The following is a 121,896-nucleotide window of genomic DNA, read 5'->3' as shown; positions in this document are numbered from 1 at the left end:
GGGCAGGAGGGGCTGTGGTGGGCGGGGTCTGGGGACAAGAGGGAGCCCTCCCCCTCCCCCCCGCCCCGCTCGGCAGCATCAGCATCTCGCCCCTCCCTCCTGTTTTGCTCCTTCATTCTCTCGCATCCGCGGAGGCAGCAGCTGCTTCTGCTGAGCTGCAATGAATGAGGCTCCCGCCCGGGGAGCCCGGAGCCTTGCCCGGCCGCCACGCCGCCTGGAACCGCCGGTGGGTCACCTCGGGAGGAGGCGCGGGCACTAGGCGGGCAGCCAGGCAGCCAGCTTGCCCGAGCGAAGGTAGGAGGCGAGGCCAGCCAGCCAGCCAGCCAGCCCCGCGCTCCAAAACAAGAGGGGAGGGCTGAAGATCTCCCCCCCCCCAGCCCAGCCCAGCCTTGCCCAGCGGCGGGATGCGCCAGGATGGGTGGCCCAGGGCGCTCCAGGGCTGCGGCGGGATGCCCGGAGCGGGTCACGCCTAGCCGCATCCATTGTGCCCAGCGAGGGGACCGCTAGCCGCCACCGCCGCAGCAGCCTCCTGTCAGCAGCGGTGCCAGTGTCGCAGCAGCAGCAGCAGCCCCAGGGAGGAGAAGCCCCCATGCCCAGCCCGCCCCCCTGACAGCCACAGGTCGAGGGGGAGCCCGCCAGGGGCAAGGGAGGCGCCATGGCCACCCGGCCGCCCAAGAGCAGCGAGGCCCTGAAGGTGGTGGTGCGCTGCCGGCCGATGCACCGGAAGGAGGAGGCGGCAGGCTACGAACGGATCCTGGACCTGGACGTCAAGCTGGGGCAGGTGACCATCCGGAACCCCAAGGCCTCCCCGGGGGAGCTGGCCAAGACCTTCACCTTCGACGCAGTCTACGACGCCAGCTCCAAGCAGGCCGACCTGTACGATGAGACCGTGCGCCCGCTGATCGACTCAGTGCTGCAGGGCTTCAACGGGACCATCTTCGCCTACGGGCAGACGGGCACGGGCAAGACCTACACCATGCAAGGCGCCTGGGCCGACCCGGAGAAGAGGGGCGTCATCCCAATCTCCTTTGAGCACATCTTCACCCACATCTCCCGCTCACAGAACCAGCAGTACCTGGTGAGGGCCTCCTACCTGGAGATCTACCAGGAGGAGATCCGGGATCTGCTGGCCAAGGACCAGAGCAAGAAGATGGAGCTGAAGGAGAACCCGGAGACTGGCGTCTACATCAAGGACCTTTCCTCCTTTGTGACCAAGAACGTCAAGGAGATTGAGCACGTCATGAACCTGGGCAACCAGGCACGCTCGGTCGGCAGCACCAACATGAACGAGTACAGCTCCCGCTCGCACGCCATCTTCGTCATCACGGTGGAGTGCAGCGAGGAGGGGCCCGACGGAGAGGACCACATCCGCGTGGGGAAGCTGAACCTGGTGGATCTGGCCGGGAGCGAGCGCCAGAGCAAGATGGGCACCCAGGGGGAGCGCCCCAAGGAGGCCTCCAAGATCAACCTGTCTCTCTCCGCCCTGGGCAACGTCATCTCGGCCCTGGTGGACGGCAAGAGCACCCACATCCCCTACCGGGACTCCAAGCTCACCCGCCTGCTGCAGGACTCCCTGGGCGGGAACGCCAAGACCATCATGGTGGCCACGCTGGGCCCGGCCTCGCACAGCTACGACGAGAGCCTCTCCACGCTGCGCTTCGCCAACAGGGCCAAGAACATCAAGAACAAGCCGCGGGTCAATGAGGACCCCAAGGACACACTCCTGCGGGAGTTCCAGGAGGAGATCACCCGACTGAAGGCCCAGCTGGAGAAGAGAGGGATGCTCAGCAAGAAGAGGAGGAGGAACAGCCGGAGGAAGAAGTCGGCCGGAGGGGAAGGGACCCCCGAGGCGGAGGATGGAGAGGAGGACGGGGGTCTGGAGAAGGACATGAAGAACTACCTGAAGGAGCAGGAGGAGAGGCTGGAGGAGGAGAAGGCAGCCATCCAGGACGACCACAGCCTGGTGAGCGAGGAGAAGCAGAAGCTGCTGCAGGAGAAGGAGAAGATGATCGAGGAGCTGCGGAAGGAGCAGGAGGCCACGCAACTCCTGGCCACAAAGTACAAGGTAAGGCTCGGCTGTTTCTAGGTGGCGCTTTGCACATGCATGCAGCGACTGCGCAGCCCCCACACCAGCCCTGCAAGGCTGGGCCTTGTGTGCATGGAATTGTAGAATGGTAGAGTTTGAAGGGACCCTACGAACCTCCTGCAATGCAGGGATCATAGCTGACAGACCCCTGCCCAGCCTCTGTTTAAGGCCACCTTTTGAGGGAGACCGTTCCACTGCTGAACATCTCTTGTTGTCAGAAGGTTCTTCCTCATGTTGAACCTACTCCATTGTCATTTTAACCCATTTGTTGGGGTCCTTCCTTCCAGAACAGGAGTAAACAAGCTTGCACTGTCTTCCATATCTGAAGATGGCTCTCATTTCATCTTTCAGTCTCCTCTTTTCCAGGCTAAACATACCCAGCTCCCTCAAGTGTATCCAGGCCCATTACTCAGATGAGCGAGCAGGGGGGTGGGACAAAGACTCTGCAAAGGACATCCAGGCTGTCTTCAAGGCCACATGCACGATGGTTGAAGGAAGGCAGCCCTTTGGCAGCCTTGCCCACTTCCCCTCCCAACGCTCTCCCTTCCATCGGAGGTGAAGCCGTGTTCTGGTTCCCAGTGCTGACTGTCCGTGGTCCTGGGGATGTTAACTATCTGAGGAATGGTGGGATCCTGCACCCGGCAGCTCCGGGGACCCGCGGCTCACGTTCCGCCTGCTGGGCCCTGCACCTGGGTGTCCGGCTTGCGCTGGCCGCAGTGGCGGCTGGGCCTGCTGCCTCGGTTTCTGCGCTGTCACGTCTGAGATTCCTTTGCAGGGGCTGTCAGAGGCTCCTCCATCTGGCCTCCTCGCAGTGGGAGTGGCTGAGCCGAGGGGGCAACAAAGCCCAGGAGGGGGTCCGGGGCTAATCAGCTCCCGCCACACAACAAAAGCAGCCGCGCAGAAACCGCCACATCCCTCCCCGTGTGGAGGTGACCTCCTGCGCACGCATTGGCCAGCCCGAGGCAGGAAGGGAGCCGGCTAAGAGGACCCCCCTGCCCGTCCAAGGGGGTCTCCTTTTGTCTCTCCAAGTGGCTGTTGACAGAAGCCACCGCCGCTGCCTCCCTGCCTGTGGCATCTTCTTTTCCCGCAGCCCCTCAATTTTGGCACCTAAACCCCCCCCTCCCAGATGGATACCCTGTGCAAATAAATGGGTCTGGGGTGCAGCTAGGGGCTCCTCTCCCCTGGACCTGCCTTTGGCTGTGGACATGCACAGTGTGACACCCTGAGTCAGCCACCCCCCCGCCCCCAGGGGTGGGTGGCAGGGAGGAGCCCCTCGTGGATGAGGGTGTGTCTCTGGCTTCCCAGCACTGTCCCCCCCAGCCCAAGACTTGGCCTCCAGCCCGCTCTGGTGACAGAGACCTGCCATGGGGCGCCGGCCACCGTGAGACAGGCTCTGTGCTGTCCTCTCTGGGGTGGCGCTGGAGGGCACAAGCCCAAGTTTACAGGGAGGTCCAGGAGAGAAGGCCGGGGTCTCAGCGGTCGGACTCCACTCCCGGAGAGCCCTGCTCTGACCCACTGAAGTGCCCCCCCTCTCCCAGAGAATACAAGGATCCAGTTCTGCAGAAACCCCACACAATTTCTTTCTTTTTAAATCATTTTTATTGATTTCCCAATAAAAAACATCCAATTAAATATCCAATCATAATACTTCAATGAAAATAAAAAAACTTAAATCAAAAAGATCAAATTATGGTCCTAATTATGTCTGTTAATTTCTCGGAGCGCCCCACAGTCTCTGAAGCGTATCTCCACATCTTAGTCCTGCTTCTCCTGAAACCCAGCACAATTTCGTGCTGATAGCAGCAGAGTCTGGGTCCCAGGCTGGCCTGCTCCCCCGCCCAAAACAAACGCAGCATTTTAAAAGTTGCTAGATCAGGGAGAGCCAGGCGGAGACACTTACCCTCAAGGAAGCTCACTGCGTGACCTTGCGCCGCTTGCTCTCGCCCAGGCTGGCCTACCTCAGGAGGCCGTTGTGAGGATAAAAGGTGTGGGTTTGTGTGAGACCCTTCCGCCTTCCCCATGCCTCCTTGGAGGGAGAGCAGCAATAATTAAAAGATGAATGTAGATCACATTCTCCTCCGAGAAATCCTATTCCACACCCCCGCTCTACCTCTTGTCTTCGGACGCGTGTGTAGGCCATGGCTTAATTTGATCATGTGAGCAGTCTTTAGCATATGCACCGCCGGGGTGCAAAGATCCACCCAGCACCCCAAATTTAGTTAATTTCGTGTGTGCGGCGCCTTTGGGAATGACAAGTGCCGTCGTTGAGTCTGAGAAGCGCTGCTGTTGTGAATGACAAGCGCTGGTGCATCGCGTCTTTGGTAAATAAGCGCACAAAGTCAAAAGTCCTTAAGTGAAACAGTAGGTATACATTTTGGTAATACCTAGGTATATATGTATTTTGTTTTTTTAAGCTTGATTATTTCATAACAGGAAGATAGTTAAGGGGACGCGGGTGGCACTGTGGGTTAAACCACAGAGCCTAGGGCTTGCCGATCAGAAGGTTGGCGGTTTGAATCCCTGTGACGGGGTGAGCGCCCGTTGCTCGGTCCCTGCTCCTGCCAACCTAGCAGTTCAAAAGCATGTCAAAGTGCAAGTAGATAAATAGGTACCGCTCCAGCGGGAAGGTAAACGGCGTTTCCGTGCGCTGCTCTGGTTCGCCAGAAGCAGCTTAGTCCTGCTGGCCACATGACCCGGAAGCTGTACGCTGGCTCCCTCGGCCAGTAAAGCGAGATGAGCGCCACAAGCCCAGAGTCGTCAGCGACTGGACCTAACGGCCAGGGGTCCCTTTACATTTGCCTTTTAGATAGTTAAGAGCTTAGGCGGCTTCAGCAACGAGTTACTGGAGCTCCCCAGAATTTGGCGCCCAGGTGCCCCACACCCCTTGCACCCTCAAGTAAAGACGGACCTGGATGTGACAGCCTCATAACAAAGAGGGTGTCTCCGAGCATGGGCAGAGTGTTTCCCCCTGGGCCCCCTTTGTGGACCGTCCACATGAGCTCTGCCTCGTTGGGACCCTGCCAGGTCTGTCCTCCCCTGTCTCCCCACAACTCCCAGGGGCTTGCCTGGGGGGCTCAGCCTGAACCAGAACAGAGCAGGAGCTCAGCCACACAACCTGCACCCAGGACTCAAAGCCTGTTCTCAGTCCTGGGGCCTAGGAGGCGGAATCATGCCTCTGAGCATGCGCAAACCACTGGCCCATCTTGGCCAAGTAACCACTGCAACGGACCTAGGACCTAGGCACACTTAATCGCGGCTTCTCTCTTCACACTCCCAGAAGCCCTACAGGATGAGGGTGAATTTAAGCGCGCACTGACTCCCTTGACAACCTCCACCCATTCCCTTAAGCAGGGAGAGTCACGATCCTGCTTCTCCAATCTCCTCTTTGCAAAAGGGTCTGTTGCATGACAGAAAAAAATCCCCTTGAATGCGACGTTTTTGAGGGCTGGAGAAACTTCCCTGAATCTTCGCTGGAGAGGGATTCCATTTGGCTCTGCTCACTGGTGTGGGGACAGTCCTCTCTGCACATGCCCAGAGGCACTCTCTTCTAGGTTCTTCTTGGGAGTCATCTTGGCACTGAAAGCTGAGCCCCTCTGTGGATTTGCGAGGGGAGAAGGCAGGGTGGGAGACAGGGTGGCACGCCTACTGAGGTAGAGCTCAGAGCACGTGCAGAGTGCAAAAACTGGCCCTCGATTAGGTCTGCCCTTGGGACCTTGGAGAGGGGCTAATGAGCCACAGCAAATCTTGGGGAAGCGAGTTCTGTGGCCAGTGGTCTTCCTTGCCAAAGCATTTCTCAGGTAGGAGGGTGGAAGTTTCCACTGGGACTGCGGCAGGGCAAAGGATTAGGCCTCACCCACTGTCAACACATCCGCATATTTCCAATATGAGTGCAAAGAGTGATATTTAGCCTGGAGAAGAGGAGGCTGAGAGGGGACAAGAGAGCCATCTTCACCTGTCTGAAGAGCTGCCCCATGGAAGAGGGAACAGGCTTGCTTTCTCCTGCTCCGGAGGGCAGGACTCGAACTCACAGCTCACAAGAAAGGAGATTCTGGTTGAACATCAGGGAGACCTTATTGGGGGCAAGAGCTGTCCGACAGTGGAACGGTGATGACCTCTCCTTCCTTGGAGGTCTTCAAGCAGAGGTTGGGTGGCTGCCTGTCAGGGATTGTTTTGGTGGGGTACAGAGTGGGGCCTTCCTTGCCACCAACATTTCACCTTGCGACATTCCCAGATCTCCTGCTATCCTGGAACCCATCTCTGGATCCTGGCAGCGGTTGCTCAGTGGTGAGAGACGCACCCTTTGCACATGCCCAGGGGCACTCTCTTGCTTGTAGTTTCTGGGCTCGGCCAGGCTCATCCTTGCTTCAGCTTCCAGAGGGAGCCTGCTGCATCCGGCTGACCCCTTGCAGCTGCACAGGAAGGGGGGCAGAGCCTGCATGAATGGCCCCCTCTGTCCGGCACTGTCGCTCCCCCCCCCCCCAGTGAACAAGGACAATGCCATTAGCGAGGGGCAGGCGTGGGTTGAGCCTTGGGAATCAAGGGCCCCCTTGTCTTTGGATGGCGATGGAGGCGGCTTTTCGAAGAGAAGGTTGGGAAGGGGGTCATGCAGGGAAACCAGTGGGGCTCCAACAGCCCTCCAGCTTCCCAGACCCCTATCTGGGCTGGTTGGGTGTGTCATCTTCACACACACCCCGCCATGGGAGCTGCCCTGTCTCAGCCCCCACGGTGTGGGGAGAAGCAGAGTAAGTGTGTTCAGAGTGTCGGACATGAGGGACCCGGGTTCGAATCACTGCTCAGCCATGGAGCTTACCTTGGGCTAGTCCCATACTTTTGGCCCTGCCCACCTCACAGGGTGGTTGTGGGCATTCAGTGAGGAAGGGGAGGACCAGGGGCTTCTGGGAGGCAAACGTGAGAGAGAAACACGGTGAATGAATGAATATTATGGGCTTCTCCTGGCAGGGGGAGATGGGGAGGGCTCATCTGCCCCCGCCCCCTGGACAGGAGGGTGAAGAGGCTGCCAGGAGCCCCAAGTGACCAGCTCCAAATATAGTTTAATGCCTCACAGAATTGTAGTCAGAGGGGACCCATAGGGCCATCTAGTCCAACCCCCTGCAGTGCATGTTTAGGAAGTCAATGATGCAGTGTCAAGCCAATGCCCCAAGGATTTCCATGTCAGGTGTGTCCCCCCCCCCCGGAAACATGTGTTTCCTCCTCCAACTATAATAATAATAATTTTATTTATACCCCGCCCTCCTCGGCCAGAGCCAGGCTCAGGGCGGCTAACACCAGTAAAATTACAGGAAAAACAAAACAGGAAAAAAAAATTAAAATACAGGTTAAAATGCAATTTAAAATGCAGCCTCGTTTAAAAAGTCAAAACCGTAAGGGGAGGGAAGCATAAGGGTCAGACCGAGTCCAGACCAAAGGCCAGGTGGAACAGCTCTGTCTTGCAGGCCCTGCGGAAAGATGTCACGTCCCGCAGGGCCCTGGTCTCTTGGGACAGAGCGTTCCACCAAGTCGGGGCCAGTGCTGAAAAGGCCCTGGCCCTAGTTGAGACCAATCTAACCTCCCTGTGGCCCAGGACCTTCAGGATGTTTTTATTTGAAGACCGTAAGGTCCTCTGTGGGGCATACCAGGAGAGGTGGTCCCGTAGGTACGAGGGTCCTAGGCCACATAGGGCTTTAAAGGTCAAAACCAGCACCTTAAACCTGACCCTGTACTCCACCAGGAGCCAGTGCAGCTGGTAAAGCACTGGATGAATGCAATCCCATGGCAGGGACCCCGTGAGGAGCCTCGCCAAGGCATTCTGCACCTGCTGGAGTTTCTGGGTCAGCTTCAAGGGCAGCCCTGCTTAATTAATTGCCCACCCTTCACCCTAAGGTCCTAGGAGAAGCCCCCGGGCCCAGTCCTTGAGACAGCCAATCCAGAGGCTCATTGGGGAGAAGGGGGGGGAATATAGATTTCACAAAGAAAACAAAGGTAACGGATCCAGGCCTTGCAGAGGATGGAACACTGAGTGCCTGACTCAGAGTAGGGCCACTTCTCTGGAGCTGCTGCCAACCTGGGCTGGGGAGGGAGGGAGGACAGGAGGCTTCTTCACGGGGAAGTGTGAAGGGGTTCCCTGGCTGGAGGAACGTGAATCCCCTGCTGCTCCCCTGGGGATGCTTGCTGCTCGCCGTAGGTGAGCTGATGAGAAGCCAGCTGTAAGCCTCTGTGGTGGGCAAAGCGGCCTCCGCAAAAGGCTGCCTTTCACAGGGGGAATGTTCAGGGGCAAAACAAAACAAGCGCAATGCGTTCCGCCGGCCTCCACAGTGCCGAGGACTCTGAAGGGCCAAGCGGTCGGGTGCCTGGAGCGACGAAGGTCCTTGCAAGCCAAAAATCCCCTTAACCTGGGACTGTGTTTTGCCACTGGCAGCTGCGCTCCAGGGTTATAGGCCAGTGGCTAAGTAGGGCGGAGCATGCAGGGGATGAACCCGGGTCCTTCGAATCATAGCGTTGGAATAGACCCCCAAGGGTCATCCAGTCCAACCCCGTCCAATGCTAGAGTCTCAGCTAGAGCATCCATGACAGACAGCCATCCAGCCTCTGCTTAAAAACCTCCCCTCCACACAGAGCAGGTTCTCTACTTGGAATAACAAGAGCTTGTCAGCAAAGAGTTTGAAAAATCAACAAATACTTTCTCTTTTCCCATAGCCTCTTTTCCCCCCATCTGTGGCTCAGGTGTTAAGATGTGTTTGTTTTCCATTTGCAGGATTTGTGGCACTGATGACAATGGTGTGCTTTTTATTTTGCAAAAAAGTGTGTGTGTGTGTGTGTGTGTGTGTGTGTGTGTGTATTCTTACTACCATGTTACGGAGAAATCATTTCTGAGCAGGGATCTTGAGAAACACCATTGTGAGAGGCGCCTGACCTAATTTTGACAGCGAATGGGGCGAGAGTCGTACTGGTAGGCTTCCTCCGGGAACGACTCTGTGAGGCTTGGGAGATGTGATTCTTCCTGGCAGAACAGTCTGGTGGAGGAGGCAGTGGTAGCATCCTGATAATGGCAGCGGGAAGGGGGAGAGGATGGGGGGGGGGGACAGTGCTGGGCAACAAAGCCCATCTCCTCCTCCCCCCCTCCATCTCGCTGACATTCAAACGGAAGGCTGTTGTTGTTGGACAGCTTTCGGCTCTGCTCATATTTTGCTCCCTCCTTCCTGCAAGGAAGCGTGCGCGGAGCGTTGCGGTTGTGGAGGAGCAGAGCGGAAGCGCAGGATGCTGTGGAGGGCATCATCCCAGCCAGGCCTCTTGAGAAGGTCAGCTTCTCTTTGGTGGGAAAGTGGGGCTTGAGAACCGAGAGCTGGTGTCAAGAAGAAGAAGAGTTTGGAGTTGATATCCCGCTTTATCACTACCCAAAGGAGTCTCAAAGCCGCTGACATTCCCCTTTCCCTTCCTCCCAGAGGAGGCAGGGCTGAGCCGGGTTCTCAGGTGGCCGAGGGCGTTTCCTGCCATCAGCAATGCTGGGAAGGAATAAGAACTGCAGAACAAATGGTGCAAGGGATGGCTCAGGTTGCAGAATTCACATTTCCCTTGCTCTGTTTTGTTTTGTGTACATGCAAGAGGTACATGCAGCCCCATGGAAGGAGCAACCTGAGAGCCCCATCGGTCAGGCCCACTGAGCCAAGATGCCTGGCCTGGCTAGCTGCTTCACAGAACCATAGAATTGGAAGATACCCCTAAGGGTCATCTAGTCCAACCCCGGCAATGCAGGAACCCCTGGCAGATGGTCCTCCAACCTCCTCTCTCTCTACTGTACCTTCCTCTCTGGCCCCCAGCGGCTGCTCTTAACGCACACTGATGGTGTGCAGTGTGGGTACATGATTGGCGGGGGGGGGGCAGGAGGATCTGTGGCCCTGCCTTGCAGTTCGTCCAGGCTGTCGGTACCATGCAAGTCCAGAGACCACAACATCAACACAGGGAGATCTTGGGGGCTGGAGAGTAGGAAGAAGCATTTGTCAACACGAGAGATCTTTGAGCAGAGCATCTCCGGAGGGAAAAGGTGGGAGGAGAACCTGTTGCCCGGCAACCGACTCCGCTGAGCATCATTGCAGGGAATTCTCTTCTCCAGAGCAAAGATCTGCAAGGCACCTCCTTTGGTGGCATTTAGGCAGGATCCGTTACCATAGCTCCCCATGTTCATCTTCGCCCCACAAAAGGGAGCTGTGGTGGTTGCTCTCTTGGCTTAGAATTCCCAAATCACAAGTTGGCAGTCATCTGCACCCCGACACACACACACACACACACCCCAGAGCCAGCTTCCTCCCTTCATGCCCAGAGTGGGCAGGAGACCAGGAGGTCTTCTTTTGTGATGCCACCCTCCATGCAGGACAACCTTGCTCCGCTGGCCGGTGGCCCATGGAAAGTTGATGTCCTGGACTGGCTGGATGCTGAGGAGTGGTGGGAGGGCACCAGTTGGGGAACCCCCAATAAAACCCCCAAAGGAAGAAGGCTCAGAGCCAGGGGGTTGGTGGTGGGGTGATATTGCCTGGTCAGAGGGAGCAGACTGGGAGGAGAAGGTGCCGGAAGCAGAAGAGGCAACAGGATTCAGTGAGCAGGAAGAGTCTGTAGCAGAGAGCAGTGCAGATTCAGAGGCAGCAGTTAAAGCAGGAGGCCAAGAGGCAGAAATCAGTCAGGCTGGTGAAGAAGCCAGGGGGTCTTCCCCTCCTGCTGCAACAAGCTCTCCTCCCAACTGGTCTCCCAAGACCAGGAGAGATATGAAGCAGGGGGAGCAAAGACAGAGACACGGGCATAGTCTCAGATTCCTTGGGAAGGGCCTGCGGTGGGGGAGGAGAGTGAGGCAGCTGAGGGAAGGCAGGGAACCTCAGTCCCCACTACTGCCCCATACGGGCAAGATCTCCTGGGATGAGCTGCTGTGCTCTAGGCCTGGCCTCCTGAGTAGACCTTGTTTCCATTAATAAAGAGTTGGCTCCACTTATGCCATGTGATTATTGCTGACCTGCTCCTGAAGGAGCATCTCCACCCCCATCATTCTGCCCAGACACTGGGATCCAGTGCCGAGGGCCTTCTGGTGGTTCCCTCACTGCAAGAAACAAAGCTACAGGGAACCAGGCAGAGGGCCTTCTCAGTGGTGGCACCCGCCCTGTGGAACTCCCTCCCACCAGATGTCAAAGAGATAAACAACTACTTGACATTAAAAAGACATCTGAAGGCAGTCCTGTTTAGGGAAGCTTTTAATGTGTGACATTTTAATGTATTTTTAATCTTTGTTGGAAGCCGCCCAGAGTGGCTGGGGATACCCAGTCAGATGGGTGGGGTACAAATAATAGATGATGATGATGGTAGAGTGGCCGGCCGGACTGATAGCTGCTTGCCTGCAGAGGGTCCTGGGCTCAGCCCCCACGGCGTCTCTGGGTTAAGGCTGGCCACCACCCCCTGCCCTGTCCGAAACCCTTGAGAGCTTCTGCTGACCAGTGTCCTAAGCGCTGCTGAGCTGGGTAGGCCCAGAACGGTCTGACCTGGCCTAAGGCCACTCCCTGCGTGGCAGTGCCGGTCGCCTCCCCTGCCTGGGTCTGGGGAGGTGGTGTCAATCAAAGGAGCTCTTTGGGCAGCCTCAGCTGCAAGGAAATGTCGGCAGCGCTTGCTTGCCTTGCCAGAGTATCCGAGCTGATGATGAGCTCAGACCCGGGGTCATTTCTGCCTGAAAGCAGGGAGTGCCCTTTGAAAGGCTGGAAGTAATTTTCCACAATGTTATCAGCATGATATGAAGAGGAGCTGGCGTAATAGGCGGAGAGCGACCCAAGGGCCTGTAATATCTGGGAAATTAATTCCACGCCGTCTCAGTTACGGCCGCGTCCTTTCGAGGGTGGCTGCTTTGTGAGCATGCAGCCCCTCTCCCATTTTTGCACACGGGCAACAGCGCAACGAGGTCACTCGTGTCGTAAGTTGCCCAAGGGTGCTGCGAAATCTCAAGGCAGGGCTGGCTGGCTGGCAGGGGAGTCTGCTGGCGCTGCTTGGAGCTCTCCACCATCCTACCTAATGATCCTAGTTTGCTTCAGGGAAGAGAAGTGTTCCCAAACTGCTTTAGATCCCTTCCTTGGTTCCATCAACTCATCCCCAGTCCCTGCGCCAGGGAAAGCATCATTCAGAATAGCATCATGCACCAAGGCAGATGGCAACACCCTGAAATTCAGAACGATGAATTCCACATGGATTCAAAATCCCGTTAAAACTATTTAGCTTAGTTAATTCAACAAAAGTGATGAACTTGATCCCGTGAAACCAGCTTTCCAAAGTCATTTCCCCCGTTTCCTCCTAGCACACCCCCAAGGTAATTCCATATAACACGCAGCCCTAGATATCAGGGAGAACTCTCTGATGGCAAGAGCTGCTTGGTCTATCAGGACAATAAAGCTTGTATAGCGTTGCTCCACTCTGAAGGATGCAAACAGAGAACAAAATATCTACAGATTAAGCTTCACTGAGCTAGATAATGCATCCAGAAAGGAATTGTGAAAGTGTCCTATATGCCAGGGAAAGAAAGACCTGCCAATGCAGTAACCAAAGTTGTTAACAGGGAGCAACTCATTGTGTGGTTGTTGTCCAGTTGTTTAGTTGCATCCGCCTCTTCGTGCCCCCTGGACCAGAGCACACCAGGCCCTCCTGTCTTCCACTGCCTCCCGCAGTTTGGTCAAACTCATGCTGGTAGCTTCGAGAACACACTCCCACCATCTCGTCCTCTGTCGTCCCCTTCTCCTTGTGCCCTCCATCTTTCCCAACATCAGGGTCTTTTCCAGGGAGTCTTCTCTTCTCCTGAGGTGGCCAAAGTCTTGGCGCCTCAGCTTCAGGATCTGTCCTTCCAGTGAGCACTCAGGGCTGATTTCCTTAAGAATGGAGAGGTTTGATCTTCTTGCAGTCTATGGGACTCTCAAGAGTCTCCTCCAGCACCATAATTCAAAAGCATCAATTCTCCGCGATCAGCCTTATTTATGGTCCAGCTCTCACTTCCATACATCACTACTGGGAAAACCAGAGCTTTAATTCGCTGTATATGTACATAAATTGCAAATGTGTTCTGCAATTGTTGGTATGGAAAGGGGGAGATGTTTGATATTTTCACCCCTCCCATTGCCAGAATCTCCTGATATGATGTTTTGAGAAAGGAGGGGGCAGAAACTGCTCTTGACTGATTGCCTGACTCTGTGTGTGGAGAGAGTCTTATCTATGTAGTGACTAGATGGCTGAGTGGGAGCTGTAACACTCATGCAAGCCAGTAGTTCGTTAGTTTGTAGTAGCTATTAGAAATAAAAGGAGTTATGCTTCACAGCTAGCTTCCGCGTTATTTATACTCCGCTGGGTCTGATGCTCACAATGCACAGTTGTGGGTCCAGTGCACTGGGACCTGTTTTCCAGGACTGAAAGGTCTCTGAAAGTGCTCCAGTCGCCTAGCCCAGTTGAGCCACGTCTCTGACATTGGTTGAAAGGAGTACTGACATGAACCTTGGTTCCATAAACTCACCCCCAGCGCCTGACCCACGGAAAGCATCATTCAGAATAGCATCATGCACCAAGGCAGATGGCAAAACCACAAAATTCAGAACGATGAATTCCACATGGATTCAAAATCCCGTTAAAACTATTTAGCTTAGTTAATTCAACAAAACTGATGAACTTGATCCCGTGAAACCAGCTTTCCAAAGTCATTTCCCCCATTGCCTCCTAACCCCCCCCCCAAGGCAATTCCATCACAGGCACCCCTAGATATTAGGCAGAACTTTCTGATGGCAAGAGGTGCTTGGCAGTGAACCAGGTGACCTCAGAAGGTGGTGGGTTCTCCTTCAGGGGAGGTTTTTAAACAGGTTGGATGGCTGCGATCCCTACATATCGGGGTTGGACTAGATGACCCTCAGGGTCCCTTCCAACTCTAAAATGCTGTGATTCTTTGGGTGGTCTGGCTGAGGATGCTTCTTTCAAGGGTGCTTCCTCCAATATATTCCAGGGGGAGAAGTGGGAATGGAAACAAAGCATGAGATAATGTTTTAAAAAGACAGAAAGGGAGGGGAACCCCAATTTATTGGTCCCTGTTTGATGGATGAAAAGCTTTCTCGAGTAATGGAAGACAAAGAGGAGTCCCTGACGGGGGCTGTTCGTCATCCCCTCCAGATGATCCCCAGACTACCAACCACAAGGCATCATTTAGCATTTAATATTGTCTGAGTCTCTCAATCTAGGAGGGAGGAGGGGAAGGAAGAGAGATGAGAAGATGAGAAATAGTCAGCCCTCTGTTGAACTGAGAAGCGTTTTTTGAAAAGCCCAGGATGCACTTCCACACCACAGAGAATGCTGAAACATGACCCCTGGATTGCACAAGGGCCATGTGGTCCAGTGGGTGGAGCACACCATTTGAATGCAGAGAGGTCCCAGGTTCACTCCCCCCACACCCCACACCCTGCCCCACACCCGTTTCTCTAGGGAGGACTGGGAAAAAACTCTTGCCGGAAATCCTGGAGAGCTCTTGAAATTCAGCGCAGGGAAGAAATCCTGTTCCATTTGCCTTCCCGACTCCTTGGCAGCTGGCCTTTGGAATTCTCACTTCTCCAGATTTTGTGATGTGGCTCCCGACCAGATAAGACAAAACCACACAGAAATGTGTGCAGCGGGGGGAAGGTGCGTAAAATGTGAACGGTGGTGACAATAACTGTAGATGCAATGGTGGTGTTAGCAAGCATTGCTTGCGAAAGCAAAAATGTGTCTGTCAGGGAAAAGGGCACACAAGGGGGCATGGCTCTGGAGGACGGAGACCCTTTTGAGTTTTAAAAACAATCCAAACCATTGCAGAATTGTGGAGAATTTAGGAGGAAAAGAAATTGAGCCATCCGGTTTGCTTTTTGCTTGTTCTTAAATCTCCTTTTCTGAAGGATTGTTCTTCTCCGACCAATCCAAGAGAACCTTTTATTAAAAAAGAATAAGGGAAATATAGATATCTCTCCCCACTGCAGGAAGGCTCTCTGGACCAGCACTCATCCCAAACTACTCTCTGGGCCTTGATAATCGGAAGCAGCTCCCCTCCCGCAACTCCACCACCCAAAGATCGTGTCTGTTCACAGGAAAAGAGACATGCACACGCACTCACACAGAGAGACACCCCAGCTTGTTCCAATTATGACAGCAGCAGTTATGCTTTTGTTCCAAAAACACAACACGGTCGCTTCATGCAGACTGGCAATGCCTAAACCTCCTGCCCACGGTCCTATTGTACTGCCAGGGAGAGAGGGGAAGAGAGTGTGTGTCTTTTGTCTTTAGACAAATTCACGGAGGAGGAGAAGGCTCTCAGTGCCTACTCTGCTCTGCCTCCACCTTCAGAGGCAGGAAACGCTTCTGAATCGCAGTTCCTGGAAACCACAGGAGGCGAGTCGCAGTGTTAGAAAGTCAGATATATAAATGAATTGCCAAATGGCACCCTAAACTTAGGTTATGGTCGCCAAAATGGAATCAGAAACTCCAAGTGTCCCTATTTTCCAGGGACGTCTCTAGGGCCCCCGTACCTACGGGACCGCCTCTCCTGGTATGCCCCACAGAGGAACTTACAGTCTTCAAACAAAAACACCTTGAAGATCCCAGGCCACAGAGAGGTTAGGCTGGCCTCAACTAGAGCCAGGGCTTTTTCGGCTGCGGCTCCAACCTGGTGGAATGCTCTGTCACAAGAGACAAGGGCCCTCCAGGACTTGACATCTTTCCGCAGGGCCTGTAAGACAGAGCTGTTCCACCTGGCCTTTGGTCAGGGCACAGCCTGACTCCCTCCTTTGGCAATCTTTACAAAACTTTAGTTTATGGTTGCCATCAATTTTGATTTTAATTCATTTTTATAATGTTTTATAACGTTGTACTGTTTTAGTGTTGTTAGCCGCCCTGAGCCCGGCTTTGGCTGGGGAGGGCGGGATATAAATAAAACTTATTATTATTATTATTATTATTATTATTATTATTATTATTATTATATAGAAAAGCCATCACGGTTTCTGATTTAATGTCCCGCTATTCCTTAGAACGTCCCTATTTTCATCGGAGAAATGTTGGAGTGTATGGAGTTATCTGACCCCCGAGCCGTCTGAAGGCAGCTCTATATAGGGGAGATTTTGAATGTTTCATGTTTTGTTACGTTTTTATATATGTTGAAAGCTGCCCAGAGTGGCTGGGGCAACCTAGTAAGATATGTGGGGTATAAATAGTAAAATTATGGTTATGGGATGGGACGTCCCTATTTTCATAGGAGGAATGTTGGAGGGTATGTCGAATGCCTAGGTGCCTATGTTTTTTTGTATTGCAGAGAAGTGTTGTTGTTGTTGTTGTTTTCATTTCTATACCGTATTGTATTTGAAAGAACAAGTCTCAAGGCGGTTTATAAGCACGTTAAAACATCAAATACAGTCACACCTCATGTTACGTTCGCTTCAGGTTGTGTGTTTTCAGGTTGCGTCCCGCGCAACCTGGAAGCACCGGAAAGGGTTACTTCCAGGTCTCGCCGCTCACACATGCGCAAACGCACAAAATGACGTCACGGCATGCGCAGAAGCGGCGAATCACAACCTGCACACATGCAGATGCGAGTTGCATTCTTTTGAGGTTGCGAACGGGGCTCCCGTAAAACAATCCAGAATAAAACATAATCAAGCTTCAAGGAAAATATTTCGAGTCCATCTCTAAGCAACTCTTTGCTTTCCCCATTTGGCAGCCTGGCACCCAGAGATCTCCATGCGGTTGCCATCAGACCTGCGCCTGGTGCAAAATGCACCTGGCGCCTGGCTGATTTCTAACACTGGAGAGGTGGCATGGTGCTTGAATCCTTGCAGCAGTCCTCTTTGGAGCACCTTATTGAACAGGATGCTGGACTCAATGGGCCACTGGCCTGATGCTGTTCTTCCCCGAGAGCCAGTGTGGTGTAGTGGTTAAGAGCGGTAGTCTCGTAATCTGGAGAACCAGGTTCGCTTCCCTGCTCCTCCACGTGCAGTTGCTGGGTGATCTTGGGCCAGTCTCACTTCTCTGAAGTCTCTCAGCCCCACTCACCTCACAGAGGGTTTGTTGTGGGGGAGGAAGGGAAAGGAGAATGTGAGCCGCTTTGAGACTCCTTAAAGGGAGTGAAAGGTGGGATATCAAATCCAAACTCTCCTTCTTCTCCTTTTAATGCATCCTTGTGAAACTTGTTACGGAACGATGTGCATGTTCGCCTTGTGAGATGGATTCCTTTGGGTCTCCTCCAGAGCAGATGGCGCATGTGCTGGGTCTCTTAGTGCCAGGCTTCCTCTGTGAGTGTGCCTCTAAGTGCAAATAAGTGTGTAATTGGCAGAGGTGTGTTTATGGCGGCATGTGGTGCCGGCGGTTTCCAGTTTCACTCTTTAATCCATTTAGTTAGCCTGCTCCTGCCGCAGAGGCCTCCCCAGAGCCAGATGTCGGTGAAATTGCAATGCAGGCAAGGAGGAGAGGCGGGCAGAAACCCTTTCAAGACACACACACACCCCCGCAACACCCGCCTGCCCCGGGAAGCACCCCCTGGGAAGGAGGGAGGGAGGCTTCGATGCATAGAGTAGCCAGTGGGGGGGAGCGAGAAATAGTTACAGCCCTGCCAACGGAAGCGCATTGGCTGCATGTGGTGACCTATATAAGTGTGCTAGATGCAGGGTATCTAGAGCAGTAGGCCCCCTGAGCTTGCAGCCAGCGAGCAGCGAAAGGCGGTCAGGAGGCCTCATTGCTTTCTTCCCCCAGCGGCCCCCCACCCTTCCATGCCGCTCACAGAGGGGCCTTCATCCATCCATCTATCCATCCATCTCCTCCTTGCGTGTATTTTCATTTAGCGGGCCTCAAAAGACATAACAAAACATGAATCTGGGTAGAGAGCACGGGAAAACCCCCAAAACCAGAAATCTTGGAAGGGAAAGATTAAAAGAGAGATAAGAAAAAGAAATAAGGAGGACTTCTGATGGTCCATCGGCCGATAACGTATATAAAGATTATTCAAAATGCTCAGTCCAGGATCATGTCCAGCTGTTCCTCAGTCCGCCAGGTGGTGTTTCAAGCGAAACAATTTTTTAAATAAAGCAAGTAAATTCACAGATGAGTAGCACTCCAAACACTCTCACCCTCCAGGAATTTATCCCCAGAGACCGGTGGGACTTTTTGTTCCCTCGCTTCCTCGAGTGGCCGTGTCTGGAAGTGTCTGTCTTGCGCAAGCAGCTGTTTCATCCAAGGTGGGCAATTTCCAAAGAAAGCTTATTTTGCTGGTGAGCCGAGTTGGACCGTAGCAGCAATAATCCCACAGATTACAATATGCAGAAATTGGTTTACCTCCAAGGGCTCAGTTTAATGGGATTGCACGTCTGTTGGACGGGAAGTTTGCCCTAATGGATCGGCGAAATCTACCTAGTTGCAATTTAAACTCACTGCTGCACATCTTTTCCCCGGCAGAGGGGCTGAACAGCAGTTCCCCACTTCCTCATCTTTCCATCATCCTTTTATTTGAAAATTGTCAGCATATCTGCACACAGACCCTCCTTCTCTGAAGGCAAAACATTACCCTGCTCCCTTGATGCAAGAACTTGCTAGAGTCAGCAGATGGAACCGGGGGCTCCTCTGGACAACATCCTTATTAAGCCTTCATTCTGATGTGTTTGTGGAGTGGTTATATGACAATGATAGATAGATAAACTTTATTCGCATTAGCCAACAGCCATAGCAACATAAAACAAGCAATATACAGTGGTACCTCAGGTTACATACGCTTCAGGTTACATACGCTTCAAGTTACAGACTCCACTAACCCAGAAATAGTACCTCAGGTTAAGAACTTTGCTTCAGGATGAGAACAAAAATCATGCTCCGGCGGTGTGGCGGCAGCAGGAGGCCCCATTAGCTAAAGTGGTGCTTCAGGTTAAGAACAGTTTCAGGTTAAGAACGGACCTCCGGAATGAATTAAGTACTTAATCTGAGGTACCACTGTATACAATTAAAAAGACAACAATGGGTAAAAAGGACAATCAAATGACCAAGATTATTGTTCATTTAGTGGCCCTTAATCTTATTGCACGCTTGATCAACCCAGTGGCGTAGTGTGGGTTGTCAGCACCCAGGGCAAGGCAAGTAATTTGCACCCCCTAACCCGTGGATTTGCACCCCCTAACCTGTGGATTTGCACCCCCTAACCCGTGGATTTGCACACCCTAACCCGTGGATTTGCACACCCTAACCCTAACCCCCAGATGTTGTGCCTGGTGCGGCTGGCCCCCCTGCACCCCCCACGCTACGCCACTGGATCAACCTAGCAACCTTTGCTGCTGCCTGATCATTTTGATCTGATAAAAGAAAGAACAATGTGGCCGCAGATGGGCGGCCTGGGAGTAGGAGTGGGGTGATGATCTCATTCCTCTGGTCTTTGTAAAGGGCACAGGACAGGAGAGCATGAGCCACTCTGCCATCTGCACATGGGCAGAGTCGTTTCTCAGTTGGAATCTTTTGGTATCTTCTGCCTTCAAGTACGGCAGAGGGCATTACATCCAATCTGGCCAGTGTGAAGGCACGTCTGTATTTTGGGATGGTTAATTTATACAAATATGGTGCCAGGGAATCAAACTGAGAGGGGGGAAAAGAAGGCATACCAAGGACAGAGTTTCTTTATAATGGCCAGATTGTTCTGTTGCTCTAAGTCCTTCAGACACTGTTCAATTAGCCTTTTTGCTTTAATAAAGCCCATCGTGAGAAGCTGATGTGGGTGGAGTCCGCAGGAGAGGAATTTTTGGTGCACAATTTTAGACCGCACACTTTTATGGGGGTTTTGTGTCACTAAGGGCAGTGGATTATATGACAATGAGCATCCCTCCTCATTTGGTTTGGGGGTGTTATAAGAAAAAATGCTTCTCCTTTTCCTTTATGGGGTATTCCAGAGCCCATATAGAGTCCTTACGTGGGTTCTCTATCAGTAGGAGAAAATAACAGAGGTCAAGCAGAGAATATTGAGAAGCAAAGCAGCTAGGAAGCCTGATCTTTATTGATCTGTTGCAACAGGGTCTTCACTCACCCCACGCAGGAGGGAGGAGGAACCCAGAACAATGGTGTGCAAGCTCTTATATAGACTATTGAAATTGCCCACCCTGTAGCCCAAGACCACCTCCCAAAACATCATACATACATCACAGGAGGAGGCATCTACAGCAGAACTCCTGTCTGCCAGGATACCTGATAATGGTCACCTGGGCAGCCTGGCCCAACCTGATTGCATCACCTGGGCAGCCTGGCCATTCTTTGGTGATGGTTAATACTTCAGTTCCTGAATCCAGGTCACAGGCTCTCCTTATTCATACACAAATACGCCCTTAAGACAGGAGTTGCAAGCAAAAAGACAAAGGGAAGGCTTTCTCCATTTCCTCCCTCCTTGCAGAGAAATATATTGAGGTCCATTTGGGAGAGTCAAAATGGTTCTAGGATTGCTCTCCCGCACTCTTTCAGAGACGTGGTTTATATACTTACGTATGTGTTTGCCTTGTACATTTATGAACGTTTATTTTATATTTGAATTCTTATAACAGAGGTGTTCTGATGTCTTCTCGTTACTCATTTGTTCATCCAACATTTTGCAATGTGTTTCCCTCATCATTTTCCAAACTGCAGAACATTTGTTTCTTCTTTAAAGTGGATTGCACAAACCCCTCTCTCTCAGTATGGGCCAGCACCTCCGCTCCCTGACTCTGGAGGTGTCCTGACTCTGTTCCTTCATACCAGTCTGAACTGGTGGTGACCAGAAGTGAGACCTCGGGGCTGGAGCAGATTGCTCAGGGAAGATGTTCCTAGTCTCTGCTTCATGTTTCTTAACCACTTACTGATGCACAAGAATCCTTCTATAGCTGTTGAGCTTACTCAGTCTTCGGTGAAGAACTTTGTCCAAAGCTTTTTGAAAGGCTGAGGCCAATTGCATCACCTTCCATCTATTTGCTTGTTGACACGAGACAGGGTTTCCTTACCCTTGCAGAAGCCATGCTGGTTCTGCTTCGGCAAGCCTTGTTCTTCGATATGCTTCATGATTCTCCCTTTAAGGAAGTCTTCCACCCTGGCTGAGGCCGCTGGGAGTTGGAGTCCAACAACCTTCTGGAGAGCTGCAGATTCCCTTCCTTGGAATATAGGAAGCTGCTTAGACTATGGGAACCTCCAGATTCTCTGTATTTTGTGGGAGGGATTCAGGAGCATCCCAGAACTTTAAAGGTGAAGGGACCCCTGAACATTAAGGTCCAGTCGTGGCTGACTCTGGGGTTGCGGCGATGATCTTGCTTTACTGGCTGAGGGAGCCGGCGTACAGCTTCTGGGTCATGTGGCCAGCATGACTAACCCGCTTCTGGCGAACCAGAGCAGCGCACAGAAATGCTGTTTACCTTCCTGCTGGAGCGGGACCTATTTATCTACTTGCACTTTGACGTGCTTTTGAACTGCTAGGTTGGCATGAGCAGGGACCGAGAAAAGGGAGCTCACCCCGTCGTGCAGATTCGAACCGCCGACCTTCTGATTGGCAAGTCCTAGGCTCTGTGGTTTAACCCACAGCACCACCCGCATCCCTCCCAGAACTTTAGGTAAAGGTAAAGGGACCCCTGACCATTAGGTCCAGTCGTGGCTGACTCTGGGGTTGCGGCGATCATCTCGCTTTATTGGCCGAGGGAGCTGGCGTACAGCTTCCGGGTCATGTGGCCAGCAGGACTAAGCCGCTTCTGGCGAACCAGAGCAGCGCGCAGAAACTCCGTTTACCTTCCCACCAGAGCAGTACCTATTTATCTACTTGCACTCTGGCGTGCTTTCGAACTGCTAGGTTGGCAGGAGCAGGGACCGAGCAATGGGAGCTCACCCTGTCGCGGGGATTCGAACTGCCGACCTTCTGATCGGCAAACCCAAGAGGCTCAGTGGTTTAGACCACAGCGCCACCTGCATCCCTCCCAGAACTTTACATGTGTGCAGTGGAGCAAAAGCAGTCTGTCTGGCAGGAAAAGCCATTTGGCAACGGAATGGACCGTCTGTCTTGGACTCTCCTTCCCTGGAGGTTTCCACGCAGAGGTTGGATGCCCACCGGCCAGGGCTTTTTCAGCTGCGATTCCCGCATTGCAGGAGGTTGGTCTGGATGACCATATGATTCTGCGATCCCCAGCAACTGGGCTTCTGAGGCAGCCTGGCTCTAAATATAGCCACCCGTGTGGGAAGCAGCCGAGCACGTTGACAAAGGCCCGGGTGAGGGGACTGAGAAGGGGTGGGTGATGGTGGCCAGGCTTATCCTCTGCCAGGGGGAACCTTGTTGATGGGCATGGGGAGCGCATGTTTGCTTTCCCAAGGCCCCTGAGATGTTATGAGAGCTGACAGGGACCTCCTGTGGGAGAGGAGGCAGGGAGGCGGATGTTTCGAGAGGAAGCTGGTGGGCTGTACCATCCCCCGGGAGCTTGGCAGTCTCTGGCTGCGCTGCCTTTTTTTGCTCCTCTTCCTCCATTTGGGGAAAATCCTGGAGTGGAATCTGATGCTCACTAACCATAAGGCAATTATTTCTCAGGATTCCAAAATATTTGGGGCCAGGCTCTTTTGGCACCTGAAGAATTCATTGTTGTTGTTGTTGTTGAGTCGCTTAGTCCTGTCCGCCTCTTCATGACCCCCTGGACCAGAGCACGCCAGGCACTCCTGTCTTCCACTGCCTCCCGCAGTTTGGTCAAACTCATGCTGGTAGCTTCGAGAACACTGTCCCACCATCTGGTCCTCTGTCGTCCCCTTCTCCTTGTGCCCTCCATCTTTCCCAACACCAGGGTCTTTTCCAGGGAGTCTTCTCTTCTCATGAGGTGGTCAACGTCTTGGAGCCTCAGCTTCAGGATCTGTCCTTCCAGTGAGCACTCAGGGCTGATTTCCTTAAGCATGGAGAGGTTTGATCTTCTTGCAGTCCATGGGACTCTCCAGAGTCTCCTCCAGCACCAGAATTCAAAAGCATCAATTCTTCGGCGATCAGCCTTCTTGATGGTCCAGCTCTCACTTCCATACATCACTACTGGGAAAACCATAGCTTTAACTATTCAGACCTTTGTCGGCAAGGTGCTGTCTCTGCTTTTTAAGATGCTGTCTAGGTTTGTCATTACTATTGCAATTACCTGTTCATTACATCTGTGCCCTGCCTTTTTCTCCAAAGAGCTCAAGGTGGCGTAACATGGCTGCCTCCCTTATTTAACCCCAACAACCACCCTGCGAGGTAGCTCCCCACATGGTTAACACAGCAGGGGCACAGATTGGCTGGGGGTCCTCAAGTGGGAAGGAGACGGGCATTGCTCGGTTCAAAAGGGCTTCCTGGTGGATTTTGCCCTCAGAAGTGCCACAAGTCCATCCCCTGAGGTGGCTGCAGGGTCCATTTATTTATATTTATTATTTTTTATTTATTGAATTTATATACTTCCCCTATCCTGGAAGTCTAAGGGCAGTTCACAGAATAAAATCAAGATATAAAACCACAAAATACATAGTAAAAACCACAACCCAATAGCCCCCCTCCCCACAAAAACACATTTTTAAAGGGCACAGGATGTCAGTCAAATGAACCAAAGGCCTGGTTACAAAGGAGCGTTTTTTCCTGGCACCTGAAGGTGTATAATGAAGGCGCCAGGCGAGCTTCCCTGGGGAGAGCATGCCACAGACAGGGAGCCACTGCAGAGAAGGCCCTGCTCTCATGTTGCTGCCCTCTGGACTGCTCAAGGAGGAGGCTCACGAAGGAGGGCCTCAGAGGATGATCATATGGATAGAGGTGGTCCTTGAAGTATTGTGGTCCTGAGTTCATCTTCAACCTCTTTGGTCCGGCACTTCCTCGTTGGCACTTCTTCTTCCCTGCTCCAAAACATCACACCTGATCCACTTCCTTGGAGGTTTTTAGCCAGAGGTTGGATGGCCACCTTTAGTTGAGATTCCTCCTTTGCAGCGGGTTGGACTAGATGACCCTTAGGGTCCCTTCCAAGTCTACAATACTATGATTCTGTGATCTTCACAATCAAAGCCGAGTGGCTTTCTTCAGCCCACAGATTCCCCTCCGTGTGTGTGGGGGGGTGTCTCATTGGGGGCTGCTTTCTCCATGCAAAAAACCCCCAGTCCCTGACTGCCTTGAAAGCCACTTGCCTGCCAGCCTTCCAGGTGGGGGCTTCTGCCGCTGGGGTTGGTGTGGGGAGGGGGCTGCTCTGGGCAAGAAGGGCCTTGCAAGCTGGGGCTGCAGCTGTCCTGCAGGCGCCAGCGGCAGCTGTGGAGCCCGACAGCTGTGCGGAAGGGAGGAAGGAAGGGAGGAAAGACGGAGAGACGGGGTCCTGGCGTTGGGCCAGCCCAGCGTGGGATGTGTCGGGACCAAGGCCTGGGAACAGGCGCCCAAGGGGGCACGGTGCCCACAGCTCCCTCCTCGCCAGAGGTCGGCAGGCCAGCTGGGCATGCCCTGCGCATGGGGGGCTGTGGCTGGGGGCATTCTTTTTTAAAAAATATTTTTTATTAGGAATTTCAACATAATTTATCAAAAACACACCATCCTCATTCCCTCCCCATTTTTTCCCTCCCCCAAAAATACCCCCCCAGACTTCCCTCAGCTCCTCTCTCTGGTTTTTCAGCACATGTTATTCTCTGCATATTATAAAATTGTAAAGATCCTTAATTTATCTATTGGTATATTACCAATAAAAAGTTTGTGTATGTTTACTCAAAGCCTGCCAAGGAGTCCAGTTCGTTTTGTTGTGTCTTAAAGTACTCTGTAAAAGGTTCCCATTCTTCTTTCAAGTCACAGTTGTCCTTGTCAGGTAGTTTGTGTGTCAATTCCGCCTGGTCCATCCGTTTCTCTTGCCACAGGGCTGGGGGCATTCTTGGACTCTGCCAGCCCTTGTTCACAGCTCTGGAACTCGGTGCCACCAGGTCCTCTCCTCTGGTTCCAGCCCTCTGCCTCCCCACCAACACTCCGCTGGTCCTCATATGCAGGAAATCCCCAGGCTCCTGACAGATGCTGATGGAACGTCACTGCAAAACCCTCCAGGGATCTTCCCTGGGCAGCTCGTTTCGCTGAGAAATCTGCTGACTGAAATCTTCGCCTTGCTTCCCCGCCCCCCAATTTTTTTTAATTTGTTTTCCAAATTTATAGCAAACAAATAAAACAAGAACATCAAAAACAGACATTTATCTTAATTATAATAATTCCACTTTTGTTAACATTGTTAAGTGACTTCCTCAAATCCCCCTGGCTGAGTTTCCATATAAATCATTGTAGCAGTTTTCCAAAACTATTTTCTCATAAAATTTACTTAGTCAATTAACATATTTCTTTCTTTTCATTTTAACTTTAAACTTAATATTCTACAACATCACATATTTAAATCCTAGGCCTATCTGATATTCGCAAGTAATTCTATTTAGATTAACATATTTAACTAGATAGTCTTTGAATTTCTTCCAATCCTCTTGGTACTCCTCCTCCTTCTGGTCGCGGACTCTTCCGGTCAGGTCAGCTAGCTCCGAAAAATCCATCACCTTCATCTGCCATTCCTCCACTGTTGGTACTTCTTGCGTTTTCCAATTTTTGGCCAGCAAAATTCTAGCTGCAGTTGTGTACAAAAACAATCTAACATCTTTCTTGGGGAAGTCTTCGCCTTGCTTTTGTTGCATCTTGTATTTTGTGTGTTTCTCATCAGGGGTCACCGCACAGGTGCTGTTGAGATGTCATGCCTGTCTTACTTTACTGTGCTGGGATCCTAGAATCGTAGAATTGTAGAGTTGGAAGGGTTTCAAATCTTGCTTTGCTTTGGTGTCTCAACCTTGTAAAGCTGCTGTTTAGTCATTTAGTCGTGTCCGCCTCTTCGTGACCCCCTGGACCAGAGCACGCCAGGCACTCCTGTCTTCCACTGCCTCCCGCAGTTTGGTCAAACTCATGCTGGTAGCTTCGAGAACACTGTCCCACCATCTCGTCCTCCATCGTCCCCTTCTCCTTGTGCCCTCCATCTTCCCCAACATCAGGGTCTTTTCCAGGGAGTCTTCTCTTCTCATGAGGGGGCCAAAGTCTTGGAGCCTCAGCTTCAGGATCTGTCCTTCCAGGGAGCACTCAGGGCTAATTTCTGTGCATTCTCTTCTCCCTCTTACATGCCCAAAAGTAGCCTGGGGCTAGACTGGGAGGCCCAGCAGCTCTGCCACACTGGTCCATGGAAGCCACCTGCAAACCATGGCTTCGGTCCTGTTTGCTTGCTTTTGGTGGTAAACAAACCATAGTTCAGCTGCCGTGCATGCACAGCACTTAATACCAAGCCATGGCTTGATAAACCATTGTTTTCCTCCTCCTTCCTTTTTTCCAGGCGATGGAGAGCAAGTTGCTGATTGGCGGAAGGAACATCATGGACCACACCAACGAGCAGCAGAAGATGCTGGAACTGAAGAGGCAGGAGATTGCAGAGCAGGTAGACAGACGGGCAGGGTGGGAGCAGGGCCACTAACAACCCCTCCTGCCTTTCCTCCCCTCTGCTGGCTGATGAATGTGGCCCTCACCAGCCCATTGCAGCCATAGTTGGCGGCCCTTTAAAACACACCTGTCCCCTTCCTTCCAGGGCTCTGCAGGAGAGAAGCAGAGCCTAGGTGCTGGGCTGCAGTCCGCAAGCCCTTGACAGCGGCCATCTGTGGCCGTTGGGTCTCCAGTTTGCTCCCCTTCTTGTAGGCTGCAAATCTAGCGTCACTTCCCCAAGAGCGTGGCCAGGGGCTCAGGACACCTCGGGCGTAAAGCCGGCATATGCTGGAGCTGTCGAGTGAGCCCAGGTCATCTACAGGGCAGGAAAGAACGGCAGGCACGATTAGCTTTTTATTAACAGATAATTCTGTATTTTTCAGGGACGTGGGTGGCGCTGTGGGTTAAACCACAGAGCCTAGGGCTTGCCGATCAGAAGATCAGCAGTTCGAATCCCCGCAACGGGGTGAGCTCCCGTTGCTCAGTCCCTGCTCCTGCCAACCTAGCAGTTCGAAAGCACGTCAAAGTGCAAGTAGATAAATAGGTACTGCCCCGGTGGGAAAGTAAACGGCGTTTCCATGTGCTGCTCTGGTTCGCCAGAAGCGGCTTAGTCCTGCTGGCCACATGACCCGGAAGCTGGACGCCGGCTCCCTCGGCCAGTAAAGCCAGATGAGCACCGTAACCCCAGAGTCGTCTGCGACCGGACCTAATGGTCAGGGGTCCCTTTACCTTTACTACTACTACTACTACTAAATTATTATTTATACCCCGCCCTCCCCGCCCAGAGCCGGGCTCAGGGCGGCTAACACGAGTAAAATTACAGTAAAAACATAATAGGGGGGAAAGGGGGGGGAGAAAAGGGGGGGAAACCAATTTAAAATACAGGTTAAAATGCAATTTAAAATGCAGCCTCATTTTAAAAGTAGTCCACAGATCAAAACCATAAGGGGAGGAAAACCTAAGGGTCAGACTGAGTCCAAACCAAAGGCCAGGCGGAACAGCTCTGTCTTGCAGGCTCTGCAGAAAGATGTCAAGTCCCACAGGGCCCTAGTCTCTTGGGACAGAGCCTTCCACCAAGTCGGGGCCAGTGCTGAAAAGGCCCTGGCCCTAGTTGAGACCAATCTAACCACCTTGTGGCTTGGGACCTCCAAAGTCCTTAAGGTCCTCCGTGGGACATACCAGGAGAGGTGGTCCCGTAGTTACCAGGGTCCTGAGCTATATAGGGCTTTAAAGGTCAAAACCAGCACCTTAAACCTGACCCTGTACTCCACCGGGAGCTAGTGCAGCTGGTATAGCACTGGATGAATGTGAAGTTTGCAGGTGGAAGGGTGTCTTGCGGCACACCCAGCTCCGCCCGCCCCCCCCCGGGCAACGTGTTTCAGAAAGCAAAGGCACGGGTGAGGGTCTGCAGGTGGGGGTTTCAGCTGAGAAGCCCCTGACCCACACAGGCTTTGCTGGCCTCAATCCACAGAAGCGGCGGGAGCGTGAGATGCAGCAGCAGGTGCTCTTGCGGGACGAGGAGACCATGGAGCTGCGGGAAACGTTCACCTCCTTGCAGCAGGAAGTGGAGATCAAGACCAAGAAGCTGAAGAAGGTGAGCCGGGGGGGGGAGCGTGGCCAGAGGGGGCGGCAGGAGATGGGGGGGTCCCTCCTTCTCCGTAGCTGCAGTCCAAGGCACAGCGCAAGAGCCCAGGTCAAGGCTTCGCTTGCCATGGATCGGGACCTGAGACAAACATTTTTTTTCAAAAATTTTTTATTTCTCTTTTCAAATTTATACATTTCATTAGTTTTACACTGAACATTTCAAAATTTGATTTCCTTCCCCCTCTTTTCTACGGTTCCTTAAATTTATTTTTTAATATCTTCTGCATATCCAAATTAACTTAACTTGCTCATTTAATTTTCTACTGCAAATATATACCCTTATAAAACTGCAGGTTGTTGCAATAATCCTGCCAATGTTTTTATCTGTTTGCAATTTATCTGTAAATATTGAATAAACCATTTTCGTTCTTTTATAAAAAGTTTGTTATTCATTTGTTATTTCTTATTCTTCTGGCAAGTTTTGCCTTTCCGCATATTCCATAAGTTTTTGTATCCATTCTTCCTTTACTGGCACTTCTGCTTCTTTCCATTTTGGGGCGAGTGACATTCTTGCTGCTGTGGTAGCAGACATTAATAAAATTCTATACAATTTAGGTAGTTCTGTCTCTATAATTCCCAAAAGAAAAACGTCTGGTTTTTTTTTAAAAAAATAAAAGTTATTTTGAACATCCTTTTCAATTCATTATATATCATTTCCCAATAAGCTTTAACCTTACGACAAGACCATATGATAAAAAGAACCTTCTTTCTCTTTACATTCCCAACACTTATTTGATTTAGTTTTATACATTTTTGCCTATTCACTCGGTGTTAAATACCACTGATATATCATTTTCATATAATTTTCTCTTAGACCATAACATGCTGTAAATTTTACATCCATATTCCACAATCATTCACGTGCTTCCATGTCTATTTTATGACCGATACCTATTGCCCAACATATCATTGAGCATTTTACTTGCTCATCCTCCCATTCCAATAATATTTTCTGCATTTTAGACAACACTTTTACATTACATTCCAACAGGTCTCTCTCCAGTTGTGATATTTGTTCCCCAAACCCTCGTATCACAACTTTCTTAAATACTTCATTCAAATGATGATATTGTAACCATGTTGTGAATTTCCCAGATAATTCCTTAAATTTAATTTGTACTCTGCTCCCTCTTGTTTTAATAAATTTCTCTAAGTCGTCCGCCCTTCTGTCAATTTGGCCTTCAGTGGCCATGGCGGCTTGTGGCAAGGTGAAGGGCACATGGGCTGGCAGTGGCACAACGGCCGTTCCCCTAAGCGAGCGATGCCCATGGACTATATGGAACTTGCCGAACTGACCGGGAGACTCCGAGACCAGAGAGAAGAGACGGTGGAAGAAGACTGGAAGAAGTTTAAGGAATATTTGAAAAAATATGTTAATATTTAAACCCTAGAATAGCTTTGGAAGCGGGTATAGGCTGTAGGGTTAGAAGCAGAAGATAGGGTATTTTAAAATAATATTATTTGTAAGTGATAAAATTTGAAGTTATTTTAACTACGATTTTAAAAAAAGACGGTTAGAAATTATGATATATGTAAACGGCTAAAGATGAAGTAAAATGAAAATAGGTGGGACTTGGGGAAGTCAACAATGTTTAGAAAATAAGGATATGACAAGAATTTGTTCGTATTGTTTGTCTTTTCTGTCTGTGTTTTTTATTTGTGTTATAAAATGAATAATATTTTTTGGGGGGGAAAAATTAATAAACGAGGGATGCCCCTTTTTCTCGCCCCGACAGCTCTATGCAAAACTCCAGGCCGTGAAGGCTGAGATCCAGGACCAACACGACGAATACATCCGCGTGCGACAAGACCTGGAGGAGGCACAGAACGAGCAGACGAGGGAACTGAAGCTCAAGTGAGTGTCCGGCAGGGCTCAGCCGGCAGCAGCAGGAGGAGCCCAAGCCAAGGTTGCCCCCGCCTGACCTCCTCCTGCTGCCCCTGACACTCTCAGGGGCTGGGGGGCTGGAGGCCTGAGGGGGTGGGCAAGCGTGCCTCAGGTTGGGGGAGCCAAGCCAGAGTCCGCAGCTTTTTAGGTGAGACTCTTGGTTCTCAAACGCCTTGGTACTCAAACAACTTGGAACCCAAACACAGCAAACTGGTTTGCCAACTTTTTTTGGGAAGCTGAACATGTTCCAATTTGAGTGCTACGCTGAGGTCTGTCTGTTTTTGCTATTTACTTTGCGTTTTTGTTTTCACGGCTCTATTTGTTTTGTTTTTGTGGAACCCAGTTCAGCTACTGATTGATTGATTGTGTGACTGCAGTACAGTGGTACCTTGGGTTAAGAAGTTAAAAATTCTGGAGGTCCGTTCTTAACCTGAAGCACCACTTTAGCTAATGGGGCCTCCCACTGCTGATGCGCCGCGGCGGCACAATTTCTGTTCTCATCCTGAAGCAAAGTTCTTAACCCGAGGTACTATTTCTGGGTTGGCGGAGTCTGTACCTGAAGCGTATGTAACCGGAAGCATCTGTAACCTGAGGTACCACTGTACATTGTTGATTCCTTTCATTTTATGGATCAATGGTTTCGTTAGATTGTAAAATTCATGTTAAATTGCTGTTTTACGCATTGCTTTTAAAAGTCTGGAACGGATTAATCCACTTTGCATTACTTTCTATGGGAAAGCGCGCCTTGGTTTTGGAACGTTTTGGTTTTGGAACGGAGGTCTGGAACGGATTAAGTTTGAGAACCAAGGGACCACTGTATTGGCCCTTAGTGTTACGTGAGCCCCCTCCCTAAACTGGACGCTGCAGTACCTCGTTCTGACCACCTATGGTGGGGGCGCTGGAGGGCAGCGGGTGGCTGGCCAGCTGACCCCTCCCTGGCGTGAGGAGGAAGGTGAGGGGGTTGACTTGTCATCTCACCTTGCTGGGCCCTGGGATGAGATGTCAAGGGCTCTGAGAAGCAGCGTTGGGATGGGGAGAGTCGAGTGTCCCTGGAGGGGGCAACGGAACAAGAGGGCTCCAGAGGAAGGGGTTCGTAGGGAGGACTTGAAGGAAGGCAGGGGAGCCAGAAGGATCCAGAGAGAGGGGGATGTTGCTGCTGCTGCTCTCGGAGTGAGGGTGGAAGTTGTTTTGAAGACCAGGTTGACGTCTCCGTGCAAATGGGGTCAAACTGCTTTAGCACAGCTCCTTGTTGTAGGAATGATCGCTGGGTATGGAGACACTTTCACCTGCGGACAGCCTCAGCTGTCCACACACGTGACCTTGGGGTGCGGAGCACACTCCCCCCCACAGACAAAGCCACAGCTGTCTGAACATCATGCCCACTATCTAACCTTTGCTCTCTTAGTGGTCTGTCTGTGACCTTTGTCTCCTTCATCATACATGGTTCAAGGGGAAACTGAAGCGGTGGAAACAGGTGCCAAAATAGCTTTGTACCACCCCACAATCTCGGGATTGGAAGATGTGTAAAGGTCACAGTCCAAAATGTGTCTGACTGGTTTTGCATATTGTGCCAATAAAAGGAGCCTCCGCAGAGCTAGCTGGCAGCTTGCTTGCAGCTCGCCTGCATTACCAACTCCTGCCTCATGTCCTTCACTTCACTTGTAAGGGATGTCCTAAAATGTGAGAACACGAGGAAAGCCTGGCAGCTGGATCTGGCCCATCTAGTCCATCCTGTTCTCACAGTGGCCAACCAGATTCCTACACTGGTATGACCAGTTCACACCTTTCAGAACAAGTGATAAAATAATGTATTTTTTGCTCTATAACAGTGTTTCCCAACCTTGTGCCTCCAGCTGTTTTTGAACTACAACTCCCATCATCCCTGACTAGCAAGACCAGTGGCAAGGGATGATGGGAATTGTAGTCCAAAAACAGCTGGAGGCACAAGGTTGGGAAACACTGCTCTATAAGACGCACCAGACCACAAGACGCACCTAGTTTTGGGAGGAGGAAAACAAGAAAAGAAATATTCTGAATCCCGGAAGCCAGAACAGCAAGAGGGATCGCTGCGCAGTGAAAGCAGCAATCCTTCTTGCTGTTCTGGCTTCTGGGATAGCTGCGCAGCCTGCATTCACTCCATAAGATGCACACACCTTTCCCCTTACTTTTTAGGAGGGAAAAAGTGAGTCTTATAGAGCAAAATATACGGTAAATCCACTGTCGCTCACTTAGTTACCCACCTGTTTTCATCGGCCCCCAAGCTGTCCCCGCCTTCTTTTTTCAGCTGTGTGGGAATCAATCAAAATCTGAAATCCCCACATGGGCAGACCCCTACTACCCTCGGCAGCCTGCTTGCTGCTGACGCTGCCCGTTCCATCTTTGCTCAGGTATGTGTCAGGAGCTCGTCCTCCTCTCAAGTAGGACCCTGGCAGAGACACATGCCCGACTGGCATGTTCCCTCCCTCCTGGTCGATCGTTTGGGAGCTTCAAAAGCTTTCTTCAGCCCGAACATCACAGCGACTGATGCCAACATACATTGGCACACTTAGGGATCCGCAGAGTTTGCGCAACTTGCGTGACAGACCTCAGCAACTCAGCATTTTGGCTAATCTACTTTATTTACATCTAAACATGCACGGAGCACTGCAACATGGCTCCCTCTCTCTCTAGCATCAGACAGCAAAGAGAAAAAGAACAAAGGACAATAGTCCCACTTCACGGAACACATGAACACAAACATCCTGTCTCCGTCACTTCCCAAACATATACCATCATATACTGTAAAAGACAACAATCCCATGACTGCAATCATGGAGCAGGAATTCTAACAGTTCACACCTTTCAGAACAAGTGATAAAATAAATCCACTGTCGCTCACTTAGTTACCCACCTGTTTTCATCGGCCCCCAAGCTGTCCCCGCCTTCTTTTTCCAGCTTTGTGGGAATAAATAAAAATCTGAAATCCCCACGTGGGCAGACCCTCCGCTTCCCTTGGCAGCCTGCCTCCTGCTGATGCTGCCCATTCCATCTTTGCTCAGGTATCTGATCATTGAAAACTTCATCCCCCCCGAAGAGAAGAACAAAATCATGAACCGCCTTTACTTTGACTGCGAGGAGGACCAGTGGAAATTCCAGCCCTTGGTGCTCACGCCAGGAAGGTGAGTTTCTGAGCCCTTTGGTGGGAGGAGGGTCTGCCAACAAGGGCAGAACTGCTCTCTGCCAAAACAACACCCCCCCCAAAAAAAACACCTGGGTTCCTCAGCTGGAGCCATGACAGTTGAGCAGATATCAAGTTCATCTACATTTGTAGCACAGTCAGTAGTCCAAATGAGAAGCACCTCTGAGGACAGCCAGGAAATCCCAACCCTAACTATGATTATTGTGATTATTATATTTATTTATATTCCACATTTACCCCAGACTGGGACTCAGGGCGGCTTTCCTCTTCAGGCTCCGGCTCACGAGGAGACCTTCCCAGGGCCAAAGAGGATGTGGGGAGGGTCTCTTCACAAGCCACGCACCACTTCTGGGTTCCCAGCGCCATGCAAGGAGATTTCATGCATGTGGGGAATTGCCTGCATTCTCATTTTGTATTTGTTTCTGTTGTGAGCTGCCTTGGGATCTTTGGATGAAGGGTGGTGTACAATTTTAATAATAATAATAATAATAATAATTTATATATATATATATATATATATGCAGGTTTTGGTGTCCTCGGGTGTCTTCCCGTGTAAAAGTTGGGGTGTCTAGGCGACGTTTCGACGAGGTCTCACTCGTCATCTTCAGGCTGGTGCTTTCGGCTTCTTGTTACTGGAACAGAGCAGGATCTCAGTGTTTGAGTTCCTATAAATACTGTTGAGGGGGTGTGGTGTATAGCCTCCAATGTTCTGGGCAGAGAGGAAGTTCCCAGGCTGGTGTGCCTTTTCTTCTTTTGTTCCTTAATTACTTGAGGGATATCTTGAGTGATTTCTTGAGTGATATCCTGAGTACCACTTAGGTGGGTCATTAGGTGTGGATTAGTTGCTAAAGTCTTTGTGTCTTGACCTCTTGAACTTTGTGAAGAGTTTTTCTGAGAAGATGGCTGTACTGCACTTAGTTGTGCTCTGGCTTGGCTTCGTGTATAGGGGCGAGCTGTGGTTTTGTGGCCTGTGTCAGCCAGATCTGTGTAGGGATTGCAGGGGGGTGCAGCATCCGGAGGTGCCACCATGGTTTGGCTACTGGATGGTGTCTGTAATTTATCTGTGGAGAGGGTCTGGGTTTGGGTCTGGTGTGGTTGATTGGTGATGGCGTTCTGTGTGCCTCTGGATCTGGTGTCAGTTTTTGTGGGGAGGGCTAATTTCCAGATGTCTGGCAAGCGGGATGTGTCGTCACGCTTGTTCATGTTGTGAGGGTGTTTCTCTATCTCGATGGCTTCCATGATTATTCTCTTGTGGTGATGTTCTATGTTAAAGAGCAATTTGGAATCTGCAAAATTAATTTCGTGTCCTGTTTCTTTCATGTGTTGGAAAAGAGAGGAAGTTTTTTCTTCTTTTTTGACGGCATTCTTGTGTTCTGCGATACGTGCATTTATTCGTCTGTTTGTTTGTCCAATGTACGTGGCTGGGCAGACTTTGGAAATTAGCCCTCCCCACAAAAACTGACACCAGATCCAGAGGCACACAGAACGCTATCACCAATCAACCACACCAGACCCAAACCCAGACCCTCTCCACAGATAAATTACAGACACCATCCAGTAGCCAAACCATGGTGGCACCTCCGGATGCTGCACCCCCCTGCAATCCCTACACAGATCTGGCTGACACAGGCCACAAAACCACAGCTCGCCCCTATACACGAAGCCAAGCCAGAGCACAACTAAGTGCAGTACAGCCATCTTCTCAGAAAAACTCTTCACAAAGTTCAAGAGGTCAAGACACAAAGACTTTAGCAACTAATCCACACCTAATGACCCACCTAAATGGTACTCAGGATATCACTCAAGAAATCACTCAAGATATCCCTCAAGTAATTAAGGAACAAAAGAAGAAAAGGCACACTAGCCTGGGAACTTCCTCTCTGCCCAGAACATTGGAGGCTATACACCACACCCCCTCAACAGTATTTATAGGAACTCAAACACTGAGATCCTGCTCTGTTCCAGTAACAAGAAGCCGAAAGCACCAGCCTGAAGATGACGAGTGAGACCTCGTCGAAACGTCGCCTAGACACCCCAACTTTTACACGGGAAGACACCCGAGGACACCAAAACCTGCATTCCTGTACCCGTGAAAATCTACGAAAGCATATATATATATATATATATATCTCCCGCCCATCTGGCTGGGCTTCCCCAGCCACTCTGGGTGGCTTCCAACAAAATATTAAAATACAGTAATACATCAAACATTAAAAGCTTCCCTAAAGTGCGCTGCCTTCAGATGTCTTCTGAACGTCAGATAGTTGTTTATGCCTTTGACATCTGGTGGGAGGGCGTTTCACAGGGCAGGTGCCACCACCGAGAAGGCCCTCTGCCTGGTTCCCTGTAACTTGGCTTCTCTCAGTGAGGGAACCGCCAGAAGGCCCTCGGAGCTGGACCTCAGTGTCCAGGTAGAACGATGGGGGTGGAGACGCTCCTTCAGATATACTGGACCGAGGCCGTTTATTTAATGAATAATAGCAAATTTAACAAATAACAGTAAAATAATTAGATGGGGCAAGGCAGACCGGGAATCCTTTGCCCACCAGCTCAGGCGCAGGGTGGCAGAGATATGCCACACATGAAGCTTTTTATCAATGCTGATGATCGAAACCAATCTCTTTACAGCAGCAGCGGGAGCGGAAGCAACAGCCCCACCACGACCACGGCCACCCAGATGAAGAAGCGGCCGACCTCCGCCGTGGGGTACAAGAGGCCCATCAGCCAGTATGCTCGCCTGGCCATGTCAATGGGCTCCCATCCTCGATACCGGGTGAGCCGAGAAGACAACAGAGGAGGGGGGAGGGGGAGAAATGGGGTCTGGGGGACGGAAGGGGACTCTGAGATGACCGAACTTCCTGGTCACAAAGCAAGCACTGCCCAGATGGACCAATGGAAAGTCTCGGGTCTGGAAAGAAACATCTACAAGGCAGCCGACAAGATTTTAAAATCCACAACACAAAAGTACCATATTTTCCTGTGTACAGTGGTACCTCGGGTTAAGTACTTAATTCATTCCGGAGGTCCGTTCTTAACCTGAAACTGTTCTTAACCTGAAGCACCCCTTTAGCTAGTGGGGCCTCCCGCTGCCGCCACACAATTTCTGTTCTCGTCCTGAAGCAAAGTTCTTAACCCGAGGTACTTTCTGGGTTAGCAGAGTCTGTAACCTGAAGCATCTGTAACCTGAAGTGTCTGTAACCTGAAGCATCTGTAACCCGAGGTACCACTGTATAAGACTAGGTTTTTTCGCTAAAAAATAATGTCAAAAATTAAGGGGCGTCTTATACATGGATACATCTCTCCCTCCCCCCATTTTAATAAATCTGAGTCCCCCAAAATAAGAGGCGTCTTATAAATGGGGGCGGAAAAATATGGTAGATAGCGATCAAAGCCAAGATAAGAATACAGCAAGTCTGAACAGTGGTGGCCTAACTCGGCCCTCCAGATGTTTTGGGACTACAGTTCCCATCATCCCTGACCACTGGTCCTGTTAGCTAGGGATGATGGGAGTTGTAGTCCCAAAACATCTGGAGGGCCGAGTTTGGCCACCACTGCGTCTTCTTCTCTCCAGTAGCTCCTCCCAGTGATGGAGGACCTCAAAATAGGGGCAGCTCCATATGGGAGGAGTCCGGGACCTAGACCCTTTGGGTTAAAGGCAGCACTCAGAGGAAGCCCCCTTCCTCTCCCTGTGGCTGCCATTTTGATGGCGCAAACTCACCTCGGGGAACTCTGTCCATCTCCGATTTGGAGGATGGTTCATACAGATTTGTAGGGAGACCATCTTCTAGGGCTGTGGCTACAGCAAATATGCTTTAAACAATGGTCTCTGTTGCCACAAAGGGCTCACAATCCAGGCTAATTCATGGGGAATTAGCAGAAGGCAAACGTTATCAGTATTTCTTTACCTTCAAGGTGATTTGGGGAATTCTCTCTCTCTCTCTCTCTCTCTCTCTCTCTCTCTTTCTTTCCTTCCTTCTTTCCTTTTTTAAAATTATTATTATCTGTCAAATGTTGTTTTTGTCTCTTTTTTCAAGTTACATTTTCTACATTTTCTACAGTTTCATTTGTTGAGACATTAGTGTTACTTTAGGAAGAAAAGAGGGAAAGAGGTGTAGGAGGCCATGATGAGTGAGAAGTATGTAAAATAACTAAGCACGTATTAGGGAATCCCCTTTCTAAATCCTTGGAGGGGTATTTTTTAGCAGAGTTTGGGTGGCTATCCATCTGGGATGCTTCAGTTGTGAATCCTGCCTTGCAGGGGGGGGACTAGATGACCTTGGGGGTCCCCTTCTAATTCTACCATTCTGCAAATCGACGAGAGGACAAATCCCTCTTTGTATTTTTTGTGGATGTGTTGCATTTTCACCCTTTTCTGTGCCACCTCCTTGGCAAACTGGCCTCTCCTTTCTGAATTCCCTCCCTTCCCCGATTTCATCACAGGCTGAGAATATCCTGTTCCTGGAACTGGACGTCTCCCCGCCGGCCGTCTTTGAGTTTGAGATCACACGGGACCCGAGTGAGCACGATCCACGGGCTCTGCACCTGGAGAGGCTCATGCGTCTCGACAGCCTCCTGGAGCGGCCGGCGGCGTCACGAGTGCGGAAGTCGCGGTCTTGGTGAGTGAGCAAGAGAGAGAGCAGTGACGGAGAAGGTTTTGTGGAGTGCTCATCTGCACAGCTGGGAGTGAATTTGAGGTGGAGACATTTTCCCACCAGGATGTCAGGAGTTCAGCCTACACTCGAGTAGGACTCTGGCAGAATCTGGGGCCACTGGAGAGGTTCAAAGGTACGGCATTAGCCAAGTAAGAAGGTTAGGAATGGTCACCCAGGACCGGCATTTGATCTGTTCAGCTACGTGCCAGCCAATCAGAAGAGCAGGCTGGGAGTCAACCAGATTCTGGGATGCCCTGCATAAACAACAGAGAACCGTGGGGTGACTTCTGGCCATTTCCCAGATTTGGGGGATTAACAGCTGTGAGCGGACATTTTCACTATGTCCTCTCTCTCTCTGGCAATGGAGAAGTTAAGGCTGCTGAGTAAGGTAAAGGTAAAGGTACCCCTGCCCGTATGGGCCAGTCATGACCGACTCTAGGGTTGCGCGCTCATCTCGCTCTAGAGGCTGTGAGCTGGCACCGTCTGGAGACACTTCCGGGTCACGTGGCCAGCGTGACGAAGCTGCAACTGGCGAGCCAGCACCAGTGCCGCACACGGAAACGCCGTTTACCTTCCCGCTATAAAGCGGTACCTATTTATCTACTTGCACTTAGGGGTGCTTTTGAACTGCTAGGTGGGCAGGAGCTGGGACTGAACGATGGGAGCTTACCCTGCCGCGGGGATTCGAACCGCCGGCCTTGCGATCAGCAAGTCCTAGGCACTGAGGTTTTACCCACAGCACCACCCACGTCCCGGGCTGCTGAGTAGGGGTCAGCAAACTACGACCCCAGGCCGGATCAGGCCCACCTGGGTCCTAAATCCGGCCCAAGCCACAAAGCTGGAACCCGCCGTGAAGCCAAGATTCCCAGTGGTGGCGTTGGTAGGAGGAGGCCAAGCGGCGGAGGCTCTGCCAATCAAACGCCGTGCCAGGTACGGCGTTTGATTGGCAGAGCCGCCCCCGCTCGGCTGCTTCCTCCCTTCACCACTGCCCTGGTGCTCCTGTGGGCCAGAGAGCGGTGCGGACGAGCTCACTCTGCCTACTCGCTTCACAAGAAGTAACAGCAGTGGCAGCGGTGGCACCTTCTTTCTCTAGGCAAGGAGGAAGTCTGTTTCGTGCCACCGCCGCCTGCCCTTTGGCGAATGAGGCAGGCGGCACACCGAGAAGGTGGCTGGGGTGGGGTGGGGAGGAGGACTACTTGCCCCCCTTCGAAGTGTGCATAGAAATTCATTTGGGCATTATATATATATATATATATATGCTTTCGTAGATTTTCACGGGTACAGGAATGCAGGTTTTGGTGTCCTCGGGTGTCTTCCCGTGTAAAAGTTGGGGTGTCTAGGCGACGTTTCGACGAGGTCTCACTCGTCATCTTCAGGCTGGTGCTTTCGGCTTCTTGTTACTGGAACAGAGTACCTAAGTGGTACTCAGGATATCACTCAAGAAATCACTCAAGATATCCCTCAAGTAATTAAGGAACAAAAGAAGAAAAGGCACACTAGCCTGGGAACTTCCTCTCTGCCCAGAACATTGGAGGCTATACACCACACCCCCTCAACAGTATTTATAGGAACTCAAACACTGAGATCCTGCTCTGTTCCAGTAACAAGAAGCCGAAAGCACCAGCCTGAAGATGACGAGTGAGACCTCGTCGAAACGTCGCCTAGACACCCCAACTTTTACACGGGAAGACACCCGAGGACACCAAAACCTGCATATATATATATATATATATATATATTTGCTTTCGTAGATTTTCACGGGTACAGGAATGCAGGTTTTGGTGTCCTCGGGTGTCTTCCCGTGTAAAAGTTGGGGTGTCTAGGCGACGTTTCGACGAGGTCTCACTCGTCATCTTCAGGCTGGTGCTTTCGGCTTCTTGTTACTGAAACGTCGCCTAGACACCCCAACTTTTACACGGGAAGACACCCGAGGACACCAAAACCTGCATATATATATATATATATATACACACACACACACACACACACACACACACAGTCATACCTCATGTTACATCTGCTTCATGTTACGTTCTTTCGGGTTACGTCCCGTGGAAACTCGGAAGCACCGGAAAGGGTTACTTCTGGGTTTCGCCGCTTGAAGCACAAAATGATGTCACGCGCATGCGCAGAAGCGGCGAATCGCAACCTGCGCGTGTGCAGACATGCCACTGTGGGTTGTGTTCCTTTCATGTTGTGAATGGGCCTCTGGAACGGATGCCGTCCGCAACCAGAGGTACCACTGTATATAGTCCAGCCCTTCACAAGGTCTGAGGGACAGTGGACCGGCCTCCTGCGGAAAAAGTTTCCTGAGCCCTGCTGCTGAGTCTGGAGGGGCTGTTGGTCTGCCCTGGGTTCTTCCGCAATGGGTGGGGGAGCTTGCTTGACGGACGCGGGGCATTTGGGCCGGCAGGGAAGAAAGAAAGAGGGCAACATGGCCCCTCACTGTCCCCCTCCTTCTCGTCTCTCTCCTCCAGGTGCCAGGCTCCTCGTTCCCTGCCGTCGTCGACGACGCACGTGTCCCTTGCCTCCAGCTCACAGAACGCTGCCACAGCACTGGCTCACGAGTAACAAGGCCCCGTTGGCCCTCCCTGGCCCTTCCTTTCGCACATGGAGGATGAGGCTCCTTCTCCCGTCACCTGCTGCCTCGGAGGACACGTGGTCCAGGGAGGGGGGGTCCCCCTGCACTAACTCATCTTTGTCCTTAGCTACTTCTTGTGTGTGTGTGTGTGCGTGTGTGTGTGTCTCTGTGCATCCATACGGGAGGATGGTTCTGGGGGGCCCGTCCCCCCGCCCTCTCTGGACTGTCGCTCTATTTATTTAACATATTTATTTATGATGTGTCTTTGTAAGGATGCTGGGGGCGGGTCCTTCTTTGGGGCCAAGCAGCGTCCTCCGTGCCAGCTGCTCCCCTGGCAATGTTGAGGGATCCTGGCACCACGCACAACCTTCCTAGAAGGCGGACTCTTGCTTTTTCTTCACCCTGTCGACGTTCTGAGCTCAGTAGGGACACCTGTTTGGGGCAGGCGGAGCCCAAACCACTTGCACTCGGCTCCCTCTGTTCCCTCCGGCCTCGGAAGAAGTCGCTGTCTCCTTGCAGTGTCCCCTACGAGGAGTGTTTGGTCGGTGCTGGCAGAGCTTGGAGGCAGGATTCGACCTCCTTGCCAGCCACGGAATCCTCTCTGCTCTCGCACCAAGACCATCGGCTTCGCCTTGCCTTCTGTTCACCCAGCCAAAAAACACACCAAACGGCTCCATGCTGCGCAGCGAGAGCCTGAGGACTGATTATGCAAGCAGATCTGTGAGGGGGCTGGGATGCTACCAGACCTTCTCACCAGCACCACTGGCCGGGGGCCCCCGCTTGACCCACCAAGTGACTGCAATGGCCCACGTGGTGGGGATGTTGCATATCGCCTCTCCAGGACAGGAATCATCCATATTCTGATTGGGAAGAGACGTCCTGAAGTCGAGAACCAATCATGTGCCTCACATGGGGAGAGAGGCAGAGGGCCCCGCTCCTCTGAGAGAGCAGAAGGAAGGGTGCCTCTTGAGTTTTACTCGAAATTCATGGCTCTCTTGCAGCGGCAACGGGGACAGGCAGCTTTGATGCAGCGTCCAGCCGGTGGCAAGGACCTCCTGGGGCCACGTTGAGGTCAGGAGGGGAAGGCAGAGAAATCAAAGAGAAAGGGGGAGGGCAAGGTGGAATAAACACCCCACCACCACCACCAAACCCAACCCTCACGCCCCCTGCCTTTTCCTCATGGTCAGTGTCTCTCTGCATAAGTTGCCCTTTGGCTTCTAGTCAGTTAGCTTTGTGGCTGCCCCTAAAATTGGCCTGGGAATTTCCTAGAAAGAAGCAAAACTCTGGGTTCATCCACTTTCTCATGGGGAAAACCACTCTTTAGTGCTCAATCGGAATCAACGGCAATCTTCTTGTTCCGATTTGAGGCTAAAGAGTGGGTATTTTCCTGGGAAAGGAGAGGGGCAAGAGGGAAATGGCTGAGACTTTGCTTTCTAGGCAAGGAGAGTGTTGATGAGCCTTCTCTCCAGGGGATTTAGCTCGGGGAGATGGAGAGCGCTTGCTGCCTGGTGTGATAGCTGCCAGCGCGCCGTTGCCACCAATCCTTGTGATGCTGCTCCCAAACAGACCCCCAGGTGCCTGGGACGTGGCCACAAGCAGCCACCATGGGCAGAAAACGTAAAAAAGTGTGAGGGCACGAGAGCAAAGGCGATGGGATGGCCAGGAGGTCAGCGGGAAAGGTTTGGTGGGCCACCCTTCTTTGAGAGAGGGAAGTGGCAGGGTTTTGCAGCGCTCTGTGCCTGCTGCAGCTTTTGTAGCAGAAGGGCTCTTCCGCTCTCCACGGTCCAAGACCAGAAGCCAGAGGAAGGGAAAAGGAGGGACTTGGTGAAAAGGCGGCTGTGGCACTGAGCTAGGGGCCGGGCCGTGGCTCAGTCAGCACAGACACCTGCTCTGGGTGCAAAAGGTCCTAGGCTCAGTCCTTGTCATTCAGGGAGGGCTGGGAAAGACCACAGAGAAACCGTGGACAGCCAGGGATGCCAGCTGGTGCAGAGCAGATTTCAACGAAGCAGTGGTCTGATTCTGTCGGCAGCTTCTGATGTTCCTAGCTGGGCAGGTGGCCTGAGAGACAGCACAGCCTGAAGCACTGGGGGGCGGTCCAGGCTGGGGTGTGGCTACAGATCCCCCTCGGTCAGCCCACCTCCCCGAGTTTCCTTCTTGCCGCTCTAGTCCTAGCCAAGGATTCTGTGGCTTCCTCATCTCTCGTTTACTCTGGAGCCAGCCCCAAATAATAATAATAATAATAATAATAATAATAATAATAATTTATTATTTGTACCCTGCCAATCTGGCTGGGTTTCCCCAGCCACTCTGGGCAGCTTCCAACAAAGATTAAAAATACATTAAAATGTCACACATTAAAAACTTCCCTGAACAGGACTGCCTTCAGATGTCTTCTAAATGTCAGGTAGTTGTTTATCTCTTTGACATCTGAAGGGAGGGCGTTCCAAAGGGTGGGGGCCACCACCGAGAAGGCCCTCTGCCTGCTTCCCTGTAGCTTTGCTTCTCACAATGAGGGAACCGCCAGAAGGCCCTCGGAGCTGGACCTCAGTGTCCGGGCTGAACGATGGGGGTGGAGAGGCTCCTTCATATAAGTCCCTGTGACAGCTAAAGGAAAAGAAGCAGGACAAATTCTTGCCCCCCATATGAGACTTCCCTTGAATGAAGCAGGGATTCTGATCCATGCCTGGTGGTTGCGAGTATGGAATTTGGCTGAGGGTTGTTCCAGGGGGCAGAGCAGCAGCAGTTATTCCCGACTCCTGGATGCAGAGCGGGGGGGGGGGGTTGAGTTTGTGGTCTCTGCTTCTGAACGACACAAACCCCCAGAAGGTGGGTGGGAAGGGGACTCTGCAAGCTGCTTTTGGGCAAGGGAATAGAAACAGCCTATTTTCTATGCTATGGTTTATTTATATACTGCTTTTTAACCCAAGGCTCCAAAAGCAGTGAACAATATATATTATTAATATAGATAAAATATATACTAAAAGTACAATGTACCTGGAAAACTCTCGATGCAGAAAAGGCTGTCCAGAGGTGGTCCCACGGGAACCATCTTGCTATGCAGTTTAATTGTGTGTTATGCCCCTTGGTTCCTGACTTGCTGGCCTGGCTGCTCCCAGCGCATTCTGTGCCCCGGCTGCGCTTGCCCTCCAGAGATGCTGAGCTGCCATGATTCGTTGGGGTCCTGCACATGGCTGGGGAATTAATAGTGCCTAGTAGCAGCAAAGAAAGTTGTGCTATAGGGACTATCGGAACAGAGGAAGCTGCCGTACACAAGGCCAAACCATTGGTCCATCTGCCTTTGTACTGTCTTCATTGATGTGCATTGGCTCTCCAGGGTTCCTGACAGGGGTCTTTACCTGCCCTCAATGCAGGTGGGAAGTGAACCTGAGACCTTCTGCATCCAAAGCAAAAAGGATTGTCTTTCCTGTTGGGCTGGAATAAGTTGCTGGGCAGCCAGAGAGGGTCAGGGAGGCCGAATGCTTACAAAAGAAGATGCATTTCTGTAGTCCAGCAGCTGGAGGAAGGCCCCTCTCACTCCTTCACCTGTCTGAGAGTGGATCTGAATTAACTCTGCACTTCCTTGCCTTTGATTCCCATAAACTCAGAGATCTGTGCATGGCTCTGGAGCCAGGAACAAGCACACCCAGGGGAAGCTGCTTGGTTTACTTCACAGCACAACAGCCACACACACTAAAGGGACAGCAGAGACTTCTGAAGGCCAGCCCCACGTCCAGAGGTGCGCCTGAAGGCTCAGCTGAGCTTTGTGTCCTTTGTTTACCGTAAGTTAGAAAAGTGTGCTTTCTGGAGATCTGCCAGAAGAGGGGAGATGCATCCTTCCCAGTTTCAAAGGCTAAAGACATTACTTCTCCCTGAGGAATTGTTTTCTACAGCACCACAAAGACGAGAGCAGCCATCGCATTGGGAGCTACAATAGAACAGAATTATTTCCATTCAGCCTGGATGGGAAATGGAGGAGGTCAGTGTGTTTAGGCCGAGCGACGCCTCCTGCGCTACAGATTTTGGCTTTAGGGAGTTGTAGGTGTCACTGGGAAGTTAACCTCACTCACTGCCCCCACCCACCGGCGGCGGTGCAAACAAGGGGTCCAACAAGCTATACTTTTTACGCCAAAGCCTGCCATTTCCTCCTGCCATGTACTTTGCGTTGGGAGATCTCTCACACTCTGCGTTTCTCAATCCACCGCTGTGCTGCCAATAACCTCCAACGTCCTTCCTAGCACAAAACTCAAGGACAGCTGTAAAGAAATACTGTTATTTAAGACAGGAGCCAGTTCCTGTTGGCGGAGGTGTCTCTGTACAAGGGGCTGCCACAACCTCAGATGTAGATTTCTGATGTTCTTTGTTCTTTGTATGTTGGCGAGTCTGTATTTACATATGAATGTGTGTGTTGGGGGTGTGTATGTGTTGCGTGGCTGCTTGTGGGTGTCCCGCCCAGGGGAACTGTGGAATTTGCGCTAATGTGGGGGGCTGGAGACTGGGGGAAATTCCAGAGTGGGGTGGAAAGCGGGAGGGACTTGGCTGATCAGCAAGACAAGGGCCTAGACTGGGACCAAAATCGTCTGTGCCTGTTGCTGTGGTGGTGATTTACTTAGGAAATCAAAAGTTGGTATATGGTGGTGGCCAATGCTTGTTGCTCTATACATATGAATATACAGGACATATTAAGCATAGTTATATTATACATAATGTACTGGCAGAGGTTGTGGTCCCACACCCCCTCTGGTTCTGGGTGGAGAGCTCTTCACTACCCTTGTGACGTCGCTTTGATTTGGTGTGGGCCTGGACATTGTGGTGGCAGCACCGTTCCAAAAAGCCCAGCCCTGACAATAAAGGAATGAGCATTGTTGAAAAAGGAGACCCGATTCATTCACTAGCATCACTCCTGACTTTGTTTTGGAGGGGGGGGGGAGACACTTGCCCTAAACTATCCCACCATGGTCAGATCTGACCTCCATAGTAGAGCCCCACATCACAAGCCGGGAAAGGTCCAGGCCAGCAGAGAAAGTAGATGCTCAGGACAAACAGCAGGAAAAAAATGTGGGGCTGGTTGGGGGAGCATGACGAGAAAGCCCCAAAGTCTGCAGTTTATAACGATGAAAATAAAAGTGTGTGAGCTAATTAAAGAGATTTCGGATTGTGTCTGGCTGTTTCTTCGTCACGGTGGCTGGCTGGTCTTGTGAGTCTTTATCGGGAATCTTCTGCCCCCCCCCGCACCCCCCCATTAGCTTCCCAGAACAGGGGCATCACAGTGCTGAGCTCTGATGAACGCGGAGCAAAGATTGACAGCAGGCGGCATGTCTGGGAGACACGGGGGAACTCGCTGTGTCATCAGCTGGGCACGTTATTCCTAAATGTCCAGGAAATAGCACGCAAAAAGCTGGCAGGCTTCTTGATGGATGGGGTTTGGCCTGATGACATTTGGAGGGCCACAGCTCCCCCCCCCCTTGCTAGAACTCCTCCTCTTGGTCGGGTGTCATGTTTGTTTAGGCATCATGTTATCCTGCCTTTCCTCCAAATACATGGCCTGCCCCCTATTTATTCTCACAGCAACCTGGTGAAGCAAGTTGGGTTGACGGACAATGTCTGACCCGGGGTCCATGAGTATTGTAGCTGAGTAAAGGTAAAGGGACCCCTGCCCATTAGGTCCAGTCGTGGCCGACTCTGGGGTTGCGGCGCTCATCTCGCTTTACTGGCCGAGGGAGCCGGCGTACAGCTTCCGGGTCATGTGGCCAGCAGGACTAAGCCGCTCCTGGCGAACCAGAGCAGCGCACGGAAACGCCGTTTGCCTTCCCGCCAGAGTGGTACCTATTTATCTACTTGCACTTATATGTGCTTTTGAACAGCTAGGTTGGTAGGAGCAGGGACCAAGCAATGGGAGCTCACTCCGTTGCGGGGTTTCGAACCACCGACCTTCTGATCGGCAAGTCCTAGGCTCTGTGGTTTAACCCACAGCGGCACCCGCATCCCACATTGTAGCTGAACAGGGATGCAAAATCAAGTCTTCTTCCTCCATGTCCATCACCCCGAGCTGGATGGACCGGTGGGTCTTACTCAGTGTAAGGCAGCTTCCTGTGGCTCAGGACTCCACCTGTGCATCAGCGATGCAGCACAGTCGCCACATCTAGCTGTGGCAGGGCTTGTCTTCCTCGGCAGGGATGACTCCCCACCTGCCCCTACTTCTGTAGGGAGATCCAAGTTGACTGCAGCCCCCAAGAGGTTTCTGCAGGGTTTGATTTGCGACCTGGCAGCTGTCATCCTAGAAATGACACACCACTTGTGCCATTACTCAGCCAGTGCTCCACTTCTTCCTTTTCAAAGAGGGAGGGAGGTGTTAGCTCAGGCCCATCAGATTTGGAAGGCCAAACCTTTTATCTCCGCTGCATGGAGGAGTTTCTTGGCGTTCAAAACAAGTTCCGTGTCTTGAGTTCACGGCTGCTATGCAGAGGGATCTTGGAATTACACGGCCAGCGATTCATCTCCTTTTGCTAGAGTTGTGAGGGCACCTAGTGGCCTTTCTCCTGCATTGCTTCTAGCATGCAAAATGGATGCACAGCTGAATTGCACACTGGGCTCCAAACATGACTGTGACAGGCTACAGACATATTGGGCTGCTGCTTGACCACTGTTCCAAAAGCCTATGGTCAAGGTTCCACAATTCCTTCTACCACAGTGATGTCACCCAAATCTTCTGGGTTGATGTGTTTCCTAGATTTCCTGTGATAATGGGAGAAGGGGATGGGGTGTTCCACATGTTAGGATATTTCCGTTCCACCTTAAAAAGGGAACAGGCTGTTGTGTGTCACATGCCTGTTTACTTCCTGCTCACTGGGAGTTTCCATTTTGTATACAGCTTTTGCTCCGGCTGTTTTCCTGGACACGGATGCAAGCAGTCATGTTTTTCCTTTGTTCTGATCAACGGCGCTGTGGGTTAAACCACAGAGCCTAGGACTTGCCGATCAGAAGGTTGGCGGTTCGAATCCCCGCAACGGGGTGAGCTCCCATTGTTCGGTCCCTGCTCCTGCCAACCTAGCAGTTCGAAAGCACATATAAGTGAAAGTAGATAAATAGGTATCGCTCTGGCAGGAAGGTAAACGGCGTTTTCATGCGCTGCTCTGGTTCGACAGAAGTGGCTTAGTCATGCTGTACGCCGGCTCCCACGGCCAATAAAGCGAGATGAGTGCCGCAACCCCAGAGTCGGACACGAATGGACCTAATGGTCAGGGGTCCCTTTACCTTTAATAGAGGAAGGGGGGAAAATGAGCCACCCCTTTACCTTTACCTTTATGCTCTCCTGGCTGAATCTTCCGTTGTGGAAAGAAAACAGAAAGGGTGTGCACGAGTCTTGGAATGTGTCTGAGGCTTGTGTCGCTGATTGACTGATGCTGTTCTATGGGAGACCGGGAGATCGTCCGGAGACGATGTGGAGGCTGCCTGATGCCTCTGTCTCCCTGGCAGTATCCCATCAACAGGTTATAGGCCCAGATTCACAGCACTACGGTCAAAGTCCCACAATTCCTTCTACCACAGTGATGTCACCCAAATCTTCTGGGTTGATGTGTTTCCTAGATTTCCTATGATAATGGGAGAAGGGGATGGGGTGTTCCACATGCTCCAGGAAACCCCAAAGTGGGCACGTAAGACATCAGACCCCTGGGAAGACCTCCGTGGAGGCTTTAGGTGGATGGCAGTGAAGTGCCAATTCATGACCACCCAGAGAAAGGGCTGTGGAGGGACATGAACCCCCCTCTTCAAGCCTCATGCCCACCCACTGTGTTTTGTCCCGTCCCCACCCCTCACCACACAATCGGAATAAAAGTTCCACTCACTAGAGAATACTCTTGATTTTAAATGTCTTTCCATACTGCAGATGTGGCACTTCTCAGATTAAAAAGTATCATTTTTGAAAACATCTTTAGCAGACAGTCAGCGTTGTTGTTGTCCCATGGACTGCAAGAAGATCCAACCTCTCCATCTTTAAGGAAATCAGCCTTGAGTGCTCACTGGAAGGACAGATCCTGAAGGGGAGGCTCCAAGACTTTGGCCACCTCATGAGAAGAGAAGACTCCCTGGAAAAGACCCTGACGTTGGGAAAGATGGAGGGCGCAAGGAGAAGGGGACGACAGAGGACGAGATGGCTGGACAGTGTTCTCAAAGCTACAAACATGAGTTTGACCAAACTGCAGGAGACAGTGGAAGACAGGAGTGCCTGGCGTGCTCTGGTCCAGGGGGTCACAAAGAGGTGGACACAACTAAACGACTAGATGTTCCCATTGAGTCCTCTTTGGTCAGGGTAACTTGGAGCCAGTGCAGCCTGTGAAATAACTGCAAGCTGGGTCAGCACGAAACGAAATGGGATTTCTCTTTATCAAACCTAGAGAAATCCCCAGCGGCCACTTGTCACTTAGCTGACATGGTGTGTGTGTGTTTGGCTTGCCTTGGCAGGATTGCACTTTCATGCTCCAGTTACTACCAGGCAGGCAGTTTGCTAAAGGTCATGCAGAGAAGGGCTGCAAGGAGAGCGCAGCCTCCTGCCGCAAATGGCAGAATAGAGCCAGTGGGAACAGCTCCATACTGATTTGCATGCAAGAAATATGCTTTGGAATGCTTCAATTATCTAGATCAACATCTGTATCACAAGGCATGCTACATTTTAGCAGGTGCATATTATCGGCAAGCTTTTTCTGCACACACCTGTGTGGGTAGTCTCAGAGGTGATAGCTGAGGCCACACTCTGTGGCTAGATGGATCATGTGAGGTTAATTTCCACCAGCAATTTCAATGCTACAGAATCATGGCATTCCCATATACAGTCATGTTGTTGTTGTTGTTTAGTCGTTCAGTCGTGTCTGACTCTTCGTGACCCCCTGGACCAGAGCACACCAGGCACTCCTGTCTTCCACTGCCTCCCGCAGTTGGGTCAAACCCATGTGTTATGGGGGGGGGGTTATTGATTTCTTGCTTTGGTTTAATTAGTGGTACCTTGGTTCTCAAACGCCTTGGTACTCAAACACTGCAAACCCGGAAGTCACGTGTTCCAGTTTGCGACTGTTCTCCGTTTTGAGTGCCACACTTCCATTTTGAATGTTACACTGTCTGTCTGTTTTTGCTATTGCTAATTTTTTTTGCAATTTTGCTATTGCTATTTTGCTATTTTCTTGCAATTTTGCAGGAGCCAGTGTGGTGTAGTGGTTAAGAGCAGTAGTCTCATAATCTGGTGAAGTGGGTTTGCTTCCCCTCTCCTCCGCATGCAGCTGCTGGGTGACCTTCGGCTAATTACACTTCTGTGAAGTCTCTCAGCCCCACTCACCTCACAGAGTGTTTGTTGTGGGGGAGAAAGGGAAAGGAGATTGTGAGCCACTTTGAGACTCCTTGCTGTTGTTGTTGTTTAGTCGTTTCCGACTCTTTGTGACCCCATGGACCAGAGCACGCCAGGCACTCCTGTCTTCCAAGACTCCTTGGGGTAGTGATAAAGCGGGATATCAAATCCAAACTCCTCTTCTTCGTTTTTGTGACTATGTGGAACCCAGTTACAGATAGGTAGCCGTGTTGGTCTGCCATAGTCAAAACAAAAAAAATTCCTTCCAGTAGCACCTTAAAGACCAACTAAGTTAGTTCTTGGTATGAGCTTTTCGTGTATCTGAAGAAGTGTGCATGCACACGAAAGCTCATACCAAGAACTAACTTAGTTGGTCTTTAAGGTGCTACTGGAAGGAATTTTTTTTGTTTTGACTATGTGGAACCCAGTTCAGCTACTGATTGTGTGACTGCAGAACATTATTTATTGCTTTCATTTTATGGATCAATGCTCTCATTAGATAGGAAAATTCATGTTCAATTGCAGTTTTAGGGGTTGTTTTTAAAAGTCTGGAACGGATTAATCCATTTTGCATTACTTCCTATGGGATAGCGCGCCTTGATTTTGGAACAGACTTCCGGAACGGATTAAATTTAAGAACCAAGGTACCACTGTATTTACTTGCGTTTTATCTTCTTTTTTTATTCTGTGAAGAAGGGTGGCATATAAATTTAATAAATAAATAAATAATAAACACCCACCACCCAATACTCACTGCCCTCCCTTCCTTCCTTCCTATGTCTGAACGGGTGGCTTTTAACTGCCGGGATGAGCACTATATCGGTGACTGGCACTTTGTTCTTGCCATGTTTTAAATTTCTGCATGCTTTTTAACAGCTGTAAGCTGCTGCCAGACGCTTTGTGTATTTTAAAATTATTATTTCTTGAATTTCTACACCACCTTCACCCGAGGATAGCAAGGCGGTTTACAATAAGAACACAAAAATTTGCACCACAAAATTAGCAGCCACAAATGGTCTATTTACTCGACGGGGGGCAGCTCTTAGCCCCCCTTTTTCAGGCCGCTTTCCCAACCCCCCTCCTGGGCATAGCTGTCAACCATCCCTTATTTGGCGGGAAAGTCCCTTATCCCAGTGGCGTGTCCCGCTGCTGTCCCTTATTGATGGATGTCCCTTAAATTTCCCAGGTTTAAAAGGAAGCAGCTCCTCTCCCTCCCTCCCTGCTGGCCAGGGAGGAGGGAGGCCCCAACTGTGTTGCTTGGCTGCCCAGCCCACCCCCCTCCAGCCTCCTCTCACCAGCTTTGGCCCCCAGGAGCCCCTCCCCGCCAGGACTGATGGGAGCCTTGGGCCCTTCCGCCGCCATCCTCCTCGCGGCCACTGAACTGAGTGTCTCTGCCTGGGGCCTCCCCTCTGCCCGTCGCAGCCACCGCTTCCGCTAGGCCATACTGTGGCTGTGCCGCCGAAGGACCCAGATGAGATGGGCAGCCTGGCGTGGCCTATGAATTGCTGAGGAGCCTTGAGAGGAGAGTGAGGGAAACCATAGAGAAAGCAGTTCAGAGAGAGGAGGAGGAGGCAGGTGTTCCAAGGGCTAACCATAGAGGGGGAAAGCGGAGGAAGAACCGCAAGCGCTTCTCCTATAGATTTGTAGTGGTAGACCATAGCTGTCAACTTACAGATTTGAAAATAAGGGACCAGCAGCCTCAAAAATAAGGGATCAGCAGCCAAAATAAGGGATTTTCCAAGCACAGTAATGTTCAACTTCTGAGCCCCTCTGAGCCAAAGGCAGAAAGCCCAGCCAGCAGCCAAACGAAGCCTCAAGCGGTGGTTCCCACAGCGCAGCAACCCGGCAAAGGGGATGCAGCAAGGAAAACCACCGTCACCTCTCCGCTGGGAAGCGCTGAGCAAAGGCGAGTCCCCAGGCAACATGGCTGATTTGATCGGCACAAGGCACGCTAGCTCCACCCCCAGTCATTCTTAGACTCCTTATTGGGTGAGCATCGCAGCCAAGGAACACAGTTGGAGCCTCCCTCCTCCCTGGCCGGCAGGGAGGGAGGGAGAGGAGCGGCTTCCTTTGAAACCCGGGAAATTTAAGGGACATCATCAATAAGGGACAGCAGCAGGACACGGAGCTGGGATAAGGGACTTTCCCACCAAATAAGGGACGGTTGACAGCTATGGTGGTAGACTAGCATAGATGGTCTGATCTGCGGGTTTAATTCGGGCGCTATTCCCCCCTTCCTCCCGCCCCACCTGATGGAACTGAGAGCTGCAGATGGAGCACAGGAGAAAAGATACAGAACTGCAGCAGCATCTTCGTAGTTTGGACTTCGTTTTGCGCGAAAAGTGGTTGCTGCTTGTAGTTATTTAATTGCAGTGTTTCATCGGCTGGTGTCTGGAGCAGCAACCTCTGGAAACAAAGGGCTAAAAAACGGTGCTGCTCTCCAAAATTGTTGTTGTTGTTTAGTCATTGAGTCGTGTCCGCCTCTTTGTGACACCCTGGACCAGAGCACGCCAGGCCCTCCTGTCTTCCACTGCCTCCCGCAGTTTGGTCAGACTCATGCTTGTAGCTTCGAGAACAGTGTCCAACCATCTCGTCCTCTGCCGTCCCCTTCTCCTTGTGCCCTCCATCTCTCCCACCATCAGGGTCTTTTCCAGGGAGTCTTCTCTTCTCCTGAGGTGGCCAAAGTCTTGGAGCCTCAGCTTCAGGATCTGTCCTTCCAGTGAGCACTCAGGGCTGATGTCCTTCAGGGTGGAGAGGTTGGATCTTCTTGCAGTCCATGGGACTCTCCAGAGTCTCCTCCAGCACCAGAATTCAAAAGCATCCATTCTTCAGAAATCAGCCTTCTTTATGGTCCAGCTCTCACTTCCATACATCACTACCGGGAAAACCACGGCTTGAACTATACGGACATTTGTTGGCAAGGTGATGTCTCTACTTTTTAAGATGCTGTCTCCCAAATATATCTGGTCCCTTTTACCTTCGCATTTCAGCTGGTTGACTAAACTCCCTTATTTTGGCTGCTGCTCCTTTATTTTCCAATCTGTCAGTTGACAGCTCCGCTCCTGGGCCTCCCGCCTTCCTCCCGCCTCTCTGCACTGCGCAGGCGCTCTGCGGATTCCCCGGAGGCGGACCCAGGTGGCAGCAGCCCCCTCACACCAGCAGCAGCGGCGGCGGCGGCGGCGGCACACCGCGCATGCGCCCAAAGACACCCGGGCTTCGAAGATGGCGGCGGCGGCGGAGGACCGCGCGTGCGCGCAGCTTCCTCGTCTCCTCTTCCTCCCCCTCCCTTTCGAAGGGCGGAGCCTCCCGCCCAGACTCCGCCCCGGCCGGGTTCCTTTTTTCCTTCCTCTCCCGGACAGGTGGGCGGGGCCTGGCGGGCCCTGGGCGGGCGGGGCGGAGGCGCCGTCACGTGACTGCCGAAGGATTCCCAACATGGCGGCCGGGGGAGCCGCTGGCGTCGCTGGCCTGAGGGTGTAAGCGGCGGCCGCCGCGCAGGCCGAGGCCTCCTGGCTCTGCCCTTCCCGGCCCTCGGCCTTCTCCTCGCCGCCCGGACCGAGAGAGCCCCCCTCGCCCGCCTCGGACGCCCCGCGCTCGTCCCGCCGCCATGAGGGAGAAGGGCCGCAAGAAGAAGGGCCGCACCTGGGCAGAGGCCGCCCGGACGGTACGCGGGGCGGGGCCCGGGGAGGAGGAGGAAGAGAGGGGCGGGCGGGCCCGGCCGGCAGGAGGGGCAGCCCCTCTCTCGAGCTCCCCGCCGGACGTGTGAAGGGCTCGCCCGACACGTGTCTGCCCGCCCGGCCCTCCTGCTCCAGGCCGAGAGGAAGGGGAACCCGCCGGTCATCCAGCCCACCCCGCTGCAACGCCGGGATCCCCGCGTGGGCGCTTCGAAAGGAGCTGTCCGCTTCCCTGCCCTTGCAAGGCTTAGGGTTAGGGGGGTGTTATGCTTAGCGAGGGCTGTGGACCCAGATGTTGGGTTGAAATAACGACAGACAGGTAGCGAGCGTCATCTGGGAGGCACCTCCTGAGCAAGTCTCAAGAAGCCTCTTTTATTGATTATTACAGCGTTGCCAAATATGTGCTTATTGCTGATTGGTTAACACAAGTACAAAGCAAAGGTTGCATATAGGCATTAATCACCAATAGATTAAAGGCTGGGAAAGGGAACACAGAATTTGACAGGCGTGAAAACCTCCTTATTAAACTTTTACTATTGACTGATATAGCATTCATCCGTAGATGTGGTCAACTATGCATTAAGAACAGGTCAGAGTACGAACTCAATGTGAACTGAACATTCTAGGAATGTTTCAGCTTAGAACGGTTTGTGCCGCATCATATGCAGAAGCGAAGCTTAGGAGCAAGACTTCCCATCAGGCCACAGTCATGTGCAAGACTCATAGCATCCCATCAGGCACTCGGGGGGCTGATGGTTCCAGAACATCAGGAAATGGCTTTTCTTTCCCCAAAGTATTTGGCTTGTCAGCCCTTGCAGGTTGAGTTGAGAAGCAGGAAGCAGTAAAGCTGCCTTGTGAGGTGACTGCTGTGGAATATCTGTCAGCCCTGTCAGTTCTGGCAATCCCTTAACTTTGCAGGGCTTTGCACTGTCTTCCATGGCACTGAGGTGATTGTGCATCTGAGCTAATTTGAGATTTTCGGAGGAGGCGCAGTGGCAAATTGCAAAAGTTTGCATCTGACGGTGGTTCTTTGTGGAAAGGGCTCCTGGTGACCACAGCGTGTGTGTAAGGAAAGCTGACAGCTGAGACGACTGTGCACTCTGGAACCCTTTACTCATCACACAGTGAAATGGACCAGCAAAAGAAAGCTGCTCCCCAAAACTTAGACATATATGTCAAAATTACTCACTACTGCTGTCTGTTTTTACACCTCTCATCTTTGCAGGCTATCCCAGATTTTGCTCAGAGTTTTGCACCTTTTGGGGCATCTGTTCCCATGAATCAGGTGAAAAGGAGGTTGCAGTTAACTGTGGGTGGCATGTAATTCTGTGTTCCCACTCTTGGGGATGGGGTGCCATGAGATGCAATGTGGCCCCCATTTCAAAACAGCAGTCCCTTGTGAGATGCTCTTGAAGGCCAGGCCCACACGTGGAGGCCTCTTTCTCCCCCTTGTCTCAGTGATAAAGCACATGCTTTGCATGGAAAAGGTCCCAGAATTAAATGCTTGGCATCTCCTAGCAGGGCTGGGAAATGCTCCTGCCTGGAATCACAGAGAATTGCTGTCACTCAGTACTGAGTTAAATGGACCGGTAGTCCAACTAAATAGGAAAAAGATTTCTATGTTCCTTTCCAAGCTGTCAGAACTGTAGTTTGCCTCCATCCTCACTTCTTTCCTCTTCCTAGAACTTCAGTCTTAATGGTGGAACAGCCTGTTCAACCAAAAGCTACTTGCTACTCCGGAAAGCTCTGCTTATGGTAAACATGCATGATGACTACAGTCTCTTAAGCTTCTAAGAGCCCCCATCCTGTCTGGAGTTGAAGACTGAGGAGTGAGCTCTCAGACTATCTTGCATTAATCCCTGCTGTGTTTGGAACAGTATTTAGCTAGATGCAAGCAAAGACTTAATAACAGCTTTCAGGTACCAGTTAACAAGATAGTTCTCCAGCAGGCACCAAAATATCTCACGCTGTTTCTGGGCAGGACTGCTCTTAATGTCATCAGTTTTTCAAATTCAGGGTAACCAGAAGAAAGAACTAATTAACTAAAAATGTTAAGTAGGCAGACTCTTTGTCAGTGAAATGCCCATCTTTTCCAGCACCTTCATCTCAGTAAACAAAAAGACAAGCACCCATACTTCTGTTTTAGAAAAATCAAGTCCAGGCAACATGCAGGATGTTTCTGGCTCCTGGGCGGGCCAGGGTGCATCGCAGAGCAAATTAGTTCCTGGAATTGACAAACCTCTGTTCCCAGAAGGTTCATTAGGGATGTTTTAATAGTTCTGGAGGTCTGCTTGTGCACCTGAGTCATTCTGGAATTCAGTGTCATTAGTAGTAGAAAACAGAAAGGAAGAATGGTTCACTAAGTTGTTGGTATGCACTGTTGTCAATTGAATCATCTGCAGAAAATCACAGCCCACATAATAAAACTGTTCCCGTGACTTTTATATATATTTAGAAAAGTAAGGGAGAATGTGATAGAGGTGTGTAAAATGATGCATGATGTGGATTGAGAGTAGTTCTTATCTCTCAAAGTGCTAGAACCCTGGTCATGCAATGATGATAATAATAATAATAATAATAATAATAATAATAATAATAATAATAATTTATTATTTATACCCCGCCCATCTGGCTGAGTTTCCCCAGCCACTCTGGGCGGCTCCCAATCAGTGTTAAAAACAGTACAGCATTACATATTAAAAACTTCCCTGAACAGGGCTGCCTTAAGATGTCTTCTGAATGTCAGGTAATTCTTTATCTCTTTGACATCTGATGGGAGGGCGTTCCACAGGATGGGCGCCACTACCGAGAAGGCCCTCTGTCTGGTTCCCTGTAGCCTCACTTCTCGCAATGAGGGAACCGCCAGAAGGCCCTCGGCGCTGGATCTCAGTGTCCGGGCTGAACGATGGGGGTGGAGACGCTCCTTCAGGTATACAGGACCGAGGCCTGAAGCTGAATCATGAGTGATTCAGGATGGACAAAAGGAAGCACTGCTTGACTCAGAGTGTAATTAAACAGTGAGAGTCACTAATGCAAGGTGTGTTGGTAGTGACCACAATCTTAATGGCTTAAAAAGGGTCTTGGACAAATTCATGGCTATTAGTCAAGATGGCTCTATCCTACCTCCAGAATCAGAGGCATCTTAGTCACAGAGAATCACAGCAGGAGAAGGCTTCTCATCTGGTTGGCCACTGGCAGCAGAGTCAGAATAGAATGCTGGACTACATAGACCATCAGTTTCATCTGGGAGGCCTGTTACTTGGGTCTCATGAGGGGCAAAGCCTTTTATTTTTATTTACATATAGTGAAAAGGAGGGCATACATTTTAAAAATATATCTCAAAGCGGCTTATATTCTTTAAAAGCATAATAATAATTTTATTATTTCTATACCCCAACCATCTGGTTGGGTTGCCCACATATAAAAACACACAATATACAATGTTCAAAATAGATAAAAACTTAAGAGTATAACATTGGAACTGCACATGGAAACCATGAAGGGAGGAAGAGGGAAGTTTAGACAGATAGCTGAACGTAACTAAAATTTGTATGTATTAAAATTTTGGAAATTTAAGATAAAATAAAATAGAACTTCATCTATGGTGCAAAGGCTTCCTGAAATAAAACCATTTTAATCTGAAATCTGAGACTCAGCAGGGATGTCGCCTGCCTGATTTCTAATGGAACTTGTTTCTGAGTAAACCTGCAGGAGCTTCTGTCTGAAGAAGTGCGCATGCACATGAAAGCTTACTGGACAATTTTTTAATTTATTTCGACTGCGTCAGACCAACATGGCTACCTACCTGAATGCAGAAGCTTCCGTCATGGGAATAGACATCAGAGAACCATGGTCTTAAAAGGTTCCAGTGTGAAAGCAACAACTCCCAGCCTCACCTTCCTTGTGCTGTTGTTAGGAGCAAGTGGTAGGAAGGGGTGCACAAAGAGTTACTGTGATGTAACGGACTGTGCTTAAGCTGTTGATGCTGTGCTTAGAGTTTTTCAAAAATGTTTTGATGTGCATGCGGATTATTTTTAAAGGTGACAAGAGCAGGCAGATGCTGAGGGTTGTATCCAGCAAAGTCCTTCCATTCACACAAAGACTTGTGCAGGAGACGTTCCCTGCCCCGTGCACTCCCTCCAAATGTGTTGTTCCCCCCCACAACTCTCTGAAACAGATAGGGAGCGGAGCTTTCGTTGGACTAGCAGAAGTCCTTGCGCAAGTGGGACGACTTTGTTGGATGCAGCCCTGAATGTCATAATACTGAGCCCAATTCAAGCTGTGAGTGGTGGAATACAAAGCCCTAAACAGCTTAGGGACCAAGTACTTAAAGGAATGCCTCCACAATCCCTCCTTACCTTTAGGGTTGGGGCTGGCAGGGGAGGCCCTGCTCATGTTCCCATGGACAGATATGGCCTATGGACTGGTGACTTGAGACAGGGACTTCTCTGTGGTGGCACCCTGATTGTGGAACTCCCTCCCTGGGAAATGCAGCTGTTTCCCATGTTGTCAATTTTTAGATGTCGGCCACACTTGCTTGCCTGGGCTTTCAGGAGACGCATTTGCTTTGAGTCTAGCACTGGTAGCATTGTGCTTTTTTCAGCTTTAATTATTGTGTGTAAATGGTTTGTTTTCATTACGCTGTACAGTGCCCTGTGCTCCTTCAGGAGAAAAGGGTTGTATATAAATACAATAATATCAAACGAAATTGGCTTTTGTGTATGGTTGTTGTTGCTGCTGCTGCTTTATGTGGTGATGTGTTGCCAGGCTGCCTCCTCGGCTGCTTGACAAGTTTTGCCATAGTTTTGTAGGTTGCGCTATTCACCATGCTGGTTAAACAGCACTGCAGGACACCCCTCCAGGGTTAGCTTGGCTTTTTAGATTGATTTGCATTGTCAGCGGAGGCAGTCCTTTTTAAAAGTTTGCTGTGGGTGGAGAAAGTGGCATTGAAGCTTTTGTTCCCCAACAGCTGCTGAACCCAGTCGCCTGTTCTTTCTCCTTCGCTGGAAATGAGTTTTGGCTAGAAGACCACCATCTCAAATCTTGCATCTGATGACTTCTAGGTTTCCTCTTTTGTTGAACTCTGACTTCTTCTTCGTCGTCATCATATTTATGTGTGTGTATTTTCAGATTTAAAAAGAGCAAATCTTTTTCTCTATAGTCTTTCTGTGGCATATATGCTTGGGTTCTGGGATGTTGCAGTAGATTGATGCGATGACTTCCTTGAAGTGCTTCTGTACAGACAGAGCTTTAAGCTCACATCCATCTTTCATTGACAGTATCATGACACTTGAGTGTGTGGTTCCCTTTGGGGGAATCTGCCATGTGTTGCATTTTTTCACGTGGGATATTGTGATGTGTCGCATAAAGTGCCAGGCTAGAACTGAGGCTCTCTCCCTCCCCCGTCAAAACCTCAGAGAATAATATAATATAATAATAATAATTTATTATTTATACCCCGCCTATCTGGCTGGGTTTCCATGCCAGATCATGTAGAACCACCTTCTTGAGGCAAACATGATGGCTTCATTGACAGTCCTCACTCCTGGACACTTTAGACAGGTTTAGTGGGGTTGCTGCTTTTTCCTTTTTAAAAACAAAAATGTGTTCAGTATTTATTATTATGTTTGTATCCTGCCCTTCCTCCAAAAAGAGCCCAGGGTGGTGCACAACACAACAACATATCAGTCTGTTTATAACAAAAGATAAAACATCTAAAAACCAGCAAAGCGAAAATAAACAATACAGCACAATACTGGAACTGCCAGGTTCAGATTGGCTCCATCTCCCCGAAGACTGAGTGAACCAACATGTTTTGTCTTCACATCTCAGAGGGAGCGAAATGAGGGGTAGCCTTACCTTCCCAGGAAGGGAATTCAACCCAGTCTAGGTGTGTGTGCCTTGTGCCTCTGAACATTTGCAGAGTTTCTTTTGCTAGCGGAAAAACCTTCATAAGAAAAGGTATGGGGACTATTCTTTGCCTCTGCCCCAGCCAGCGATCCTGGTATGCAGGGTCCCCAAGGACCTAGAGGGGCTTGAGTGGGATGGTAGCCCATAGAACGTGTGGGGAAAGCTCTGCCACTGAAGCTTCATGCTTGGTGTGTTCAATAGGAGAAGTTAGGCCATGTGGGTTAACTAGGAGGGGAAAGGGGTGGGAACTCTCTGGGGCATCATGGCTGGCGGGAAATGGCAGAAACCTGACTTTCCCAAATGAGAAACCCTGTTGTATCTCAATCCCTTTTCCGAATGGAAGGAACCCTTCCGTTTGCAGGAGGGCAACTCTGGATCCAACCCTTTGTGTTGGTTGTAGTGATTTTATGCTAAATCTTCATTACATATCTTTAGGCACCCGGCAAAAACATTTCTCTTCAACCAGGCATTTGGCTGATTAACGTTCTATGGCCTTTTCAATGTATTTGAGGGAGGGGAGGGGGTTATTGTTTTGTTTATCTTTTATTATGTACTTGGTGTTTTCATAATTGTGTTTTTATGTTGTGAACCGCCCTGTGATCTTCAGATCAAAGGCAGTATACAAATTTAATAAACAACAACAACAAATCTAATATGATGATGAATGGTGAGAAATTTCCTGCATTGATTAGATTGATTAGATTGGTTGGAATAGATGCCCTTCAAAGCCCCCTCGACTTCTATGAAAAAATTCCTTCCAGTAGCACCTTAAAGACCAACTAAGTTAGTTCTTGGTATGAGCTTTCGTGTGCATGCATCTGAAGTGTATCTGAAGAAGTGTGCATGCACACGAAAGCTCATACCAAGAACTACCTTAGTTGGTCTTTAAGGTGCTACTGGAAGGAATTTTTTTATTTTGTTTCGACTATGGCAGACCAACACGGCTACCTATCTGTAACTCGTTTATGATATTATTATTATTATTATTATTATTATTATTATTATTATTATTATTATTATTTATACCCCGCCCATCTGGCTGAGTTTCCCCAGCCACTTTGGGCGGCTCCCAATTGAGTGTTAAAAACAATACAGCATTAAATATTAAAAACTTCCCTAAATAAATAACACTCTCTTCCTGATTGAGGATAGCAAAGGAGAACTTGGTGGCCAGAAATGGAAGTACATTTTAAACATCTGATCTGAGCAAGTGTGCTTCAGGAATTTGCCATCTCCCTCCTTCCCTCTTTTTCTTCTACCCCCCTTTTCCTTTCTGGCTGTTTCCAAGGGGAAACGCGTACTATTAACTTTGGAGCTGGTTTTTCACACATGTCTGTTGACAGGACCAGTCTTCAGATCCTTAAATCTTCCTGCAGGCATGGATTGTCACTAGGTGGCTCTTAATTTGATGTTGCTTTGCTGTCTCTCCTGAGCAACTCACTGGCTGCTGCTGCTTCCGCCGCTGCCTCCTTCCTTCTGCTTTCTGCAGGTTAGCTAGCTGAGTTAAAGGGAACACTGTGTGTTTGTATTTCTATAAAATAAAATAGACAGCAGGCAGAATGCAGACACACGTGATCTCTAATTACCTGGCTGCTTCTCCTTCCCTCATGACCCCAATTCTAATTAAAGCCTTGAACAGCATTTGGCTAATTGGATGAGTCAGAGGAGCAGTAATCTGGGTCAATTCCTCCTCAAACCTGTCCCCCTTTCCCCACCGCTGGCTTCCCCCGTGTTGTTTCTAGGCAGTGATGTGGGATTCCTGAATGGTGGCCATTTTTCCAGGGTAATTTGCATCAGAAAATTTCTATGGAAACTTCTCTGATGCCCTGAAAAGTGATCTAATTTAGCATATCTATTTCATTTGCATTTTGTAAACAAAGGTAAACATTTCAAAACATCCAAGCTTGATTAATACTGTATTTGCAGTTCATTGCTTTTAATGCATTTAACTAAATGGAAAATTTTCCATGGGGGGGAGGAGCGCTGGAAGAAATTTCCATCCCTTATCACTGCTTCCAGGTGAAAATGACACTTGCTTCTTGTCAATGACAGCTGCTGCTATTACAGAATCCTTTAGAAAAGTAGGAAGATGGGATCCACTGCTGTCATTAAGCCAATTCACACAATTCCTTTCAGGTGCAAGACTCTTTGTGAGGCACGCCTTCTCCCAGGTTATTTGTTGGGCAAGATGGTCTTGCCATACATCATCATTTTCTCCATGTCTTTTCAGCTATGATGCAACGTGGAAGGACTATTGGGTTTGTAAAACCTGGGCTGAAATCACAGCTCCATTGTCTGGAAAAAGTGAGAGTAGTAGCCCTGTTCCTGGTTGTGAGGGATGGATGCTGGCAGAGTGTCCTTCTCAAGTGCGCTCTTTGTCACAGCCAATTTAGGGCGTGTAATTTGCAAGGCCAATTTCACATGTGTGTGTTTGCACATGTATGTAGGTAGAATGGCAATTGCAGCTGGTCATCTACTCTTACTGGCTACTCTGAAACAGGAGAATAAGGATAAAACATCTCCAATAGATACCTGTCCTCAAATAAGATTTCTGATTCCAGCTACTAAGCTTAGGCACCATCTTCCTAATGTTTAACCTAGTCTTTGCCTTTCAAGTTTAAAATCGGTTCTCAAGAGCTGTTCTTTCCTACAACATTCTGAGAACACTCCAGGGACTAGAAAGCTGAATATGGATTCAAAGAGCTATTAATCTTTTCTCTAGACCAGACACATTCTCAAAGGAGTCACTTTCCAGACCATTTGCCATCAACTTGGTTCTCTTCTGAATCCATCCATTAGGTTCTGTGTGCGCTGTGAACACTATGTTGGCACCTGTCAGTCTCAGGAGGCAGTGGGAGAATGCGCCTTCGGAGGTGAAGTCAGACCATTGGAGAGTTGCAGCACTTACTGTGGTTGGTGAGACCAGTATGGGAGAGACATGTTTTATTGTAGCTGCAGCAGATGAGGATCTCCAGTTTCACTGTTACAGATGCACCAGGGTGTTTCTTCTCTCTGCGCTCCTCCCAGTGGTCATTCCTCCTCTGGCCACTGCTGTGGATGCATGATCTGTCTGTCTCCAGGCACTGGGGTCGTCTGCAAGGGATTCCCACACGGCAGGGTTGATGTTGCCAACCTTCATATCATATTTGCAGACCTCTTTGTAACGCAGAGTTGGTCTGCCAGTGGGTCTAGTGTCAGAGGCCAGCTCCCCGTAGAGCATGGCCTTGGGGATCCTGCCATCTTCCGTTCTGTAGACATGACCAAGCCAGTGTAAACGTTGCTGAGATGGAAGAGCAAGCCATGCTGAGAACGTGGGCTTCGGAGAGCACATCTTAGTTTGACACTGTCCTGCCATGTGATGCCCAAAATCTTCCTGACAACAGTGCATACGGAAGGCATCGTGGCATCGGCATCCAGACTCTGCTTGTCTCGAAGAGCTGGACGCCCCTCCCTCCCTCAAGGAGCTTAAGAATGCCATCAACTCTTAGGTATGAGGGAAAGCCCCAGGAAATGGTGGAATACCAACAGAAGTGCTGAAAGCGAGCTTCACTCCTTCCCTTATGACACAGCTTCATGGCCTCTTGCAGAGTTGGGAACAAGGATCCATGCCAGAAGACATAGGTAACTCCAGCATTGTGACCCTCTACAACAGTGGTTCTCAACCTGTGGGTCCCCAGATGTTGGACTACGACTCCCATCATCCCTGAGCTCTGGTCTTGCTAGCTGGGGGTGATGGGAGTTGTAGTTCAACAACATCTGGGGACCCACAGGTTGAGAAAGGCTGCTCTACAAGAACAAGGGCAACTGCCATGACTGTAAAAACTACCATGGGATCTCCTTGCTGAGTGCCATGGGGAAAGCCTTTGCCCATGTAGTTCTCAACAGATTACAGTCACTTGCTGACACAGTCTATCCCAAATCACAATGCAACTTTAGAGCTCTGAGGTCAACAGTTGACATGATTTTCTCACTGCTGCAGCGGAAATGCCGAGAGCAGAGGCGCCCCTTGTACATCGCCTTTGTGGAGCCGACAAAGGCCTTTGGCCTTGTCAGCCGACAAGGACTCTTCACACTGCTCAACAAAATAGGATGCCCACCTGAGCGCCACAAAATGATCATGTCATTCAATGAGAACATGCACAGCACCATCCAGTATGATGGCTCATCTTCAAGACGCCTTCTCTATAAAGATGGGTGTGAAATGGCTGTGGTCTCGCCCCAACTCTCTGGCATATTCTCTCTGTTGCTCTCATGTGCCTCCAGCTCATCTGAAGACGGTGTGTACTTTCATTCAAGGAGTGGCACCTCTCCATGCCAAGACAAAAGTGCAGCAGGTTCTTACCCATGAGATGTTGTTTGCAGATGACGCAGCCTTGACAGCGCACTCTGAGGAAGCTCTACAGAGACTCATCAACCATTTTTGCAAGCCTGCACAGAGTAGTTTTAAACAGTGTACTTTATAATTCAGAATGGTGTTCCTCTCTGTGTGGTTCAACTTTGGGTTTCAAAATCCTTCAGTGCATTGTGTGAGACTTAACAATATTGCTGTTGCATTGCTATGAGCAGAGCTAGCAGTAACAACTTATTCTACTGCCTATAGGACTTAGCGTGCTGTTGGTGTTTATGCACAGAGCATAGAAATAGCATTCTCTGTTCAGAGTGTGTGGACTAGGGGTTGGGAATTGCCTGTCTCAAAATCTAATCTGTCTCCTGCAAGGCAGAGGCAATGGGGTGGCAGCAGAGAGAACGGTAACTTTGGGAAGATTGACGTAGCCCATCACCCCATCACAGACTGACCACCGAATCCCAGATTTTAGAATCATAAAGTTGTAGAGTGGGAAGGGAAATGAAGGGTCATCTAGTGCAATCCCTTGCAGTGCACGAATCACAGCTCAAGAATCCCTGACAGAAGGCCACCCAACCTTTGTTGTGAAGACCTCCAACAAAGGAGAGCCCACAACTTTCCAAGTGAGTCTGGTCCACTGCTGAACAGCTCTTACTGTTGGAAAGTTCTTACTGATGTTTAGCTGAAATCTTTCTGGTAACTTGAAGCCGTTGGTTCAGGTCCTCCTCTCTGGAGCAACAGAAAACAAGCTTTCTCCATCTTCCATGTGACAGCCCTTGAGATATTTGAAGATGGCTCTCATATCGCCTCTCAGTCTCCTCTTTTCTAGCAGAGCAAGAGAGGATTAAGCCCACCTGCTTTTCAAGCTGGCACATCAAATCCATGAGGGTCACAGTTCCACCAATCTGTGATGTATCTAACTTCAGGTGGAGAAAGACACCTGGTTGTACCAATCCAGACTGCTCTCCAAAGCAAAGAGGCATATCGAAAATCTGTGACAATTCAACTGCCACCTAGGCTTATAGGAGGAAATTGCTTGCTTGAATGCTGCTCTCCATCTCTCATGGATGGAGTGTGCTGGCACCTCACGTTGCTAGGGTCCCTTAATTGTTTGTTTCTGTTGCGCAGACTACAGTGGTGCCTCGCAAGACGAAATTAATCCGTTCCGTGAGGCTCTTCATCTAGCGGTTTTTTCGTCTTGCGAAGCAAGCCCATTGACAGCTTAGCGGATTAGCGCTACAGCTGTCAAGCGGCTTCCAGCGATCAGCTGTTAAGCGGCTTATCAGCGGAACAGCTGATAAGCGGCTTAGCGGCTTAAGAAAAGGGCAAAAAAAGCGGAAAAAACCCGCGGGGGGATGCAAGATTTTTTTCGTCTTGCGAAGCAACCCCATAGGGGAATTCGTTTTGCGAAGCGCCTCCAAAACGGAAAACCCTTTCGTCTAGCGGGTTTTTCGTCTTGCGAGGCGTTCATCTTGCGGGGCACCACTGTAGATGGCTTTCCTGCTTAGTCTGTTTAGTTTGAAGAACTGACAAAAAGCTCTCGTGCTCCTTCCCACAGGAGACGGTAGATGGGAAGAGGAGAAAACAGATGTGTGTGAAACACTTGCAAGGTGTCCTGTTGAACGAATCCCCCATTGTCTTTGATGAGAGGGGCATAAGGAGCTCTGGAAGAATGATAACCATTGAGAAGAATGATGAGGACTTGTGGGGTGTGCAGTTTCCCCCAAGAACACATTCCCCAAATGTCCAAACCATGGAATTGAAAGCAGGGCTTTTAAAAGGGTAGCAGTGTGAGTGTGTTGGCAGGTCACACAGAGGTGAATTTGTCAGAGCGACTTCCTTGTGGGTTTTGGTATTCAGGAAGGCGACTCCTGTCATCCTGGTGGTGGAGTTGCATCATCACTAGGATGACACATTCCAGTCGCCTTCCTGAATTAATGATGAGAGAAGAGCAGACGCTTAAGAAATTGAAAGCAGTTAACCAAGTGCCAAGGCAGGTTGAAGGATGAGGCCAGCTCAGAGGTGGGATTGCAGGAAGCTGAGAGCAAAGCAATGTAGTTTTGATAGCATCAGCAGAAGGTTTTTGAAAGACCCACCATCACCCCTGGAGCATGCAGGTGCAGAATGCTGCAGCCCTTGGTCAGGGCTGTACGGGGAGATACTTAAGCAAATACTTCCAGTTCAGAAGTCACTGCATATTTGTGGGAAATGACTCTTTTGTTGTTGTTGTTGCACCTCTCATTTCAAAACATATGTGTACAATGCAACTGATAGCACCTGATTTCCAGACCTCCACAGCACAACAAGAAAACAAGCTGCTAAGTGGGGCAGGGAGACAAGCTGTTGTCCATTGGGCATGAAACCAAAGAGTTCATTGACGTTACCTAGCCATTATTTGTTTATTTCTACTGAGGAGTCTCTTCCCATAAAACATCTCAAAGCAATTTCACAGTAAAAATAGCTGCACAATTTTGTATGTGAGACGTATCAGAACGTCTAAAACAAAATACAGACACATGTATGTGTAAACACAACAGAACAATTTTGTATGTAAAACAGTTTCAGGTCTAATACAGCCACAGATTGGGATAAAGATCTCAGCTTCAAAGGCTTGTTGAGAAAGGAAATCCTTCGGTAGGTGCTGAAAAGTCAATTTGAATGGTGCCTGCCTGATTTGTACTGGGGAAGCTGTTCCAGAGGGCGCGAAAGGCCCAGTTCAGGCACCTCACTAGATCAGACCTCCTGATGTTGAGATGGTACCTGCAGGGTGGATGGGACAATCTTTTAGGTATCCTGGTCCCAATCGGTACAGCACTTTGTAAACTAGTTCCAGTATCTTAATCTTAGCCAAGCAGGTGATTGGCAGCCAGTGCAATTTTTCCAGCCATGACATAATACGGTGGGAATAGTTTTACCTGCGGCAGGTTGTGGGCCAACCTTGTGGGCTGCACCACCCTGTGTGAGGCTCCTGCTTCCAGCGGGCAGTTTTCCTGTTGTGGGCAGAGTTCTGCAGCCTGGCTCCAGGTTTCTCCTAAAAGCCTTGCAGCACTCAGAAAGGAAGTTCCCAGGAAGAGTTAGCGATATCATGGCAGATGAAGCCAGCTGGCCAAGCCGTTTTTTGGATCTTTCTTTGTTTGCCGTGACCGTTCGCAGTAATGCTCTCTTGGTTGTTCTTCATGCCAGAAGGGCTGTGCGCGCTTTAGACAGGTTCCACTTCAGTATCTGGGGCAGCTTTGTATTTCAACACCAATGTAGGGACTCAGAATGATTGCCTGCAGGTGGCTTCACAGAGAATTTGGCAAGAAAATGGGCTGGCAGCCAGCACAGAACCAAGTGGGTCTGTCATGGGGGGGGGAGCCCTCTCCCCTCGCTGCATAGAAGCGCAGCAGGCTGTGTGTTAGAAGAGAGAGTGGCAAAGCCCTCTGCCCCTTTGCAAGCCAATTGGGTCCACCCACCCCCGCCGCCTTGTTTACTTGTTTACAAGGCTAATCCAGGGCACTGTTTTTAATTGAGAAAACAACGTGCTGAGTTGGATATTCTCCATTCCGGGCATTGCAGCAACGTTAAGCGAAGGTGCTGGCGGTCTAAGTTGTCCTCGGATCTCAACCCCTTTAGTGGGAAGTTGCTGACACGTAGATATGTGTGGCGTCTGTGCATTGGCATCTGCCTTACCCATCCCTCCCCCTTGAACTCTCTCCTTGGCATCAGCCCTGTTCCCTTAAATTGTTTTGCATCTAGTGGTTTTGATCCCATGCCCGGTGTCCTGTCCATTCAGGACTGCTGGCAGCAGTTTCCCATCACTCTGCGGAGTCAACACAGTGGGAATTTGAGAAGCCTTTGTATGCAAAGAATGTGCTTCCTTAGTCATCCAGGCCTTTGCGTTTGCTGCTACGGAATGGTGTTGCGCGGTGGGTCATGAGGTGGAAACACAGCAATGCTGTGCAAGGGGGTAGAGCAGGCAGTTGCACCCCCACAGTGCCTTTCAGGATCTGCTCAAACTGTACTTCCGAAAAACCCCACCTCTCTTGCTGTTGAAAGAAGCAAAGTTACCAGGCACAAGCTTGCCCTTTTATTAGAGCATTTATACGCAGACTCCCTTGGGAAACGTTGGATGAGAAACTATCATTGAGCATCTTTCAATAAAGTTGTTTATGGTCTTGGTTAGAGAGGGCCTTGCATGTGCTGACATTGCACTCTGCAACAGGGAAGAGGCTCTGTGGCTTATATCTGCTACGTTCTTGGGAAACGGTGCCTCCCTGGGAGCAATTGCCCTACCCTTGACCAACAGATACCAGCGCCTGGGCAGGTGGGCAAGGCTGTTCCTGCTGCCTAGTTTTTCTCTCTCGTAGGGCAGAGCTTTCCTTCCTCGTGTCAGTGGCAGTTTTGGTTGTCCTGTTATTGGTAGCATTGCAAAGCGCGTTCCTGTGCCCCTACCAGTCTGATCTGGGACCACTTGCTCACTGTGTGTCTCTAAGGAGGGTAATGGTCAGGTCACGAATGTGAGAGCAAATGAAAAGAGACAGCATTGATTCATTTTGTCCTCTGGGCGGATTCAGTGATCTTGCAAACATAGAAGATGGATAGGAGAAATTGAAGGGGGTGGGGAGAGAGAGTTAAGTCTAGAGCTGGATTAAATTTATGACATGGCAGCCAGGGGGGCCTGGTTCTTTAAAATCTCATCTATCATCCCTGACATAGCCAGAGCTTGTATTAACTTCCTTTTTCCTTTACAAACACCCGTCCGTAATAGTGGATACATATGATGGCGTCCACACAGCAGGGACAGCAATTATTCATTCTATAGAAGTCTGCATCTGAAATGCTGCAGCTGAGACTCCCATGCATTTCAAAGACTGCTTGCCAAGTGGCGTACATGGGCTGCGGAAGAGGGTCTCGCCCAGGTGGGCCTTCTCAGCCAGTCAGGTCACATTTGTCGGGTAAAATGGTTTGATGTCTTTTGGGAATCCCCATCTCCAGGCTGCGAGGCGGAATTTAGTTAGGAACTTTGTGTGTCTGTGAAGGGGTGCACCTTATTCCCTAGAAATAATGGAGGGCAGGAGACCAGAGACTGTCCCAGACTCCACAGGGTATTTCTGGTTTGCATTTGCAGTCATTAAGCTTCAAAATGTACAGTTTCTGTCAGATGGTGGTGTGGTTGCTCGAGAGCAAACAGGCAAGACTCTGACCTGTCTTTCCCAGGCTTTAGTCTTAGTGCAAAACTATTTACAGTGAAGAGCGTCACAAGTTCATGTCTGGCTCAGTCGCTAGCAGAATCTGGGAGTGGCCGGTATTGGACCTCCCCCAGCATAACAGTCGCTTGACCCCCAACCTTCTCCTCCTCTCCCTGCGCTGAAACCTACTGCACAGGGTGGGCGCTGGCAAAGGGGTACTTCCCTCCCCTCCGGCTTGCTCAGGGTCGGTGTTGAGGCTCTCTCTAGCACCCCCTGGTCCCACCACTTCCTCCCCACTGGAGGTGGGGCTTTCCTCCTCGCCAGAAGAGGAACTGCTTCGCAAGAGGTTCCCCATAACACAACTGCCCTTCCACCTCTCGCCTCTGAGCTGATGGTAGTTCCCTGACAGTTTCCTTAGTCACCCCACTGCAATGAATTATTATTTGGGCGCCATCTCTACTGTATTGTTGTTGTTTAGTTGTTTAGTCGTGTCCGCCTCTTCGTGACCCCCTGGACCAGAGCACGCCAGGCCCTCCTGTCTTCCACTGCCTCCCGCAGATTGGTCAAACTCATGCTGGTCGCTTTGAGAACACTGTCCCACCATCTCGTCCTCTGTCGTCCCCTTCTCCTTGTGCCCTCCATCTTTCCCAACATCAGGGTCTTTTCCAGGGAGTCTTCTCTTCTCTTGAGGTGGCCAAAGTCTTGGAGCCTCAGCTTCAGGATCTGTCCTTCCAGTGAGCACTACTGTATAGGCTACTCTAATGGGGAGGCCTAATCCAGCTGTGCATGGCTCCCAGTTTGGTGTGTGAGGCCATTCCCCACAAACCACAACCACCAGTCACATCAGGGATGGGGCAGATATGGACACAGCTACAAGGGAAGAGTGAGCTCCCAATGGTTCCTTTGCCAGCTGGGCCCCCTGATGAGTGCTGGCAGGGAGCCCCATTGGGATGGGCTTCCCTAGAAGCTCCCTAGAGTAGCCAAGGGCCTTGCATTCTCCTTTCTGCAGAGGAAGAAGCAGTTTATAGCATCCCCCCCCCCCCGCTTCTGCAACATCCTTTGAAGTTGGGCGGTTGATTGTGTTGACTTGGGTAGGGGAGATGGAATTGGGGATCTGGTTCACTGAGGTCCAGGTCCGAGGGCCTTTTGGCAGTTCCCTCCCTGCGAGAAGCCAAGCTACAGGGAACCAGGCAGAGGACCTTCTCAGTGATGGCGCCCGCCCTGTGGAACGCCCTCCCACGAGATGTTAAAAAGATATAAACAGCTACCTGACATTTAGAAGACATCAGGGAAGGTTTTAATGTGTGACATTTTAATGTATTTTTAATCTTTGTTGGAAGCCCCCCAGAGTGGCTGGGGAAACCCAGCCAGATGGGCGGGGTACAAATAATAAATTACTATTACTTTTACTATTCCGCCACCCCTGATGTGCAAACATGAGCAAACATGAACACAGGAGTTCTCTGCCCCAAGAAGCTTAGAATTTAAAGTTGGGCCTTGTAAAGTGAGCAGAAGGAATGAAAGGCAAAGATCAAACGGAATCCGTGGGGAAATGAAACTGGTGTAAGCCCTCTCATCTCTACTGTAATAGATGGTTCGTTGCAGTTGGGGGGGGATACTAAGGAGAAATTTGAATCAGGCCGGAGAGGTGAACTGGTTGTGCTAGTCGTGTATGTAGGGTCTGAAAAGGTTCCTTGTTTCTCTGTGCTCCCTCCAGGGTTACTCAGATTTGACAATCTGATGGGCCCCTCCTGCTTCTTCGTTTATCCTGCTAATCTTGGGGTGTCCCTCAAGCTGGCAGCCTGGCCATGTGGGAGTCCCAAGGGTTCCTACTTCTGTATTACAAAGTTCCTGCTGTGAAGGAAGTTGCCTGAGGGTGAACAAGTTTCTTAGAAATTCTGATAACTCTTATTTCACATACCACTTAATATTCAGAATCTCTGAGCAGCGCACACAAAAGATCTTTGAAGATACACATACAAACCTTTGCGCCCCTGACCTGCTTTTGCGGTATCAGTTTGGAATGTGCTGCACCTGCAGATGTTCCAGCTGCAAATCCCTGTGGTGCTTCGAGTGCAGAAGGGACTCTGTTTTATGTTTCCCTGGGGCGAGAGCGTTCTCTGTTGCTCCCTTATCAGTGGTGTCTTGTATGGAAAGCAACTTCATCTTTTTGACTCCCTGAAAAATAGTAAATGTCTGCAGGACTTTGTTTCGTTTCTTTCAAAGCTTCTGCTTCTCTGAAAGCTGGATGCTTGCAGTTTTAACTTTGCAAAGGATTTTTTGGGTGTTTAGTTTCAGAGGCAGATTTGGGGGAGTGTGACCGGTTTGGGTGCCCTGGGTGTGGAGCCTTGGGGGGGTGTGCCACAGGAAACACAACTGTGAGTTAGACTGGACCATGAGAGATGTGGGGGCACCAACTTCTGGCATTGCACAGGGTGCCACTGAAATCTGAGACTCCGAGGTCCACCACTGTTAAAAAGGTAAAGGGATCCCTGACCATTAGGTCCAGTCGTGGCCGACTCTGGGGTTGCGGCGCTCATCTCGCTTTATTGGCCAAGGGAGCCGGCGTACAGCTTCCGGGTCATGTGGCCAGCAGGACTAAGCCGCTTCTGGCGAACCAGAGCAGTGCACGGAAACGCCGTTTACCTTCCCGCCTATTTATCTACTTGCACTTTGATGTGTTTTCAAACTGCTAGGTTGGCAGGAGCAGGGACTGAGCAACGGGAGCTCACCCCGTCGCGGGGATTCAAACCGCCAACCTTCTGACCAGCAAGCCCTAGGCTCTGTGGTTTAACCCACAGTGCCCCCCACGTCCCACCACTGTTAGCTTGCTGCATTCTGTAGGCTTTGGTCTTGGTTTTGGGGTCCAGTGATGATGCTGGTGATGTGTGTTTTGGGGCAGCTTGAGCTTCTTTGTATTAGGTGCAAACTCAGCTAATTGGCTATTCAAAAGAGAGAGAAAAACCTTACTGATTGGGCACTATTACATGTAGCAACATTGTGTAAATGCTCTGCAGCATTTGAATATATTTTTGTTGAGGATACTTTTGTTCTGGAGAGCTTTCCCAGTGGGATAAATGAATCTTTGCCATGTGTATCTGTATTGTGGTTTTTAAAAAATATATTTGATAATGTGTTCTGTGTTGTTTTTAGCTGTTTATATTTAATTTTGTACATCACCTTGAGACGTGTGGAAGCTAATAAATGAATGATGAAGATCATCATAAATAAGAAATTTTTGCCCTGGTTTTCTCCATGTCTCCAAGCAGCTTACAAAAAAAAAACCAGTGAAGCCTTCACACCAGTTTAAAACATGAACTAAAACATCTGAGAGTACAATGTTCGAACTGCATTTCATGGTGCGAAGGAGCCTACTTCTGAGTAAACCTACAAGGGCCTTGGCCATGGATACAGGCATTTCAGCATGCTGCATTGCTATCTATATCCATTGCTAGGTGGAAGCAGTGTATTAATTCCATTTCCAAACAGCAACAGAAAACCTGGTCCTTAAAAGTGTTCCAGGTACTTAAAAGTGGAATCAGCTGAATTCCTCACCTTCCTTGTTCTGGTGTTAGGAACAAGTGGTAGGAAGGGAGGCACGGTGAGCTTCTGTAATGTAACTGACTGCGCTTAAGCAGTTGATTCTGTATTTGGAGTTTTTAAAAAATGAAATTTTATGTGCATGCAGATTTTTGAGTAGGCAGATGCTGAGGGTTGTATCCAGCAAAGTCCTTCCATTCACACAAAGACTTGTGCAGGAGACGTTCCCTGCCCCGTGCACTCCCTCCAAATGTGTTGTTCCCCCCACAACTCTCTGAAACAGATAGGGAGCGGAGCTTTCGTTGGACTAGCAGAAGTCCTTGCGCTAATGGGACGACTTTGTTGGATGCAGCTCTGAATGTCATAATACTGAGCCCAATTCAAGGTGTGAGTGGTGGAATACAAAGCCCTAAACAGCTTAGGCACCAAGTACTTAAAGGAATGCCTCCACAATCCCTCCTTACCTTTAGGGTTGGGGCTGGCAGGGGAGGCCCTGCTCATGTTCCCATGGACAGGTATGGCCTATGGACTGGTGACTTGAGAAAGGGACTTCTCTGTGGTGGCACCCTGATTGTGGAACTCCCTCCCTCCGTCCCTGGGAAATCCAGCTGTTTCCCATGTTGTCAATTTTTAGATGTCGGCCACACTTGCTTGCCTGAGCTTTCGGGGGACGCATTTTCTTTGAGTCTAGCACTTGTTGTTATTGTTGTTTAGTCATTTTGTCGTGTCCGACTCTTCCTGACCCCCTGGATCAGAGCACGCCAGGCCCTCCTGTCTTCCACTGCCTCCCGCAGTTTGGTCAAACTCATGTTGGCTGCTTTGAGAACACTGTCCCACCATCTGGTCCTCTGTCGTCCCCTTCTCCTTGTGCCCTCCATCTTTCCCAACACCAGGGTCTTTTCCAGGGAGTCTTCTCTTCTCCTGAGGTGGCCAAAGTCTTGGAGCTTCAGCTTCAGGATCTGTCCTTCCAGTGAGCACTCAGGGCTGATTTCCTTCAGAATGGAGAGGTTGGATCTTCTTGCAGTCCATGGGACTCTCAAGAGTCTCCTCCAGCACCAAAAGCATCCATTCTTCGGCGATCAGCCTTCTTTATGGTCCAGCTCTCACTTCCATACATCACTACAGAAAAAACCATGGCTTTAACTATAGCACTGTTGGCATTGTGCTTTTTGTGCTATGCTGTTCTCAGCTTTTATTATTGTGTGTAAATTTTCTGTCAGCTGACAAACGAACCGATCTACTTCATTACAATACAAATTAATGGGTAATTAAAACCTTGTGGCCTCCCAGGCTTCAAGCAAGATGCCACCTCAGTGTTCATAGGGAAGAGAGCTGGGTTCTTGCTGTGCGTTGCCCAGTTCCCATGGCTGCCAGCCAGTTGCCCTGGGTGGGGCAGAGCTCAGGCAGGCAAGGCTGCATCATGCGTTGGGTTTGCCTGGAATGCTGGCAGCAGCAGCGCTTTGCTGCATGTGGCACCACCTGCCAGGCTGGATAGGATTTAAATCACAATTTACATCACTAGTCAGTGTGAGAAGTTTCTTACGTGGACTTACAATGAGACAAGGAGACACCGAGATAAGGTCTATTACTTCCCTTTTATTATAACGCGTTTGCAAAGGCGGGCTCCTCGTCCCAGGGTGGTACGAAGAGCCCCGAACAATGGACGGGCAAGAGTTTTTATCCCTATTGCTGCCGCCCTTCATTCGAAGCTTGGCTTACAATCTATCTAATCATCAAAGACATGGTACTAATACATCATCCATTCTACGCTCTCTAAACCTAACCTTATTTAGAGACTCTTTCTACTTCCTTATCTTGTTGACCTGGCTCCCCTGCAGCCGAACCCACCGCTGGAATTTACAACAGCCCAACGCTGGAATTTACGACTGAGTTCGAGGCACACCTTTTTACTCCTTCTCACAATCCCCCCTCTTTTTGTATCTTGTCTCGAACTCACATAATAATTCTTGGGCTGCTATTTCTGCTTCCTCATCGGATGTGGGTACTGAGGCATATTGCATCTTCATAAAATATGTGGATACCTTCCGTTCTGCTAGGAGGGACAAAGAATTATTGATAGTTCTAACGAAGATTGGCAAAATGCATGGAATTAAAACGCATCCTGCCGCAATTAACCCAATTAGGGCCACTATGGCCTGCAGACCAGGTAATTTAGGGAACCATGAACCAAACATATCCTTAAAATTTAATCCATCCCAAGTCTGGACCGGTATATGTGCTAACTTTACCATACGGTCTGCTATGTCTTTCACCACCTTCCCACTATCATCTATTTCAATACAACAATTAGTAAGATTAAATTTTCCACAAACCCCGCCTTCTTTTGCTAATAAATAATCCAAAGAAAGCCTGTTTTGCATAATATATGTTCGGCTTTTAGCACTTTCCTTAGCTAATTTGGTTAACGCTGCGGCTGTTTCATTAGTAATTATTTCTACAACTGCCTGTAAACGGATAATGCGATTCAGCAAATAGATGGGATCTCTGCCAAAGGATCCGGCTGTGCCATCATTTGCCCAAGTGGCTGGACCATAATATTGGATAATTCTCTCTGGGGGCCATTCTGTATCTGTCCATTTTCCTATATGGATTCCCCGTTTTCGTCGTGGTCCTATTTCATCATATACTGGGACTCCTAGTTTTGCTTTAGTATGCAAAGGGAGTAGGAAGAAACTAGGTCTTAAGGTTGCCAATACACATGAGCCGACCCAATTTAAAGGTAACCTATTGTAAGCATAGCTCCCACAAGCCCAGTAAAACCCATCGGGGGTTTTCCATTCTAGCATTCTGTTCTCCGGGTCTAGGAGAAAGCTCATATTGGTAATATTTCCGAGGGGAGAGGGCCAAGTTTTATTATTATTCCCTTGACTCCACCACTGTTTGTCCTCCCATTGTCCTATACAAGGGAGTGTCCCCACATGCGTTCCATTTATTCGGCTGGTGTTCCTGGTGAAGCATTCTGTCCCAACTAGGTGATTAGAGATTTGCCATACCTCGTTACCCAAATGCTTATAAGTGTAATTGTTTTGTGTTTTATATACCTCCGTATAGTTTACTTCATGAGCCACCCATGGCCACTGATCCCCCATATTTGTTCCTCCACATACAAAACAATTTTTCACCGTTAATTCCTTGGCTATAGTCTCAGCTAAACTTAGGAACATATTATGGGCTTTAGGGGGTAGGGGAAGGGTATTTAAATGCTGTACTTCTTCCTCAAAATCTTCGAATACTGATATGGGTTGTCTTGTTACCTTAGTTGTGTGTATTTGTATGATGAGATATCCATAAGGATCTTTTCCAGTCCCATCAATGCCTATACCTATGTGCACAAGTTTAGGCGAAGTAGAAGGTCTCTCGCTCGCCCATAGACATACTGGGTTGCATTTTCCTGTGGAGCAGTCGGTGGAGGCAGCTCCCCTAGTGAGATTTATTCCCTCAGGGCCTCTATAGGTGGGCTGCTTATTAACTCCCTCTGTGTACCAATAATTATATACCCCGGCCCCGGCCCCCACGTTGCTTCCTTTTATTCTCTGGAAAAGGTACTTTCTTTCCTGTAAATATGATTGTTCCCATCCACGATTTCCACACCAGACCCCTGCCCCTCCATTTGGGCCCTGTCCTTTATCTATTGCGATACAAGCATCAAAACAGACCATAATCCTGCCCTCTCCCCTTGTTGTATTATGTGCTACATAACCCTGTCGGTTTTGGGCCAAGGAAAACATACTTCTCCCCTCACCAGCTTGATTAGCGGTTCCGCCCTTATATCCGTAAACATATATACTGGAAGTTATGGGTCCCACCGCCAGGGGTTCATAGCATTCCGTCTTGTTTCCTTTTACCCTACATCTATAATATTGAGTTTGGTTGTGAACACAAGGATCTAACTGTTGAACACATTCTGGGGCTATATTATAATACATTAGGGTCTGTGTGATTTTATTGCCTGTTCGGGTTGTCTGGATGCATTCGGTGCACTGGGGTTCCGATTGGGTTGCCCATGAAGTGGCCCATCCTATTAATACTATTCCTAATACTTGCCAGTTACCTTTCATGTGTGGGGTTCAAATAGATTAAAGCTTGCCTCACCGTTGGGGTTTCTGCTAATTGGCACGTTACCTCCCCTCCTAATTTCACTTCACAATATTGGAGTATAACGTCCTCTATAAAGATGATGCTGCACCTTTCAGTACAATGCACACACTGCACACACCCTTCGCAATGTTGACAGCAACAGCACTCGAAAAAGCACACACAGGTACAAAACAAACACATCACAGTCTAGGTGCGCCCTTCTGGATCCCGGTTCCTGATTTGGTAAGCGTAACTTTCAGCGGATTATTTGGACTAGTCACTGCTGTCCAATTTTCAGGTGGAGCTCTTTTCACCCGGTGGTAATGGGTCCATCCATGCTCTCTGGTCCGTACTGCTGATTCGGTTGTGAGCAGGACCTGGTATGGGCCTTCCCAACTCGGGCTGAGTTTCTCCGTCCGCCAAGCCTTTATCAGGACCAGGTCTCCGGGCTGAAAGGTGTGCTGTTGCTCCAGGAGCGGGGGCCGCTGTGCTAGTATGCCTTGTCTGTGGAAAGATAACAGAGACTGGGACAGTGACTGCAAATATTTCCTGATAAACTGATCCCTGAACTCGATTTGAGGGTTTCCTAATACTACCAAATATGGGTGACCCATCATCATCTCAAAAGGGGACAGACCAGTGTCTTTTCGGGGAGCTACCCTCATCCTTAATAGTGCCAAAGGGAGATTTTTCGTCCAAGGCAGCCCATTTTCAAGATATAACTTAGTCAAATGTTTTTTTATTTCCCCATTCGCCCGTTCCACCTTTCCACTGCTCTCAGGGTGCCAGGGCGTGTGGAAACTCCACATAATCCCCACAGCTCTCATTACCTCCTGCATTGCTTTTTGGGTGAAATGAGTTCCCCTATCAGAGTCTATGACTTCTATTATTCCATACCGAGGAAGAATGTGTTCCAGAATGGCTTTGCTAACCACCTGAGCTGTGGCCCTACGGCTAGGGAAGGCCTCAATCCAACCTGTCAAATGATCTTTAAATATCAACAAATACTTCTGCCCCCCCCTTTCTGGCAGTTCGGTAAAATCTACTTGTACTCTCTGGAAGGGCCATACCGCTAGAGGCCGCCCACCCCTTTCAGTTTTCCTTGCCCGGGCTTTGTTAACCTTTTGACATATCAGACACTTCCATGCGATGGCGTGCGCCATCGGCCACATGTCTCTACTCCAATACACTGACTTCACCAAATTCACCATTCCCTCCGTGCCTAAATGACTTCCTTCATGTATTTTCTCCAATATATTTAACATAGTTGATTTTGGAAGGACCATTTGCTTTTCCGGAGTCTCCCAACTTTCTCCTTTTCTTTCCCATCCCTCCTTTTCCATGTATTCTTTCTCCTTTTGAGTGAACACTAAATCTTTTACATCCTGCGGGTCAATCACAGGTACTTGCAGGACACATTGTTTAAATATTTCCTTCCTTGGTTCCCCCTCCGCCGCTTCTCGCGCTCGGAGATCAGCCCATGCATTTCCCTGTTCCTCCGAACTGTGTCCTTTGGTGTGGGCGAGGATGTGCACAATGCCTATCTTCCGAGGTCCCATCAGGGATTCTAGTAGCCGCTCGAGTAAAGCAACGTGTTCAATTTGTTTCCCATCCGCCTTTATGAAGCCCCTTTCTCTCCAGGTCCGACCGAAAGTATGCACCACTCCCCATGCATATCTTGAGTCAGTCCAGATTGTCACATCTAACCCGGTTGCCAATTCCAGGGCTCGGGTTAGCGCCATTACTTCACATTTCTGGGCTGACCACGTGCTAGGGAGGGCCCCACTCTCTATCGTCTCCCCGTCTTCCTTGACCACTGCGTATCCCGACCTTCTTTTTCCTTCCCTCACATGACTAGATCCATCTACGAACCATCTTTCCCCTTCCGTTAGAGGTACCTCGCTTAGATCTTCCCTAACTTTGGCCATTAATTCTATATCCTTAAGGCAATCATGCTCCTCGAGTTCCCATTCTTGCCGCTCCCCTCTTAGGAATTCCGCTGGATTCAAATTTCTATCTGTCCCTATGGTTATATCATTTCCAGTTCTGAGTATCCCTTCATATTGCACTAGGCGCCTGTCCGTCATCCAGGTGGGTGCAGCACCTGTCAGTACTGCGCCTATCTGATGAGGGCTGTGCACTATCAGTGCTCCCCCAAAGGTCAATTTCCTGCTTTCCAATACTAATTCGGCCGCTGCAGCCACCGCTTGAATGCACGCCGGCCATCCTCTAACCACTGGTTCTAAGGTTGCGCTTAGATAAGCTACTGGCTGATATCGCCCCCCTCTTTTCTGAGCCAGGACTCCTACTGCCGTCTGAGCAGCCACTGTCACATACAAGTGGAACGGCTGCTGTAGATTTGGCAGGGCCAGAGCCGGACTAGTTATTAAAGTTTTCTTAATTTCTTCCCACCTGGCCTTATCTTCCTCGTCCCATTGCACCTCCTCTTGTTTTCCTGTCAGTTTCCTATTCAAAAACTGAGTCAACTTTGAATACTGATCTATCCACAATCTGCAATATCCCAATAATCCTAACATTCTTCTTACATCAGTTTTATCTTTAGGTGGTCGTAGTTCCATGATCCCTTTTACTCTATCTGGGTCTAATTGCCTGGTTCCCCCATCTAAAATATGTCCCAGATACTTAACCCTCCGCTCAGTGAATTGCAATTTTTCTCTGGATACCTTAACTCCTAAATCACCTAGCCAATTCAATAGCCGAATAGAATCACATTTAACTTCCTTCTCTTTTTCCCCAATCAATAGTAGGTCGTCTACATACCGCAGAACCTTGTTGGATCCAGTGGGTTTAAACTCCCTCAATCTTTCCCCCAGTGCCTGTCCAAACAACAGAGGACTCTCTGTATATCCTTGGGGCAAGACCGTCCACCGGTACTGCCTTTTCTGACCGGTCTCCACATCCTCCCACTCGAAGGCAAACAAATCTCGACTGTCTTTGTCCAGCGTGCATGCCCAAAAGGCGTCCTTTAAATCAACTACTGTATACCATCGAGTGGAAGGAGGGATCCGGCTCAATAACGTATAAGGATCTGGTACGGTGGGAAATCGGGGTACCACTATGCTGTTTATATTTCTCAAATCCTGTACCATCCTATATTTGCCATCTTTCTTCTGTACGGCCAATATGGGTGAATTAAAAGGTGACATCGTAGTTTCTATAAGCCCCTGATTTAAAAGGGCGTCGACCACCGGCTGCAAACCTATTCTCCCTGCTCGTTTCATCGGGTATTGTGAGGTCCATAGATGAGTAATGCCAGGCTTCACTGTGATTTTTATTGGGTCCATTTCCATCTTCCCCATAGTTTTCCCATCTACCCACACTTTAGGATTGATTTGTTTCTCTTCTTCCAGCTGGAGTGTATACATTGGAGTTCCTTTTTCCTCATCCATTAATCTATACCCCAATGAAACCATGAGATCCCTACCTAATAAATTTATTCCTGACTCTGGTATGAACAGCAGGGATGCTTTGATTTCCTTTTCCCCCCGAACAATTTTGCTTGGTTCTAATTGGTAGACTTCGGTGGACTTGCCACTTACCCCTATCACTTTGACTGTTTTTAAAGTTTTCCTTACTCCTGGTATATTTACAGAAACAGATGATCGGGCTGCCCCAGAGTCCACCAGAAACACAACGGGTTTCCGAGAGGGACCCACAAACAAATTCACCAGTGGCTCATTCCGGGTCCCAGAGCATGAGCCGGAGCATCCCTAGTCTTCGTAGAGACTATACAATTCGGTCCCCGTGTCCTCATTATCTCGGGGAGGTCCTTGTCTCTGTCTGACAGGCGCATCGGGTATCTGGTCCCGCGGCGTCCTACACTCCCTAGCAAAGTGACCCATCTTCTGGCATCGGTAACATATTATTGTTCCGGTCCTAGGACCAGAGCCCCTGCCCGGTCCATAAGACCCCCTGCCTCTGTAACCTCCATTTCCTCGGAAATTCCCCTTGGTCTGAAATTCTCGGTTCCCATTCTGTTCTCCGATTTTCTTTTTCTCCTCTCCTGCCTTTTGGATAGCCGCTACCATCATCTGGCATTTTTGCTTTTGTTTGACTACCTCACGATTAACAAAAACCTGTTGTGCCGTTCTTACTAACTCTATAGTCGCGGCATCTTGCCAATTCATCTTTTGCAATTTCTTTTGAATATCAGGCCATGCCTTGGTTACAAATTGCATCTTTAACAGGTTATCAAATGCTGGAGAGTCCGGCGTAACTCCGGAATATTTAGTCAAATGTTCTCTAATCCTTTGTATAAAATCGCCTGGTGACTCGTCCCTCATTTGATTAACCTCAAAAGCCTTGGTTAAATTGGTACTTTGAGGCACTGCCCTCTTGATACCCTCCAAAATCATTTCTTTTAAATCTGTAAGCTGGACACGATGGTCTGGGTTATTTATATTCCAATTTGGGTCCCCTATAGGAAATTTGGTCTCCGGCGGAACTGCCGCCGGGGCCCCCTGGTTACCCGCGGGCGCAGCCACTCGCGCCTGTTCCCTTACTTCCCAATATTGCATTGCTGCCCTCCGTATCATTGCCTTTTCTTCTGGAGTGAATAAATGTCCCAATATATACATCAATTCTGTATATGTATATAGGTGTGGTCCCATCCACATTTGTAGGAGGTTTGCTACCTCCTGACTATTCTCATGTAGTTTAGGCAAAGTTTGCTTTAATTCTCTGAGTTCAGAGGGTTTTATAGGGCTGACCACATATACCATTACGGGCTGTCCGGCTGCATTGATTCCGCCAGGGGTTTCCCTCAGGGGATAATTTTGTACTATGCATGGATTTCTCTTTCTCAAGTTAGTACTGCTGTCTGAATCGTCATCCGGCAATGGATATTCTTTGTACGGTAAATTCTCCAAATCTCGTTTACACTGTTTCAATTCTTTTCGTAGCCTTGAATGCCTTAACATCTCATAAAGAGGGGGACTAGACATTACACCGTCGTTGGGCCTCAAAACATTTGGGCCGGATGACGGGGCTGTCTCATATGGGGGTGCGGTCGCCCTGACTGCGGGGGTCGGACTCACACGATTATAGTCCGGAGGCAAATCACTGAGTCCTCCACGACAGCCAGGCTGTGGTGGCGGAGGCAGTGGTTGGGGGAGGTCGGCCAATCCAGGCACTGCCAGGGGTGCACCGGTGGGTGGAGGTATCGCTGTCTCTTCATCAGACTCTATTTTCTTTTCTTTAAGTGGAAATTGTCTCAATGGTGGTGGATCTGGCCCGTAAAAAGTTACATGGGACCATAATTCTATGTATGGTCTTTCTTTATCTTTTTTAGATTTGATCAAATAGAATTTCAACTGCTTGATCCAGTATGGGTTTGTTTCCCCATCTGGATCCCAACGATACCCTTCATCGGGTCCTATGGGGTATTCTGGCCACCTTACTCTACACAGATTAATCATTGTCTCTTTGACTAATCCCCTACTATAGGGTCTTATGTCCTTATCATCCCAAGCCAACAAAACCTGTCCCAAAGGACTATTGGGATCTATGGGGTCCTTGGTCCCATTACTGGGGCCCCTTCTACATGTACTCTGACTCTTTCCCATACTCTATTATGTCTCTTTTTCGTTCACTCACACAATCGCGCGGAATCGCCTGGCCGTTTCCCTCGCGGGAGAACGGAACCGCAAGCTAATCCTCCCGCCGGGGTCCCAGGCCCCCCGGTCCACACTCACGCGTCCGTTTGGAACCTCTCTTTCATACAGAGACCACACACCAACAACACCCAATATTCCCCTTCCCAGGGATATATTACCAAGATACTCACCCCCTTCAGTCTAGTGCCTCCTTCTCGGTGGCTGGTAAACTGGCAGGCGTCCCTGCAGGGCGAGGCAGTCCCCGACTGCGGCGGTCCCAGACCACCAGTCTTTCAGAATATCTTAAGTCGGTTCTCCGTCCTTCCAGCTCCCGGAACCTGTCACCGCGGGCCCTGAGCAACAGATCTCTCCGAAAGTCGGAGTGCCGGCTGATCCGTTCCCCAGCCCCCGCCGAGCAGGTCGTCGAGAGCCCCACGTTGGGGGGCGCCAAAAATTGTGAGAAGTTTCTTACGTGGACTTACAATGAGACAAGGAGACACCGAGATAAGGTCTATTACTTCCCTTTTATTATAACGCGTTTGCAAAGGCGGGCTCCTCGTCCCAGGGTGGTACGAAGAGCCCCGAACAATGGACGGGCAAGAGTTTTTATCCCTATTGCTGCCGCCCTTCATTCGAAGCTTGGCTTACAATCTATCTAATCATCAAAGACATGGTACTAATACATCATCCATTCTACGCTCTCTAAACCTAACCTTATTTAGAGACTCTTTCTACTTCCTTATCTTGTTGACCTGGCTCCCCTGCAGCCGAACCCACCGCTGGAATTTACAACAGCCCAACGCTGGAATTTACGACTGAGTTCGAGGCACACCTTTTTACTCCTTCTCACATCAGTAAGACTTGATTTACATCACTAGTCAGTAAGACTTGATTTAAATCATTTTTTTACAGAAAGACTCATTCTTGCATATTTACAACCAGATGAAGGTTTCATTTTTGGAATAATAAATTTTCAGAGTAGTTTTTACAGTCATATCAAAAATAACTGATTTGGTTATACTACTACTACTACTACAACAACAATTTATTTGTACCCTGCCCATCTGTCTGGGTTTCCCCAGCCACTCTGGGCGGCTTCCAACAAAGATTAAAAATACATTAAAATGTCACACATTAAAACCTTCCCTGAACAGGGCTGCCTTCAGATGTCTTCTAAATGTCAGGTAATTGTTTATCTCTTTGACATCTGATGATAGAAATACATAGACAGATAATTATGAAATTATTGTGAAGTTTAATAAGTTAACTGTTTATATTTGGACAACTTTTCTGCTGTACTTTATTGGAAGGAGAAAAATAATCACTTCCTTAATAACAATTTAAACCATTTAAACCATTTATTTAACTAAAACAACAACATAGCATATGCATCCATGTTTGTTAACTGATGTGGTTAAACGCTTTTTTAAAAACAACAACACAGAGACACCTTAGACTGAGTTTTAGCACACATGAAAAACTTAAAACAAATCCTTATTTCCTGATGAATAGCCTTTGGACTATAATGTAACTTAAATAGAAAACTATATTTAGAAATATTTCACCTCCAAAAGCATTTTATTTTAAAAATCCAATTTAAATTTTAAAAAACCCAATTTATTTATTTTTTAAAAAATCTGTTGTGTTTTAAAAAAACAACATTGATTTTTATTCACCCTTGCACCTGCTCACCGAGCTGAAGTTTCGGGGCTTTTTAGCTCAAAGATGGAAAAGCGATGAAATACCAATGAAAGAACAATGGCAAGAAAAGTTGATGGAATCCGCTGAAATGGCAAAGTTAACTGAGAGACTCAAAGATAAGGACAACAATGACTTTAAAAAAAATGGGAACTTTTTATGATGTATATACAGAAACAATGCATTGAAATGAACTCACTTGCAGGATTCGAGTAATACAATTACAATGGACAAATATAAATAGAAAATAGAAACATGAGGTTAAAATGTTAAGAACAGATTGACAAAGTACAAATTTAATTAATTAATTAATAAGGCATATAAAATTATAAGCAGAAGAAATTAATATGCTATAAACCAGAAAGGGAAGTTGGGGGAAGTTGGGGGGGGGTTAACTGAAAATGTAAAATGTAATTTGAATTTTTGATTATGCTTGTAAAATCTTAATAAAAATATTTTTAAAAAAGAAGAAGTTTCGAGGTTTTTTATTTAGAGAAAAGGCAAGTAAAACGAGACACGGATGGAGGTTATCAAACCGTGCATGTTCTGGAGAAAGTGGATAGAGACGTTATTTCCCCTCTCTTTTTTTAAAAAAAAATATTAAGAAGAAATGAAGGATCCATAAAAGATAGCATCCAAGACAATAGTAAAGAGCAGAGCAGTTATGCATTATGATAATAAAATAAGGCACACATCTTGTAGCAACGTCTTCAGGATAACCATATTTCGTGACATGAGGGAGATAAGGAATTCAGAACCTTGCCATCTTTCCCCTCTCTCGTAACTCCAGAATTCGTGGCCGTCAAGTGAAGCTTCATGTTAGAAGGTTCAGAGAGGAGGGACTTCTTCAGCCAGCGCATAATGAAACTATGCAATCTGCTCCCACGAAAGGCCATGGTGGCTGCCGACTTGGCTGGCTTTAAAGGAGGGTTGGACAGATTCATGGAGGAAGCAAAGGCTGATCATGGCTTCAAGCCTTGATGGACATGTTGACATCCACTGTCAGAGGCAGCCTGTTTCTGAGTGCCAGTTTCTGGGGAGCACGAGGTGAGAGAGGTGCTGCCGTCGTGTCATATTTTGGGGCATCTGGTTGGCCCCTGTGAGAGCAGGATCCTGGACTAGATGGGTCGTCGTTCTGATCCAGCAAGCTCTTTGTTGTTGTTGTTTAGTCATTTAGTCATGTCCGCCTCTTCGTGACCCCGTGGACAAGAGCACGCCGGGCCCTCCTGTCTTCCACTGCCTCCCGCAGTTTGGTTAAACTCATGCTGCTAGCTTCAAGAACACTGTCCCACCATCTCATCCTCCGTCGTCCCCTTCTCCTTGTGCCCTCCATCTTTCCCAACATCAGGGTCTTTTCCAGGGAGTCTTCTCTTCTCCTGAGGTGGCCAAAGCCTTGGAGCCTCAGCTTCAGGATCTGTCCTTCCAGTGAGCACTCAGGGCTGATTTCCTTCAGAATGGAGAGGTTGGAACTTCTTGCAGTCCGTGGGACTCTCCAGAGTCTCCTCCAGCACCAGAATTCAAAAGCATCCATTCTTCGACGATCCTATATGGTCTCAAACAGTGAGATGGTATCGAAGATAAATGCCCCTTGTAAAATGAGTCTCAGTGAGTGGCTTTCTGTGCTGATTCTGGAGCTCATAAGTGGCGCCACTTCTGCTGCATCTTTTAAATTTTAGTCACACCAGTTAGGTGTGCGGTACTAAGTGTGTGTCGCTATCATGTTTCCTGAACAAAATTGGGCAGGCTGCCCCCAGAGTTTACCCACCATAATAGCTTCAAGGGGAGAGTGGAGATGGGATTCCTGTAGGCCTGCTCCTACCTTAGAAATGGAAAAACAGAAAGCCTGAAAGTTCCCCAGCCCTCTGCCTAAGGCTTGTGCCTGGTTCCTGTCCATCAGCTTGTGCCTGGGGAAATAAACCGTTGGCAGAACTGGGTCCAAACCATTCAGCATGCAGCTGGAGACCAGGCAGACAGACAACGGCTGGCAGAACCAAAGTTTCCTTTTTAACCTTCCCTCTAAATCTTTTTCTTTCCAGGTCCTAGAAAAAAACCCCAACACTCCCATGAGCCATAAAGAGATCCTTCAAGTTATCCAGAAAGAAGGATTGAAAGAGATCAGGTGAGTGTTGATTGAGTCACATGGTTATAGGAGTTTTTAAGCGCCTTTATTGACCTGCTACACTTTCCAGGTGTATTGTGTGTGGAGTGCCATTCAGCTAACACGGCTCCCTTTTGGGGTCATATTAAGTGTTTCACATCCACACCTCCAAATAAGTGCACATTCAAGTGTGTTTGCACTTCTCCTCTCAGTCTGTTGATGGCAATCCACAGTTCAGCCTGCTGTTAGGCATGCAGGTTTATCTATTCTATTTTGTGTGTGGACGCTCACACATGCCAATTAAACACATCAGACACAACACACTACAAAGCCACACTCACACAGCAATGCAGTTGAAATAAAGAGGATAAGTCTCATCTGTTTAATGGAAACACCACTGTTTTAAATTATAACAAGCTGTAAATTATGGCAAAGCAATTATTGCTCCTATTGTACCTTGCCTTGCCAAATTCTGTAAAAGGTTGCTGCTGCACTGAAAATTTCACTTCCTGCTGTGTCTCAAACTAAAAACACTTAATTTAGTTAACTGCAGTGTCTGCCAAACATTATTTATCTTCTCTCTGTATGTTGGGCCACCTGAAATATATTTATTTCTGAGCAATTGTAATTTTAGCAGCTGTTGGTAGGGTTGGGGTTATTATCCAGTGAGTTCTCTATGTATTCACATTATTAATTTCTAAAAGCACTGGTTTTTGTTTCATTGGTAATGCATATTCAGTCATCTTGTGTAGGTCTCTTCTAGGTCGAATCTAATTTGTATACAAGGACAGGAACAATAAATGTGTTAGTGACCTGCTGCAACTAACCCACATTTCCACCAAGCTGTATCTGTAGTAGATTTTTCTCAGGTTCACACACATAGCCTTACTTGCACCTTCTATGAGAGAAGTTTCACATTTTGTAATAGCTGTAATTACCCCAGCTTGATGATATTGTACAAGATCTGGGCAAGTCATTCTGCCAAAATATGTTGGCCTAGCTAATTACACTTGGGTTTTGTTCTTCCAGGTAGTTATGTGCTTAGTTTCTGGCTTGGGAAATGTGGATGGTCATTGGAAAAGTTGGAAAATGTTGCTTTGCTAAATATTTAAAGAGTTCTCTCTCTTTCTCTCTCCCCCCCCCCCCACTCTTTTTGGATTTCAATCAATTCCAGAAGGTAAGAACTACTGTTGGTGTACAAATGCCATTGAATTCAGCTAGCAAACATCACTGTTGATTAACTTTAAGCGGCAAGCTTATTTTGCTCTGAGGCTTAGAAGTGTGTGTGTGTGTGTGTGTGTGTGTGTGTGTGTGACAATACTATTTAGGTGAAAGGGTTGTTTTCCTGCCTGCCTGGAGCCAGAGCTTGTGGGACGCAGCGGCCAGCTGAATGGTGTGGGAAGGGCTGGTGCGTTCCTGATTAGCGCACGGAACTGCCTTTAGTCCTCCTTGACCTGAGCAGCCGTCTCGGCTTGGGCTGTGGCTTTGCTGAGCAAAAGGAGCTTAGTGCAGCTCTTCAGTCTGGATGATTTCATCTCTGATTAACATGCCAAGCTTCTCTGAGCCATCTTGTGGCTCCCTCCAGAATCTCCTGAATGCTGCATTAGACCACAGGCATGCCTGCCTGGTTACCACCAGCTGTGCTGCACGAGTGCCAAGCACAAGATGTGTCTGTGGCGGAGAGCAAGTGCCTTACGCCCTGGGGTTCTCTCCCCTGCCGTGGGGCCAGCTGCGTAAACTACTGCAAGGCCCATACTGGTTTGGGAGGTGACGAGTGCAGGCGGAAGCCCCTCTGGAGGCATTTCTTGAGAGCATCTTCAGTCCCACCAATAAGCAGCGTGCAAACTTGCCTAGAATGTGATTGCCAAAAGGTTTAGGCACACGGTTGTGTTCTTTGGTTTCAGGTGCAAGGATTTGAAAGGGCACAAGCTAAGCAGCAAAAATGAGTCGGCCAAAGCAAATCTTTCACCGATATTGTGGCCTGATGTAAATCAACCAAACTGTATTGTGGGGGTGGAATTCTTCTTAAACCTACAACACTCTAGCCGGTGTTTTTCTTGTTTGATTAAGTGCTTAGTCAACCTTTAGCAGATCCTAAACAATAAACATTGCCGTTGCCTTTGTGTCTCCCAACGGACGTCTGTCCAATGAAGGCTTAAAGCATTGCATAGAAACAGATCTGCTTTAATTGTGGGTTCTTGTATTAGTTGCCTGTTATCTGTTTACTAAAAACGATAAGAAAGAAAGAGCCACTATTTTAAAACCATGTAAAGAAACACATGAAAACAGCAGCAGAAAAAAGCTGGTTTATTTTAATGGAGATTTGATAAACTGCATTATAATCAGCTTGCAGTAGTCTAAAACTGAGCCTTGGAGTCTTTCTTCTCTGATTGATTATGGACATCAAGCAGACCCTGCTGCTTGCAGCTGATCAAGAAGCCCTGTACCTCGGTCTCAGCCCAGCACACGCTTATTTAGGGCTACTAGCTATGAGGACTACTGTCTTTCGCAATGGTCGGAAACCACCAGAGGGGAGAGAGTTGCTCTTATGCTTGGTTCCTGCTTGTGGGCTTCTTCCCTTTGGGGCGTCCAGTGGGCCACTGAGAACAGGATGCAGAACTAGATGGGCCCCTCTTGGCCTGACCCAGCAGGCTCCTCTGACGTTCTTAGGACTAGAAAGGAAACAGAGGAGCAAGGAAAGCCCTCCCCATGCTCTAGGGATGATATTCTGCTTTGAAGGCCAGAGCAAGTCTCCCTCCTGGCCTCAAGAAGAAAGGGGCAGGACAGGAATGCATTGTGTGTGAGCCCTCCATGCAATATATGCCGCAATACCCTCCCTTTGGGGCTCCTCTTTGTTCAGCTGTTGGGTGCATTTGTTTGCTGTCTCCCAAGCTGCCCTCGAGTGCCACTGCCTTGTGAGCTCAGTGCTGGTCAGGCTGGCCTGGCTCATGGGGAGACTGGCTCCCATTTGAAGTCATCAGCAGCTGGGCAAGGCCTTGGACAGGGCAGACACAAAGTTTGGCAGCAGCATTCCCCTTGTGTGTGCCAGGGGGACTAACCCTGCCCTTCTCTTTTCAGTGGGACTTCTCCTCTTGCATGCCTGAATGCTATGCTGCACACCAACTCCCGTGGGGACGAGGGCATTTTCTACAAGGTCCCAGGGCGGATGGGCGTTTACACCCTGAAGGTAAGGGAGTCTCCTGCAAGGAATCGGAACTGGGCTGCCGTTGGGATCCCACGCACTGCCAGGATACGCACCGCACTGTGTGGCTTACAGCAGTAGTCCCTCAAAGCAGGGGGGGGGGGTACTGTCGTCTTGTTTTTCTTTTTATCATTTACTTGTGTTTTTATCTCGTGCTTTATTCTGTGAGCCGCCCTGAGATCTTGTGACCAAGGGTAATATATAAATTCAGTATAAATAATAATAATAATTATAATAATACAGTGGAACCTCGGGTTACGTACCGTCCTCCTTATGAACGCTTCAGGTTATGGGCTCTGCTGACCCGGAAGTAGGTGTTCCGGGCAGCAAACTTTGCCCTGGGATGCAAGTGGAAGTCGTGTGTCGGTGACTGGGAGGCCCCATTAGCAAAAGCACGCCTCAGGTTAAGAACAGTTTCAGGTTAAGAACAGACCTCCGGAACGAATTAAGTTCATAGGTACCACTGTAATTTTGCATCTTTGTTCCTGGTGTGGGCTTTAAACATCTGGATCATAACCATGGTATTGGCTTGCAGAAATGATTTTTTTGAGCCTGGGTCCCCCCCCCCTGTTGTCCTTACACTAGTTATGCTGCTTAAAGCCACTTGCTTCTCCTTCAGCGGACATGTGTCTCGCATGTGCATATTGGAGTAGTGCTGCTGTTAAGATTTTGATCAGGAAGGCTGTGATGGAAGAGCTTGCTGGGCCTTGAGGTTCACTGGCTAAGCAACCTTGGCCAACACACATGGAAAGTTCCCCCCATCCCACCTAGTGAACCTCCCTAAGGGGGTTTGTGACAGGGCAGCGGCGTGGAGAATGGCAGGAGAAAGAGAGCAAGGAAGAGCTTGGCAGAGGGTGGGGGCTCTGTAATACCTGCCAGCTGCTGTGCCCTTTAAATGGGGGCAGTTCAGTATAGTATAGGTAGATTTGAGGTGGACTCTGAGGGTGGCTGCTTCTTTTAAAAAGTCTGCTCCAGGTCCTCTTACAGAGCTGAGGAGGTGCAGTGTAGTGGTTAAGAGTGGTAGTCTCGTAATCTGGGGAACCAGGTTCGCTTCCCCGCTCCTCCACCTGCAGCTGCTGGGTGACCTTGGGCCAGTCACACTTCTCTGAAGTCTCTCAGCCCCACTCACCTCACAGAGGGTTTGTTGTGGGGCAGGAAGGGAAAGGAGAATGTTAGCCGCTTTGAGACTCCTTAAAGGGAGTGAATGGCAGGATATCAAATCCAAACTCCTCCTCCTCCTCTTCTTCTTCTTCTTCTTCTTCTTCTTCTTCTTCTTCTTCTTCTTCTTCTTCTTCTTTACCTGAGATCTTCCTAATTAACCAGAATACCCAGCCAGATGGGCGGGGTATAAATAATAAATTATTTTAATAAATTATTATGATATATTGTGCTCGTCCCCAAAGAATGGCATAGCTTTGGGGCAGCACCTGCAGTGCCAGAGGTTGAATCTAGGACACAGCGGGGGTGGGGGCTCTTTTTTCTCTGTTGCTCTGGCGAGGTTTGTGCCATGCGTGGGGGTGATGGACAGCTTGGCTTGGCTTTTGCTGCAAATCATTCCAGGAGCAAACTCTGTAACAACCTGGTTGTAACCTGCCTGAAAATCGGAAACAGATTTCTCTTTTTTGTTTGAAACCCAGTTTAGCTTGAGGGAGCTTTGGTAGCTGCAGGAGCTGTCGGGCCTGAGCTGGCAAAGCGTCCCAGTGGCTTCTTGATGAGTTGCTGGGTACAAAGGTGCTCAGGGCATGCGTCCTTGAGGAGTTATGCCAAGATACTGGAATGGACCCTGGCAAGAGGTCATAGAGCACACACTTTGCCTGCTGTCCCTTCCAGACTTAAATCACTCTCCTATCCATCCGAAGGGTCTTGGGAGAAGCCGCCTTCTGTGCCTGAGACCCTGGAGGGCGGCTGCTGGTGAGGGTTAGCTGCATTCAGGTGCACAAGAAGGCAATATATATCGTATTTTTTGCACCATAACACCCACTTTTTTCCTCCTAAAAAGTAAGGGGAAATGTCTGTGCGTGTTATGGAGGGAATGCCTACGGGTGGCATGCCTACGGATTTTCCTCCTCTAAAAACTACGTGCGTGTTATGGTCGGGTGCGTGTTATAGAGCGAAAAATACGGTATATTTATGCTTTTGCGTTGGAAAGAATTACTCTGTAGGAGATTCTAGAAGAGAAATCCTGTGCAAACAGGCCATGAGAACGGGGTAGAGAGAAGGAGATTGGACAGGATGGACTACGTAATGGCTGACAGCCAGGTTTTTAAAAGAACATAAAAAAGAGTGCTATCTCCACATGAGAAAGGTTTCGTCTATGTGGGCTGTGGAATCCCATTCCTTGGAAGGAGGCTGGGTGGGTGGGTGGGCAGCCAGCCCTCTGTTGGGAATGCTTTGGGGCAAAAGGGAGCCTTGCTGTGGAGTGGAGGAGAGTCCCCTGGTCCTCAGGACCGTAGTCGAGACACAGTGCCAACCTGCAATTTCAGGTTCCTGGAAAAAAGTCTTGCACAGTTGCCACTAATTTAAAATCTGATTGCATGCAAGAGGAGCCTCCAGGTGGATTATTATGCCCCCTGACTTTTGAGCCAGAGGATGGCGCTTGCGATGTTCTTGTCTTTAACTCTCTCTTTCTCTCCCCGCCCGCCCACCCCTAACCCCATGGCCCAGTCCTAGTGAATGTTGAACTGACATAGAGATAAACGCACCAAGGTCCCCCTGTTTGTGTTTTGCCTGCAGAAGGATGTTCCAGATGGGCTGAAAGAACTCTCCGAAGGCTCGGAAGAGAGCAGTGACGTGCAGTCAGACTCCCCCAGCTCCGAGAACAGCAGCAGCAGCAGCAGCAGCGACAGGAGCAGCAACAAAGGAGGAAGGAAAAGCCGGTGGCGAAGGAAAGGTAGCTATTCCTGAAGAAACTCACAAGCTGAGTTGTCCTCCCCCCACCCCCCACCCCCAGCCTGCTTTGCACACCAGTTGCTGGGGCCGTTTGCTGTTGCTTGTTGCAACCTGGTCCTCACTGCAAAAGTGGTTTCAGAGGATAACTTAGCCGAGGTCGCTTAGAGTATGGCACTAGTACTCAAAAAATTTCAGGCCTGAGCTTGCGTTGGTAGCCAGTGAAGTGCTCCAAACAGAAGCCTGAAGCTGTCAAGTGCCATCTGAATATTGTCCTGAATAGAGCTTTTGTCCCTGGCCCTGACAGTCGGGAAATGGGCAAGCTCTCCCTTGCTTTGAATGGATCTTTCTGGAGGTGGGGAGACGCTAGAGTTCACTTTTGGAGGGGAATTGACTCAGTTGAATGTAGCTTTGGGGCGCTTGAGGGAAAGGTTGTTTGCTGTTTGTTTGGAGTTCAGAATTGCCTGCAAGGCTTCTGATTCAGAGGGCATTTCAAATTTCCGGATGTGCAGAGACCCTTATGCAGGGCAGTGGAACTTGCAGTCCCAGCGCAGCCCATTGATGGCTCAGTAAACCTCGAGACCTTGTTGCCCGCCTTCAGTTAATAAATGGGAGCTGGGGAGACGTGCTGTGTCCCTGGAGTGCCGCAGTACATGGGCCTGCTGGGTTGCCCTCATTGTAGTGCAACTACTGCCAGAAATCCTGGAGACTAAAAGAGCAGGCTGCAAGGTGGAAGGCCTTGCGGGGGCAGGGGGGTGATGTTCAGTTTTCTGTGCAAGGAGCTGGAGGAGCCAGTGACCACCACAGCAAGTTACTGCATTGTTGTTGTTCATGAGAAACACTTGCAAAATGCTCTTGCTAGTGAAGAGCACCACTTAGTAGCTGAATAAATGATTTGTGAGCCGTGAATCATATAGCGGTATCTGCATGTGTGTTCAGCCAGGAAAGTTCGCACAGTGACTTAGGGCAAGTACCCATCTCTTGCTCTGTGGTGTAGGAGACGGGACTTCTCACACTTGGTAGACCTCCCCAGGTCAAAAAACACTGTTGTAAGACCTCCCCATGTAGGAGAGGCAGCAAAAGGCTGCAGCAGTTGTTCCAGCGCCACTGAAGCTCTGTTGCAGCAAGGGGGAGGCATGCAACAAGTTGCCAAATGAGAATTGGCTGCTACTTGCTGCTTTGATGAGGGGCAGTTCAGAGTTGTACTAGATGTGTAATCAGGGGGAAAGTTGAATAGTGCACGCTTCTAGGAAATGTGGAGAGTCTCCCATGCTGAACTGTGAATCATTTCTGTAAAATCTGGTGTGGCTAATCCCTGTTGGGAATGTAGCATGAGCAAACTGAGAGGGGAAAAGCTTGGGAGAGCCAGATTGCAGCTGAGTCATCATCCCTCTTGGATTTTGAAATTATGTTGAGATTAGCTTCTTATCAAGCTCGTCATCCTCAAGGCTAATTGTCTGTCTGCGTTTGCTAGAAGAGATAGGAGCTTGTGAAGGTCAAGTATCGTCCGGGATCACAAGAATGAATCTGTGCTGAGCTGGTGGACCGATAGCAGCTGAGGCCTTGAAATGCGAGGCAGCAAGTCTCTGAGCCACGCTTTGTTCAAGCAACGGCAGGGTCTTCAGCAAGCCAATAATGGGCTAAATAATAAGATAAAATTAATAAGCCCCCTCCCTCAGTAATGTAATACAGTGGTTCCTCGGGTTATGGACGCTTCAGGTTACAGATGCTTCAGGTTACAGACTCCGCTAACCCAGAAATAGTACCTTAGGTTAAGAACTTTGCTTCAGGATGAAGACAGAAATAGTGCGGCAGCAGGAGGCCCCATTAGCTAAAGTGGTACCTCAGGTTAAGAACAGTTTCAGGTTAAGAACGGACCTCCAGAAGAAATTAAGTTCTTAACCAGAGGTACCACTGTACAGAGATTACGGCACTGGTCTACCTTGCATAGTTGTTGTAAAGATGACCGAGACCGTGCATGAAGTATATTGATCACTTTTTTGAGAGGCTGTGCTTTGCAACTCAAGGGCAATAACTGAGTGTGCATGATGTTGCTTATTCACAATACTTCTATGCTTCTCCTGCCTGTGACCATAGCCACGTGTTGCTGCCATAGCAGAGCTGCAGTGAAGAATAAAAGTGCAGCCCTGACCTTTCCTGTAGCAAAAAGCAGCAGTTGAAAGAGGGTAGGTCCCTGCCGCTCTTGGAGGTGTCTGTTTCTACCTTGTTGTAACGAATGGTGACGATCCAGAGGAAGTCGACTGCCTAGATGCCTGCTCAGGACCATAAGAACTGGCCCAACCCTGTCCCATGAGCTCTGTGTTTTCAGCAGTGCTGCTTTTCGTCCCTATGAAACGGCTCATCAAGCTGGCCCAGAGCCCTTTTGCTCACTAAGCCTCTGGGAGCAGCCGGCTTGCTTGCAAGCCAGTATCTGAAGCAGTGGGTGGGTGAGGGTTAAGCAGAAGGAAGCTGGATCCTGGCGAGGCAGAGGCAGTGCTGATCTGTTTGTGCTTTGAAGAGCGGAGATTGCCCCATCTTGGCAGTTGTGGAACCTGGGGCTGCTTCTGGGTGAACGGAAGGTGGCTGTGATCAGGGCCCCCTCTTCCCAGCTGAGGTCATGCTGTCCCCATTCTCTTCCTCTTATTGCTGAGAGATCTTCTCCTGCTTATACTATCCCCACTTCCATAGCCTTCAGGGTGTACTGCTGTCTTAAGCTTGCTGTCAGGTTGGTGTTGAAGACGGCTTTCAAGCTCTCCTGGTGCAGGGGCATCCCAGGAGGTGAGAGCTTGTTTAGCCGTGGGCTGGATCCCAGAAGCTCCTTTCTCCAAATCAGGCACCTTGTTCTTGCCTTGTTAATACTTTGGACCCCACAATACCTCCGAGGTGGCCTCCCTTGTACAGTCATACCTCGGGTTGAGGTAGCTTCAGGTCGAGCATTTCCGGATTGCGCTCCATGGCGACCCAGAAGTAGCGGAGCCTGTTACTTCCGGGTTTCGCCACTTGCGCAGACGCTCAAAATGACGTGCAGCGAATCACGACCCGCAGACGCGGGTTGCATTCGCTTCAGGATGTGAACGGGGCTCCGGAACGGATCCCGTTCGCATCCAGAGGTACCACTGTCAAGCCATTTCTGCTCTTCTGAGGTTTAGAGGTGTCCCAGAAACACAAGGTGAGGACATCATGAATAAATTGACAAAAGGAAATAGCGGAATGGCTTGGAGTGAGGGAAGAAGACTTGATATTGGATATTGACAAAATTTTCAGGATGAAACCAGTTGCTAAAAGACCATTTAAGGGGCCAGGGGATTGCCTAGTTTTCCTCAATTCGAGGTTGCTGAAAGATAAGATCTTACAAAAACGAAGAATGGCAATAGATGGACGTAACATATTAATATACAAGGAAATTCCTAAAAAACAAAATAATTACAAGATATTGACAGATGTGCTGAAATCTAAAGGAATTCTGTTCAAATGGCTATTCCCTGAGGGACTGTCTTTCACATTTAAAGATAGGAGAAGGAACATAAGATCTATAGAAGCATTAACTTTCAGGAGCAAGGCTTTTGCCACAATTCCTCCAGGTTCTGGAGGCGCCTCCCTGGGGAGCACATTTCCACTGCAGAAGTACTGTAAAACCCTCTTGACTCTGGGTGACCTTTTGGTGGATTTTTGATCTGTTTGTGATGCTTAATCTGAGTTGCAAATCATTTTTGCATTTGGCACCTTTTAGACAAAAGGCGAGTGAGAGGCAACTTGATAGAAGTTTATGAAACTATGCCTGGAGAAAGTGGTTAGAGAGTGTTCCTCCCTTTCTCATGAGACTCGGATTCAGTGATGCTGAAAGCTGGGAAGTTCAGGACAGATAAAGTAAACCTTCACACAGTGAAGTAAACCTGTGGAACTCCTTTCCACAGGAGGCAGTGATGGCCACCAACTTGGATGGCTTTGAAAGAGGATTGGACAAACTCATGCAGGTGGGGAGGGCTATCGGTGGCTCCTGGCCAGGATGGCTCTTCTCTGCCTCCACAGTGAACAGAGGCTCAATTGTTCTGAACCCCAGTTGCTCGAAAACATAGGAGGGGAGTTGGCTCTTGTACTTCACGGCCTAGGACCCTTGTACCTAGGGGACTGCCTCTCTCGGTCTGCCCCGCGGAGGACCTTAAGTTCCATAAATAGCAACGCCCTAGTGGTCCCGGGCCCTAAGGAAGTCAGATTTGCCTCAACCAGAGCCAGGGCCTTCTCAACACTGGCCCCGGCCTAGTGGAACGCTCTGTCTCATGAGACCAGGGCCCTGCAGGATCTGATTTCTTTCCTCAGGGCCTGTAAGACGGAGTTGTTCCGCCTGGCCTTTGGCTTGGAAGCAACTTGATCCCCTCCCCCTCTTTCCTTTCTCCTCCTGTGATGGAACTCCCATTTGGCTTTTTTCTGGCCCATGTAGGACCAGTTTGTATAGTTAGCCTTGTTTTCATCCCCCAAAAAGTTTTTGATTGGAGTTTCCACTGAAATGCGGCTGTATTTTAATGTTGTACTTAATCTTGTTTTTAAGTTGTATTTCAATCAATTGTTTTTATATCGGGTGTTAGCCGCCCTGAGCCCGATCTTGGCTGGGGAGGGTGGGGTATAAATTATTATTATTATTATTATTATTATTATTACTACTACTACTACTCAATTCCTGCCTGCAGGTTTCCCTTTGGGGTTTCTGGTTGGCTACTGTGAGGATGCTGGACTACCTGTGCTGGTGGTCTGATCCTGCAAACTCTTCTTATGCTTTTATATGTTTCTGGTGCTCCAAAAGCTGTGCCATCCCTTTGCACAGACAGCAGCTGGGTGGCCTCCGCGGGAGAAAGGCCTCCAGCTGTTCCTTCCTAGCAGAGAGGCAGCGGCACACCTGAGCCGTTGGCCCAAGGAGGGGGGGGGGCAGGCTGCGCTGAGAGCCGCTGTGGCCACAGCTTGTTCTTTTCTAGTTGTCAGGCAGATGGTCCACCGAATGATCACGTTGGTTGCTAGTTAATCTCTGCCTTGAATTTTAGCTACTGTTTTTTTTTATTTAAAAAAAACTTGTATCCTGCTCTTCATCTTATGACCCATTTAAAGGACCTACACCTGTGAGTTTGTGTGCTAATACCCTCCAGCAGCACAATCTAAGCATACTGGTTGGCACAAAGTTTGGAAATGGGTCGCAGAGAAAAGGAGGAAGGTGGATGTTCCTGGTAAGTAATTGTGTCCAACTTCATATTAAAAAACACGCACATCCTTAAGCACTGGGTGCTGGTCAAACAATATACAAAGGGTATGTTATACTGTCATACCAGTACTTAGTTTGGTGTTTATGTCTTGGTGAGATCCTTGGTAGGGGCTTCAGCACCATTAACTGGTCAGTTTCCCCACCTGTGAAGCTTCAGTCTTCCTGCTTAGTGGTTCTCCGGTCTTCCTGTTTTCCTCCTTTACACGCCAGGCAAACTCTTGAATCCAGGGTTCGGTGTTTCCCTGCAAAAACGGACGGGATCCCAGGTTCCTGGAGCAAAGGAGGAAACAGCAGCTTCTCTTCTTTGTTATTTGTAGGTATTTGGTGTCGTCAGCCGAGGCTGAGGAAACACAGGCTTCTGAATTTGGGCCTTGCCAGGTGAGTAAAGGAGGAACTGGCACTTTCAATGGAAAGGGAGGCTGCATTCTGAGTGCTTGCAGTGGTGGTGCTGCTGCTGTGTTTTGGCATTCATCTGCAAGTTTATAGCAATGTTAAAATATTTAGAACTAGCAGGAAAGGCCTGTCTGTTGAGAACAAGGATCCACCTGCCTCCAGACTTTAAAACTGACTATTTTGCTATGTAAACCAGACTGAAAGCCCTTGAAGCTCTTGGGTGTTTGCATCAGAGAGTGGCGTGTTAGGCAGGGAAGCTTGGCTTTCCTAAGTGTGTCTGAGCCAAGGGTTGGGAGAGTCTGTTCTTACCTGTTCCAGTAGAACACCCAGAACATAATGAACAGGTGAGTCCCTCCCATTTGCACAGCTGAAGGTGGTGAGAGGTGCTTTAAGCAGCAAGCTCCTTTGGCAGAGACACAGGTGTACCTAAATCACAGAGGCTGCCTCTCAGCCCCACTCTGGTGCTGTAACTGGGAATTGCAATGGACTTCGGTGCAGATCTGATGTTCAGGGAGAGTGTTGCACGCTGCTTAAATGAGTGGCAGGCACAACAGAACAGATGATTGGCTCGGGAGACGGCTGTTTCGTAGTGCCAGTCCTTCAGTCATAGATTGCCTTGATAAATCTAATGAAGAACAGGGCTTGTGCCTTGCAACCCAGCTTTCGGGAGCATGTGTATGTTCTTACTTGCTTTGGGTAGTGAATAAACTGAAGTCTCCATAAGACACGTTTCCCATAAAGTCCTGCCCTGAAGGGGTCAAGTGCAGGTGACCCTGGGGCCTCTACTGAAAAGACCCTGTATCTCTTGCATGCCACCCTGGCTGGCACCACTCCATAGCAGCAGCTGAACTTTCTGGCTGTATTGTGAGCTGACAGAGGACCCCGGGCTCTTCTTGGGAGAACACCTGTTTTCTTTGCAGGGGGGGGGGTGAGTGGAAGGAGGTAGCAGCTGAGCTGAGTATTTTGTGCCTTGCGGGGAAAAAGGCTGGCCATGGTTAGCTTAGCAGTTCACCCTAATGTGGTTCCACCATCGTTATTCATATACATACAAAACAGGAAGCGCTTTCAGATCATATCAACAACAGACTTCCTTATATGTACATAAATAAAGTTTCGTGACAGCAACGAGACTGACACTTAAAGCGGAGACAAGCTTCGCGTTTGTGGGTCCAGCCAATCCGGAGCCCCTATGAGGCGTGTGGGGTGCCGAAAGCCAGCCCCGGTCGGAGCGCTTTTTCTGTGAGAACGGAGAGAAGGTGTCTGTTTTCTCTGTAGGCAACAGCCATGTCCCGAGAGAAGCTTTCTGAAATTCCGTTGCGAGGTAAGGCTGAGTGGCCCTGCCTTGCAGGGAAGCCGGGTGACGGTTTCCACTGCATGTGACCAGCTGCTTACGTGGCTGTCCACGGAGGGAGGGAGGAGGGAAGGACAGGGCAGAGAGCCTCCCTGTGTGTGTTGCCTCCTCCAGACAGAACAGATTCAAGGCTTAGGGCTCAGCAAATCTCGTGACTGCCAGCTATCACTGCAGAGGTCCTGCCCTGCTTTCTGCGCAGCTTCACCCTAACTCAGCCAAGCATGGGGGGCATTCTGTGGGGCAGGGAATCATCACAATGTCAGAAGAGCCCTGCTGGATCGGACTAGGGGCCTGTCCGGTCCAGCATCCTGTTCTCACAGTGGCCAACCAGAAGTCTCTAGGAATCCCCGCCAGAGGCCTGGAGTGCAGCAGCAGCGCTCTTCCCTCCTGCGGTCTCCAGCACCACTTCCGACAGGAAGTGAATTGCTGGCATGGACCCAGGTGTGTCTGCAGTTGGGCTGCCTTTGAGAAAGCCACCCAATCACCCGTGTGTCATGAAGAATGAATTCCACTTGGGAAATACGGCTTTCCTAACTCTGGAACTCAGGGGTTTCACTCTGAAGTAAGTTGGCATTTTGTAAGTTGCGCCAGCAGAAATGCTTCCTGTTCACTCTGCCGGCTGCAGGGGGTTAGAGGGCTGCTGTGTCCTGTTTCAGTGGCCACAGCTGCAGAACCACCAAGAGTCGGCAGCCGCGGGCTTGCAAAACGCTGCCCCCGGAATGACTCTGCTCTGCCCTCACCGTCCGAGGCAGCTATACTTCTGAATCCCAGTGGCTGGAAAACACAGATGGGGAGAGGGCTCTGGTGCGCAACTCCTGTTTGGGGGTTTCCCTTTGCCGCTGTGAGAGCAGGAGGCTGGACTAGGTGGGCCATTAGCCAGAAAACATTCTGCTTTATGGGAGCTCAAACATTCTGAGTCATCAGCAGTTACGACCCCATAGGAGAATAAAGTTTATGAGAATTGAGAATCCCATTAGCTGTGAGTTGGAGGAATTGTGGTGTCCAAGCCTGAAAACCTGTTCAGAGTTAGTCATGGAATGAAAATTACAGAAGCTGTACTGTACTCAGTGACTGGCTGCAGTTTAACACGGGGTTGAGGCACTGGCCCTTCTGAGGCCCTTCTTTGTGTGCCTCCTCCTCGAGAGGTCCGGAGGGTGGCAACATGAGCGGGGCCTTCTCTGCAGTGGCTCCCTGTCTGTGGAATTCTCTCCCCAGGGAAGTCCGCCTGGCGCCTTCATTATACACCTTCAGGCGCTAGGCAGAAACGTTCCTTTTTGAACCAAGTCTTTTGTTGATCTGATTGGCATCCTATGCCCTTTTAAAATGAGGCTCTTTTGGGAGGGGTGTTATTGGGTTGTTGTTTTTATTCTGATTATATATATTGTGGTTTTTATGTTGATCTTTTCTGTGAACCGCCCTGAGACCTCTGGATATAGGGCAGTATATAAATTCAAGAAACGATAATAATAATAATGATGATGATGATGATGGCCTGGGCTTCTGAACAAGAGCAAATTATACTATAAGCTACTCTTAATGGTGGGCAAGGGCCAATGAGGATAAAGGTCTTAGCAAGCGCTTGGGGCCTTATTTCATAGGGGAAACATAATAAAAATGCAGCAGTATGACAGAAGTCATAGCAAATGTCTTACGTGGAAGAAGACTGGACTTCTTGAAAGGGCACCCAGGGTTGGCTTGGGCAACTCTGCTCCTTTGGCCGGACCTCACAGAGGACCAGGGTGGGCACGTCAAGCATGGGTCACTCAGCCCCAGACGCTGGCCCCCTTAACCTCTCTCTTCAGCATCTTCCTGGGCAAGCATATCCCACCGATATATTAGCAGAAGGTTACAGCACATAATATATTGAAGACCAGAGGGTTGTGATAAAATTAAAAACTATGTCGTTGAATGTAATTGCACTTAGACAGATAGAATACATATATTTAAGGAATCTAATAATGAGGTTTGGCAGAACTATTCAAATGTACTCCCAAGTACCAGAGAAGAGAGATTGCTGCCTTTAACGCTTTCCTATATTTATCCCAGACTGTTATCACAGTTTTGTAGTGCCAGGAGTGCAGTGCTAGATTCCCACTGCAAGTTGCAGGTGGGAGCCTGTATGGATAGGGAGCTGGCGGACTAACTGGGATCCTCGCTGCCAGACCCTCCAAATGGAGCAGGTAAAGCTGCCTGTGAGCAGTCAAGAGATACCGAAACATACTTTCCCAAATAATATTTTCCTCTGCTAAACCAGTTCTGTCACTTCCTGTGACAGGCATCACTCGTGGCTTTGTTGACAGCCCTCCCCAAAAATGTCAGCAGCAGCCCTTGAAGCCAGCTGCCTCTTCACCAAGCAGTGGGGGGTGAATGCACGTTGTTCTTCCGGGATGCTTCTGGTTCATGTTCATATCTGCAAATCTTGCTCAGCAAAGATTTTGGGAAGATAAGTTTGATGAATAAGTTCCTTAGGCCTTCTGTCACCCAGATGCAACTGTGCAGTGTCTGTTTTTATTATATTGAGTCATGGGGTGTCCCATTGACTTCAGAGTCTGACTTTCCCAGATGAGCTTGTTTAAAACAACAGGACTCCTGAAAAGACCATTTCCGACTCCTAGGTATGTTTTTAAACCCACTGGTGAAGTGTTGGTGTATTTAGAGCAGTTTAACTGGGTCTGTCTACAGACAGTAATAACGTGTTCCGTTCTCCCTGTTTATGTCATTTATCCACCATTCTTTTACCACAGCCTGCTGGAGAAAATTGGTGTCAGTATTGGGACCTGTGGGACGTGGGTGGAGCTATAGGTTAAACCACAGAGCCTAGGGCTTGCCAATCAGAATGTCGGCGGTTCGAATCCCTGTGACGGGGTGAGCCCCCGTTGCTTGGTCCCTGCTCCTGCCAACCTAGCAGTTTGAAAGCACGTCAAGTGCAAGTAGATCAATAGGTACCACTCCGGCGGGAAGGTAAACGGCATTTCCGTGCACTACTCTGGTTCGCGAGAAGCGGATTAGTCATGCTGGCCTCATGACCCGGGAGCTGTACGCTGGCTCCCTCGGCCAATAAAGTGAGATGAGCGCCGCAACCCCAGAGTCAGCCACGACTGGACCTAATGGTCAGGGGTCCCTTTACCTTTACCTTTAAACAATCTAGAGTTAGGTGTGAGTAATGAAGTGGCCAAGTTTGTTGGTACCAGATTATTTAGGAAGGGTAAAAGGATCTCTCCAGACTGGGTTAATGGGCAATGAAATGAGTTGCATTTGCCAGTGTAAACAAGTGCAAAATGATGCACATTTGGGGCAGAAAGTCTTAATTTCACTTATATGCTCATGGGGTCTGAACTGGCGGTGACTGACCATGAATGAGATTTTTGGGTCATCGTGGGGAGCTCAGTGAAGATGTCCACCCAGTGTGTGGTGGCTGTGAAAAAGGCAGATTCCATGCCAAGGATCATTAGAAAAGGAATTGAAAATAAAACTGCCATTACTATAATGCCATTAAACAAATCTATGGTGCAGCCACATTTGGAATAGCATATACAGTGGTGCCTCGCAAGACGAAATTAATTCGTTCCGCAAGTCTTTTCGTCTTGCGAGTTTTTCGTCTTGCGAAGCACGGTTTCCCATAGGAATGCATTAGAAATCAATTAATGCGTTCCTATGGAAACCGCCTTCAGACCAGGTCCAGGGACAGTCTGTCCCCCGACCTCTTCTGAAGGCTGGCGGGGGGCGAAAGTCTTTGCTCCCCCCTGCCTGCCTTCCCGGGAGAGCGGAAAATGCAGCGCTGCCTTCCCGCTCTCCCGGGAAGGCAGGCAGGGGGGACAAAGACTTTTGCCCCCCGCCCACCTTCGGAAGAGGTCCAGGACCTCTTCCGAAGGCGGGCGGGGGGCAAAAGTCTTTGTCCCCCCCTGCCTGCCTTCCCGGGGGCTTTTAAATCGCCCCGGGACTGTCTGGGGCGATTTAAAAGCCCCCGGACGGCTTTTGAAGGCAGGCGCGGGGGAGCAAAGACTTTTGCCCCCCCCGCCAGCCTTCAGAAGAGGTCCAGGACCTCTTCTGAAGGCTGGCGGGGGGCAAAAGTCTTTGCTCCCCCCTGCCTGCCTTCCCGGGAGAGCGGAAAACGCAACGCTGCCTTCCCGCTCTCCCGGGAAGCCTTCCCGGGGGCTTTTAAATCGCCCCGGGACTGTCCTGGACCTCTTCTGAAGGCCGGCGGGGGGCGAAAGTCTTTGCTCCCCCCACCCGCCTGCCTTCAAAAGCCGTCCGGGATAGCGGGAAGCGCTTCCCTGCTATCCCGGACCGCTTTTAAAATGCTGGCGGTGGTGAACAAAGCCTTTCGCCCCCGCCGGCCTTCCTGGACCTCTTCTGAAGTCCGGAGGGGGGGAAAGGCTTTGCTCCCCACCGCCAGCATTTAAAAGAGGTCCCCGGAGATTTCCCTATGGGCTTTCGTCTTGCGAAGCAAGCCCATAGGGAAAATCGTCTAGCGAAGCGACGCAAAAAACGAAAAACCCTTTCGTCTTGCGGGTTTTTCGTCTTGCGAGGCATTCGTCTTGCGGGGCACCACTGTATCAGGGACGTCCAACTTCTAAGAGACTGTGATCTACTCACATGATTAAAATCTGGCAGTGATCTACCCCTTTTTTGGGGGGGGGGTTCAGATCAAAGTTGTTGAGCTTCTTTAGGGAGATACATCCCGGTTTTTTGGGGTGGGGTTCAGGTCTAATAAATGAAAAAAGGCGCTCAGCGATAGAACGCTTAGGAGACAGTCAGCATCGCTGCAGAAACTCTGTCTTCCATTCTAGTGATCTAGAGGGTGGGGGAAGGTGGGGGGGGGCCGGATGGAGGAGCCAGCGATCTACCACAATCTACCAAAACCTCCCGGGGATCGTCCAGTTGATCCCGATCTACCTGTTGGACATCCCTGGCATATATAATTCTCGTCGCCTCAACTCAGAAAGGATTCTGTAGAGTTGGAAAATGTTCAGGAAGAAGGTTCATTGTAAGAACATTAAGAATTAGTCCCTGAGTTTCCTTGTTTTTCCTCTTCCTTCTTTATCTCCTCTTCCTTTTGTGTTCCCTGTTTTAGGCAGGTAAGCCTGCAGGCAGAAGCTGTCTTCTTTTTTTCTGGTTTTATGTAAGCCACTTTGGGGTCTTTGGGCCTTGAAAAGTGGATGCAGATGCTCCAGATAGATATAAGCAGCAGGATGAGTGATAGGTTATTTTCCTTAAAAAAAAACACAACCCAAAAAACCCCAGACATGGGGACGTGTCAGTTTATTTCAGCCACTGGGGAATTTTCCCAGCAAAGGGTGGGCATTTTAGCTTCGGGGACCTCTGAAAATACACCAGCTTGAATTCAGAACTGAAAACGGTCAGCTCAAAGCTCAGCTTCCCAACAGTGGTTTAGAAATTGTTCACAAGGATTGTTGCTGCCTTTGTTCCTCATTGGGGAATTTATCATCACGACGGTTGCCATGTGTGCCACAGGTTGAGGCAGCTTTCTTCTGTGGCAGCAGCAGGGCTCCAACAACGTATGAACTGCTAATGCAAACATACAGAAACAGAAGCACTCTACATTAGAAAGTCTTCTGCAGCCTCTCTCGTGCTCGTCCTTGCCAAAAGTGTGGGGCAAAGGTCTCACTGCAGACTGGGAATGAAGGCTGAGAGGCGGAAGGGGAGCCTCTTGTGACAAGGATGTGGTCTGAATGCCGCCCTGCCAAGTCCAAGCCCAGCTCTGTCCGCTGGGGGCACCCAGGGAATGCGCACGGGGGGCTCCAAGAAGATGGGTGGAGGCATGATCTTGGGCAAAAGGCCTTGCCTCGGAGAAGGGCAAGCGCTGCCACCAAATACTCTGAGTTCTCGCCACCCTCGTTGCTCTTTGCTCTGGTACTCGAGGGGCAAAGCACATGGGTGACATGCTCTGCGCCAGGGTTAGGCAGCCTTACATCCTCCAGGGGTTGTGGAACGGTGTCTCCCATAATCCTTGACCCTTGGCCTTGCTGGCTGGGGCCGGCAAGAGTTGGGAGTCGAAAGCATTGGGAGGGCAGCCCTTTAGCCATCCCTGTTCTTGATGCTGAAATTCGGCACATGAAATTACGTGGGAGAAACTCCGTGAGGCACAACATGAGACCTCCAGGTATAGGGCAGTATATAAATTCAATAAGTAATAATAATAATTTCCACCTGTCTGTGTTGTTAAGGTGCAGCTCTGTTTGTTTACATTACAGGAAAATTATCCATTTAGATGGCAGGAATTTTATATTTTTTTAGGTATGGTGTTCTGTGGATATTATTCTTACTCTTATGCTATTTGTTTACTGACATTAGGCTCTTGTGCTAGTGGACAGATGATTTGCGATGTTGCACAACAGAGGAGTCCAGCCCAATGGCTGCGCTAGCAGAAACTCGCTACGCAGCAGGTCACGCCTTCCGTCATGCCGCAAAGTGAACTAGCGACTTGCTTGTGCGTCTTCTTGCACAGTGAAGTATTTTGCTGTCAGAAAACATTTCCCCAGTGGAACGAGCAGACCGCCAAGTGACTTAGCACTACATTGGATACAACCCATTTTGATGGTTTCGTGAATAGCTGCACTTACTGTTCACTTGCTGTCCTGTGATCCATTTCGGGAAAGGGCCAGATAAAAAGATGGCAATAATTCTTGTGATTCTCTGGGGCAGGATATTCTTGGCCATGTGCCGGGGGGTGGGCGGAGCAGACGGCCTTTTCCTGGCCTTTTGCAGAAGGAGAATTCAGCGTTCGAAACTCCCATTGTTCTAGGCGCGTTTTGCAACAGGGAATTTCATTAAAGCGAGCAATTTCTGAGCTCTGGGCATAGTGCTGTGCCTAAGATTTCAGATTCAAACTGCCACTGCTGGAAGAAAAGGAGGACCTTTTTCTGCCTCCCCATAGGAGAAGGGACCCTCATAAGAATATTAGGGGGGTGGGCAGGGGAAATATGGCTTTGGTTTTTGCAGTCTTCAGATGAAGACTAGACCATGTGAAAAATGAACATAAGATTTTAGCTGCAGTTCATTCATTTTCAGCTTTGTACTCTTGTTATAAAAAAGCACGCCCAGACACTCCGTTGCAGCGCCCATCACCTCGGTTTAAGGTGCCCTTTAGCTCTTTCCTATCTCTGTTTCTGACTCTGGGTGCCGTGCACTTGTCCTGGGCTGCTGGCTTAACTTCCCTGCGCTGTTTTTCTCTTCCTTTCTCCAGCGTCGGCCAGGCTCCTGCAAGTGGCCTCTCCCCAGCCGGGCTGCCCCTCTCCTTCCATTCCACCAGGTAAAGCCATCTCATCATCTCAGAAGCTCAGCAAAAAGGCGCTCAAGCAGGTGAGTGGAGAAGCGAGGGGCAGGGTTAAAACGGTCCCTGAAATTTTCCTCCCGCTTCTGCGTTTCAGGGGCACGGACCTGCCCTTTGCCTTGAGGCCCAAAAGCCTGGTGTGCCTTCCCTCTGCAGCTCCTCTGAGTCAGGGAGCCAAAGCTCTTTGGTACGGGGCGAGTGGATCGAGAAACGTTTCTCTCTGTCTCTCATAACGCTAGAAGTCATGGACACCCAGTGAAGCTGAGTGTAGGAAGACTAGGAGCAGATAAGTACTTCTGCAGTGAGAGCCAGTGTGATGTAGCGGTTAAGAGCGGTGGACTCGTAATCTGGTGAACCGGGTTCGCGTCTCCGCTCCTCCAGATGCAGCTGCTGGGTGACCTTGGGCCAGTCCCACTTCTCTGAAGTCTCTCAGCCCCACTCACCTCACAGAGTGTTTGTTGTGGGGGAGGAAGGGAAAGGAGATTGTTAGCCACTTTGAGACTCCTCCAGGTAGTGATAAAGCGGGATATCAAATCCAAACTCTTCTCTCCTACTTCTGCGGATCAGACATAGTTAAACTATGGGACTCGATCCCACGGGAGGCAGTGATGACCACCAGCCTGGGTATTTTGACAGTGAATTAGCCAAATTCTTGAAGAAGGGGCCTACCAAGGGCTGCCAGCCACAATGGCCATGTTCTGGTTCCATGGCTGGAGGCATTGTTGCTTCTGAATGCCAGTTGCTGGAAGCCGCAGGAGGACAGAGGGGCTGTGGCTTCCCCTGGATATCAGGCTGGATGGGCCCCCGTCCTGACCCAGCAGGGCTGTTCTTGCATTCAAGAACAATATAAAACAGTTGTTAGAGAACTGGAGGGCATCCCCCCAGCAAAAGAGCAGGAAAAACCACAGTGTCTTCAGGCTCCCCCAGAAGCCTCCATGGAAAGCCTAGGTGCAATGCTGGAATGAACTTAGAGATGGGGCCAGCCAGGCTTCATTGGGGAGGGCGTTCCCACATCTGTGTGCCACAGCTAAAAAGGCCCTGCTGCCTCCTCTTTTCTGCCTCCTCCTCCCTCTCCTCGTAGGCTCTGAAGCAGAAGCAGCGGAAGCAGCAGCAATGCCGAGGAGCCAGCGTGCAGCCCGTCTCCTCCAACCACCACCTCCTCCAGCAACATGCAAAGGCCGCCAGCCCCTCCGTCCCTGCAAAGCCTGGTATGAGACCCCAACACCTCGCTTGCCCCCTTGCCTCTTACAGGCACAACAGCCGGCCTGAAGCGGCACCCAGCAGTCCATTGTTGTTTCTTACTGTTGTCAGAGCTGTTGACCAGAAGTGGCCTGTAGGGATGATCGCAGGGTGTGGAGCACACTTCCGCCCGCGGGCAGCCTCAGCTGTCCACACAGGGACCTTAGGGTGCGGAGCACACTCCCCCCCCCCCCAGACAAAGCCACAGCTGTCTGAACATCATGCCCTCTATCTAACCTTTGCTCTCTTAGCGGTCTGCCGTGCCCTGTCTGTGACCCTTGTCTCCGTCATACATTGCGCAAGGGGAAAATGATGCGGTGGAAACAGGTGCCAAAATAACTTGGTATCACCCCACGATCTCGGGATTGGAAGATGTGTAAAGGGCACAGTCCAAAATGTGTCTGACTGGTTTTGCATATTGTGCCAATAAAAGGAGCTTCCGCAGAGCTAGCTGGCAGCTTGCTCCTGCACAGATTGCCTGCATTACCAACTCCTGCCTCATGTCCTTCACTTCAGTGGCCCTCAGCAGAGAAAGGTCACCCCAAGCCCCTCTGGTTGAATTGCTTTTTTTAGCTGTAGAGGCAATTCCCTGTTTGCATGGGGGTTATGTTCCAGGTCAGCCTGCTCAGCCCCTGTACACGTGTCAGCAGCTGCATGTGCCTTGGTCACATGCAAAAGGGTCATTCCCTGCAGATGCCAGCGGGATGGAGCCCATGACTTTCTGCCTGCTGCCAGGCAGGGGCTCAGCTGCAGGACTGCCTCCTGTCTTCTTGCTCCCCAGGAGCAACTCCTTTGGGGATGGTTCCCACTGGGATATCCATGCAGGGAAGTTGTTAGCTGCTGGGGGGAGGTGCATTGTGTGTGTAAACTGCTTTGAGGTTTTACTGCAACCAAGCAGTATATACCATATTTTTTGCTCCATAGGGCGCACCGGACCATAGGGTGCACCCAGTTTTTAGGGGGGGATCAAGAAAAATAATCTTATTCCCCCCCCCCCAGCTCCAAAGAGCAGCGTACAGAATGCGCGCAACCTCTCCCTGCCAGATCCATCCCGCTGGCTGCTTTGGCTTCCTCTTCAGCCCCACGCAACCTCTCCCTGCCGGGAGAGGCTGCGCAGGGCTAATGAAGCCATAGCCACATGCAGCCTCTCCCTGCCAAAGGGGCTGCGCGCGGCTATCCCTGAAGCCTGGAGAGCGAGAGGGGTCGGTGCGCACAGACGCCTCTCGCTCTCCAGGCTTCAGCGAAAGCAACGTGAAGCCTCTGGAGCACGGAGGGAGCGCTCCCTCTGCGCTTCGGAGGCTTGGCGTTGCTATCACTGAAGCCAAGGAGCCTGCATTTGCTCCATAGGACACACACACATTTCCCCTCAATTTTTGGAGGGGAAAAAGTGTGTCCTATAGAGCAAAAAATACTGTAGATTTTGTTAAATAAATAAGTTTGGCTGTGTAGCCCATGGCTAGATCTCCAGCTCCACCTTCCCCGATGTGAGCAACCTGGGGTTGCGTTCAGTCTGCTGTATCTGCCGCTGGTCCTGCTTCCTTGCTGTATCATGCAGGATTAGGCCCCATTAGGAGAGTTCAGGTGGACGCCCTGTATAGATAGAAGGGTTCCAAGAATTAAGAAGCTGTGGTGCTGATTAAGGTATTTTAATCGTTAAGGCCAGTTTGCGAAGTTTTTCGTAGTTTATTTTGGACCAGTTCGCGTAGCCTGGATTGGAGATGGTTGACAGTTTGAAAACTGAAATTTAAGATCACTTGATACTGATCTTAATTCTTTTTTTAAAAAAACCAAAACAATTTTTATCAAATATTTTTTTGGTTTACAAAAGTACATACATTGTTCCTTTTTTGTAGGTTGTAAAGTCTTTTCTACAGATCAGTTACAATTGATATGAGACATTAATGTTGTGTTCAGTGTAAGGTCGGGGGAGAAGAGAGGAGGGGTGCTTTGGTGAAACTTATATTCTTTTATATAGTGTCCATGTGGGGTTTCGTGTCAGCATCAACTGGGCCACTTCTCTTTCTATTCACTAATTACATTTCCTTGGTAGTGAGAGGGATGCATCTGTGAGGAGGGATTGCTGGGTCAAGTATGCTGTCGGTGGTGTCTTGTTGTTGTCTTGTTGGGCTGTGTATGTGACCAAGGGGACCCACACCAGGTTGGAGGCGTCCTCTTTGTCCCTGGGTCAGTTTCAGTCTGTTGGTCAACTTTTCTAGTAAGCCTGATTCCCATACAATTTGGTCCCAGTGGTCCAGGTTCACTCCTGACAGGTCTCTCCAAGGTCCGGCTGGGAACCGATCTTAATTCTGATGCGTTTTCTCTTTCCCCCTGCAGCTTGGGAAGGAAAGCAGTCTGATGGACACTCAAGCAGCTCCCAGAACTCTACGTCCAGCTCGTCTCCCTCCGTTAAAACAGAGCCTTCCCTGCCAGTTCTGGGGAAGAAGCCCTTCCAGAGATCGGAGAGGCTTCATGCAAGTAAGACGAGACGATACCATAATCTTTATTGTCATTGTCCCATACAGAACAATGAAATTTTTTTTGGGGGGGGGCTATCTACATTGGACATTCAAAGCCAACAAGCCTGTTATCCCAGCTATCCCCCTAAAAACTCTGATACCCCATTTTAAAAATACAATATACTCCCATAGAGACTACCTTACACTGCGTTTAAAACCAAAATCGCATTTGGATAGAAACTGCTTCTCAGGCGGCTAGTCCTAGTCTTTATAGCCCTGGACTTTCTTCCAGCCACTGTTGCTGCTTCCTTTTTTTAACGAAAAGGCCTTTCCTTGTCAGAGGCCAGTGATGAGGTTTTGGGGAGGGGGCTTCAGGGGGCTCCCAGCTTTGCGAACAAAGGCTTGATGAGTGGGAAGTTGGGGGGGAGCAGGTTGACCAGTGTGTCACCCCACAAAATATCTTCTGCCTGTCCCCCTCTGGACCACATTCTCAGAGGGGCAGATACCACAGTCATTCCATTTTTGTGCTGGGCAGGCTCATGCGGGTATTTCCCGTTGTCGTGGTCTGGTTTACGGGCAATCGAAGTCCCGGCAGGGGACGTCAGGACCGGGGGCAAGATGGCAGTGGGAGCAGGAACTGGGGTCCAGAAACCAGGAGTCAGGAAGCCAGGAGTCCGAGGCTCAGAGAGCCGGGAGTCAAGAAGCCTAGGGTCCGAGGGTCAGGAAGCAAGGAGTCACAAAGTCAAGGCTCTGAGGATCAGGAAGCAAGAATAAACAAAGTCAAGGGTCTGAGGATCAAGAAGCAACGAGTCAAAGAGCCAAACGCAGCAAGGCAGGGAATGTGTTGCTGTGGCAAAGAGCTGAAGGGAAAAGCTGACCTTATATCCCTTCCCGGCTCTTGCCACCAGGTGCAGTGAGTTACCAATCGGCCTCACCTGTGAGGCTGCACCTTGCCTCTTCAGAACAAACTTAGGAAGGCCCCAGTTCTGCAAAGTCCCACTGTCACAGGGCCTGGCTCCTGCACACACTCCTGACACACGTGCTCTGAAGGTGCAGAGTCTGCTCTACTGAAGGTGGAGAACAGACCCAGGTTAGCTCATGAGTGTTGGACAAGGAAGAGGAGCAAACCTCCTACCTCCTGATGGTGGCAGCCTGGCATTGCCAGGAAGACGTCCTGCCAGAGGACACTGAGCCTTGAGGGGTCTTCCGAGACCAGGCTTCGGGCTGCTGCTCTGCCCCCCGTCGAGCCCTGCTGTGGGGCTGGCTTTCCCCTTCTGGGCCGAGGAGCTGCGTTCTGGCCTGCTGCTCCTCCCCTCCTTGCCGATGACCAGGGCCCTCTGTGCCTCTTTGCCCAGGGCAGCTGAAGAGGACAAAATGTGCTGAAATCGATGTGGAGACGCCCGACTCCATCCTGGTGAACACCAACCTGAGGGCGCTGATCAACAAGCACACCTTCTCCGTGCTGCCGGCCGACTGTCAGCAGAGGCTTCTGCTGCTGCTCCCGGAGGTGGACAGGCAGGTAGGCCTTGTGGACTCGTAGAGTTGGGAGGGGCCCCCAGTGGCCATCTAGTCCAGCCCCCTGTAATTCAGGAATCGCACCTAAAGCATCCCCAACGGATGGCATCCCTGTGGAGCTTTGGCGGTGGGGCAGCAGGGCATGGGGCAGAGTGCGTGGTCTGCATGGTTCAGGTGGTTGAGTTGCCCTGGACAGACTTGTGGTCCCGAACCTGGTTCTCTTTGCTCGGAACATCAGCCGAGCAAACAGCCGCTTGGTTTGCACAAGCTGCAGCTTGTGTTCTGGGGCATCAGCGGGAATTGAGCTGCTCAGTCAGAGCTGCGTGCGGAAAAACAGGAACCCCAAAAGGACCCAGACCCCACCCCCTTGCAGCTCCTGCCGCTGCAGCACTGATATTTTTGGAAAGGAGAATTAAAGATCCCGGTTCTGCCACATGTTGACCTTCCTGCCTGCTGCTGTGTGCCCCTCCCCCTGGTGTTTTCCATTCATCTATCTATCTATCTATCTATCTATCTATCTATCTATCTATCTATCATCTATCTATCTATCTTTCTATCTATCTGTCTATCATCTATCTATCATCTATCTTTCTATCTATATCTATCTATCTATCTATCTATCTATCTATCTATCTATCTATCTATCTATCTATCTATTTATCTATCTATCTATCTATCGTATTTTTCTGTATATAAGACTAGATTTTCCCCTAAAAAATAATGTCAAAAATTAAGGAGTGTCTTATACACGTATATTTCTCCCCCCATTTTCTTAAACCCCCAAAATAGGGGGTGTCTTATGCATGGGGGCATCTTATAGATGGGAAAATACAGTTTGTGTGCTTTATTAAATTTTCTGTTTTACAATTTAGAACACTCATTTAAACATCCTTAGAATACCCATGACATCCCTTCTTCTCTTTCCGTGGTTCAGTTTGCATATCATAAATCCGTGCATATTTTACAAAAGTTCAGTATTCTATTATTACATCCATCAAAACTTACTTACACTGTTGAATTTATCTTAGTGCTGCCAACGTTTTCAGGTGTACACAGTTTCCCCCCATATAGTCCATATAAACATTTTCCAATCTTCTCTAAATACATGTTCTTCTTATTCTATATGTTACATCTGCAAGCTGCGCGTATTCTGTCAGCTTAAGTTGCCATTCTTCTTTAGCTGGGACCTTGCTCATTTTCCATTTTACGGGCCGCAGTAGTAGCATACATAAATAACCTTTTTTTTAATTATCCCAAACAAAAAGGACTCTATTGTGTTTTTTTGAAAAGTACTTTTACACATTTTTTTAATTCATTATGAATTAAATAATTCATAATTAATTAATTAATTACGTATCCAGAGAGGTACGTAACCCAAGGGACCACTGTGGTCCCTTGGGTTACGTACCTCTCTGGATACGTAATCTTCGGGTTGCGAAAGCAACAACCCGGAAATATTTCTCTGGGTTTCGCCACATGCGCAGAAGTGATCTGCGCGTTGCGCGCATGCGTAGAGGCACTCTATTGCGCCATGCGCAGAAACGGTACCTCTGATTATGGATTTTTCAGAGTGTGCACGGACCCCCGGAATGAATTAAATCCGTATCCAGAGGGTCCACTCTACTCTTTTATCCTTTCATGGCCCAGTATACCTGAAGGAGCGTCTCCACCCCCATTGTTCCGCCCGGACACCAGGGTCCAGCTCTGAGGGCCTTCTGGCGGTTCCCTCATTGCAAGAAGACAAGTTACAGGGAACCAGGCAGAGAGCCTTCTCAGAGGTGGCACCCGCCCTGTGGAACCCCCTTCCACCAGATGTCAAAGAGAAAAACAACTACCTGACATTTAGATGACATCTGAAGGCAGCCCTGTTCAGGGAAGTTTTTAATGTGTGACATTTTAATGTATTTTTAATCCTTGTGGGAAGCCGCCCAGAGTGGCTGGGGAAACCCAGTCAGATGGGCAGGGTACAAATAATAAATTATTATTATTATTATTACAGGTCCACTTCCCCTGGTGTTTTTCAAGGACCTTTAGAGGGAGCGGCGCCTGCCACCCAGGGCAGGACATGGGCTTGATTCCTTAGTTCTAACCTTCCAATTCTGCCTGAAAAACACAGTGCTCCCTTCTTCCCTTCAGGAAAAGCACCTTTGCATTGATGTGGCCTTCCTAAAGTCTCTTCCGAAATGAGCAGGTCCCAAGCAGGTGGTCGTGGGAGGGGGCTGCAGGGGGGTTTGGGGACAGGCAGGGAAGAAGCCCCCCAGACCCAGAGTCCCTGCTCTCTAATCCTGAGGCCGGTTTCTTCCTCCCTGCCTTGACGCTGCTTTGCCAACCTCCCTTCTCTGCTGGGAGACCTGGCAGAGGCGGTGTCGGGTCCTTGGCACCCCGTTATTCTTCCTTCTCTCTTTCTCAGGTGGGACTGGATGGCTTGCTGAAGCTTAGCAGCTCTGCCCTCAACAACGAGTTCTTTACTTCTGCTGCGCAAGGATGGAAGGAGCGGCTATCGGAAGGTGAGGCCGCTGAGCCCTAAGTGAATCAGAACAGCAGCAGCAGCCCCTCACCACCAAAGGGAAGCTTTTTTGGGGGTGCAGAGAGGGAGGTTGCACCGGCTGCTTTGGAGAAGGCTGCTTCGAACCCCTGAGCTCCTGCGCTCGGCTCAGCAGCTGCTGCGTTTGGTTGGGCAGGGGGGCAGGTGCTGGGGGGACGGGACTGCCTCTCCCCTGCTGAACCCTTCCTCCCCTTGCCTTGCGCGTGTGGCAGGAGAATTCACTCCGGAGATCCAGCTGAGGCTTCGTCAGGAGCTGGAGAAAGAGAAGAAGGTGGAGTTGTGGAAGGAGCACTTCTTTGAGAGCTACTACGGCCAGAGGTGAGGAGGGCATTGCCTTGCGCTGCACTGCGCTCCCTCTTCCCTCATGCTTAGCTCTTCAGGGGTTCTGGGCTTCCAAGCACACCATCACATAAAAGGATTTTGTGTGTGTGTGTGGAGAGGGGGGGGCATGCTGTGCCCATCACTCAGAAGCAAAGCATCTCCCTCTCCCTCCATCCCAGTGTCTGAAAGGGCAGCAGAAAGAGAATGAAATGAGTGAAAGAAGCAAGGAGCTTCTCTCTTTTTTTCTTCTGAAAACTGTGACCATTTATTTATTTATTTATTGAATAACTTTTTAAAATTCACTTTCACTTTTAACATTTGTCATCATACATAAATCATAATCGTTTTACAAATTTATTATTTATACCCCGCCCATCTGGCTGGGTTTCCCCAGCCACTCTGGGTGGCTTCCAACAAAACACTAAAATACAATAACCTATTAAACATTAAAAGCTTCCCTGAACAGGGCTGCCTTCAGATGTCTTCTAAAGGTCTGGTAGTTGTTCTTCTCTTTGAGGGCGTTCCACAGGGCAGGTGTCACCACCAAGAAGGCCCTCTGCCTGGTTCCCTGTAACTTTGCTTATCGCAATGAGGGAACCGCCAGAAGGCCCTCGGAGCTGGACCTCAGTGTCCAGGATGGATGATGGGGGTGGAGACACTCCTTCGGGGATACTGGACCGAGGCCGTTTAGGGCTTTTAAGGTCAGCACCAACACTTTGAATTGTAACTGGGATTCAGGTTGTTCCCTCCCCCTCCTCACATCCAGCTAGCCATCTTAAATTTGTCTCCCAAAACTAGGCCCCTCTGGGACTGTGTGGGTTTGAGTACAAGGGGGAGCTGACCTCTGCTGTGGGGTGCTGTGGGGATAGAGCCCCCCAGGGCGACTCACTGGTGCCTCTCATTTCTCTCCCTGCCTCTCCTTCCAGCTCTGGGCTGAGTCTCGAAGAGTCGGCGCAGCTGACCTCCACTGCCCCACCTGCTGCTCAAGAGGACCAGCCGCAGGCCGAGAACCCAGCCACGCAGCCTCCACAATTCATGCCGGTCTCCTTGGCCACGCCTTGCAAAGAAGAGGCTGCTCCTGTGGCAACTCCAAAGGCGCAAGATGCCCTGGTGGTGCCACCGCTGCCAGGAGCCGCCAGCAAAGAGGCGACGGAGGAGGAGAAGCCGCCACGGGCACCCACGCCACTGGAGGAGCTTGTGAAGTCGTCCTCCAGCAACACGCCCACCAGCCAGGCTCCCCGCAGGCCTTCCAGGGGGGCAGAGGAAGAGGCTGTGGCTGGGCGAGAAGAGGAGGCAGGAGAAGCCAAGAGGCCCCACCTGCCCTGCCCAGAGGCCCTTCCGGGGAAGGGAAGCGCAAGCAAACCAAAGATCCCAAGCAGCACCGCCACTGCTGCCGCTTGTGCCGCCTCCATCGCCAGCCCGGAAGGAGAGTCTCGGGCGACGCCTGCCAAGGATGCCCTTCCTGCCAGCGCAGAAGAGATGGACACCGGAGCGCAGGCTCTCAAGAGGAAGCCCGGGCCCCCTGAGGAGGTGGCCTTGTCCACGCCAGAGAAGCAGGCCCACGTTGAGGAGAAGTGCCCCCCCAGGCCGCCCTTTCAGAGCCCGCCGCAGCCCTTTCCCATCGCTCCTGTTCCCAAGGTCCCCCCACTCCGGGTAAGAGAACTCTCTGCCTCGTGTTGGTTATGGGCTCTGGAGGGGGGAGGCCTGCGTCTCCCTGGGCTGCTCTCTTCCTCCTCCATGGCGAGAGAGAACTGCGCGCCCTCTTGAGCTCCCGGGAGGAAAAGGTGGGGTGCAGATACAGGAAGCCAACAAAGACCCCTCAGAGCAGGGGGGTGGGGAGGGGCGGGCGCAGGCTGGGCACATCTCGACTCTTGGGAAGTTGGCTGGCAGCTGCAGGGTCTGCTTGCACGTCACCCCGAGCTTAACCTTGGCAAATCCACTTAAGGAAGACTCTCATGAGGCCACGGAGAGTTTGGAACCAGCCTGGTTGCCAGCACTAGCTTCAGAGGGCAAGAGGGGGAGGGACCTGCTACCCACCATGACAGGCACCATAAAGTGTCACCCAGCGGAAGGGAAACCTTGTTGGTTTTAGGGCCAGGTCCTTATAGTGATCTGCCTCATGGCCCAGGTGGGCAGGTGGATGGGGCCTCCACTTGCCATTCACCTGACATCATAAATGATGTCAGGGTTTTTTGTTTTGTCCTTTGACGTCCCAAAGTTGGGACTTCAAAGTACATAGAAACCATAGAATTGGAAGAAACCCTGAGGACCATCTAGTCCTAGATAGCGAGCTGCTGCTATGAACAAGCATTTCCCCCCTTCTTTCAGCAGCTGCTTTGCTGCAGACCCCCTCTGAGTAGCGCCTGGCTGTCTGCTGCAGGCATTGAAAACACAGCAAAGCTGAGCAAGGTTGGGTGTGCGAGAGCTTCCTTCAGGGCGATCTCTTGCGCACCCAAAACACCCTGGGCTGCCCTCTCTTATCAACTGAACTGGTGGTTGGATGCTGTGACCAAACCCTGCCCTTTCCTGTGGACATCAGGTGTGGGGGGGGTGAGTTGCCAAAAAAAGGGGCCAAATGCGGAAGTTGGGCAGGCCAAGAATGGCTCATGAGCTGGAGGTTGAAGTCTCACGTGGGATCTTGCCTGCTGGAGCTCATTGACAGCGCTGCTCTCGCTTCTCGGGAAACAAATCCTTCCTTGGCCTGGGGACTGGCCAGCTCAGAGGTGCCGCTTTGCCCGGAATCCTCCCGCCAGCTCACCTGCCTTTCTTCTCTCTTCCAGATCCCCGTCTCCAGGATCCAGGGTTCTCCCTCGCCATTTCCTGCCGCCAGCCAGGTCTCTCCCAGGCCCGGCTTCCCAGTCACCATCACCAGTCCCAGGAGGACGGGGGCCAGGACTCTGGCGGATATCAAAGCCCGCGCCAGGATGGCCAGGGCCCAGCGGGCAGCAGCCGCTGCCGCCGCTGCCGCCTCCGGCGCTGCTCCTCCTGCGTCCTTTGTGGGAGCCATCCCGGGCCCCGGCCCAGGCGGGGGGAGAGGAGAGGAGCGGAGCAGCGTCGCACCAGGGAGGCCTCATGGAGCTGCGCTGGACCTGGCAGGCCCTGGAGGCGGGGGAGGTCCACGAAGGGCCCCTGGCCCAGGAGCCCCCTCCGCCAGCCCCCCAGCGGCACCCCCCGCGACGCCCCAGCCAGCACCCTCGGTCGGTCCTGCAAGAGCACAGCTACAGCCGGCTCCCCCAGGGCGGCCCCCAGGAGCAGGCCCCGGGGCGGAGACCCCGCCAGCCCCCCAGGCAGAGATAGGCAGCGCCAGCCACTCGCCCTTGGCCACCTCTGCCGGCCGGGGGGTGCCTTCGGGCTCAATCGCCAGGCCGCCTGCAGGGATGGGTGGCCCTGGGAACGCCTCTCCCACAATCATCCTGATTTCTGGGGCGACCTGTGGTTCCGAAGGCCCCAGCCCAGCCAGTAAAAGTGGGGCTGAAGCGGCTCCGGCTGCCGGTGCCACGGCTCCAGGGGGGAAACCCCTCTTTTCAGCTCAGGCACCCCCTGGGCTCTTCCGGGCGCCCCCGCCTCCCGCCGTTCAGGCCGGCCCACTCCTACCGCCGGCTGCGACATCCCCTGCCCTCGCCCACAGCCTTAAAGCCCCCCCTGGCCCCTCGAGCGGGAGCGCCGTTGCCACCCCGTTCCTCAAGGCCAGCTCCAGCATCCCAGCCAACAACCCCCTGGTGGCCCAGCTGCTGCAGGGGAAATCGGTGCCCATGGAGCAGATCTTGCCCAAGCCCTTGACCCGGGCCGGGGAGATGAAGACCCTCCCTCTCCCCACGAAGGAAGGCAGAGAGCCGCCAGCAGCTCCTCCGCAGAGGGAAGCCGATGAGAGGCAGCCGCCTCCCCCAGCCGCCTCGCAGCTGAGCGGGAAGCCGGACTCCAGCCAGGGCAGGCAGCTGCTGCCTCCGCCACCCCACGGCCCTGCCCCCTGCTCCCCCTTCCCAGGACGGGACTTGTGGGGCATCAGTGCCGCCCCCTTCTCCAGCCAGGAAGCCCAGGAGCAGCACCTCCTCCAGGCCCTGATGCAGGCGGCACCCAGGCAGGGCCCCCTGCCCCCTGCTGCCGCTGCCCCTTCCTCACCCCCTCCCCAGCTCCCTCCCCTCCCCGCAGGCTTCCCTATGGAGAGCAGCAGCTCCCCCAGCCAGAGCTTCGTCCTGGGATTCGCCGGCAGGAGGACGTCCAAGCCTGCCATGTCAGGACACTATCTCCTGAACATCTCCACCTACGGGCGCTGCCCCGAGAACCTCCGGAGGAGCCTGGCAGTGCCCCCGGAGAGCCGCCTGTGCCCCGAGGGGCCCAAGATGGAGTTCAAGGAAGGAGAGGCGGCGGCCGTAAGTGGCGGGGAGGACGGGCGAGAGACGGACGACATGGAGGACGAAGAGGCGTTTGTTGCGGCGAAGGAGGAGCCCCTGCCTCACAAGGGGGCAGGAGGAGAGGGAGAGCGGGCGAGCCCCCCCAGAAGGAGCACCAAGAAGGGGGAGCTGGCAGAAGGCAGCCCGGCCGAGGCAGCCACCCGCACGCTCTCTGCAGGCCCAGATTTTGCCCGGAGTGCCCTGGCGAGGGACTTCCTACGGGCAGCCCAGGAGCAAGTGGCTCAGGCGGTGAGGGGGGAGAGGAAGCCCTGCAGCCTGGAGCTGCCTCCCTCGGCCGCCCAGGCGGAGCCCCTCCCTCCCCGGCCCCCGCTTCTGCTCTCCCCCTCGCAGCAGCCCCCCCAACTCTTTGGGGGTCCGGTCGGGGCGCCGCTCCTCGGCTCGGGCTACAGCGGCACCATCAACGTCTCTGCGTCTCCCGACCTGCGCCAGGAGGCTCTATTGACGGGCCTGTCGGACCCCGGGCGCATGGGGGACGTGGTCTCCTTCTCGGTGACGGTGACGACCATCCCCGCCGGGCAGCAGGGGCCCGCGGGCCGAGGCCACCCTCTCCCAGGCCAGGCCTTCTCGGAGGACGGCCGCTTGGACCTGCCCTCCAAGTGCTACTGCCGCTTGAAAGCCATGATCGTCTGCAAGGGCTGCGGGGCCTTCTGCCACGACGACTGCATCGGCCCCTCCAAACTCTGCGTCTCCTGCCTGGTGGTGCGGTAGCAGCTCCAGAGGGGCTGCTGGGGGGCGGCGTCCCCTTTGGGGAGCAGGAGGGGCGCCCTGCCGAACCGGGAGCCCTTTCCCCTGCACCCCCACCCCTCCAGCCATCCGCTCTGTTTCCTCCAGAGCGTCGGAAGCACCTTGGACAGACGGACGGCAGAAGCTCTTGGGACAAGTGTTTGCACTTCAGGAATCATGTAAATACGTTGCGTTGTGTGGTTTTTTTCTTTTTGTCTTAAAAAAGAAATGTTTCAAATTGCTTAAGATCAATCTGATTGATTTGAACTCCTGTGTTCATCGAGCGTGGCAGCCAGCCAGCCAGCCCCCGGGCATGCCATTCTTCTCATTGGTGGTAGAGGCCGGCACCCAGTTCTGGCTGGCTGGCTGCCCCCTTTCCTTATGGCGCTGTGTGCGCACTCATGCACAGTGCCCTAATGAACCCGGCAGTTGTGGGTCTTGTGCAGGCAGCTGGGCGCCCGGCTTCTCTGCAGGGTTTGGTCGCTCTGGATGCTATATTGTGGGGAAAGTCCCCTTGGGGCCCCATCCAGCTCAGCACTCTCTTCTCACAGCCCCCAACCAGAGGCCCATGAGATGGGAAGCTGCCTGCCTGTCATGCGCTCTCTCCTCACCTCACCCCCCCTCCATGGGCCCCACACATGCAGAGTTTTGTATTTGAAGCAGAGTTCAGGGTTCTTCAGAAGGAAAGCTTCCCCTCTCTTTTCTCAAAGGCCAAGGATACTGAATCAAGGCCCCCCGGTCCATTATGCCTCGGCAGCGTTCTCAGTCGGGGCCCAGTCAGTTGCCACGTGTTTGGCATTGAAGGGGAGTGCAGATCTGAGTCGTGGGGCTAGCGGGGGCTCCAGCTGGCAGCAGAGGTGGGTTGCAGGAGCCCGGGCAACCTGGCCCCACCTCCGCCTTTCCTCAGAATTGCTCCCTGCCAGGAGGGCTGGGGAGCAGAGCCCAGCCTGGGCCGCCCCCTCGTCCTGCAGGGCTTGCAAGCTCATGGGAGCCCCTGGGGCCACGGCAGGGAGCGCCCTCTCTTACCCTTCCTTTTCGTTTTCTGCCCCGATGCAATATATTTGATATGACTGAAAATCGAATTAAGAGATTATAATTAATATATTTTAAGTAATATATATTTTAGTACATCCGTATTATGAAAGGAGAATGGCAAAGGACTTGTGAAGCAGACACACAAGGTGTTTGTGTGTGCGCACAAGGTTTTGAACATGTCTCTCCCTCCCGCAGAGGAACTGAAAGCGCCTGTGCTGATTGCAATAAAGAGGGTGGTCAGGGAGAAATGCAATGTGGCTCATCAGAAGGCCTTTCACTTCCCCTCAGCCAAGAGACATGCTGAGATACCTGAGGGAGTGCAAAACTTTCATCTGCTGTTGCCTTTTAAAAAGAGACTTAAATTGGAACTGAGAATATGTATAGAGACGTCAGGTTGACACCATTTAAAAAGTCATATTTTTTCACAAATAATATAGAAAGAAAAGAATATTTTACTTAAGAGTTTTAAGTATTTGAAATAAATATAGGTATGTAAATATTCTGTATGTACTTCATATATTCTTTTATTTTACATTTTATTGTAAACAAATGGATATTAAAATCTTGGAACTGGTTTGATGGTTGCCTCCGACTTCTGGGAAGCGAATTGTGAATCCTGAAGAGGAAGAAGCTTTGCTTTGTGTTCTCTTTCCCCATTTCCCCTTTCATTTCATTCCTGGGACGGTAGGCGGTGGGTGTCTAGAGCATCCTTGAAGTTTACAACGACCCAGAGTTGGGAATGCCTGTGTCAAGGCCAACATCTCGGCGGCAGCAGTTTGCACCACACAGAGCGTGTTTCTGTTGCGATGTGCCCAAGGGAACGGGGGCAATTGGCAGGCCCCCAGCTGGCTCCAGCCCACCGGCTGGCAGCCACTCGAACTCCAGTCCTCGGTTCTGCATCAAAACTGCAACTTAGAGCTTCAGGAGCCTTTCAGAAGCAGAGCCCGCAAGCCAGCAGAGATAACAAACTCTTTGCGACGGAAGGGTGGACAGAGACATATGTAAAGCATATTTACAAGCAGTTTATTCAGCATAGATCAGGACAAAGAAAACATGTCTGCTCTCCATCATGTCCAAGAGCTAGAAGCAGCATAAGGCAAAAGCTATACACAAATGGAGGTTCCCAGCAAGCTGTGCTGGAATGTAAACAGACATGTGACACACAACAGCTCCACACATCTGTTTAGGTGGAACGGAACATCAATATCCTAACAGTTTCTAGATGCTCTCTACATGGAGGAGGGAGGGAGGGACTGGCGGTGAACAGTGTGGCAGAATCT

General features: G+C 50.2%; 2 protein-coding genes across 4 annotated transcripts; both read left to right on the top strand.

Moving 5' to 3' along the window:
- Positions 1-313: 313 nt before the first annotated feature.
- Positions 314-41,983, top strand: KIF3C (kinesin family member 3C). Of its 2 annotated transcripts, none has more exons than XM_081903952.1 (8): positions 314-2,065; positions 26,434-26,535; positions 28,048-28,170; positions 29,957-30,075; positions 33,144-33,263; positions 35,915-36,056; positions 37,724-37,899; positions 40,413-41,983. In XM_081903952.1, the coding sequence occupies exons 1-8, from the start codon at positions 656-658 to the stop codon at positions 40,504-40,506; spliced, it is 2,286 nt and encodes a 761-aa protein (XP_081760078.1). In that variant the 5' UTR covers positions 314-655; the 3' UTR covers positions 40,507-41,983. The 2 variants fall into 2 exon arrangements, with proteins under 2 accessions (XP_081760078.1, XP_081760077.1); XM_081903951.1 differs by having other exon boundaries at positions 315-2,065; positions 35,912-36,056.
- An 11,280-nt stretch (positions 41,984-53,263) lies between these two features.
- On the top strand, positions 53,264-119,862 carry ASXL2 (ASXL transcriptional regulator 2). Of its 2 annotated transcripts, XM_081903726.1 has the most exons (12): positions 53,264-53,511; positions 85,935-86,017; positions 89,075-89,183; positions 91,932-92,088; positions 106,284-106,399; positions 107,452-107,578; positions 109,944-110,084; positions 111,421-111,584; positions 113,991-114,087; positions 114,338-114,443; positions 115,373-116,099; positions 117,227-119,862. In XM_081903726.1, the coding sequence occupies exons 1-12, from the start codon at positions 53,455-53,457 to the stop codon at positions 119,564-119,566; spliced, it is 4,224 nt and encodes a 1,407-aa protein (XP_081759852.1). In that variant the 5' UTR covers positions 53,264-53,454; the 3' UTR covers positions 119,567-119,862. The 2 variants fall into 2 exon arrangements, with proteins under 2 accessions (XP_081759852.1, XP_081759851.1); XM_081903725.1 differs by lacking the exons at positions 53,264-53,511; positions 85,935-86,017; positions 89,075-89,183; positions 91,932-92,088 and adding an exon at positions 98,046-99,046.
- Positions 119,863-121,896: the final 2,034 nt, after the last annotated feature.

This window comes from Podarcis melisellensis (assembly GCF_964234715.1).
Source record: "Podarcis melisellensis genome assembly, chromosome: 3".
NCBI classification, from domain to species: domain Eukaryota; kingdom Metazoa; phylum Chordata; class Lepidosauria; order Squamata; family Lacertidae; genus Podarcis; species Podarcis melisellensis.
Note: the sequence above shows the minus strand (reverse complement) of the source record. Positions and strands in the feature narration are given on the sequence as shown.

What these genes read in the sequence shown, in the direction of transcription:
- ASXL2 (XM_081903726.1), top strand. Translation starts at nt 53,455, where the DNA reads ATGAGGGAGAAGGGCCGCAAGAAGAAGGGCCGCACCTGGGCAGAGGCC. An exon ending in CTCCGTCCCTGCAAAGCCTG is followed by an intron (nt 107,579 to 109,943) that starts GTATGAGACCCC and finishes TTCCCCCTGCAG; the next exon opens with CTTGGGAAGGAAAGCAGTCT. An exon ending in GAAGGAGCGGCTATCGGAAG is followed by an intron (nt 114,088 to 114,337) that starts GTGAGGCCGCTG and finishes CGCGTGTGGCAG; the next exon opens with GAGAATTCACTCCGGAGATC.
- KIF3C (XM_081903951.1), top strand. Translation starts at nt 656, where the DNA reads ATGGCCACCCGGCCGCCCAAGAGCAGCGAGGCCCTGAAGGTGGTGGTG. An exon ending in GGCAGGAGATTGCAGAGCAG is followed by an intron (nt 26,536 to 28,047) that starts GTAGACAGACGG and finishes CTCAATCCACAG; the next exon opens with AAGCGGCGGGAGCGTGAGAT. An exon ending in ACGAGGGAACTGAAGCTCAA is followed by an intron (nt 30,076 to 33,143) that starts GTGAGTGTCCGG and finishes ATCTTTGCTCAG; the next exon opens with GTATCTGATCATTGAAAACT.